This window comes from Equus quagga, chromosome 18 (genome assembly GCF_021613505.1).
Source record: "Equus quagga isolate Etosha38 chromosome 18, UCLA_HA_Equagga_1.0, whole genome shotgun sequence".
Classification (NCBI taxonomy): domain Eukaryota; kingdom Metazoa; phylum Chordata; class Mammalia; order Perissodactyla; family Equidae; genus Equus; species Equus quagga.
The window spans coordinates 5,799,650-5,903,192 of record NC_060284.1 but is presented as its reverse complement, the minus strand read 5'-3'; the positions used below and the strand labels follow the sequence as shown (position 1 = coordinate 5,903,192).

Here is a 103,543-nt window from a genome sequence, read left to right as displayed (position 1 = left end):
ATGTCTCTTTACCTTTCAACCTGTTGGAAGCGCATCATGTCACTTCAGAGCCAGGCTGTCACCCTCGTCACCTGCATCGTGTCTTTTTCCCCACTGCCCGCCTGGCCACGATCACTACAGATCTTCAGCTATGAGGTGGATGGAAATGTCAGCAGAGCCCCGACCTACATTTCAGATTCTTGAAGAGGAACTCAAAACCGTCCAGTTCAAAATGACTTGCTCTCATGTCACTATTTGGGAAAACCCAGTTTACCGAAAGTGATCTGCTTAGTCAGTACTTTTTTTTTTCTCAGCTTCATTTAAAATGATCTGTCTCTCCAAGAAATGGAACACATACACGTGGTTCGTCTGTCAAAATCTTTGACACCAAAAATATGCTTGGCTTTCATTTGCAGCCAACATTGATATTAATTTTAAACCTGTTTCTTAAAAAAAGACAGTTTAAATGCTACTGTCGACTGTTCACTTATTTAACAAGCATTTTTGAGCATTGAATATGTGCCAGGTATTGTTCTGTGTGTTAAAGATATGTTGTTGATTAATTACAGGATAGCTCCTTTATTGTATTGTTTCCAGTGATTAAATTACAGATTAGTTGCTTTGACCTATTGTTCACGGTTTTGCATGATTCTCCGAGCAAATTAAAAAATACCAAATATTTGGTTGGTTTATAGTAGGCATCACCGGGCCTTTCCCGGCCTCACTTTTCTTCCTGCCTCCTCTCTTTGTTCTACCTGCATACCTTTTCACTCTTTATACTCCTTTCTCTTGTAAATGACAATTAATTTACTTGTTTCCTCTACGGTGAACTTTTTGAAGTTAGAAATTCTGTTCTGCCTTTTCAATTTTTCTATCTTTAGTCCCTAGACATTAGATACTCTGGGGGCACATTTAGATTTTTCCTGTCCTCAGATTCCCTCTAGACAGTGAAATCAGAATTTCTGTGGGTGGAGGCTGAGCATCAGGTGATTACAATGAGCAGGCAGGGTTGAGAACCAATGGATCACAGCCGTAAGAGAGTCCTTGAAGACCACACAGAAGAAATGACTGTCAACTGGGTTTTAATGATTAGTAACAGTTTTCCACGTGGTGAAGAGAAGGCGTGGGAAAGCACGTGCAAGTAATATTGATGCATTGGGACTGGCAAGTTGTTTCTCTAGATTGAGGGGAATAGCATTTCAGCTGGAAACTCAGGTCAATGGCAGATGCAATGGGCTTTGTATTCCTGCTAAGTGGTTTAAGCTTTATCTTGAAGTCAGTCCAGAAATAGCAAAGATTGTTAAGCAGAAATAACATGATCCGATCGGATATTAGAAAGATACTTCTAATTATTGCGTGGAGAATTTATTGAAGATGAAGAGCCCAGTCAGGAAGCTCTTGAAAGTCCAAGCTGATGAAGGCCTGACGCAAAGCAAAGGCAGTAAGAACTGAGAGGTGGAAACAATCGCTGTGTGGAGGCAGGTTGGGCAGGCCGTGGTGGCCGGTAAAGGAATGGTGAGCCTGGAGTTGTGCAGTGAACAACCTGTGCAGGAGGTTAAGGATCTAGGAGCATGAAAAATGACTCTGGTGGCTATTTTTGCTCAGCCAGCAGGTAATGACACTAACCTCGCACACAGAAGGAGGAGTGACCAGGGGCAGTGATAAATTTGGTTCCGCACATGTCAATTTGGGGGCGCTTGCCACTTGTTCACAGAGAACTGTCTGGTCGGCGTTTGTAGACATTGGTAAACTTGGGAGAGAAGTTTGAGCTGGAGAGCTAAATTTGAAGATTTCAGCGTGTCAATAGTATTGAAACTAAAATTAGAATAAGAGAACTCAGAGAGAACATCCAGAGGGACAAGGAAAGGGAGCAAGTGGTCAGAACCAGAAAATGTTGACCGAAGGACAAGAAGAGATCCAAGAAGGAGTGTGTGGCCAGTTTCGAATGGTTGGAGATTACATACAACAAAAACTAAAAAGAAGTGTTGGATTTGGCAATAGTCTTCCGTGAGAACAGTTTCAGGAAAGAAACAGAGGTGGAAAGGAGATGGCAGTGAGTAAGAATAGAGGACAAAGGAGAGGACGCTGGCTAGTCTTTCAGAGATTTGGAGAGTGGAGATGGGATTGGTGGAGAGCTCAGTGCAAATCAGGATTTGTCCATTTACTTTACTGGGGCTGGTGGTGGTCTTAACTGTCTTTTCATGTGTCTGTTTGCCCTGCATATCTATTCTTTGGTGAACTGTCTCTTCAAATATTTTGCCCATTTCTGCTGGTTTGTTGTTTATCTTATTGAGTTTTGAGAGTTATTTATATAATTTGGAAGCATTCTGCAAATATCTTCTCCTAGTCTGTGGCTTATTTCTTCATTTTCTTAACAATGTTTTTGGAGAGCAGAGGTTTTTAATTTTGATCAAGTCCAATTCATTAATTATTTTAATGGTTCTTTTTTTCTTCTGTCCTGTGAGCCTCTGCTCACATTTTGGTCGACAGATCCATACATAATCTTGTTTTATGCATTTTTCTGTTTAAAGACACCTTATTTAATATATGCATATTGTTGATTCATTAACATCGAACTCAGGGCCAACAGCACTATCATTCATGCCTGAGTGAAGCTTATCCAGCCCACAGATTTTCTCTGTAATGTGCCTTGCAGCCTCCTTGAACTCGGGAGCTCTAGACAGAACTTCTGAACTAGTGGGCTATTTTAAACAGCAAAATCACCAGAAAAAGCACAAAATGTAAAGAATGTGGCACTAAATAGACTTTGGAAAGGACCCTTGTTTACAGCATGAGACCCAAAACACGTTCCTGAGCTGAGAACTTGCACATTGGGCCACTCAGATCTTTCGCCGTTCTGCACGTCTGCAAACAACTGACACACTGGCGCAAGGACTGATTTTGCGATTACAAGTCAATTTTAGCTAGTAAGTGAGTTCACAAACACAGAATCTGGGGACGATCAGGATGGACTATACAAAATCTCATCTGTAAGAGGTTTGGCTTCATTTGCTAATCAGAAAGCATCCAGACTCATCGTCTTGGCTTTCTCCCCACAGGCAGGGCTGCCCTCTGGGTTTGCCCAGGTTAGTCCAATTTAAACTTGTCCCAGAGTAATTATAAATAACACTCCATTTTATTTTCAAAAGTATTCCATTTTTGGAAAATACATTCTACTGTCACCCTCTTGTAAGCCTGCTAGTAATAAACCTTGTTTATTTCCTAAAAGTTACACAACTTCAGCTTTTTCTCTAGCATTTGGTAAAAGTTTGGAATGGGTGTTGGCTGATGGGAATGAAAAGAGTGAGCATAAAATGCGTGATTCTGAAAAAATATATTAAATTAGTAAGTGTATTTTGAGTTACATCATCAGGGCAAATACATCATAGTGCAATATTTTAGATTTTTCCCAACTTTTAAAAAAAAATCCACTTCAGGAATCTGAAAGCCAGAACAGAAGACAACAGCTAGAAATGTAATCCTTGTGGAACTGTGCTTTTCTATAAACTTACCTGCCTATTGCAAACTGAAAATATCTCCTCTTTCCCTGTCTGGAGGCAACAAACTTTGTCATAAACTAACTGGCTATGAGAAGGAGCTCCTTGCACTGGATTGGTTAGGATCTTTTAAGAAGTATAGCAGGACCAAGACCTGGGAGGTTCAACTGTTGCCTAGCAACACTGGTCTACCCACTGGGGAGCAGACCTAGAGGGATCTATCTTGCCTCAGGACCCAGATGCGATGCATGAGCGGGAATGAGCAGACCAGGAAGCGGACTGTTGATCCCTGAAGCAGAAACCTAGTGACTCCCTGACTCTGAGTAGAGGTCGAAAACCTACCGCCTCTATATGGGGAAGTGATATGGGAGCCCCAACATTATTTAAGGCCAGTAATCTAGTTACAGAAGGGGCCTAGGAAACTTGTCCTGAATTGGTGCTTGCAGAGTGAGTATGCTATTTTCACTTAGATTACTGTGTTTCTTTGAAGTGGCTTTAGAAGGGGAGAGCATCTGAATGCTGTAGTGTGTAAAACTTCTAAGCCATCTTCTGGAGGTACCACTGAATACGCAAATCCCATTAGGTAGACTTGATTTGGGCAGCATAAAATTTTGTGGCATAGCGATGTAGCAATTCTGTATGGGATGAGGAAATCAATATTATAGGGAGGTTAATGGGTAGTTGGTTTTCGAAGCAGAGAGGATGGCCATGGCTACCCATAGAGGCTAATGGAGTCTCCTAACGTGTGGGTATGCTCATGGAAGACACTTTCTACATAACGGCATGATTCTTGGGAAGTTGGATGCAGTGGTCAGCCCAGTCTCTCTCTACACCTGGGTGGGAAACAGGTGTCCCCATTTGAAAGGACTTATGTACTACAGTGGGTGAAGTGTGATGAGTCCCTCCTCACTCCCTGCCTGGCACAAGACACATACCCCGCTCCTTCTTGGGCAGTCACAAATCGAACCAAGAGGACAGAAGAGGGCCTTTGGAAATGCAAGGCAAAAATGAGACAAGACAGGAGGGTTTTTTTTGTTTTTCCTAAAACAAATAACAAGATCTATGCTTTGAAACAACTCCCCAGTTCTTGGTAGATTAAGCCTAATTCTTTAATAGATTGCTAACTAGGAAAGTGGCTTCCTCCTCCCAATTTCTTCTTCAAAGAACCAGGAGAGAGGCAACTGCATGGGTGGGTTCCCAGAAATTGAGGATGAAATAAGAAAAGCCCACTGTGACCATGGATGGACATGCTCAGTGAGCCCCTCCTCAGGGACTATTTAAGGTCATCTCTATACACTGCACTGAGGGGCTTGATCCTGGAGTAAAGCACTCTTCTGCTCTCTCCAGTATACTGTAGACTGTGTGTGCAATTAAAGTGAGGACTAATTTGATGTGTGATTTCGCCATCCTGCCTCTCTGCTGTTAGAGGCCTAACAGAGGGGCTGCACATTTGTTGAGAGCCTTCCTGTGCCAGCATGCACTGCGTTAGGGGCTGTGACCACAGAAGAGGATGGTCATGGCTTTCAAGGGCCTGAAGTGGGAGGAAAGAATGTATTTGAAAATTACAATGCAAGAGAATAAAATGCTAACGGAAAGATAGGGAAAGAGTCAAGGGAGCAGAGGGGAATATACAGCAGCCGCAAGTCCACACTTTTGCAAGCTTCACCCATGAGTGCCAGCTCCTACAGGAGTTTACCTGATCTGGCTCAATGAGTCAGGCTCAGTTTTTTTGCCTGTTCCCTCCAATTTGATCTCATACTTGTGTCACTGAACTGGATTTTATGGTACCAGCATCCCTCTTTCAAATGCCTCTCCAGCCACCCCATCATCCTCCAATGGGTGTGGACCACACCATCTCCTCTTTGCTTCACCATAGTGCCCAGCTCACTGATTGGGCCTGCCCTACCTTCCAATATTCACAACTCTGAGTAATTACGAAAAGCATAATTTTAGTTCCATAATCTTTATGTGAGAAAGTAACAGAAAATATTATTCATTTCAGAAAACTTATCAGTAATATTGAACTTATTTTTCTAACTTCATAGCCTTGAAGTTATAAGTTTTAATTATCTTGAGGATACTTTTACCTGGAAGAACTCATTCTTTGAATGTGCCAGCTAAATGAGATGTTGCTTTTTTAAATTAATTTTCTCAACCACTGAATTAATAACCCAATTATTCATATAGAGTTATGTAGACTCTTTGAAGAGAAATAAACATCACAAATCTTTTGACTCATCCAAAGGATGGTACCTACGTGGAGCTGCTCGATTCTTCTCAGCATCAAACACCTTCTGGCTCATTCAGCTCTCTTGGAGTGGGTGCTACAGGCTGAATCATCACCATTTCCTGTGAGGTGTGTGTTAAAGGGCAGCTTGGCCTTATTTCTTATTAGTGTGTTAGAGACTTAAAGCTAAGGAGTGGAGGTGAATTCATAACCTCCAACGTACAACTCTGGCTCTTGGAGACTGTGCGCATACTTGTAAGGAGGGAAATTTCCAGATTTTCAACTTCCGTATGCGTCTTTTCCTAAACCTGATGTTTCTGAGAATGAGCCTGGGTTCACAGTAGTCATTCTCTCTCTTTGTAAGGAATGGTGTCTCTCTCCCTCGGTTCTCAGTATTGTGCGTTACCCTTGGCATAAATAGCTCCAAGGGACCAAACAAACAGCAATGGAAATACTGGGTTTAGGGAGGCCTCCTGGGATAATTAATCTAGTGGCTTTAAACATAAGGCTTCCGCCTATATAAGTTAGAATATAATATATATGTATTTGTTTGTTTGGTTTGTTTTTTTGTTGTTGTTGAGGAAGATTAGCCCTAACTACTGCCAATCCTCCTCTTTTTGCTGAGGAAGACTGGCCCTGAGCTAACATCTGTGCTCATCTTCCTCTACTTTATATGTGGGATGCCTGCCACAGCATGGCGTGCCAAGCGGTGCCATGTCTGCACCCGGGATCCGAACCGGCGAACCCCGGGCCGCTGGGAAGCAGAATGTGCGCACTTAACTGCTGCACCACCGGGCCGGCCCCAATATAATATATATATGTTTTAAGTGAAGCTTACTGAAACACTTGTGTTTCAGCCTAGGTTGAGATACTCTGAATTTTAGCCAATCTGGGGATATTTGAGCCCATTTTGGAATGGTCTGAATCCCAGGCATCAGAAGAAATACGGGGGATCTATGGCGATCCTCTTAAGTGTAAGTGAGAGTTTTGATGGACTATCACATTTTCTCTAGACACATCAGATGAAATTCACGTGTAAAATGTTATTGATTTCTTTCAGATATGCTGTGCTGTATCCAATAATGTAGTTAAAGGTTATGCTATCAAGTCACATCATGGCATATTTGTTCCTACTACAGCCTAGTCTCATTTATTTCATCTTATAAAATGTTCAATAATTTCTATTGTCTATTTAAAAGGAAGTAAACTTAGGGCCAGCCCTGTGGGCTAGTGGTTAAGCTTGGCGCACTCTGCTTTGGTGGCCTGGGTTCGGTTCCCAGGCGCAGACCTGCACCAGTCATTGGCGGCCATGCTGTCGCAGTGACACACAGACAAAATAAGGGAAGATTGGCACAGAAGTTAGCTCAGGGTGAATCTTCCTCAGCAAAAATAAAAAGTAAATAAAAAGATGTAAACTTATTTAGGCTGTTTGATATTTTAATATTTCAATGAAAAAATATGCAGGGGGAGATATAATTTTAAATCTACTTTTAAGGGTATTTAAGGAAGACTTTGGGAGACCACTGCACTAGAGCTCAACTCTACAAGCCAGACCAAAACCGGATGTGGAAAGAATGCACCAAAATATCAATAGTGGTTTCTTTGGATTATGAATTATGGCTACTTTTTCTTCCTTTTGCTTTTGTATAACTTTCTATTTTTTTAGGATGAGTATATTATATGTGATGATTTTTAAAACACTTAACAAATACTAAACACATTAAAAGACAAGGAAAACTTTAAAGGAAGGGATATAAGGGGAAGCCCCTTCCTAGTTGATGCGAAAATATGAGATAGCTGGAGGGAATTATTGACGCGTCTACTGATGCACACGTTTCACTGACGCAAATTTGGCTATAAGGGGAGGGAGACAGAGAGTTTTCATACCGTGAAACTCTCCCTCATTCTTCTTCTGTCCCCTTCAAAATAGACCTTGAACCTTTAGTGACTCAAGGAAAGAAGGCCATGTCAGAAATACAATAATAATAATTTTTTTTAATTGAGGTACAATTGACAAATAAAATTCTATATATTTAAAGGGTACAACATGATGGTTTGGTATATATATACAAATGTGAAATTATTACCACAGTCAAGTTAATTAACACACCCACCACCTCACATAGTTACCTTTTTTTGGTGAGAACACCTCAGATCTACTCTCCTAGCAGATTTCAAGTATACAATACAGTAATATTAACTGTACATTAGATCCTCAGAACTTATTCATCTTATAACTAGAAGTTTGCACCCTTTGACCAACATCTCCACATTTCCCCCACCCCATAGCCCCTGGCAACCACCATTCTACTCTCTGTTTCTATGAATTTGACTTTGTTTTAGATTCCTCACATTAAGTGATACCATACGTTATTTGTCTTTCTCTGTCTGGCTTATTTCACTTAGCATAACGCCCTCCAGGTTCATCCATGTTGTTGCAAATGGCAAGATTTCCTTTTTGCTCATGGCTGAATAATATTCCATTGTATATATATATGGCATCTTCTTTATCGCTTCATCTATTGATGGGCACTTAGGTTGTTTCCGTATCTTAGCTGTTGTGAATAATACTGCAATGAACATGGGTGTGCAGATGTCTTTTCAAGATACTAATTCAATTCCTTTGGATAAATACCCAGAAGTGGGATTGCTGGAGCACACGGTAGTTCAACTTTCAATTTTTTGAGGAAGCTCCATACTGTTTTCCATAATAGCTGCACCGTTTCACATTCCCACGACCAGTGTATAAAGGTTCCCTTTTGCACATCCTCACCAACATTTGTTATCTCGTGTGTTTTTGATATTAGCCATTCTGACAGGCACGAGGTGATATCTCCTTGTGATTTTGATTTGCATTTCCTTAATGATTAGTGATGTTGGTGATTTGTGTATCTTTTCTGGAAAAATGTCTATTCAGGCCCTCTGTTGTTCTTTAATCAAATTAATTGTTTTTTGCTATTGATTTGTATGAGTTCCTTATATATTTTAGATATTAATACCTTATCAGATAGATGTTTTGTAAATATTTTCTCCCATTCTGTAGGTTGCCTTTCCACTTTGTTGATTTTTTTCTTTGCTGTGCAGAAACTTTTTAGTTTGATGTAGTCTCATTTGCTTATTTTTGCTTTTGTTGTCTGTGCTTTTGGTGTCACAGACAAAAACATCATTGCGAAAACCAATGTCAAGGAGTTTTTTCCCTGTGTTTTCTGCCACAAGTTTTACGGTTTCAGGTCTTACACTTAAACTTCTAACCCACTTCAAGTTGTTTTTTGCGAATGGTGTAAGACAGGGGTTCAATTTCATTCTTGTGCATGTGGATATCCATTTTCCCAGTACCATTTACTGAAGAGTCTATCCTTTCCCCATTGTGTGTGCTTGGTGCCTTCGTCAAAGATTCGTTGACTGTATTTGCAGGGGTTTATTTGTGGACGCTCTGCTCTGTTCCATTGGTCTGTGTGTTTGTTTTTATGCCAGTACCCTACTGTTTTGATTACTGTGGCTTTGTAATATAGTTTGAAATCAGAAGTACAATGCCTTCAGTTTTTTCCTTCTTTCTCAAGATTGTTTTGGCTATTCGGGGTCTGTTTTTTGGTTCCCTCCAAATTTTAGGATTGTTTTTTCTATTTCTGTAAGAACTGCCGTTGGAATTTTGATAGGGATTGTATTGAACCTGTAGATTGCTTCAAGTACTATGGACATTTTAACAATACTAATTCTTCCAACCCAAGAACACAGGATATCTTTCTATTTGTTTGTATCTTCTTTAATTTCTTTCATCAATGTCTTACAGGTTTCAGTGTACAAATCTTTCACCTCCTTGGTTAAATTTATTCCTAAGTATTTTATTGTTTTTTATTTTAAATGGAATTGTTTTCTTAATTTCTCTTTCAGATAGTTTGTTGTTAGTATTTGGAAATGAACTGATTTTTATATATTGATTTTGTATCCTGAAACTGTACTGAATTTATTAGTTCTAATTGTTTTGGGGTGGAGTCTTTAGGGTCTTCCATATATAATAGTCATCTGTAAACACAGACAATTTTACTTCTTATTTTTTGATTTGGATACTTTTGATTTCTTTTTCTTGCCTAATTGCTCTGGCTTGGACTTCCAGTAGTATGTTGAATAAAAGTGATGAAAGTGGGCATCCTTGTCTCGTTCCTGATCTCAGAGGAAAAGATCTTAGCTTTTCACTGTTGAGGATGATGTTACCTGTGGGATTGTTGTATATGACCTTTGTTATGTTGAGGTACATTCCTTCTATACCTAATTTGTTGAGAGTTTTTTTAATCATGAAAGGATGTTGAATTTTGTCAAATTTTTTTTATGCATCTATTGAGATGATCTTATGACTTTTATCCTTCATTCTGATAATGTGGTGCATCACATTTATTAGTTTGTATACGTTGAACCATCCTTGCACCCCAGGGATAAACCTCATTTGATCATGGGATGTGATCATTTTAATATTGTCATTTTAATATGTTGTTGAATTCAGTTTGCTACTAACTGTTGAGGATTTGTGCATCTATGTTCATCAGGCCTGTTGGGCTGTAGTTTTGTTTTCTCGTATCCTCGTCTGGCTTTGTTATGATGGTAATGCTGGCCTCATAAAGTGAGTTTGGAAGTATTTCTTCCTCTTCAATTTTTTGGAAGAGTTTGAGAAGGATTGGGGTTAATTCTTCTTTAAATATTTGGTAGAATTCACCAGTCTAGCCATCTTATCCTGGACTTTTCTTGGTAGGAGATTTTAGATTACTGATTCAATCTGCTTGCTAGTCATAGGTCTATTTGTATTTTCTATTTGTTCATGATTCAGTCTTGTTAGGTTGTATGTTTCCAGGAATTTATCCATTTCTTCTAGGTTATCCAATTTGTTGGCATAGAATTGTTCGTAGTAGTCTCTCCTGATCTTTTGTATTTCTGCAGTATCAGTTGTAATGTTTCCTCTTTCATTCCTGTTTTCATTTGTTTGAGTTTCTCTCTTTTTTTCTTAGTTAAGCTTAAGGTTTATCAATTTTGCTGTCTTTTCAAAAAAATAGCTGTTAGTTTCATTGATCTTTTCTTTTGATTTCCTAGTGTCTGTCTCATTTATTTCCACTCTGATCTTTGTTATTTCCTTCCTTCTGCTAACTTTGGGATTAGTTTGTTCTTCTTTTTCTAGTTCCTTGAGATGTAAAGTTAGGTTGTTTAATTGTGGTCCTTCTTTTTCTTAATGTAGATGTTTATTGCTATAAAAATTATGATTAACAATGAAAGTTAGTATTTATTTTATATATCTACTATTATTTATATTAATATTATTCATTATTATTAATATTATTTAATATTATATATTATTCATTATTATATATTATTCATATTGGCTTTGATGGAAAATTTCTATTATTTGCTAAAAATAATAGACTAGAATAAAGATAGCTTCTTTATTCATTCACTGCTGTCAATCAGTGGGAATAAATATTTATAAAGTCTTTCATGATGCTCGAAACATTTTTAGAGAATCTTTCAGGTAAAGAACAATAGGAGTCAGGATGATCAAGGCGCACATTCGTCACTGTTGTGTAGGCCCCTCATTCGCCTGACCTTCACATACAATTCTAAGGGACACGTGCATTGTAAAGGTGATTTTAGGCTGTTCAAATTAACAAAGATACCAATAAAATATTCTAATTTTCAAATACATTCATGAAAACGATTTTGATTTTTGAGATTAAAAGTTTCTTCAAGAAAGGTTTAGAGTTCTATCAACTCAAACGAAAGAGCGAGAACCCGGCCACATGGAAGCTGATGATCTTCAGTGGTTTTCATCGCCTCTGCTCATCTCCTCCAAAAATAAAAATCTGAGACTTAAGAGGACTTCAGGTGGTACAATTGACCATGTGAAAAGCATCATTTAAATACTCCTCTTCAATTTTCAATTGTGTGCTCAGGGTTTTTTTGCTGGTCCATCTGAACAGTGACTACATTATGCTTTCAGGGCAACCATTTTAACACTCCTGTGACCAACAATTGTGAGCTTCTCAAAGTGACATTTCAGTTTAGTGCTGAAAAGAATGCAGGAACAGCCTGGAAAATTGAGTGTGTGAGAAGACATACAGTGCACAGCATCGTCCAGGTTGTACGTTCTGTGAATGGTTCCAGGAGAAGATTCAGTCACGGAGGCTCACGACGAGCACGGGCGGAACGGTGGCATCCCGCTCCTGGGACTCACGTAGTGTACAGATTCCCACAGCTCCACCTGCCGTAGTCTCATCCTAAAAAGTCAAGTCCAGAAAAATCCCAGTTGTGGTATGCGAGTTTTATTTTTCCTGAAACACATTTAAAAAAGCACTTGGCTATTAAATGAAAATGTTTACCTGTGCACCATCTAAAATTACTCATTTATCACCAGGACAAGCACTACACCAAGAAAACTTGTTTGGAGTATCCCGTGTAGCAAACTACATTTTTAGAGAACAAAAAAAACTTAAAAAAAATTTTCTTTGGCATATTGTCTCTGCCATTCTGTCCATATATATATATGTTTGAAAAAAGAACTGAATGAGTGTGTTTTTGTTGTTTTTTATTTTTCTTTCTTCTCCCCAAAGTCCCCCAGTGCATAGTTGTGTATTCTAGTTGCAGGTCCTTCTAGCTGTGGCATGTGGGATGCATGACCTGATGAGTGGTGCCACGTCCGTGTCCAGGATCCGAACCAGCGAAACCCTGGGCCGCTGAAGCAGAGTGTGTGAACCCAACCACTCGGCCAGCCCCCTGAATGAGTGTGTTTTTAATTAACAATGTAAAACATACCATAGAATCATTCTTGCTTTCTAGAAGCATGCACTGAGGGGTATAATTTAAGTGAAAGGAAAATTGCTCTCCATCATTTTGCTCCGTCCATGTTTGTTCTGACTTCATGTACTTATCTTCACGAATGCATTCATTTTTTCAAAAGATATTTATTGAGCGTTTACTATGTTTGAGTAATTATTCCAGCACTGGGAATAAAGGGTAAACCAAACAGACAAAAGTAGAGCTTACCTTCTAGCGTGAAGAGACAGACCGTAAGTAAAATAAATAAATAAAATGTAGTTTTAGATGGTGATAGCGTTTGGAGAGCAGTAAAGTGAGAAAGGCAGGCAGAGTTCATTGTGCTCAGAGAAGGTCTGGCTGGAATATATCATTTGAGCAAAGATCTGGTAGAAGTGAGGGAGGGTCCATGGAGCTACTTTGAGGAAGTGCTTCAGGCAGACAGAGCGGTGTGGGCAGGGAGGGGAAGAGAAGGAAACTCTGGGCTCATCTGAGGAGCAGTAGGGAGACCAGCGTAGGAGGAGCAAGGTAAGCAGAGGAGAACGGCAGGAGATGAACTCAGAGGAAAGGAGGTCAGAGAACAGAGAAGTCACTGCCGTGAGGGGAGGAGGCAATGGTAAGCGGCTGCGATGATGGAGATGAGAAGCCATTGGAGAGTTTGAAGTAGAGGGGACAATGATTTGACTCCAAGGATTCTGGCCTCAGCAGCTTGAGTTGCTTAAAGAAGTGAGTAAAGTGGCCATTAATTGAGATGGGGTAATACTTGAAGGGGAATGGAGAAGGGAATTAGGAATTTGTCTGGGGACACGTTAAGTTAAGAATGCCAATTACACATCCAGAAAGAGGAGTTGAATAGGCAATCGGTCCTATCAGGCTGAAATTCAGAGGAGAGATATGGGAGGGATATAAACATTTGAATGTCATCTGTGCATAAATAAAATTTAAAGGCACAAGCATGAGTGAAATTACCAAGAAAGTACATATAAACTAGAGATAGAAAAGGGAAGGAGTCCCAGGACCAAGCCCAGAACGTTCCTGTGTAAAGATATTGGGGAAAACAAACCAAGGCAAATTTTCTACTAACTATCCTCAGAAAGTTACCAGGAAATTAATTTATTTGTGATTGGAAAAGTGATTAACTGCATATATCACAAAGCTAAAGGATCTTGAAGCTAAAATATACCTTAACCTAAAGGATGATCAGATTCAACCAGTTGACCTTTCGGCAACAAATAGCTTGACCTTTAAAAACTTAGCTGAACAAGTCATTCGTCCAGTTTCGATTTAAAGGTTTAATTTCAGTGAAATGATGTGCAATGAGTGAAATATGAACCTCTAGTACAGAGGAAGTGGATTAGAGTAAATGTGGGCTTAGTGGACAAAAGGAGGGCTCTGGTTATAACCCAGGGGTGTGGGTCGGGGACCACTCAATTCCCCAAACTTTTACTGAGTGTCTATTATGTGTCAAACACTGGAGAGGGTAATTTGGACAATGCAAATATGAATAAGACTTTGTCTTCTTTTCAGAAAGATCACAACAGAAAAATGGAGAAAAAGGTAAGTAAAATGTGATAAGAGCCATAGAGAGACAGAAGTACCTCATGGTTCAAGCTAATGAAAGTGATTCTCCATTGGGAACATCTTAGAAGCTCCATAGAAGACATGATATTTGAAATACCCACTAAAATATGAGTAGGATTCGATTTTGACAGGTAGAAGTTATGGTATGGGCAAATGTCCTGGGGTGGGAAAGCTCAAGCATATGTTCACTGGTGGGTATTTATGTCCTCAAACCATTGCTATTGTCATCCATATCTCTTTCATTTTTTTTCTCCCAAAGTGCAGAAGCAGAGATTGCATAAATAATTATTAGTTTGAATCCATTAAGAAAATATGTGTGTATTTGCACATCCATGTTCATTGCAGCATTATTCACAATAGCCAACATGTGGAAGCAATCTAAATGTCCATCAGTGGATGAGTAGATACAGAAAATGTAGTATATACATATAATTGAATATTATGCAGCCCTAAAAAGGGGGAAATTCATATGTTACAACATGAATAAACTTTGAGGACATTATGCTAAGTGAAATAAGCTGGTCACAAAAAGACAAATACTGGATGATTCCACTTATATGAAGTATGGAAAGTAATTAAACTCATAGAAACAGAAAGTAGAATGGCGGTGGCCAGGAGTAGGAAGGAGGTGGAAAAGAGGAGTTGTTCAATGGATTCGGCGTTTCAGTTTTGCAAAACACACAAGTTCTAGAAATCCGTTGCACAACAATGTGTATACAGTCAACACAATCGTGTTGTGTTGGTAACGTTTATGTTGTATTTTTTTACCACAATAAATAAAAAGAAAAGAAAAAAGTGTGTATGTGCCCATACTCATTTGGTCATAAGTAACTGAACCCAACCAAAACAGCTTAGTCAAATAAAGGAGAATATATTTGTTCAGAGAAACTAGGAAAGGGTAAGGATGCAGTCGGTGGGGACTTAGCCACTGCAGCCACGAGCTCTTATTTGTCCCTCTAGGTGTCACTCTCTGCCTCCTGCTTCACCCTTCTCCCTGCAAATCTGCTTTCTCCACAGGGTGGCCAACATGGCTAATGATAATTCCCAGGTTTACGCCTTGGACTTTCTGCCACAGAAGGAGTCCCAGTGTTCTCCCTCCAAGTTCCAAACATTGAGAAGAGTTGTAAGTGGCCCAGTTGACCTCTGGACCAACTGATGACAGGATCTTGTAAGATGATATTACAAGGGGTCAGATCTTATGAGATCTTGGTAAGCCCAATGGGACCCATATGATGGGGAGGGGGGTGGGGGGTAAATCAGCTAGCTATTACCACCTCCATGCTGTATAACAAAGCACTCCAAACGAGTGGCTTAAAGCAGTGTCATTTATTTCCTCAGATCTGCAGATTGGCTGGGGCAGCTCTGCTTCAGGCTGCGGTGGCTGGGCTGGCTATATTCCACACGTTGGTCATCCTCCTCCTGGGGCCAGTCAGCTAGCCAGGGCACCTGAGAGACCTCTGACGTTTAGGCCCAGAACCATCCTAACGCTGCCACTCCCACTCACATGCGATTGGTCAATGCAAGTCACATGGCTAAACACTGGGTCAAGGGGAAGAGAAATGCTTTCTGCGCACAGTGAAGCTACAGTCAGAGTGGGATGGAGGGAAGTGAAGGGCTGGGCTAAATCATTTAATCTACCGCAGAGGATGAATGTGAGAAACAGTTCCCGGGGAAAACTGGATGTTAGGCAAACAAGACAATAGGTGTCCAGTATAGTATTATTACATAGACACAACACAATAAAGTTGAGTACAGTGGTCCCCCCTTATCCCTGGGGGTATGTCCCAAGACCCCCAGTGGATGCCTGAAACCTCAGACAGTACTGAACCCTATATATGTGATGTTTTTTCCCGTACATACATACTTATGATAAAGCTTAATTTATAAATTAGGCACAGTAAGAGACTAACAACAATAACTAATAATAAAATAGAACAAATACAGCAATATATTGTGATAAAAGTTACTGTAGATCTTAGTAATCTCAGCATACAATTTTTTTCATTCCTTATTAGATAGAGAAGTTTCACCTTTTCACTTAAAGGAAGCACTTTATGGTTTCTCTTTGGCATATCTCAATTGCCAGCATCGCTGCTCTTGTGTTTGGGGACATTATTCAGGAAAATAAGTCTTCCTTGAACACAAGCACTGCGATACCATGACATTCTATCTGATAACCAAGATGGTTACTAAGTGTCTAAAGGACGGGGAGTATACAGTGCCCAGGGACGATGGGGAACACACGAGATTTTACCACGCTACTCAGAACACACAATTTAAAACTTACAAATTGTTTACTTCTGGAATTTTCCACTTAATATTTCCAGACTGCAGTTGACCACAGGTAACTGAAACCACGGATGAGAGAGGATGAGTGTAGTAGATTTGATCACTCCCAAAATGCTGAAATAGAGAGCGGTGGGAAGACAACTAGTCAGCCCTTACGATGCTACAAGCATTGCACTAGGAATTTTGTAGACATCACCTCAAAGGAGAAGCAATAAAAACTATGATTAACCTGCAACAGCGACATTTTGCCCATAAACTCTGTTAGGTTTCAGAGAATGTCCTTGAGGATTCCAAGCTAGCATGCCTTTTTCCAACTGCTGCTTCTCCAAGGGTGGGTCGCGCCCTCAACTTCCTAATCTGATGTCTGTGAAACAAAGGCGCCAGCGTGGAACAGTGGGAAAGAGACATGTTCTGAAGCCAGGGGGACCTCAGTTTACCTTCTATCCCAGCCACTTACTAGTTGAATGATCTTAGACAAATCAGCAACCCATTTTACCATCAGTTTTCTTCTCTGTAAAGCGTGACTAAAATATATACAATATAGGATTTGGAGAGGATTGAAAGAGTGTATGTCTACAAAATGTACATCACGGTGTCTGGCTCATAATCATTCAATAAATGTTAGTTTCTTGGTTATGGAAGTAACAAATGAAATAAGGCAAAATTCTTATATTAAGTTCAATGCTTTGCTCTTTTCCACACTAAAATCTAACACCATTCAGAATGGAAAAATTCTCAAATAAAATGGAGCACAAGTTTACATAGAAAAATAAAAAGGAAAGCACTGAAGTTATTAGCACCATACTTGAAACCAAAATTCTATTGAAAAAAAAAGCGGCTGTTTGTTCCTTTTTTTTTTTTGAGGAAGATGAGCCCTGAGTTAACTACTGCCAGTCCTCTTCTTTTTGCTGAGGAAGCCTGTCCCTGAGCTAACATCCGTGCCCATCTTCCTCTACTTTTTTATATGTGGGATGCCTACCACAGCTTGGTGTGCCAAGCGGTGCCATGTCCACACCTGGGATCCGAACCGGCAAACCCTGGGCCGCTGAGAAGCGGTGCGTGTGAACTTAACCGCTGCGCCACTGGGCTGGTCCAGCAGCTGTTTGTTCTGTCAACTATTTTTCTCGGAGGAATCTTCCAGCAGCCTCACCTTGAGAGTTTCCATTTCATGTTTCAGTCCGCAGAGGCGCTCACGTAGTTTGTCATTAAATTCTGTTAGAGGACAGTGGCCGAAACGCTGAGGAACCTGACACATCTTTCACCATTTACAATTTGCCAGCAGGATTCAATTATTTTAACTCAGGAGAGATGTTCACTTTACCGTCAGTAGCTGACTGACTTTCTCTTTCAGTATATTTCTTCCACATGCCTTCTTTTCTTCACAGTGTTGGGAAATCAAGGTGTTTGCGCTTGTAAAAACATTGTAATAAGGTAATTTACAGTATAAATGAGGTTGTCAAACTTCTACTTTCTGTTTAACAGAGTAAATCTTGGATGATTAATTTAATTAATTTGTCTTCTTTATACTTTGCATGTTTCATCAGTGGTCCTTGCTACGTACGGCCTTGTTTATAAGAACATTTATATTTTGCTGGTATTTCCTTCTTAAGTTAATACTAATCAGTTGTTAAACGAAAGAATGATTTGATATGTTAGAGTTAAACTTTTACTCATGTTTCACTCTAAAAAACAATAGAAAACTTCATTAAATCCAGAGCACAGTGTGATTCAGTCGTGAAGAACTCTCAGAGAGTTTCATTGCTTCGTATTATATCATATATCTTTTCTGGATGCCAAAATTATAGATATATTCATTCCTTAAGTGAAAATTTTAAATTAGAGTTGCAAGAGAAAATAGTAAAGTTGACCAACTTTTAAAATTTTAAATTTTACTTCAACAGAGCATATATTTTCTTTTTCTTTACTGAGCTGACACAGGTTTATAAAATTACGTACATTTCATGGGTACAACACTGTAAAGAATCTACTTTCCATCCATCACCATACAATTGGCCCAGTTTACCTATTTTTCCTTCTCCCACTTCCTTCCCCTCTGGTAACCATGAATGTGTTCTCCATATCTATGTGTTTATTTGTTTGTTCATTTTTTAAAATATTGAACATATGAATGAAATCATATGGTATTTGTTTCTCTTCATCTGACTTATTTCACTTAGCATAATACCCTCAAGGTGCATGCATGTCATCACAAACGGGAAGATTTCGTCTTTTTCATAGCTGAGTAGTATTCCACTGCGTACACACACACATGCACACATGTATATATCTTCTTTACCCATTATATATATATCTTTGTTACATATATATATATATATATATATATATATATATATATATCTCTTCTTTACCCATTAATCTGTTGATGGGCACTTAGATTGTTTCCACATCTTGGCTATTGTGAATAATGCTGCAATGAACATAGGGGTACAGATATCTTTTTGAATTAGTGATTTCATATTCTTCAGATAAATACCCAGCAGTGGAATAGCTGGATCATGTGGTAGTTCTGTTCTTCATTTTTGAGGAGTCTCCATTCTATTTTCCATAGTGGCTGCACCAGTTTACATTCCTTTACATTTATAAGAGAAAAGTGTTCTCTTTTCTCCACATCCTCTCCAACACTTGTCATTTCTTGTCTTTTTAATAACCTCCCTAATGATAAGTGATGTTGAACATCTTTTCATGTGCCTGTTTGCCATCCGTATGTCTTCTTTGGAAAAGTGTCTATTCAGATCCTCTGCCCACTTTTTGATTGGGTTGTTAGTTTTTTTGTAGTTGAGTTGTATGAGTTTCTTATATATTTTGCATATTAACCCCTTATCAGATATATGATTTGCAAATATCTTCTGTTCAGTAGGTTGTCTTTTCATTTGTTGGTGGTTTCCTTTGCTGTGCAGAAGTTTTTTAGTCTGACGTAGTCCCTTTTGTTTATTTTTGCTTTTGTTTCCCTTGCCTGAGGAGAAATATCCAAAAAGATATTGCCAAAACCAATGTCAAAGAGCATACTGCCTGAGTTTTCTAGGAGTTTTGTGGTTTCAGATCTTACATTCAAGTCTTTAATCCATTTTGAGCTAACTTTTGTGTGTGGTGTAAGATAGTGGTCTAGTTTTATTCTTTTGCATGTGGCTGTCCAGTTTTTCCCACACCTTTTATTGAAGACTTTCCTCTCTCCATTGTATGTTCTTGGTTCCTTTGTCATAAATTAGTTGTCCATGTATATGTGGGTTTATTTCTGAGCTCTCAGTTCTGTTCCATTGATGTGTCTGTCCATTTTTCTGCCAATACCATGATTGTTTTGATTACTATAGCTTTGTAGTATAATTTTAAATCAGAGAATCAAAATTGATTCCTCTAACTTTGTTCTTTTTTCTCAGGATTGCTTTGGCTATTCAGGATCTTTTGTCATTCCTTGAAAATTTTAGGATTTTTTGTTCTATTTGTGTGAGACATGTCAGTGGGATTTTCATGGGGAGTGCATTGAATCTGTAGATTGCTTTAGGTTATATGGACGTTTTAACAATGTTAATTCTTCCAATCCATGAACATAGAATGTCTTTCCATTTCTTGTGTCTTCTTCAATTGCTTTCAACAATACCTACTAGTTCTCAGTGTACAGGTCTTTCACCTCCTTGGTTAAATTTATTCCTAGGTATTTTATTTTTTGTGTGTCTGATTATATATGGGATTTTTTTCTTAATTTCTCTTTTGGCCGGTTAATTGTTAATGTATAGAAATGAAACAGATTTTTGTATATTGATTTCATACTCTGCAATTTTACTGTATTCATTTATTATTTCTAATAGTTTTTTGATGGAGTCTTTAGAGTTTTCTATATATAAAATTACATCATTGCAAATGGTGACAGTTTTACTTCTTCCTTTCCAATTTAGATGTCTTTTATTTCTTTTTCTTGCCTAATTACTCTCGCTAAAACTTCCAATACTATGTTGAATAAGATTGGCAAGAGTGGGCATCCTTGCCTTGTTCCTCATCTTAGAGGGATAGATTTCAGTTTTTGTTCATTGAGCATAGTCTTAGTTGTGGGTTTGTTATATATGGCCTTTATTGTGTTGAGATACATTCTTTCTATACTCATTTTATTGAGAGGTGTTTTTTTTTTTTTAACATAAATGGATGTTGAATTTTGTCAAATGCTTTTTCTGCATGTATTGAAGTGATCATATGATTTTTAACCCACATTTTTTAATATGGTGTATCATATTGATTGACTTGAGGATGTTGAACCATCCTTGCATCCCTGGAACAGATCCCACTTGATCATGGTGTATGATCCTTTTAATGTATTGTGTCTTCAGTTTGCTAATATTTTTTTGAGGTTTTTTTGTCTATGTTCATCAGAGATATTGGCCTGTAATTTTCTTTTTTTGTGTTATCCTTGTCTCGTTTTGGTATCAGGATAATGTTGGCCTCGTAAAATGAGTTAGGAAGTGTTCCCTCCTCTTCGGTTTTTTGGAAGAGTTTGAGAAGTGTAGGTATTAAATCTTTGAATGTTCGGTAGAATTCACCAGCGAAGTCATCTGGTCCTAGACTTTTGTTTCTAGGGACATTTTTGATTACTATTTCAACCTCCTTACTAGTGATTCAGGTTTGATATTTCTTAATGAGTCAGTCTTGGAAAGTTGTATGATTTGAAGAATTTATCCATTTTTTCTAGGTTGTCCAGTTTGTTGGCATATAGCTGCTCCTAGTAGCCTCTTTTAATACTTATATTTCTGTGGTGTCCATTGTAACTTCTCCTCTTTCATTTCTGATTTTACTTATTTGGGCCTTCTCTCTTTTTTCTTAGTGAGTCTAGCTAAAGGCTTATCAATTTTGTTTCTATTTTCAAAGGACCAGCTCTTAGTTTCACTGATCTTTTCTACAGTCTTTTTAGTCTCTGTTTCACCTTTTTCCACTCTAATTTTTATTATTTCCTTCCTTTTATTGACTTTGGGCTTTGTTTTTTCCTCTTTTTTCCAGTTTCTTTAGGCGAGATGTTAGATTGTTTATTTGAGATCTCTTTTGTTTCTTAAGGTTGGCCTGTATTGCCATAAACTTCCCTCTTAGTACTTCTTTTGCTGCATCCCATACATTTTCGTATATCATATTTTCATTTTCATTTATCTTCAGATATTTTTTTATTTCATCTTTGATTTCTTCATTGATCCAATAGTTATTCAGTAGCATGTTGTTTAGTCTCCACATATTTGTGATTTTTCCAGCTTTCTTCTTGTAGTTGATTTCTAGTTTCATACTGTTATGGTCAGAAAAGATGCTTGCTATGATTTCAATCTTCTTAAATTTATTGAGAATTGTTTTGTGTCCCCATGTATAGTTTGTCCTTAAGAATATTCCACGTGCACTTGAGAAGAATGTGTATTCTGCTCCTGTTAGATGGAAGGTTCTGTCTATATCTGTTAAATCCACCTAGTCTAGTATTTCATTTAAGGCTGATGTTTCCTTGTTGATGTTCTGTCTGGGTGAGCTCTCCATTGATATAAATGGAGTGTTAAACTCTTCTACTAATATTGTGTTTCTGTCAATTTCTCCTTAGGTCTACTAATAATTGCTTTATATATTTTGGTGTTCTTATGTTAGGTGCACACAGGCATCCCTCAGAGATATTGTGGGTTTGGTTCCAGACTACCACAATAAAGCTAATATGACAATAAAGCAAGTCATACAAATTTTTTGGTTTTCCAGGGCATGTAAAAGTTATGCTTACACTAAACTGCAGTCTATTAACTTTGCAATAGCATTATGTCTAAAAAATGTACATACCTTAATTAAAAAATACTTTATTGCTAATAAATGACATGAAGTGAGCAAATGCTGTTGGAAAAATGGCATTGATGACTTGCTCCACACAGGGTTGCCACAAACATTCAATTTGTAAAAAACACAATATCTGCAAAGTGCAATAAATTGAAGTTTAATAAAATGAAGTATGCGTGTATATATTAATAAATGTTATGACTTCTTGATGGACTGCCCCCTTTGTCGTTATATAATGTCCATCTTTGTCTCTTGTTACCTTTTTTTGACTTGAAGTCTATTTTGTCTAATATAATACACCTGCTTTCTTTTGGCTGGCATTTGCTTGGAGTATCATCTTCCATCCCTTCACTTTGAGCCTGTGTTCGTCTTTTGAACTGAGTTTGAGTCTCCTGGAGGCAGCATATAATTGGGTCTCGTTTTTTAATCCAACAGCCACTCTATGTCTTTTGACCGGTGGATTCAACCCATTTTCATTTAGAGTGATTATTGACATATGAGCACTCAGTGCTGCCATTTTACCTTTTATTTTCTGGTAGTTTTATATCTCCATTGTTTCTTTTTCCTTGTGTTTTTGCCTGCCATTTTAGTGTGGTGGTTTTCTGTGATGTTTTCCTCAGTTTTCTCTTTTTTGTGTATTTGTGTCTGCTCTAGATATTTGTTTTGTGGTTACCATGAGGTTTGTCTGAAACAGCTCATAGATAAAATCATTCTTTTTCTGATGATAGCATCTAATCTTCCTTTGCCTATACAGCTTCTGTCCTTTTCCTCATCTCCTTTTATGTTTTTATTGTCACAAATTGTCCCTTTTTATATTGTGGCATTACCAAATTGAAGTAGCTATAGGTTTTTTCCCCTTTTTTTTGGTGAGGAAGATTGTCCCTGAGCTAACATCTGTGCCAATCCTCCTCTATTTTGCATACAGGATGCCACTACAACACTACTTGATGAGAAGTGCGTATGTCTGTGCCCGGGATCTGAACCTGTGAACTCCAGGCTACTGAAGTGGAGCATGTGAACTTAGCCACCAGGCCTGGCCCTGCTATAGTTATTTTTAATAGTTTTTTTCCTCTTACTGTTTATGCTATAATTAAGTGTATACTAAGCTATTCTAATATAGAATTGCAATTTTCTGATTCTGGCTGTCTATTTACCACCTTACTCAAAGTTTTGTGTACTTTTACCTTTTCATTTATGGTAGATGAGCTCCTTTCAATATTTCTTTTTTTTTTTTAAAGATGTTTTTTCCTTTTTATCCCCAAAGCCCCCCGGTACATGGTTGCACATTTTTAGTTGTGGCTCCTTCTAGTTGTGGCATGTGGGATGCCACCTCAGCATGGCCTGATGAGCAGCGCCATGTCTGCACCCAGGATCCAAACTGGCAAAACCCTGGGCCACCGAAGCAGAGCACGCGAACTTAACCACTCAACCACAGGGCTGGCCCCTCAATATTTCTTGTAAGGTGTGTTTAGTGGTGGTGAACTCCCTCAGCTTTTGTTTGTCTGGGAAAGCCTTTATTTCTCCTTCATATCTGAAGGATAACTTTGCTGGATAGAGTATTTCTGGCTGGCAGTTTTTATCTTTCAATATTTTGGATGTATCACTCCATTCTCTCCTAGCCTGTGGAGTTTCTGCTGAGAAATCTGCTGCCAGCCTAATGGGGGCGGATTTGTAGGTCACTGTCTTTTTTTCCCTGGCTGCCTTTAAAACTCTTTCTTTATCGTTGACTTTTGACAATTTTAACGTAATGAATCTTGGAGAAGATCTTTTTGTGTTGAGATAATTAGGGGTTCTGTTAGCTTCTCGGACTTGTATGTCCAGTTTCTTCCCCAGGTTTGGTAAGTTCTCAGGTATTATTTCTTTAAATAACTTCTCTGCTCTCTCCTCCCTCTCTTCTCCTTCTGTGATACCGATTATCCTTATGTTACCTTTTCTAATGGAGTCAAATAGTTCTCATAGTGTTTTTTCATTTTTAAGAGAATGTTAGTTCTCTCCTCTTCCACCTGCGTCATTTCTAGATTTCTATCCTCAGGCTCTCTAATTCTCTCTTCCATATGGTCAGCTCTATTTCCAATGATTTCTACTGCATTCATCGTCTCATTTATTACGTTCTTCAGCTCCAGAATCTCTTTTTGTTTTTTTTTTTTTTTAAGTTTCAATCCCTTTGGTGAAGTATTCCTTGTGTTAATTAATTATATTCCTGAGCTCATGGAAGTGCCTTTCTGAGTTTTCTTTTGGCTTGTTGAGTTTCTTCATGACAGCTGTTTTGGATTCTCTATCAATTGGATCACAATTTTCCTTGACTTTAAGTTTGATTTCCAGAGAATTGTCTCTTTTTTTTTTTGGTGATACCATGGTACTTGCTGAGCTGTTCCTCTGCTGGCACATTTGAAGTAGCGAATCCCTTTTTTATTTAGGTAAAGCTTTATTTACTTTGATTCTAACAATTCAACTCATTGGCACTTGGAGGCCTTTTAAAGTTTCGCAGTAGGTGGCGCTATAACGTGAGTTTTTGGTTTTTCTTGCCTGAGCTGCCTCTGGCTATATTTGAGAATTGGCACTTTCCACTCTCCACCACTTCTGCCAGAGGTGTCACCAGTGCCCTCTCATTGCTGCTTATGCCTCTGGGGTCGCTGGTGCCTTGCTGCTGCCGGTGTCGCTATGGTCCCTGGCACCACTGCTGGGGGCCTGGGATGGCAGAGGCCTCTACTAAGTGCAGGGTTGTTGGGTTAAGAGGGGGTGGTGCAGAGTCACAGGCACCTCCACAGCTGGAGGGACTGGGGCCTTGGGTACTATCACTGCTGCTGCCCGGGTTCCTGTGGCCACGAACGCTGCTGCGGCTGAAAGGCTGGAGTTGTGTGTGCCACCTCTGCCACTGCTACGGGGTTCCCTGGGGCTGTGAGCTCAGGCACCACAGCCGGGGCCAGGATTGCAGACACTACTTCTGCTCTCTCCCCTGTTCCACCTCCTCTGTGTGTTCCAATCCACACATTACAGATGTGTGGCTCTCTCTGGCATGCTGTTGTGTTGGGCAGAGGAACCTTTGCTGAGTTATGGATGTTTTACTAGTTATAGATTGAAGGGGGAGCTAAAGGGAGTGTCTCATGATGCTGATGTCCAAAAAGCATATTTTTCCATAAACTTTTCACATTACAAAAAACTCTGAAAGTCTAATTTCCTTTTCTTGAAGATTTGTTAACCTCTTTAGATCACAGTAACCACAAGTTAGATACAGCACTCTGATTTCTTATTCGATAACTCTTTAAATATACCACAACCTCAGCTCTTTTTACTTTAAGTCATTTTCCCATTATGAATATAAGGCAGATAACTTAAAAACAAGAAAAAATATTTTTAGCTTTTTGGCATGCTTGTATTTGCAATAGTCACAATTTTTTTTTTTTTTTAGCGTAACTGATAGAAATGAAACTCAAACTACCTAAGCAAAAAGTGGTAATCAATGGAAAGAATGAGGCCTGTTATAGAATTGATGGGATTTCTGTCGGGGGCAGGTAACATCAGGTATTTCAGAGAGAGAAACTTCTAACTTGTCACAATCAGGATTCACGCTCTTTCACACCATTTATCTCTCATCTGCTTAGTTTTTCTAGCCTTCGTTCTCTCCAAGTATTCTCCACATAGAAGCCCAAGATTGCAACCTTCTTATTCTATGCCTGAAGAAAGAAGGAGTCTCTTTCTGAAAAAAATCTCAAAGAAGGACTCTGATTGCCCTACCTTGAGGTCTGCACTTATTCTTTACAACAATCTCTTTTCTTAGAGAGATGAGGTACCATGACTAACCAGAGCAGGGTCATGTTCCCATCCCCGTGGGCCAGTATGGAGGGATGTACTATAATTGACAGTCCAACCACAACTGATTGGAAAGGGGGAAGGGCAATTTTCCCAAGAAGAAGGGTAACTGTTAGCAAATGAAGGTGGGGAGGGGAGAGGTGTTCTGCACTGATTAAAAATAGCAATTTAATGTCTCTAGTCTTAATTCACTAGAATCTGGGCGTGTTGGACCTCTTGGTTTTGGTCTTCTCTGGACATGCCTGAAGGTCTGGTGGAGTTTGTAGCCTAGTATGTGTTTACATGAAGGACTTTGATGCCTCTTTGGCAAGATTTCAATCAAGGGAAGGGAATGTCATGGCGCAGAAGAATGGCTTAGGGACAATTGGCAAGGCTAAAGGAAGAGAAATGACTATGAATGTAGCACTAATTCTGTCTGTCTACGACTCAGATTATTTACTGGCTCAGCCCCCATGGATTCATGCCTGAGTCCTAAAGTGACATAGCTGCAATAAAAATGTAAGTAAATCTGGAGGGCTGTTTCACAGTGACTCCTGTGGGACGCTGAAGTGCAAGAGGTCAGCAGCATTCATGACAACAGCTCCTGGGGTGACCTAGTCCACACCCTAGTGTAGACATCTATACTCTCAACATCAGTTACCAGCAGAATTAGAGTGGACATTGACAGGCTCTGGTAACCATAGCAAAGACTTGGAAGGCAGCAGAATTGTCACTTTTGTTGTTACACGCATAGGCGACATGATCACATAAAGCCAGAGTAGGAGGGAGGGAGTTGACTGGGCGAAGCTAAGGTTCTTTTGTCCCACAGGACATTGACCAGGGCTGCAGCCATCTGTGGCTCAAACGGTCTGGAATATCCGAGACAGCTCATTCACATGGCTGGCAGCTCATGCTGCCTGGCATCTGGGAAATCAGCTGGACTATTGGGCAGAGTGCCTCCATTTTCCTCCCCGTGTCTTCTCCATGGCTTCGGCTACTCACAGCACGTTAGCTGGTTTCCAAAAGAGAGTATCCCAAGCAGAGAAATTGGAAACTGCCAATGTCTTAAGCCCAGCCTTAGAAGTTGTACACTGTCACTTCTTCCACACTCTATTGATTAAAACTAAAGACAGGGCCAGTCCAGACTCATTGTGGGAATGGTTTACATAGAGTGTGACTATAGGGAGGCACAGTTCATCGGGGGCATCTTTGAAAACTAGCTACCACAGCCAGAGAATGCAGCTCTGTGACTGTCTTAAGGATCCTGCTTTCCCTACATGCTGTCTGGGAAACATATTATAGCTCAAAATATTATCCACTCACACATGTATTCATTAACCCATTCAACAAATATTTAATTATCTAATATGTGCGAGACACTGTGCATGGTAGTGAAGATATTAACATGAATGTAACAGTTAGTGAAATGAGCACAGACATGGGAACAAAGAGTTCCCATGCAATGGCACAGGGCTGGAAAAGAGGAGGGCCATGGGAGCACAGAAAGGAAGAGATAGAATAAAGTGCCAGGGAAGATTTCTTCCTAAAAGGCAACAACTGAGTTGAATTTCAAAAGAAGCCTAGGAGAGGCATTCCCAGAAGGAGCAGCATGTTAGGAAGCAGAATAAGGTGCATTTGGGGACCTGAATGGGATGAGTATGAGATTGAGGGGAGTGGCCAGTGAGGTAAGTGTTGTCAAGAATCTTGCAGCCTAGGGGCCGGCCCGGTGGCGCAGCAGTTAAGTGTGCACATTCCACTTCAGTGGCCAGGAGATCGCTGGTTTGGATCCCTGGTGAGGACATGGCACTTGGCAAGCCATGCTGTGGTAGCCGTCCCACATATAAAGTAGAGGAGGATGGGTACAGATGTTAGCTCAGGGCCAGTCTTCCTCAGCAATAAAAGGAGGATTGGCAGCAGATATTAGCTCAGGGCTAATCTTCCTCACAAAAAAAAACAAAGAATCTTGCAGCCCATGCTGAGGAGTTTGGGCAGTATCTGCTGGGGAATGGGAGGACATTTAAAAATTTTAAGTTAGAACAAGGCATTAAGATAATATTATTTTGAAGGGTCACCCTGACTGCACTGTGGAGTATGGATTGGAGATGGTTGAGAACAGAGGCAAGAAGATCAGAGATTTCGAAGGCTCTGGTAGCCGTCCCAACTAGAGAAATCGTGAGGGGTCAGCTAAGGCACTGTGGAAAGAACAGAGAGGTTGAAGAATTAGGGAGGAAGAGGAGATTTGGTGATTGATTGGAATATGGACAGTGAAGGAGAGGGAGGAGTCTATCGGCACATTGCTTGTCTTGGTCAGGACAGGCTAGGACATGCTGAGACAGCAGCAAGCCCTGAAATCTCCAGAGCTTACCACAAAGGGGTTTCCTTACTCGCATGGAGGCTCCTCCATCTGTAGCTATGCCATCTGGAATGCATGGCTCTGAGGTTGCTGGAGCCGAGGAAAAACAGATGGAGAGGAACACTCAGCCAGGAAGAGACATGTATCTCTTCCATTCCCATTTTACTGGGCAGAACTAGATAGATGATCCCAACCTAGTGGCAAGAGAGGTGAGGAACGTTTAGAAATGTGTGGATATTTGGTGCTGTTGTCATTAACAGTGTGGATTAGCAGTATGGACTCTGAAAACATGCTGCCCGAGTTTGACTCTCAGCTCCTCTACTTGCCAGCCCTGGAGCTGTGGGCGAGCCTCTGTTTCCTCATTTATAAAATGGTGTTAACAATAGCACTTACCTCACTGGCTTGTTTTGAGCATTAAATAAGGTACTGCACAAAAGACTCAGTGCCAGGGACAAGGTAGGAACTCAATCAATATTTATTATTATTATTCACATTAAAATGATTCCAATATTTCACTCTCAGTGACCAGGGAAACAGGGTGTGAGATGGCCCCAGTTTGGGAAGGGATATAAATTAACTTGTAGACATGTCGAATTTGCAGTGCCTGTGGGGCCTCCAGTGGAGACGGAGCCAATCACAAATGAAACCCAAGTGTCCGAGACAGACCTGGCTGGAAATACGAATCTAGGGATCATCAGCTAGTAGGAGATGACTTACACTTTGGGTCTGAGCGAGATTGCTTAGGGGAAGTGACTAGATTAAGGAAAACAGAAGTTTGAAGACGAACCCTGGATAACACCAACATTTAAGAGCCCACGTAGAAACAATTGGATCAGTAGGCAGAAACCAGATGGAAATGAAAAGGGAGTTTGAGGGAGTCTCAGTTCTTTTAGAGTTAATAACAATTTATCAATATCTAATTTTACACCTGGTTCAAAGATAATAATGGTATTTGATACAACAAACTTTTAATTAAATTTAATTAATAGAGTTTTAAGTAAATCATTATAAGTAGATTAAGAAGGAATGTGAATAGAACACAAGAAGTGAATACCAAAGAATGATTATAGTTATCAGCATTTATGATCATTTTTTGTCAGCATTTTGGTTAGGAAAACAACTCCTCTCTTACTGAGAAGAAAGATCTTCCTGTTTCTACAAGGAATGCCAACATAAAGAGACAAATCAGTCCTCAGGAGCAGCAAAAAGGAAAGAGAATACAAAGTAAGAAAGTGGTTTGAGTATTAATTCAACAGTTTCACTGCCCTGTGACAGTAATTTCATGACTACAGTAGGTGTAAAAATGAGCAGGGGCTGGGGGAAAAGGGAAGAACTGGAGAAAGAATCTTTCTGAAAAACCTACAATGTAGCAAAAGTAGCTTAATCTTCAACTGAAAATGGGCACATTTGGGTGAAGTTGTTTTGCAGCGGTTGTCATGAGACACTTGGTGTCATTTCAAGTCATTACTTGTATTATTTTAAACTATCTAAACTTTCACATACCGCCACCAAGTGGTAGGAGGGTGTATAAAATAAGAGGACAGCATTTTTCTCTTCATTTTATTCTTTTGAACCCACTTATCTTCTGAAACTGCATTTTATTCTACTGCAGTTAGACACACACACACAGGCGTATGCGATGTTATTTATCAGTCCCTATGGCCGACTCTGTTGACGACCCGCCTATATCCTCTTGTCGACGAAAATAATCCATAACCAATCTATAAATGAGAATTTGGGTGAGTTTATTCTGAGCTAAAATCTGAGGACCATGGCCTGCATCCTTTCTTCCTGAAGGAAGAAAGGGCACCAAAGAAGTGAGGTGTACAGAGTGGTTATGTACCCCCAAACAGGATATTTCACATGTGATTGAAATGTCCCTCCCGCAACAGTCACAAGATTGCCCTGTCAGTACACTGCTTGATGGACACAGCAGGTAGTGGGTCTGCTATCTCAGAGGGCGTAGCAGGAGGCAAGTCTATTGTCTCGAGCTGGGTGGTCACAGGTGAGCGCAGCAATCAGTTCCTAGCCTAAGGAAAGATGCTTAATCCCTAAGGAAATGCCAATGTTGGGAGGGAGAGGGAAGTTGCCCCTTTATCTCAAGGGCCTTTGTTCTTGCCATAGGGAATATCTAAAGCAGATATACAATGCATGCTCAACGGCCTCGGTCAGGCCCTTTTGGAAAGACAAGGTCAGGCCGAATTAGGTTTACACCAAATGTCTTCCTCATATACTCCAATATCCTATTGCTTGCCATTTTTATTTGTCACTCTTGGTCCACTTTCGAGGTCACCTTCGGCTTCATGGAGAATTCCTGTATGTGCCAGTGGCCTCTTACCTCAAGCATCTCTGGCTCTGCCTGGAGCTTTTCTCTGGTTTCAGGAGGGAGCTCAGCACACTTCTGGGACAGGGTGGAGGTGCGCGGGGTGTAATGACCCACAATGACCATCAACCAATGGGGGATGAGTGCTGTAGATGGACAGCCTAGGGTCCTCACCCAGCGAGGGGCCATTCTGTGGCGTGTTCTCCATCAGTTCCATCCACTCGCACAGCTCTGGGGACTTGCACCCCAGCTGTCCACAGCAGTGACCCCCTCAGGAATGCACTGACTTTTCTTCTTTCCTGCTTCACTTCTTCATCACACTTCCTGGGCTCACCTGCTAAACGTACTGCTTGTACCAAAATCCTTGTTTTCGATTGGTCTGCTTTTGGGAGAATCCAAATAAGACAGTAGAATCTTTTGTAGTGATCTTTACATTTTCATAGCAAATCATCTTTAATTTTACTTTTAAAGCAGAAATCCTTCCCAGCACTATATGCTAAGCCATGCTACTCATCTCCAAACAATCTCAATATTGTTTGTCTCTTAGTGTTACCACCCAAGTGGGCTCGTCTGCTCACCACAAGTCATGCCAGTAGTCAAGAGGCAAGGTGGTAAGAGAGAAAGGACTTTATTACAGCTTGCTAGCAAGAGGGAGGATGGCCAACTCATGTCCAAAAGAACCATCTCACAGAACAAAGACTACAGGTCAGTTATATACAGGGTGGTCTCCAGTTGGGGGGGGTGGCGGGTCTCTGGGTGGGGCAGACATCTGGTTCCAATTCCTAATAGTCCTTTGTTTTACTGGATATGCATCAGAGAATGGAGCAATGCCCTCTACCCTGATCTTTCAGTTCTCCTTGATGATGGCTATCAGCATAGGCTCTCTGCCTGGGGGTCATCACATTCCTAGAGAGCTCAAAAGAACAAAATTATCATCTTAGAGCAGCTGGGAGCGGCCACAAAATCTACAGAGCACGTCTGGGCTAATCAGGTCATTTAAAGTTACAATATGGTTTCTTTTCTACAATATGGCTTCCCTTCTATCAACCTTCTGTTGCACTAGTATCATTAGCAAACTTTAAAATTTGTCTTGAGTCACAAATCGGGGACTCACTCTGCCTAGGTTTTGCCTGGGAAGCACTTGCACAGCCTTTGACTTTGTTATGTATGCTGCAAGGGGGAGCAGAAAGATCCCGGCTTGGACGGGACAAAAGAAAATTGACCTCTCACTACCTAAGTATCTTCGTCAAACTACTTAACTATCTGAGTGTCACTTTCTCATCCACAAAATGGGTGTAATGATCCCTACCTTTTATGCCTTTGGGGAAGATTAAACGCGGTTATGCCCTGAACACAGGGTCCAGCTAAAAGTGATCTGTTCTTTAATGAAAGAATGTAGATCGAGCATCCGGCAGAATACCTCACACATGTGTCTTAGCTCCTTTCTCCTTACCCTCTCTCTCTAAAGTTTTACCTTCTTTCTCTAAATGGTCCCAAGGAAGAAAATAACAAAAGAGCTATCTAGGACATAGTCTTATTTTCACCATAAAACCCTCCATGATTATTTTTCGTTATTTATAAGTGTTATTTATTTGCTCTTTAATTCTCTCCTTCCTATTCAATTCATCCTTTTTTCTCTCTCTGTCCTTGGGATCTTCCTCTGACCTTTCCTGTGGACACCACTCCACCCAGCGTTGCCTGGTTTGTCGCTGGTCTGCTAGGACTGTAATAATAATATTTTTATAATTTAATTTTAGAGTATTTCTGAACAGTTTAAAGAAATAAGACAGATTTCTTAGAACTTTCCTTAAAAGTAACAGAAACCCCTGCAAAACATTTCAAATGAGACATATCAATATTTTTAAATCACATTAAACTGGTTTTCTATCACAATTCTAGAAAAGTTGAAAAACTGGTTTTGGAATTATAATAAGATTCCCAACACTAACTCATAGCAAGAATTCTACATTCAACTCAGTGTTAGAGATTCTATTTTAATTCAGCCGGATGGATCCTCACTAGTGTTAAGTAATAAAAATATTTACATCTGATTTTATGAGTCATGGGAGCAACTAATCTATTATTTCTACTCCAGAAGACAAGCAACATTTAGGAGTCTTGAAGTCAGAGTTAAAATGTCCTGCCTACTTCAGAGTTTTCCTGCCTTAGGATCAAAACAGACTGCTGCATTGTACCTGCAAACCTCGCCCCCAGGGGAAAGTGCCACAGCCTGGAACAGAGCAGAGAAGCATTTAGAAGGAGGTTGTATCAAATTATCAACAACATTCCTTTGGTCTACTCTCAGCTTTTCTATTTTTCATTGGTTTATCCTTTACTTTTGAAATCATTGTTTTTTTAATCTTTAGCTTTATGTACTTTTATAAAAACTTTTTGGATGGCCAAATGAAAAGACATTTCAAAGCTTTTTTTTGCAAACAGGCTTTTGAATTTTCCAATCTTACAAGAAAAAACTTGGGGCCAGATTTAAATATTTTAGTAACTTGTTAGCTTCAAAAATTTTACATATTCATGTATAGACTCTACTATGCATTGGTCTTTGAGAATTTAGAAAATACAAAACAGTACAAAGTAATAAAAAATCTCTAAGGTATAATTTTACCACCCTAAGATAACCATCTTTTAAGGACGTTCTATTGCAGATCTTTTTCTGTGACTGGCGAGCCATACTTTATTTTATTCAAAAAGAAAAATCTATATGTAAAGTCTGAGTTTTTCAATTAACACAATATTATAAACATTTTCCTATATCATTAAGTATTCCTTTTGTGGGGGACTGGAATTGGCCACCCCAAGATATGTCTCTTTGGCATGAGGATTATTTTGGGCTGGTTACTTTTAAAAACTGCAGACAGGAAAGAAACTCTGAATAGTAGAATTTAACTTACCCTTTGTTAAGAGACATTTACATTTGTAAAGGAAATCTCCATCTGTAAAGGTGTCTCCCTCTGTGTACCAGGAAGAAGAGGGGATGACCTTATCGCTAGAAACTCTTACCAATGGGGAAGGCAAGGACTCAAATCTGCATAATAACCTTACCCTTGTTTACTGTGCTTGTCTGGTACCCTCCCATAGCTGATTCCCCCCATACCCAACATCCTCCTTTGTCTTTAGCTGAGGATGGTATTTAAGGTGGGGGGGGTTTCAGCCATTTTGACAAGTTGCTCAGTTTGCCTGAGCCTCTCCCATGTATACATGTTATAAAGCTTTGTTTAATTTTCTCCTGTTATTCTGTCTCATGTGAGTTTAATTTGTTTTCTGGCCAGAAGAACTCAGAGCGAGTAGAGGAAATGTCTTCCTCCCCTACACTTTATATCACTTTTAATAGCTGCATCATATGTAACATCCTATGGCTAGTCAAAAATTTTGACAAGATAATATGAAAGTAGTAGTAAAGATGATAGTCTTTGGAAACAAATGAGATAATATATGTGAAATTCAGTACAATATTCAACACACAATAAATTTAATAAGCGGTAATTCGATAAATAAATACTAGATAGATGCCATTATCTTATTTTTAATTTTTCACACCATTATAAAGAACGTTACATTAACATCATTGTTCTTAGTTCTTTGTGTATTTCTGTTATTAATTTCTAAATATAAATTCTTGGAAGTGGATTTGCTGGGCCAAAGTTTCCATATATTTTTAAAGGTTTTATATAAGTTGTAAATCACCATACTACGATTTATATGTCTATCAGTAGAGCATAGGTGTGCATGTTTCTCTATTCCTTTCCCCAACTTGCAAATATGATAAGGGGAAAGTTATATTTTGTTGGTTTAAGACCATATGCCTTTGAATATTTTGTTGATATTAAAAATATAATTAATGGTCATTTGTAGATATTCTTTTGCATATGGACTGTTTATATTCAACACACTTTTTTTTATTATTGTATTTGTCCTTTTATAATGATTTGTAAGATTTTTAAGATACTCTGTTTACACATGTTGGGCAGTGTTCCAAGTTCAACATGTTTTAAAATTTTGTTATGATGTTTTTGACATGCACAAATTTTAAATATTTATGAAGTTAGATCTAACAATCTTTTACTTTAAATACTGTGTTTTTGCAAGTTGAGCAAGCAAAACATTTTAGATGCTAAACAAAGGGATATGTTTAAAGTTGTGATCTTTAATAGGAGGAAAGGATTTATGGGGAAAACATCTAGGATTTAATAATTCAAATACTTGAGAATATGTGCTTCCTCAGTACTGTAGAATCAAGTTCAGGTAAGAATTTTGAATTTTGTGTGTGGACTTTGGGGGGATAGGGAGAAGCTGAGGAGCACAAAGACACAACTGAATCTTGGAGCTCTTATGCTCAGCAAGAACATTCAACCTTTCCCCCCTAACTGCCTAAAAGAAATTTAAAATAAAGTCCTGTCCCCAGGACAGGCCATCACCATAGATAACTTTGGGTTCCGTTAGACTAGGAGGATCCTTGCTAAGCCCACTCTTATCAAAGTCTATTTACCAAATATTTGCTTTGCCATTTCCAGGTGGGTTGCCTTCCTCCCCTTTGAAGCCCCAAATCGCTACCCCAAATGTCCTCCTTATCTGTAGATGAAGATGCTTAATCAGACAGCCTTGGCCAGTTGGCTGAGTTACTCAGTGTCCCCTGAGTTTCTCCCGTGTATACGTGCTATTAAACTTTGATTTTCTCCTGCTGACCTGCATTTTTAACTATTTGACCAGCCATAAGAACCTTAAGGAAAAGGAGGGCACGGGATTCTCCCACTTCCCTGACAAAATCCAAGCTGGCTATGCACAAAGAGAACTTATTATCACATCAGCTGAAAAACCCTGGTGGTGGCTCTAGTTCCAGTGGTAGCTTGACCCTGGGCTCAAATGACACCAGCAGCTTCCACCTCTCGGTTTGTTTCCTCTGGGTTGGCTCTATTCTCAGGCTCTTCACTGGCCCCCAGAGCCTAAGGCAGACTAGGAGAAAGGAGGGTCGGCTCCCCCCAGGGCTCAAAGTCCCGGAATTGAATTTCCTAGGCTCTGACTGGCCTCACGTGAATCGTCTCCCTCTCGCTGAGCCACTCACTGTGGTCTGGGGGAATTGTGGCCAGTGGTCTCATTGGCACAGCGTAGATAACATTCTCCCTCCTTAAAGCCGTGAGCTTGAATAAGTTCTTCTAAAGTGCCTGCACTGAGGGAGCAGCATGAACGAATACACAGAGATGTGAAAACAAGGAATGTTTGACAAGTTTACCTGAACTGATAAGGTTGTCATGTAGAGCGCCAGGGATTGACTGAGATAAAGCTGGAAAGGAAATCAGAACTCAGTTCAACACAGATGGGCTCAGATGGCAGAAGTTTCCATATTCTATGCTGTGTAATTTTGACTGTATTGTGAGGGCAATGTCAAGCCCAGGAAGGAATGAAGAGAGGGGAAAAAAGGAAAGAATCCCAGGGTAAAATAACATTCAAGGAGTGAGCAGAGGAATAGGAGTTCATAAAGGAAGGTGAGAAGGAAGTTGTCAGTAAGGCAGGAGAAGTCGCGGAGACAGTGACATCACTGAAGCCACGGGAAGGCAGCATTTCAAAGAACCGGAAGTAAAAAGTGTCAAATTCAGAACAGGGGTCAAATAACATAGTGTCTGAAAGATGTCCATCGGATCTGCTAATAAGAGAAATGGAATGAGAAGAGAAGGGGTCACTAAGGGCCTGAAGAGCCTCTTCTCTAGGAGTAAGAGAGGTAACGGGCTAAGAGGATAAGAAGTCGTGATCAGAGATGATCTATTAGGCCTCAAGACTTCAGACTATAGTTTTAGAGGATAACGAAGTAAAGGTAGCTTTAATCTGGGAGGTTAATGAGTTTTGGGGCAAAACTGTTGACTTCATGAATTTGACATGGAAAGGAAGACTACAAATCTATAAAAATGGGAAATGGCTGGGAATTTCCTGGTAAGTAGGTGTGGAGGGATGGTTGCATGAACCTCATAAGGGGAGGCTTTTCCTTATGAAGGAGGAGGGAAAGTAAAGAGGTGAAAGAGACAACAGTGACAAGAGATTTTCACATATTGAGGTATATGGGGTACCTATTCGACTTCAAAACTGATTCGGCTTGAACTAGAAAGCCTGACTTATGACCTATCGAACACACATTGTACATCTGCTTATCCACTAAACCAAAGAATGCACTCTCTTAAGACAAGAATGCAGACTTCCCCTCCTACCCCTATCGGTAATGCCCAGATAAGTCCCTTTACTGACGTCATGGTCATGTTGACCTGCTCACTTGCAACTGAATACCCCTTTAAAATTTCGATGAAAATATATCTTGGGTGTGTTTAATGTATGTTCTTTGTTCTAAAAAGATATCAGACTGTACTGAAACCCACGCTTCTCCAGAACACCTTCTAGGGCCTTCCTGGGTTATAATCCTCACTCTGGCTCATAATAAACTCACCCTGATTCTGATTTATAGGTTGGTTATGGATTACTTGCATCAACAACAGGAAGGTTGAAGAATAGTGACTCTTCTCTCAGGCCTCATGATTTGTGGGGGGCAAGAAAAATAATGCTCCCTTCTCTAGAGGGGACAGAAGGTGGGGACAGGGAAACACAGGATTTTCACCATTTCTGAATGGGTAAAGAAAAATCTAGATACTTTCTACACCAAATGTAGTAGATGTGTAGTAAAGAATTTACAGTAAAGAATCTCTTGCCCAGAGAGAAGCTCTGGCCTTTGCCCTTGGCTTCTGGGAGGTCATCTCTGGGCCCTAGGAATGTGCCTGATGAACTATCTTTGTTTGCCTGGGGGCCTAGGGGCATACTGGATGATCTAACAAAGTGATTTAGGGGGCGGGCTGGCCACACCCATATAGTCTTAAAGTGGGGGCTTGTCACTTCAGAAAGACCAACAGTGTGACAAAGTGGAGGCTTTGGGCCCGTCAACCTGGAGAGTGAGATTAGCCACATGGGCAGTCAATCAATCAATCAGTCATGCCCATGTGATGAAGCCCCACTAAAACCTCTGGACACCGAAGCTCAGGTGAGCTCTCCTGGTCAGTGGTACTCCTTATGTATTGTGGTACATTGATACTGGAAGAGTAACCTGTCCTGATTCCATGGGAAAAGGACAGCAGAAGCTCTGCAGTTGGTACTTCTAGACTCTGCTGTATGTACTTTTTCCCTTGGCTAATTTTTTTTTTTCTTAAAGATTGGCACCTAAGCTAACAACTGTTGCCAGTCTTTTTTTTTTTCTGTCTTTTCTCCCCAAATCCCCCCAGTACATAGTTGCATATTTTAGTTGTGGGTCCTTCTAGTCGTGGCATGTGGGATACCACCTCAGCATGGCCTGATGAGTGGTGCCACGTCCGCGCCCAGGATCCGAACCAGCAAAACCCTGGGCCACTGAAGCAGAGCGCGTGAACTTAACCACTTGGCCACAGGGCCAGCCTCCACCCTTGGCTGATTTTAATCTACATCCTTTCCCTGTAATAAACTGCAATCTTGAGTATAACAGCTTTCAGTGAGTTCTATGAGTCCTTCTACTAGTTATTGAACCTAAGGGTTCGAACTTCGTGTCAGAAGTGAGGGTGGACTTGGGGAAGTGCCCTGTGACTTTGTGCTTGTCCTAAACTCCTTGCAGGATGAAAGATATCACTTTCTTTGCTTTCTTACAGATTGTAATTTATATTTTAAGCAGTTGTATGCTTTTTAAGTAAAACATTCATTAGGCTCCTTTACCCAATATTTATCTATAATAGGTTCATGAATTCACTTAGCAAACACCTGTTGAATTTAACTGACAGCAATTAAAGCAGTTAGGAAAGAATTCATTTAAATTGTCTCTGGTGTACATTTTACCAAATTTTTGTTATTAAAGAGAAAATACCTTATGTTATATTAATACTTATTAATTGTGTGATGTTGTACAAATCACATCATTTCTTTGAGTTTGATAATTTCTAAAATTGAAGATGATATCTTTCCTATGGATAGTAATTAAAGAGTAAGAATTAATGAAAGGTGAAGGATAAAATGAGAGATGTCATTGAAAATTTCTAGTTTAGTACCTGGCACATAGTGTATGTTCCATGAATATTAACTGAGATAATGATAATATTATAAGAATTTTATATGATTCATGCTTTATAAATTTTATTGACTAAAACTGTGAGTGGCTGATATTTCTGAACTCAATTCTCCTTTATTTAAGGAGCTCATTTCACCATTGTGCAAACTTATGAGAGCATTATAATAATCTCAGGCAAATCACCACCGTCAGCTAGAGTCTAGTTACCAATTCCATTCAAATCATTGTACTTGGATAGGATTTTTAAAATGTGATAGAATTAAACTACCTTACACTTTTATTACTGTATTTCTTACTTTTAAATATGTGAAATAAATTGATTCCAATGTTTTCATGCATTGCCTATGAATAACCATTTCTAGCTGGATTTTGATTACTACATAGCTACATACAACCACTTTTTTGGTAGTTTCTGCCGTTGCCACTAGCATGGACTTGTGTTGTGATGATTAATGCTGTTTTTTAAAGCTTTTATTTCTATTTTGATTTGTAGCAGAGAAGGCACATTCCTGAAATGCTTATCAACGTAACTCTTGACTAAAAATTAATCAGTGTTGCAGAAATGCTCCACCATTCTTGATCAAGTCAAGAATGTTTCCAAGTCAGTCATTTTTAGGTGATGATTCTATTCTTTTCACTCGGTCTCCTTTCCTTAGCCTCTCCTTCCACTCTTTCAGCACAATCGTTTTTATATCAGTAAGTATTTGGTGAGTTGCTTTGGCTTTTAGTAACAAATTAAGTGAGTGAAACCCCTCCAAGGAGACAGAACTGCTCTCTCAAGACCTTTTCAAGCTGGAAAACTCGGGACACTGTTTCCATGGACACAGGACGCGTTGTCACGGGGCTAAGAGGGGAACAATTAACCCCCAGAGCCAGAAGAGAAAAGAAAAAAGTGGCTGTGGTTGGAAGAGGCAGCGGCGTTGGCAGGCTGGAGATTAAAATTTGTGTGGAGACGGGAGACGAGCTAGGAAACATCGTTTTATCCACTCTTAGGCCCTTTGCGTCCCCAGGTCGGTGGACCCTCCTCCAGCGGGATCGGCTGGGGACAGAGACGGGCACCAGGTGAGACGCGCCCGGTGTGCAGCTGCGCTGCTGGGGGCTCCCGCCGCGGCGGCTCAGGTGAGGGCGGGACGCAGGTGGGGGGCGGGCTCAGCGGCTCTTCCAAGTTCGTTCAGAAGCCTTTACCTCTTCTATATTTAATATTAACGCGTTTCCTCACTTTCGCCCCCAATTTTGGCTTCCCTTAAAGGACAGCAGGCACAGAGTGTTTGAGTTGGTCTCCCTGGTTTCCACGCGCCCCCGCGCGCCCGAGAGGTCCTGGGGTGGGGGCGCCCCTGGGAAGGTGACCTGGGGTGGGGGCACCAGGTGTGAGTCGGCTCCAAGCTGCATAATTGGTGCTTTTCAAATTTGTCAGAGACAGAAGGGAGCTGGAATAAGCCGGTGGGAGTTAAGCACCCCTGCAATAATTGTGGTGCCATTTCCAGTTTGCCAATGGATTCTTTTGATCGTTATCTGATTGGTTGCTCACCTGCATACTCCCCAGACCATATACATTGTACTTTTGAAAGATGTTTAATATTTTTCCTTAGAAGCTTACCATCCAACTGCAAGTTGGTGACGGGCAAATTTTAGCAGAGTTTCAAAATGCAAAGTAAATTTTCTCTCCGTCTCCCTTATAACCAAAAGGGGGCAAGAAAATACATGCTGTGGATCGAAGCACGTGGGCCAGGTCTCATAGTTAAATCTTCAAATAATGAGTTTTCAAATTAGGTCTCAGGATTTGTGGGCTGCCTTAGTTGGCCAGGGCGGCCGTAACAAAAGACCCCAGACAGGGTGGCTACAACAACAGGAATGCATTTCTCACAGTTCTGCAGGGTAGAGGTTCAAGATCAAGGTGTGTGCAGGACCGGGTCCTTCTTGGGCCTCACTCCTTGGCTTCAGATGGCCGACTTCTCGCTGTGTCCTCACAGGGTCTTGCGTCTGTGTGTGCTGTGTTCTAACCTCTTCTTATATGACACCGGTCACATTTGGAGTAAGGCCCAGATCATGGAAGTAAATTTTAGTTTAAGCCTCTGTGTTCTAGACAATTGCTCGGTCTGCACTTTAGTTTGTGAATTTAGAAGCTCTCTTGGTTTTCTGAGGTATTCCTTTAGTGGGAGACGTTTGGAACTTGCTGAGGAGACTTCTCAGCAGAGCCTACTATATTGGCAGCATTGGGGGGTTTGTTTGTTTTTGGGTTTTTTTTCAGTCCCAAAGGTGCTAACTGTTCAAATGAAGTAGTGCTCTTAAAAGTGACTTTTTAGTTCGATATTTTTATCTTGGTAGTGACTCAGCCTCTGATGTGCTTGTAATATTGGCCCTGCAACCTTGAAATTGTTCTTGGATTCAGCCAAGGCCGTGCCATGAGGCCTGGGGATGATTTGTGGTGAGGGTGACTGGGAAATTTTATTTCGCCCTGGTTGCCAACTTCTCTATTTCATTGTGTTCTTTTTCCAAAAACTGTCATTACTGACCCAGGAATTAAGAACATGAATCCAAGTTACCTTTGAAAATAATTTTAGTGAGTTTAGATTTGGCAAGAACCGCATTTTATCATAATTCATTCAACTTCATATCTCATGCCGCAGTAAGTCATCATGAATTAATATCATTACAGATAAACTGGGATTATGGTTTATCCGTAATTGGAGACATCTCTGGATTAAACTGTAATTTTCAGACCCCATGTAGGTGTCAAATCTTTGCCTGGTGCTGGAATGCTGAGGTGGGTAAATTAATTCTCGCTTTAAACAAGCTTTCAAAATGGTGGGGAAGAGATCTGCCAAAGAGTGAATCTCTGTAGCACAGTGTGCTGAGTTCTGTAACGAAGGACAAAGTACAATAGGAGCACACAAGAGAAAGAGATGGTCCCTGGGACAAGGCATGGGAGGATGTCCAGGAAAGTTTCACAGAAGAGGTAGCCTTCACTCTAGGATTTGGTAAAGGATGGGATCTTGGCCGGAATACAGGCGGACAGGACATTCCAAGTGGAAGGAAAAGCGCGAGTGGAGGACGTGCTTGGGAAAAGGGCAGGACGCGTCCAGGGAGCGGGGGTAGTAGAGTATGGCAGGACCAAATGGGACATGGTGGGAAATTAGCTGGAAAGGTGGACGGAGCCAGATCCTGGACTGTCTTTTCTTGAACAATCTTGTATGTGATCTGAAGAGTTTCCTTGTTATTCTGGAGGTAATCGGGAGAAAACCGAGGGCTCTGGGCTGGAGCCGGAGCTGATCAGTGTCCTGTTTGAGGAACAGCTCTGATGGCGTTCTGAAGGATGGATGTTTGAAGGAAGAGAGGAAGGAAAAGGGCAGGCAAATTGGGAGGAGTACAGCGCAGCAACCCAGGGGAGGGAAAGCGGAAAGCTGAAGGTCCGAAGGAAGCCAGTGGCAAAGGAACTGGAGTCAGGGATCAGAGAGGGCTCATCTGGTCGGGGTCTATGCTGCCTCACTGTGGATGGAATTATGTGATTGGCTATTGAGCCCTTCTAACCCCAAGATTCTATGGGTTTCTGTGACCACATAAGAACCCTACATTCCAGAGGAGAGCATTTCCCCCCACCTGTAAGTACGTATAAGAACGCTTCAGACATATCCGTCTGTATTTAAGAAGTGACAGCATCTCTCCCACCCCCAGTGAACATCAGTTGAAAGGGGTATGCATAAATCTATTTACTTGAGCACAAACGAATTTTGTTTCTTTGATGAGTCTCCAGCGTGGGGACATGGTAATGCTTATCAGGGTTGTCTCCGTAAATAGTCACCATATATTCAAGGCCTACGTTTGTGCTTTATAGGACATTGAGTTTTAGTTTCTGTTCACTGGACTCAGAATAAGAATTTAATAGAAAATGGAGAAGTAAAACTATGAGAAAACTAGAGAAGGAAAGGAAACAGACGATCAGATGACATGGTACAGAAGACACTGAACTGCTGAATAACTTCTCGTTGTTTCCCAACTTCCCGAGATTTAGCGTGGGTGTAATTGAAGAAATATACCGTGAAGGCAGCAAGCAGGCCCGCAGACCTACGGAGCCCATTGGCAATCAAAAGGTGGCGAGTACGGCAGAAAAAACTGAAATGATATGCAGATGGAGAACATGCATTTTGCAGCATTTATAGGTAATCCTACGCATCTTATCTCTAATTGGTAAGTGTATCATTACTTATATTTACTTCTTTTACTTACCAAACACTTATATGTTGCTTACATTCACTCATTTAAAGCTCTTAACGTCTCCACGAAGTAGGCACTTTTGTTATTCCTATGTTGCAGATGGGGCAACACAGAGAGGTTAAGCAATTAGCCTACAGTCACACAGCTGGTAATCAGCAGAGCCAAGGAGTCAAACCCAGGCAGTCTGACTCAGAGTCCATGTTCTTAACCTGTGCACTATACTACCTTTCTAAGTTTGACGGTGGGAGAGAAAGCAATGTTCTTAACACTATGGCTTGGTTTGGAAGAACCTCCACAGGACTCTGCCAAAGGTGTGTGCATACTCCTAAATGTAAATGCAGGGTAAAAACAGGCATAGCGTTTACAGTCATCCGTTTCCTCTTTGGCTGATGGTTAATTCATTCATTCAGGTTGTTAGGTGTTAGGGATGCAAAGATAAATCAGACACGATTCCTGCCTTCAAGAAACACACAGTCTAGAGGGGGAATCAAATGAGTACATCGCATGCTTGGAGAGAGGGTGAGAGGTACTAGGAGAGCAGCCTACAGAGGCAATCGTGTGAGCATGGACATGGACAGCAAGTCACAGTGCATCAGGGAGAGCTTCCCGGCAGAGGTGGCATTTGTGTTGGGTCTTTTTTTTTTTTCTGCTTTATCTCGCCAAACCCCCCCTGTACACAGTTGTATATCTTAGTTGCATGTCCTTCTAGCTGTGGGATTGTGTTGGGTCTTGAAGGATGAATAGGACTTAGAAATACAGCGAATGGAAGAACAGCATTGTATGCAGAGGGAACAGCAAAGGCAAAGCAACAAGTAAAGGAAAATACAACACATTTGAGGCACTGCAAGTTGTTCATCAGGATTGGGATGTCATGCCGACAGGAGGAGGAGGCAGGTGAGGGAACAGACTCAGTCAGAGGCCAAGCCACGAGCCCCGCGGGAGAAGCCAAGTAGCTTGACCTTTGTCCTGAAAGCTGTAGGGAGGGGCTGAGGCTTTAATCCAGCAGGCAGGCGATTGCATTTTTCTTGAAAAAATAATTCGGACGCTGGTGAAGGTAGAATGGGTAAAATAGAGGATAGAATGGATCAAATGCACAGACGTATTGTGAAACTATTGCAAAAATCCAGGCAACAAGTTATGGAATCCTAAACTCTTGGATTGGATAGCAGGAGAAAAACTGAAAAGATGTGTAGGGTGTGGCATATACAAGAGAAAGGGATTCTGTATATCTAGGGAAGGGTAGGCTGGAGGTTTCCTGGAGAGTGGTGTCTAAATCCTGGTTGGGGAAGAGCTGCATCAGAATGGCTTTAAAAAATAGACCCTGGTCTTCCCTCCATAAATCCTGACTTCATGGATCTAGGGTGGCAAGTGCAAATCTGTATTTCTTTCTTTCTTTCTTCCTTTCTTTTGAGGAAGATTAGCCCTGAGCTAATATCTGCTGCTAATCCTCCTTTTATTGCTGAGGAAGACTGGCCCTGAGCTAACATCTGTGCCCATCTCCCTCTGCTTTATATGTGGGATGCCTGCCACAGCATGGCTTGACAAGCAGTGCATAGGTCTGCATCTGAGATCCGAACTGGTGAACCCCAGGCTGCCAAAGCAGAACGTGCAAACTTAACCACTGGGCCACCAGGCTGGTCCCAGGACTCTGTATTTCTTGGAAGTTTTTGAGTTCATTCTGCAGTGTAACTATGGTTGAAAACCATTATGATTCCTAAGTTTGCGGGCTGTATGCCTAAGAGATAATAACATGGTAATAAAGGTTGGAAGAGACTTTTGGCTGAGAGAGAGGGAGGATGGGTTTGCTTTTAGACCTACATTTGGGCTCCCCGTGGGAGATCGGGATTGAACTAGGTACGCAGGTTCAGAACCCAGAAGAGAGATTTTGTTTGTAAATGGATGGTGGTAGATGAAGCCATGGGTTTTGGAGGTCATCCTGGAAGAACACACAGAATGAGGAAAAAGATGGCCGAGCACTTAGGGAGACTAGTATTTAGGAAGTGACCTGAGGAAGAAGAGTAAGTTGAAGACACTGACAAGGAATCTTCAGAGAAGGTGAGAAGATGTTACTGTTGTCATAGAAACCAAGAGAGGGTTGATTCACAGAAAGGAGTGGTCAACATTAGCAAAAGTTGTAAATATTCAAATAGGGTAAATAAGAGCGGAAGAGTGTCCACTAATTTATAAAATGGTGACCCTGGTGACCTGTGTGAGCAGAGTTAGTGGAATAGTTTAGAAAGAAGCCGAATGATGGTAGGTTAAGAGGGAAAAGGGATGTGAGGAATTGGAAGCCTGAAGTATAGACTACAGTTTTAAGAAATTTGGCAAGAAAGAGAAGATGAGAGAGAATAATGGCTAGTAGGGTCATGGGAAGAAGTTTTTCTTTTTTAAAATAGAAGAGATTTGAGAACGCTGGGGAAAATAAACTAGTGAAGAGTTGAGAGATACAGGAGAGAAAGGATAACCGATGGAAGTGACTCCAAAGAGGTCAGAGGCAGTAGGGTCTAGAGTACACTGGGAGGGATTGACTTCGGATGGGAGAGGCAACACTTCCATTAACGTTAAAATACAGGTGAGGTGGGAATGGATGCAAACAAGACATTCGTATGAGAGGTAGAAGTTGGACAAGTTCTTACTTGATGGTCTCCATGTTTTTAGTGAATGGGAGAGGCCATCTACCTTGCCTAGGAAGATGCGTGTCACAAAGAACAATGTCTGCCAGGTGCCAACTGCTTCAGTAAATTTGATAGGATGCTGAGCACAATGTCTTTCATGCAATACTTGCAGGTAGCCAGTGGCCAAACGAACAAATAAACGCTTATCATCAAATGATGATGCGTGCTCACAGAAATAGAATAATGAAGCAGAATATATGCCCAAAGAAACAGAAACAGGACGTAGAAGTATGAAACCAATATGCTGGTTCAAAGTAGACGTTAAAATTAAAGGCTGAATCAAGAAAGGACTGAAACACAGGAGGTCCAATTGAAGAACATTTAATGCAGTCTTGATACATTTTGCATTGAAAGATTGGTTTTTAGTGCATGCAAAACATTTGGGATACACCATCATATTAGACCTGGCGTTCCTTTGCTCGCAGTGTTGATGTGAAGAGGCACAGGCGAGGCCCTTGATGCCCTTGGTATCATGACGAAAGCAAGCAAGTTGGTTTGTGGCATTTCCTCACCTCCACTTTCTCCCAGGGCCATTCATCCATAGGAACCACTGCACATTGCCAAGGACCTAGGAAAACATTTGCAAACTGGGGGAAAAAAAAGAAAAGAAAAGAAAAGGTGTTGTCTCCAAAATCTGAAAATAAAACTGAAAACTAAAACTAATAACATTCTGTCAATTTCGTTAACTGTCAAATCTAGTATTCGTACAATTGTCGTTCACCCTTGAAAATACTTGGTTGGCTAACTTTCCTCACTTCAGAAAAACTCATGATATGCACAGCAGCTTGCCAGAAGTCATATCACAGCTAAATAATTTACACATAGCAAAATAATTTTAAATCGAAACCGTAAACGTTCTCTTAAATTACAGCTGTGTGTGTCTAAAAAATGGGCTGATGTGTGCATCTTAAAATGTCTGATGTGGTGCTGAAGATGAGGGACTCTAAAAGTGAGAGGTATAGAGTGTCTTCCTCTTTTAAAAGATCTGCCTTCTCTTCCCTCTCACAGGTCAGCAGCACGTCTCAGTTGTCCCTCTGTCATTTATACCTTCCCCAAACTGGGAAACATTCGCTTCTATATGCTGCTTCTTCCAGTTATTTACCCTTCTTTCCCTCGTTGAGAAGTAGAAATCCTTGTCCCCAGTGAAAGATGTTGGTGAGAATTATGGGAGTCTTCTCCCCCTGCTTGAACTCATATCATGTTTAAGGGGCACACAGAAACTAAAATTCCTTAGGTGTTCTTGCGATGTGTGAGAGGGCTGGTTCCTGGGTCTGGAAAGACAATATATAGTGTTCACAGAATCTACATTCTCTTCCAAAGTCTGTGCCCTCCTGTCCTGTAGGCCCAGAGAGGCTGAGGCATTCACTGTGCCCACAGCCTTGCCCTGCAACCTAAGGTTGTGTGGTTTGTAACAAGGTGGGCTGTCTGCCTGCAGCCCCACGGTCCAGAAAAGCCTTGGTCACACTGGACTGCTTCCTGGGATGGAAGGGGAGCATCTGCATGTAGCAGAATGGCAGAAGGCGTGCTGGGATGGAAAAACCGATCAGAACACCAGGAATTCACACCCAGGGCAACACACGGTGAAAGAGAGAGCAGAAAAGAGAGCTAAAAGAAACCAAGTACAAAATAAAGTGAGCTTTTGGCATAGGATCCTTAATCCTTGTCTTTTCAAGCATTATTATCTCTGTGTGATATTGATTGAATAATATACAATCTGGGAGAAATAGCATAGTATTTTTGTTTTGTTTTGGGTTTTTTTGGTGAGGAAGATTGGCCCTTTGAGGCAGATTGTCACTGAGCTATCTGTGCCAATCTTCCTCTGTTTTGTATGTGGGACACCGCCAACAGCATGGCTTGATGAGCAGTGGTAGGTCCACATCCAGGATCTGAACCCTGGGCTGCCGAACAGAGTGCAAAAACTTAACCACTACACCACCGGGCCTGCCCCAGCATGGATTTTTTTGAGTTAGAAAGAACTTTAGTGTTGACATTGATGTTCATTAGAAATATTGATGAATTCAGTACTTGCGAATTGTATTAACTTTTACACTTAAATGCCACTGGAGCCCATTCAATTCACTGAGCAAAAATATGTTGAATGCATAATCATCTACTCAAATTTTAAAAATAAATAAAATAGAGGAAGTTTTGGGTTAATATTCCTGATCCCATTCTCCCCCTAGCTATTTGTTTGCACTGTAAGGCACTTTGTGGCTTTTAATTTTCTCCTCTGAAAAGGGAGATAAATTAGACCAGGTCCTGATGTCTAACATTCAGGCCCCCAAGCCTAATATGGATCACTTGACCCCAGATGAAATTTTCACCATGTTAATGCACGAGCAAATGTGAACTGTTACGGCAGTAGCACCTAACCAGCCTGGCTGCCGCTCCTGCCTTCTAAGTCCTGTATGAACAGGCTTCCATCATTGACCAACTCAATTGGAATGCAATTAGTTGTATAAATGTGAGCTCTTTGCATTTACTTTCATTAAAATTATATCATGACAAAAAGAAAATAGATGTAAATCAAGCCACACGCCCTTGTTTCAATTCTGAGTCACACCTGTTTCTCATACGGTAATCTTGGACTTTCTCCAACTCACATGTGGGAATTCTGATCATGTGACCTTCTATCCAAAACGTGGGTGCCTCCACAGGTCTATGATTGATTCCATGATCTATATAGTTCTATTTTTTACCCAAAACAGTAATGTAAAGATGGGTCTTTTAACTTACACCTAAATAATCAATCATATGTTTAAATTTAAATTGCTTTAGAGATTTCTTCTTTTTTCTCCTTTTTAAATAGGAATTTACTGACTGACAATGGCAGGAAAAATCTTAGAGAAATTAGATGTTCTGGATGAGCAAGCAAAGATACTCCTGGCCCGTAGAGCAAAGGTTTGTAAAATAAAAGCTAAAACTCAACTTAATCATTACAAGGTTACTGTTCCAAATGTGAATGATTACTTTTACTTTTTAGCTAATGATGCATTCATATGAAGACACAAACTAATTTGTAAAAAACAAATAATTAGTTGAAAGATTGTCTATGTAAGTGGATACTATAATTAATTAAATAACATTAATTAAGGTACCTTAATTAAGGTAACTTCTAGATAGCTGCCATGTTTGGTCATGGTGTAGCTAAACTGCTTGAGATTAAACAATCTTAGGCAGTCAGATAGTAAATGTGACTACTCCTGTGGTTCTTACTAATATGTTACACACATAAAAAGTTATTTGGTTTGTTTATTAAAATGAAGAAAATATTTTGTATAGTTACCAAATTAGAAATAGTTCATAGACATTAAAGTAAAAAAGGTGAAACTCTTATAAAATTCAATGTAAAATATTAGCAAAGAACATAATTCTCAAAAAACAAGTTTTTAGCAAATATGAGCAATTTAATTTGGTTACACAGACTTGCAAAATAATATAACAATGTGGATAAATGAGGCGTGGATAAAGAGCAGGGAGTCTGAGAAATTAGGAAGACCCCACGGAGAGGAACTCTTAAGTGAATGAATGTATTTGTGAATCTGAAAATGAAAACGTTGATGTGTGAATAATGATTTGATTTTCTTTTTTTTCCATAATTATCTCCTTTCATTCAGAAAATAAAGTAGAGGAATATTGGAAAGTGAAATAAATTCATTCTATTATAGCTATCAAAATTTTGATATAGCAAACCAGGAGTAACTTAGGAAGGCAACCATGTTAGACTTAGATATCCCAAAGTTCATTTCCTTTAGATTTTTTGTTTAAAATGAAAATAACATAATTCAGAAAATATAATCAGAGATAAATCTATTTAATTTGCCATGAAACTCCTTTCTGATGTATTTTAAGTTATGATTAGTAATTCTTGCCTTTAGTAAGAGCTTCCTTTGTACAAAGCATGTCTGTGCCTTATCTCGTTTTGTGTTCCTATGCAGAGTTCGTCTCTGGAAATTCTTTTAAAAGTATAATCATTCCTTAAACATTTCCTTATTTTTTAAATTATAAAATCGAAACACATTTTTGGAAATAAGTTAAGCAACATATAGATATGTATAAAGAAAATTATACACAAGGAAAATTACGTAAAGAAAAATGGTCTCTGGCCTCTTCTCTGCAACCCTTTCCTCTGAGGCGAACAAGCTTTAGCAGCTGGGGTTTATCCGTCCACATCTTCTTTTGTGCTCTTACAAAGATATACAAATGTGTAATATGTGTGTATACATACACTTATCTTTACATATAAGTATTCATAATATAAATATACACGTACATGTACATAATACACATACGTTTATGAAGGTGGATTGTCTTTCTTTTTTATTGACCAAAATGAGATAACAATATATAAATCACTTTGGTAATTGCCTTTTTATTTTCTTAAGCTGTTCATTTTGCAATAATCATAGACCCACAGGAAGTTGCAGAAACAGTACAAATAGTCCCATTACCTTCCACCCCGTTGCCCCTGGTGGTGGCATCTTAATGTAGTTCTAATACAATCTTAAAACCAGCATGAGTCACAACAATACCGACGCTGGCATATTACTGTTAACTAGACGACAGGCTTTGTTCAGCTGTCACCATTTTGTAACCTTTATTCATTTGTGTGTGTAGTTTTATGCAATTTTATCCCATTACGGATTTCTGTAACCACCACAACAAAGATACAGCGTGTGTGCCTCACCATCAAAAAACTCCCCCGTGTTACTTCTTTGCGCTTGTGTCCACACCCCACCCCGGTTCCGTCTCTGTCCCTGGAGGTGGCTTATCTTTCTCCATCTTTATAATTTTGTAATTTTGACAATGTTATATAAATGGAATCATTCAATATGTCAAATTTTGACATTGACTTTTTCACTAAGCATAATGCCCTTAAGGTCCGTCTGTGTTGTGTGAATCAATAGCTTTTTTTTATCGTAAATAATGTACAAATTTTATTGCCAAGCGATATTCCATTATTTGGATGTGCAGTGTCAACCACTCACCCATTGAAGCACATTTGGGTTCTCAGTATTTCGCTTTTAACAATAAAGCTGCTAAAAACAATAAGATGAGATAAAGTTGCTATGAGGACTGGCCCTGTGGTGTAGTGGTTAAGTTCATGTGCTCCACTTTGGCAGCCTGGGGTTCACAAGTTCAGATCCCGGGTGTGGACCTACACACCACTCATTAAGCCATGCTGAGGCAGCATCTCACATAATAGAAAATAGAGGAAGACTGACAAAGATGTTAGCTCAGGGCCAATCTTCCTCTGCAAAATAAATAAAAATAAAAAGTAAAGCTGCTATGAATGTGTACAGGTTTTTGTATGAACATAAGTTTTCATTTCTCTGGGGAAAACACCCAAGAGTGTGATTCCTGGTGCAATCTATGTCTCTTAAACTCAGCAAGGTCAAGGTCACAGGTTTGGTTTGAGTTCACCCTCCTCAGCCTCAGCCAGGAAACTGCCTCCAGGAAATAAGTGGTGCCATTGTAGGGTTTGCCTCGGTTTGTTTTCCTTCCCTCAGGGATCACAGTCCTGCTCTGCCTGTTTCCTAATGCCTGATTGCAGTTGTTTGTATGTATTTTCTCAGATTTTCTAGTTGTTTACAGCAGGAGGGCAATCCCCGTTGCACACATTGGCAGAAGCAGCCGTTTCCACATCCTTTTTTTTTTTTTTGTGAGGAAGATTAGCCCTGAGCTAACTACTGCCAATCCTCCTCTTTTTGCTGAGGAAGACTAGCCCTGAGCTAACACCCATGCCCATTTTCCTCTGCTTTATACATGGGATGCCTATCACAGCATGGCTTTTGTGAAGCTGTGGCATGTCTCCACCCGGGATCTGAACCAGCGAACCCCAGGCCGCCGAGAAGCAGAACGTGTGAACTTAACCGCTGTGCCACCGGGCCGGCCCCCCCACATCCTTTGACTTGCTTTCCAACTTCTCATCTCTTTATCCCTCTGTGCTGTGCTCTGAGAGAATTCTTTAGAGAAGACTTTTGGCTCCTGAATGCACTTTTCAGCTATATCCTTTTTCTTCTTCAGTCCATCTGTATAAATATTTGCACAAAGTCCTCTTCCAATTGCTTTCTTAGCTCTGTTCCTGGCTCGTGTGCCCGGAGGAAGGTTGGTTGCTTCGCCACGTGTGTGTCTACAGGAAAAGGAGCAGGTTGCAGAGACCTGCCTGCTGTGGCTCCAGCAACTCTCCACATCAGCATTGTCTTGGCTGCATATACGGGTCATTCCTAAACGTTGAATTTTAGAATTCGGAGGGAGCCTCCATGATGATCTAGTCCAGCGCCCTCATTTCACAGATGGGAAGAGAGTGGCTCAGGTCATGCAGTGGTGGTTGTTAACAAGGCCCCCAGTTGTCAATCTGGGAGATTTTTCCATTATTGCCTGCCACATAAATTCTGTGTGTGTGTGTGTGTGTGTGTGTGTAAATAAAGTGAGATTAATTTTGACCTTTTTACACAGGATTTTTTGCTATATGAAAAGTACTCATTTTTTTCAATGTTGTACTTTGGCTTTGCTGCAGAAAAACAGGCTTCAGAGTCAAGTAAAGAAAAAGACTTTGGTGACACCCCTGACATTTGATTTTCAGTTGGAATTTGAAGAGCCTGTTGCTACATCCACACGTAAGACAGTATCAAAGATCGCAGAGGACAGATCATGTGGCATTAAGCAAACAAAAAGGTAATGGTCACAACTGTCTAGAACTCTCAGTTTGGAGTTGGAAAGCACTGCTGTATATTTGTCTTGGCTTATGCGGTCTGTATTACATGTAAGCTTTGTCAAGCATAGGTGTGTTTCATAATGGTGGTAAGTTCCAAAATGCTAGATTAGCATTCTGAATATTCCTAATTTATAAAATATTTGTTATAATATTCATTATTGCAGGTTATAATTGCAGATAGTAATAACAGTTCTGAATTTTTAGAGAAAGACTTTTCCTGAGCTCTATTATACTGTCCCAAATTAATGTCAGGATTTATTTCAGACTTTCACCAATATACTTCAAAAAGAAAGTCTACCCAGAAAACTAAGTATGGCGGTGTACTGGGTGCTTCCAGAGTGCTGTGTGCTTCCAGGGTGCTGTTTGCTTCCAGGATGCTGTGTGCTTCCAGGGTACTGTGTGCTTCCAGGGTACTATGTGCTTCCAGGGTACTGTGTACTTCCAGGGTATGTGTGCTCTCAGGATACTGTGTACTTGCAGTGTGCTGTGTACTTGCAGTGTGCTGTGTGCTTGAAGTGTACTATATGCTCACAGGGCACTGTGTGCTGTCAGGATATTGTGTACTTGCCGTGTACTGTGTGCTTACATATCCTGTGTACTTGCAGTATACTGTGTGTTTGCAGTGTCCTGTGTACTTACAAGGAGTGGGATGAATATGTCATGCTTGGCCTTTCACTGGCATTGTGTATGTGTGTAATGCTACGTAACTTTTTAGGCATCAGAAATGTAGCGGAGAGCCCAGACAAAAGAAATACTGAGAAGTAGAATCCATCGAACTTCAAATCAATTGGACCTTGGTGGTTGGGTGGATACTGTTTTTATCTCATTTATTCTGTATAACAATCCAGTGTGTTACATGCAGTTTTACAGATGAAGGATCCAAATCTCAGTGAGGTTAAATAACTTGCCCAAGGTCACACAGCTAACAAGTGGCCGAGGCTGGATTTAAACACTAGCAGTCTGACTTCAGAGCCTGTGTGCCTTATCGCTGCTCCGTTCAATAGAGTGACTTCCAGCTTCTGGGCTTCGTGGCTGGGTGCACATGGCGCCTTGCACTTGGGTAGGGAAGATGTCCTGAAGAGCAGATGGGGGTGGAGAAGAGCATACAGTGAGAAGAGCTGAGCTCTCTTTTGGATTAGTTAAGTTTTCGATACCTGAGGGGCATCAGGTGGTGGTGTCTGGAAGACAGTTGGATAAACATGGCTAAATCTAAAGCAAAACAAGACACAAAATACAGCTCACCCAGATGTTTGTTATTCCTGACTTACCAGGACATTAGAATATGTTTCCATTATGGAGCCTCAAGAAAAAAGAGTTTGTTTCTAGCACAAATAAATATGAATGGTTTGCATAATGCAGCTTTTCCACAAACTTCTTACCTTACTACTTAGTTTTCATGTAGATACAGCCAGTGACTTTACTTCAAAATCATTTATAAAACTATTCATATTAAAATAGAACATTTTAATAATACACAGAATAAATGCATAACATGGTAGTTGGGAATGTGGAGAAGGGAAAAAATAACATATATTATTTTGTATTATTTTTTGTTTGTATATGTTTTTAAACTTGTCTATGTGTGTCATTACGTAACAGTATAATATATGACTAATGACCCATCAGACACCCTTGAAGACAATGTGCAGTATATTTTATGGCAGTATTGTCCAAGATGATACTGTTTCTGCCCCTTTCCTGTCTGACAAGACCATTTCCTAATTTTTAAAGGCATTATTGATCCTGTGTTAATGTAAGACCAACAGCTGAGTAATGTTCCCTTTCAGTTAAGTGTAAACCCGGCTAACTTGAAATTTGAAATCAGTGTCTAAATTATAAAGACAAAGAGGCACATACTTTCAAGATGCAAAGACCAAGTGAATTTGGTTTGATCAGTGCCCAGAGGACCAAAACTGGCAAAAAAAACCCAAAAAAAACCAAAAAACAAAAAGTACAGGAAAATTTCAAGAATTTACACAAGAATCAGGGTGTAACGTAGGCCAATGGAAATCAAACTTGACTGAAGAAACTAAGAAGGTTCAGCACACGTGGCAAAGGCCAAGCAGCAGCTTTCAATGTAGGCTGTGGTTTTTGCTTCCGAGACTGCTTCTGTCTGCCCTCTGCCTGTCTTCCTCATGCGGCGGCTTTGTACTGTTTTCGAGAGTGAAACCAAGTTCTTTAGATGTTGGTGTTTTGGGGAAAATGATAGAGCTCCTAGTAACACTCATAGTTTTAACACACTTTGTATAATTTTTCTATAAAATAGAACTATTTAAAATAGCAAAACATGAGTTAACTTGCTGCTATCTGTAAAAAGATAACCCGATTAATTTATGAAAAATGAAGAAATAAAACATGTTGTAAATTACCGTTTAACTCTCTGAACAAATTAAGCGTAGCTTCTTATGGCTCCCATGTGGGTCTATTTCTGTTATCTTTTGTTTCCCTGGGTATCGGTCACATATGGTTTTATCTTCTCACATGCCTAGTTATTTTTTATTGAGAACTGGACATGGCATTTGAAAAAGTGGAGATAGAATTTGAAGCTGTAGGTGATGTTCTCTTCTCCAGAGAGGACTGTGCTGGCTTTTGTCAAGTGGCTAGACTAGGGGTATCAGCAATCCTAGATCAGGGTAGAGATGATTCAAAACTGGACTTCAGGTTTTTCGAGGGTTGGTCTATTTATGGTTCAACCTTACTTCTAGGTTATAAACCTTTGGGGTTTCAACCCTCACCTGAAGGATGTATTAGGACCCTTCCTCTTTGGTGGGCCCTGAACTCCAGTTTTGTTCCCACAGCCCCATGAGTTTGTCAGAAGCGCCACACAGCTTTCTTGCTTCTCTGATGCTGATTATAAAATTGACAAAAACGCAGCCCCGAATGCCAGGCTTGCCCTCTGAGCTTCTGTCTTCCCCTAGCTCATGGCCCCTCAATTTCTTCCTGCTTTGGGAGCTCTCAGATGTCTTTAAACAAATGTTTTCAACATTTTGTATAGATACCTAGTTGCTCTAGAGAGATAGCTGGTCCAAACCAGTTAGTCTTTTATTTTCAGAAGTGGAATCTAAATCGCTATTTAATATAACCCTAGATTTCACTCATATTTGAATGATTCTCCTTCTAACACAAGTTATTGTTGTTTCTAGGGCTCTAAACCAAGTTCAGATAAAAAATCCTTGCAAATAATGAGTTTATCTTTGTTAACAAAGCTCTGATATCACATTCTACTGTAATCTTCACTTATTGATTTGACTCTATTTATCGAGTGACTGATAGACTCTGCGGATGCTGCAGCAATGGTGAAATATACTTATGTGTTGAAGTTCAGTGGGGGATTCAGAGAAGCGAACAGGCAGACATCAGTCACTGCAGAGAGAGTCCCAAAGAGAGGGTCAGCAAACGCTTCCTCGAGGAGGTGGCACGGCGGGCGAGACCCAGAGAGTTAGCGAAGAGGCAACAAGATTTGAAAGTGGGAAAGATGTTCCAGTCAGGGCAATAATATGGATGAAGTGTCACCCAGAGGCTAAAGAAAGCCCAGCTCATTTGAGAATCCAAGAATAGTTCAGTGCTGCTGGTCTTGACTGGGAGATGGGGTAGAGACTGGAGGGTGACTGGTGAGAAATGAGGCTGGACAGGTAGTAAAGGCCAGCTCACCAGGGGCCTACGAGCGAGGTAATGAACATTGGACAGCCTCCTATAGCAGCGAGGAACCACTGAAGGGCTTAAACAGAGCAGAGCATACTCAGATTCAGATTTTAGATATATCATTAAGTAGCAAAAGGAGTAATTAAAAATTCCATGGGCTCCTCAGAGAACCCGACCTTTTTCTAGAATTTGTAGTATCTCCAGAAACTGCCTCTTCCAGGAAGCAAGCCGTCTTGCAGTAAGTCCTTTTCTAACCATAACAGAATGATTGCTTAAATAACAGAGCACCCGGCAGAAAGTTTCTATCCTCATGTCAACAATGATATGCTGGTCCTGTTGGTTATAGTGGATAGAGTCGACTCCCCCACATCTTGAGATGCAGCTCCCAGGCTTATAAATTATGCTACTTACAGCTCAGGATACCAGCCCATGCCAGTGCTCACACCCCTTGCTCCTATGCTGCGCCAAGATGTCAGATCTAATTCACTCAACTCTCAGCTTAGCCTAGACTTTGTGTCATAACTGCCACCACCTGGCCCAGAGACTTTTCTGGGAGCTACATGCTTCTTTCATTTTTGATCTCTAGCCTCTTGCTATTCAAAGTGTGGTCTTCCACCCAGCAGCATCGCTGTCACCTGGGAGCTTGTGTGAAATGCAGAATCTCTGACCCCATCCCAGACGGAAGCTGCATTTAACAGGATCCCCCAGATGACTCCTAGGGAAACTGACGTTTGAGAAACACGGCTGTGGCCCAGTGGTCCTCAGACACAGAGGGCTTGTTCAAACACAGATTGCTAGGCCTCACTTTCGGGGTTTTAGATTCACTAGGTCTGGGCTGGTACCTGATAATTTGCATGCCTAATGGTTTCCAGGTAATTTTGATGCTGCTGGTCTGGGGACCACCCTGTGAGTCACTGCTCTAGCTCATGTCCCACTCTTTTCATACCAGCCAACACCTACATCTGTTCTAGTTTTTCCTTGTCTTGCTGAATATCAGAGCAGCTCCCAGCCTAGTGCTGTGGTCACCTAATGGGGGAAACCCTCCAGGTTTATTTGCAGCTGAGCTTTGCTTTCAGAGTAGTAATATTCAACCCACCTGCACATTAGTATTACCTAGGGACCTTTAAAATATTGTATTCTACTTAAATTAGTTTGGAATGGGGCCCAGGCATTACTATTTTTAAGATTCCCCAGATGATTCTTACATAAAGCCAGGATTGAGAACCATTGAAATTCTTAAAGGGGCCAGCCCAGCAGCGTAGTGGTTAAGTTCGTGTGCTCCACTTCAGTGGCCCAGGGTTTGCAGGTTTGGATCTTGGGCACACGCCTAGCATCACTCGTCAAACCACACTGTGGTACATCCCACATAAAATAGAGGAAGATTGGCACAGATGTTAGCTCAGTGACAATCTTCCTCAGGAAAAAAGAGGAAGATTAGCAACAAATGTTAGCTCAGGGCCAATCTTCCTCACAAAAAAAATTTCTTAAGGTTTCTTTCTCAGTTACTCCCAGAGACATCTCTTCCATGACACTATTAGCTCAGGATTTCTGCATTTTTCTTGGATAAATGGGGACTGATAAAGGTATTCCTCAAATACCCAAAATTCACTAGAAGGATCTTCCTAGGATTAATTTCCTGATAAGCAGAGAGTTTTATGATTATTCCAAAATGTCTCTCAGTCTTTTGCCTTTAATTTGTATATAGTCTTTAAGATTTCTCAATAAAAACCAAACGTACCCTTCTCTGCAAATTTTCCTAGTTGGACCTTTCATGAAAGAGCCACACTCATTTTAACAAAAGTCCCTTTAAAAAATTACCTGAAACAAAGAATTTTTTAAAAGAGAGACAAAGTGATTTTTCCATTACCTAAGCATTCAGCGCTGGATTATCAGCTGAAAGTGGCAATTTTACCACTTATAAAGTGGGACAAAATAGGACACAAGTTAGGGGCAGGTAGACAGATTAAGAATATTTTTCCTTTAGATGAATAAGGGCTTCTCATAAGAAAAATTATTTTCTTAAAAATAAATCCACATTGAGACCTGCCAATATTTCTTTTAGAAATATTTTTATGACAGGATAAACTTACATATAGAAAAGGTAAGTAAATATGAATAGAGAATACAGTTGCAGCCAATAGTGAAATTTAATTGGCCAAATTCTTTCTTCCCTTATTTTAATATGCAGGTCATATACTCCAAGTGACTTAGGTAAAGTGTGACTTATAATAGGTAAGTGGGGTGGGGTGGGGCAGGGCAGGAGCAGGAACCGTGGAGAAGGGGAGACATTTATGTGAGTAGAAACAGACTGACGCCTTGCTCGCTACCCACACAATTTTTCAGTGACGTGGGCACAGGCTCCTTTGAGGCCCCATGAGGATTCTGGGAAGGGGACAGCCTTATCTCCCGCTCTCTGTGGGGAGCTCCACTATTGAGCTGGATGCTTCCTCCTCTCTGCAGCTGGAAGAGGAAGCCGATTGTTGCTCAGCCCTGCAGAAACCTGAGACTCTAGAGCAGGGCTTCTCAAGAGTGGCTGCTCACTTGAGAGCTTTTGAGAAACATGCTGAGCCCTACCCTGGAGACTGCGGTGTAACTAGTGGGGAAGAGTCGGGGCACATGGGTTTATCTCCAAACACCCCTGATGATCCTAATATGCAGCTAGAAGTTTGAGAACCATTTCCAGAGGCTTCTTCGTGTCTCCCTCCCTCAATCAAGAAACCCTCGCATGACAGCTTGTTTGCCACTGATCCACTGCAAAAAAATCTTGGCTCTCACCACCTGATGCGACCTGAGTCCCAAAGAGCCCGACCTGTGCAGGTGCTGCAGGAGCCCACAGCCTTGGAAGCGAGCGGTCAGACAGCAACCACGGGTCATCCAAGGGGACTCGCAAGAAGGAGGGAGAGGAGGCCGAATGGTCAGGACAGGCGACTCCGAATGAGGCGGAGTTAGTGGCAGAAAACAGAACTTTAGAAAATATGGCTTTTAAGGACAGAAATAATCAGAGAAAAGAGAGATTTAAAAAAATGTTCTGAATCAAAAACTGAGTAGGGAAAATTGAAAATAGAATGCAGATGAAAACTGGATTGATAATCTAGAAGACCAAATCGAGGCATAATCTTACAAAAATAAAAAAAATATGGAAATCAGATTGAAAAGAGATACGTAGTACAGTTTCAGAATACTCAATATGTGAATATACTTAACACATAAATCAGGAGAGAGAGAAACAGATGATGAGGAAATATTAGGAAGAATGCCCTTATTTTGAAGATAGACTCAATTTTTCAGATCAAAAGGATTACCAAGTACTAAATTTATGGTAAAATTACTTAATTCCAAAGGCAGGAAAAAAATCAGTTAATTACAAAGGAAAGGAAATAGAATGAGTTTCCTTTGCATCTCTGAGGCTAGAAAACAGCCAACCATTTTCAACTTTTGCACGGAATGGCAATCCAAGAATCCTCTCTTTGGATGAATCCTCATTTATATGTGAGACTAAAAGAGAGACAAATTTTTGGACATGAAAGACTTTAGAATGTAATCTACCTATGTATTCTTTCAAGGAAACCTACCTGGAGAAATATTTCACCCAAATTAAAATTAAGTATGAATGAAATGAAGATCCAAACTGGGTATTTTTATTATACAAAAACATATTTGAAATTATCCCATGGGGCCAGAATGAAGCTCTGGACTTTGATCTCGAAGTGGCTGTCCTATAAAAACATAAAGCGTGACGAGGGGAGTAGGCCGTAAGAGATTGCCAGTTGGGACGGGGCAGTTTTTAGAGCAACCGCCCTGCCTCCATCTGAGCTGGGCCCTTCTCTTGGATTTCCTCCTTTATTGTCCAGCGCCACTTCAGGCCCATCCCAGGACGTTAGCAACCTTCCTTCAATTCCGGCCGATGCAGCGCAAAATCAAGGCCTTTGCCTATATTCCTTTTAACGACAGGATATAGTTCCACAGGGAATTTTTCTAAATATAAAACCAAAAAAGAGGGGAGGGAAGGGGGATGAATAAAAAAACACACACACACATATATATGTGCTTATATATATATGTATATATAAGCAGTCCCAAACTAATACAACTTACAAAAAACAGATTTATGATTTTATGTCAGTGAATTAACCCATCACATTTATAATTCCAGGTTCCATCCCTTATATTCTTTGAGAACCCAGTGCTAGGAACACAGTGTTTATTCCTAGGCTCTTATCCTTCCCATTCCTTCTTCCTACTGTTGGGAGAAAATTCTCCATGGGTCTCCTGTATCTCTGCACATCTTGTGAGCAGAGCCGCTGGCTGCCTTTGTTACTATCTTTTCAAGGGTGTTTGTATAGCAAACAGCCTTGGAAGACAGACAGTGCCTTCCTCTGAGCACGAGCAGCTATGTGACTCTCTGTTGGGTTATCTTAGCTCAGGATTCCATTCCTGTAATAAAACCCGCTGTGTGCCAGATGTCATCTGGCCCTCTTCTTGTTGCCCTGTTGAATGGGGGCACAGAGAACTGGCACAGAAGGTGCTACCCCTACTGCTGTGAGCAATAAATAGTCTTTTGTCCCTGACCCAGGAGTTTTGTGTCTTCTGCCAGCATGTATGAAAGTGTAGCAGGCTGACTTGTTAGCCTGTAAGTAGGGTCAAATCTCAGACCTTTCCCGGTTCTTCACATCTATTTCTAGGGAAGAAGCTTGAGAGTAGAACAACAGAAGCTTTCACCATCCTTGAAAACTAAGTGGTAAAAGTAATGGTGGCTCGTTCCTCAGTGAGTAATAGGACACCCTTGTCTAGGTACCTGAGAGTCTAGAAGGAATGTATTTGTGGACCCATTTTCTCTGTCCTGTGGGTCTATCTGCTTCTAGGCAGCAGGGTCTGTATTTTAGTTACACCTCAACTAAGCCCACAAAATTAATCCATATAATAAAATTTAAAAAAAGAAAGAAAACGACATGACAAGAGACTACGTAAACTAGAAAAGAAAGTCATCATCAGTTGACCACAGATTTTGTGTATATTTAATCTTATAAACCAAATATCCAGGACTTAGTTCCATTTCTTTCTTTCTTTTTTTAAAGATTGGCCCTCAGCTCACATCTGTTGCCGATCTTTTTTTTTCTTCTTCTTCTTCTCCCCAAAGCCCCCAGTACATAGTTGTATATTCTAGTTGTAGGTCCTTCTAACTCTGTTATGTGGGACGCCGACTCAGCAGGGCTTGATGAGCGGTGCTAGGTCGGCACCCAGGATCCGAACCACTGAAACCCTGGGCCGCCAAGGCGGAGCGCATGAACTTAACCACTTGGCCACAGGGCTGGCCCCCATTTATTTCCTATAAATCATGTTAAGTATGCATTTGTTGAAGGACCAAAAGAAAAGCTGTCATCTCTTAGTACTTCCACCAAACTTTGGCCTTCCTCTCATAAGCACCCTGAATCTTTAAGAGCATTTTGCAAAGGTAGCGCGTCTGACAATCTTTTACAAAAGAACTGTCTTTTACAGAAACACCACCTTGAAGCTGCTTCAGAGGCGAGTTTTGTCAATATTCAAAGGACTCTTTAAATGGTTTCTGAGCATAGACAAAGATGGAGTCGTTCCAATTAATTTTGTAAAGATAGCCTTGATCCTCAAGTCTGACCACAAGAATATAAAACCATTGCTGAATCTAACTTATAAAAAAAATTTTTCTTTAACTAAAATAAAATATTAGTTTTACTGTTTCATTGCCTCTTGTCAACTCAGGAGCATATAACATAAAAGAGTTTTATGTTTCTCCAATTTTACTCTGATCATTTTGGTTATGAAAAGCCTGTCTAATTTAGTATTTTGATCCCATGTACCACTTGAGGCTTTCCCTTCCCCCATACAAGCCAGTCTAGAACATTGGAGGAGCTGAAATGGAAGAGAGGTGTGGCCGGAAATTTGATTCCCCCAGGGGTGCGTGGGAGGTGGGCGTGGTCTTCCTCCAGCACTCCTCCTGCTCTTCCCTCTTCTAGTCTCCTTTTCCTCTGGCATGGGAGTAATGATGTGCTAAAGCCAGCGTGTGATGGGTATTAGCTAAACTTATTGTGGTAATAATTTTACAATATATACATATATCAAATCTTTGGTTGTACATCTAAAACTAACACGATGTTATATGTCAATTGTATCTCAATTTAAAAGAAAAAAAAAGCTTTTCCTGGGTGCCCACTATATAGTAGCCTCATTTAGGCATTTGGAGGGAGAGTAGGGTGGGAGAGGGTGTTTGCCCCAAGGGAGAGGGAGCCTCAGAATTTCTATATTAGACATAGTGCTTGTCCTAAAGAAGTCGCAATTCTTAAAATTGCAAGAAGTTTAAAAAAAAAAAAAAAAGCCTAGTTCCTTAATGGGGCACATGTGAGAGTTCCTCAGAGGGACCAGTTCCCCAAACGAGGAGAGCCTCCTTCAGCTATGCCTCTCCAAATTCTCCCTCCACTCCTATGCTCTCCAGGGTATTCCACAGCTTCTTCTGCTGAGGATCTCGAGCCTGGCAGTTAGCAATCCGGGTGGGGTAGCAGCAAAATGGCCCAAGCCTAGTTATCACCTCAGTGTCCTTTTGGCCCCCCAAGAAACCCAAGCATCCTTGCCATGCCAAACAGTGGGATGCAGTGTGCTTTACCCTTACCCCCTCACGCCACCCTCTCCAAATTTCTTTTCAGCTAGCTAGACACAGGGCAGATCAGCAAATGTGCTGACAGCTGTGCAACTGAGGAATGAGATGGCAGACTCCACCTTTTGTAGGCACCAGTCTTTATGAGCGATTCCTCAGCCTGGTGGAGAAAGCACCCCTGAGCCCTCCCACACTGAGAAGAGAGAGAAAAGCCACAGCAGACCCTCTGGGGTCAAAGACTTGTAATTCTGATGTTTTTCTTTTCCCCCCACTACAGTTTTCTGCTATTTGGGGTCATGGCGGAACATCTAGCCCCAAATATTGGTGGATCTCTGTAGGGTACAGGGTATGCTCCTTTTCACTCAGCTGTAGCGTAAAAAAGTCACCTGGTCACCAAGTCTAAGTTAATGGATAAGCACCACTCAGTAACTCACTATATTAACAAAACGGAATCCAACACTATGTTAGATAAATGTTACTCCACTATGACCAAGTGGAGTAAATTTCAGGAGTAATAGAAACTACCACTCATTGACCTCTTACTATGTCCCAGACATTTTGATAAGCAATTCCTAAACTTTATTTTACAGAATTCTTGTAAGAACCCCATGAGATAGGCATTACCCTCATTTGGCGTAGGAGGAACTGAGATTCAGAGAAACTCAATATTCTGCAGAAGTTCGCATAGTGAGAGTCTAGAATCAAAGTCGGGTCTAACTCCAAAACCCGTGCTCTTCAGTCCATCAGAAGGAAACCCGTATCCGAACAGCTCTATATATTTTGCAAATGTATTTGAAAAAACAGCTTAGTAAGATAAGGATAAAAAATTATCTCCTAACAAGACTACGTAGCCAACACGATCCTTAGGGTGGGACCCCTGACGCATTCCCGTTTAAATTAGAAACAGAAGGATGCCATTCTCACTAGAATACTATGCTATTCTAGAAGTGCTTGTCAATGATATTAAACAAGAACATAAGATAAAAATTTACATGTTTTGAAAGGAACAGATAAATTATTTTGTGAAGATTAAATGATTGTTTGCTGAAAAACCCAAAGGGAATAAACTGAAAACTCATTAGAAATTATAGGATTATAAGAAAGCTCAATAAAAATTTACCAAAACAATTCATACATTCAACAAATATTTATTACACGTGTACTATGTGCCAGTCACTGTTCTAGATGCTAGGAATACAACAGTGAGCCAAATAAAGACTCTGCCCTCAGTTTATATTCTAGGATAAGGTGGGGAGACAGATAATAAGCTAAATAAATGAGTGTATAAGATCCACTAGTGATGAATGTTACGAAGGAAAATGTAGTAAATTGGAGGGATTAAGATGACAGGGCTTACTGTTTTAGAACGGGAGGTGAGGGCAGAAAAGACCTTTCTGAAGAGGTGGAAATTTGACTCAAGGGAGTAAGCCTGTCAGTACCTGAGGGAAGAATATCACAGGAAGAGGGGAGAGCAGGTGCCCAGGTCCTGAAGTGGGAGCGTAAATTCCTTTCCTTAAACCGAGCAGCCAGCAGGTTCACTCTGCCTCCACGCAGAGGTGAGGGATGAAGGGGGTGCACGGAGAGAGGCCTGGAGGGGCACTCCAAGGAAGTTCTGCTACTTAGAAACATGAGAAGTGGGGGGAGAGCTTCCGTTTTGCCGTGAGAATTTTGAATTTTCTTTGAGTCTGATAAGGAAACAATTGGAGGGAAATGACAATCACATTATATTTTACAGGTGTCACTACGGTTGCATTGAGAATAGACTGTTGGTGACAAGAATGATAGCAGAGAGAACGGCCAGGAGAAGGCTAGAGATGTGTAGAGGTAGTTCAGATGAGAGGTGAAGGGGTCCTGGACTAGGGTGAGAGTGATGAGGAAAGAAGTGGTTGGATTTGGGATATATTTCTAAAATCCAGTGAGATTTGCCAACAGCTTGGGAATGGGCAAGGAGAAAAAGAGAAATCAAAGATGAGGGTAGGGGCCAGCCTGGTGGCATAGTGGTAAGGTTTGTATGCTCTGCTTTGGTGGCCTGAGTTCTCATGTTCGGATCCCAGGTGCAGTCCTACACACCACTCATCAAGCCGTGCCTGGCAATGCCCCACATACGAAATACAGGAATATTGGCACAGATGTTAGCTCAGTGACAATTTTACTCAAGCAAAAAGAGGAAGATTGGCAATAGATGTTAGCTCAGGGCCAACCTTCTTCTCAAAAAAAAAAAGAAAAGAAAAGGAAGGAAGAAAAAGACCGCAGAGTTTTTGGTCTAAGCCTCAAATGGGGATGGGGAAGCGTGGGTAAGGAACAGATTGGGAAGAAGGTGGAAGCAAGAATTTGACTTTGGATATAAATTTGAGATGCTTATAATACATCTAACTGGAGAAGTCATGTAGCGGTTGGACTTATAAATCTGGAGCTCAGGGAAGGGTTTGGGGTCTAGACTAAATCTGGGGACATCAGCCTATAGATAATATTTAAAGATGTGGGACTGGAAGATATCAACTAAGGGTGAGTGTCTGAGGACTGAGGACTGAGCCATGCGTTACTCCAGCATTTCGAGGTCAGAAATATCATGAATTATATAATACCATTAACTTGCTTACATACCACCAAAAGTCAGAGCATTTCGTGGAGAAAAATTGCTGTTTACAATAAATAAATGCTGTACTCCTGTCTGGTGTACTATTCTGGTATCTGGGCCAACCTAGTGGCATATCCCACCACTTTGACTCGGGCCTGGCAATGTCCCCAATACTCAATGAATTTCCAGCATATTTTTTTAAGGGGTTAACCAGCTTGTGAATGACAGTTTCCTGGAGAGCCCTCAATCCTGTGACAGCAGCAGTTTCCTGTCTCTCTCTCCTTCAAGTGATTGTCACTAATATTTGCCGCTCCTGCTTTATCAGTCCTAATCTTTGCACTTTGTACTGTAATAGTATTAATATGACATCTAAGTTTATCTAGCTGGGACTTCACTGCATTTCTCCAAATTTATTTCTTAAATTAGTTTTGTAGATTTTCTGATTATTTTAATTTGGGTTAATTTTATTTCTTCCAGGTACACCTCCAAAAATGAGCCTAAACCTAGAAAAGTTGATTTTGAAAAGTTAAATGTGAGCCCTCACTTTTTACCAACAAATATAAAAAAAAATCAAGAAAGCAAGTCAACAGGTAATGCTCTGTGTAACATATTTACTTCTTCTTTGCTTTATTAATAAGGGCTTTTATTATATACTTTATTATTCATTAATGTGTGTCAAAAGTTTTTGATAGCTTGATGTCTCTGTTGAAAGCATTTGCATGAGAGTATATGGGTTATAACCGCAGTGTGAAAGATTTCAATGTGCTGTAAAGAAGAATTCCCTAAGAGGAAGAGATGTTAAATGTCAGAATGGACAATTTATACAATTCACAAATTAAAAATGTATCTTTATGTTTTTTTTTTAGAAAGAAAATATCTGAGTTTTCTTTCAGCTCAACCCTAAGAGTTTCCTTGTTATTGTTTAAAAAAAAAAATCAAGTATGGACATCTTGCTTAATAGAAACTTACTTTACAGGATTAGCAAGTTTAGGAATCTGTGAGCTAGGAACCAGCGTTATACATCCTCAGAGAATGTGAGTGTTTTGTGTTGCCTTTGTTTTTCTTTGTCTGGCATTACCAAAAAACCGTTCAATTGCATCGTTCTCATCAACATCCTTGACTGAGGCCCCTTGGCTCCACATTGCCCTGTAATGCCCCATCTCTCTGTTATTCTTCATAATCCAACTTCTCAAAAGATTCGTTTACATACACTGTGTCTACTTTCTCAGCTTTTGTTCAAACTGCAGCCTACCGCAATCTGGTTTCTGTCTCTCCATCACTCTACTGAAGTTACACTGATCAAGGGTGCCAGTGATCACCATGCTGCTAAATCCAAAAGCATTGTGATTTTCTTCCACCTTTCAAAACTAGTTGATCACTCCCTCCTTCTTAAAACCCTCCTCTTTGGGACCCATAGTTTCTGTTTTCCTGCTATCTCATGCCTTTCTCAGTCTCACTTCTTAATTTCTCTTCTCCATCCTTAAAATGCTGTATTTGCTCAGAGCTCAATCCTGAGCCTGCCTCTGTTTCTACACTCTCTCCTTGGATAATCTTATCCAATCTGTGGTTTAAAATTTTATAGAGATGCCACTAACTCCTTGATTTATGTCTCAATCCAGACCATCCTCTGAACATCAGATGCCTATACTAAGTGACCTATTTGTTAGCTCCACTTACACTTCTTACAGACATCTTAAACTTAACATCCAGAAATGGATTTATGATTCCCTCTCCCAACCATGTGTCTCAAACTTTCTTTCCACTCCCCCACCCGATCATCCCTGCCTTGGTACACTGGACCACTTTGCCAAGTGGCTCAAGCCTGAACCTAGAAGCCATCCGCGATCTCTTCTTTCTCTCCTTCCTAAAGTCCAGTCTATCAGCAACTCCTTTCCATTCTAACTCATCTTGAATTAATCTATTTTCATCATTTCTGCTGCCACCATTTTAATCCAAATAGTCATCATCTGTTGTCTACACAGCCACAGGAGCTTACCAACAGGTATTTCTCGTTTCATTCTTGCCCTCTTTCTAATCAATCTCCTTCTTATTAAACCATTTTAAATTATGAAATAGCATGCATAATAAAAAATGAGTATAGCATAAAAATGCACTGTATAATAACCAATTATAAAAAATAAAGACCTATATAACCAGAATGCAGGTCAAGAAGTAAAACATTGCCAACAACCACTCAACCTTTTCCAAATCATTTCTCCCTCCCTTGTTCCTAGAGGTTGCTACTATCCTGATTTCTGTGGTAATCACTTCCTTGCTTTTCTTAAAATTTTTACCATCTGTTGTATGCATCCCTAAAGAATGCAATTTAGTTTGCCTGTTTTTTACTTTATGTAAGTGTAATCATGCTATATGTATTCACTTGTATTTTGCTTCTCTTTCTTATCCTTGTTTGTAACATTCACTCACAATGTTGTGTGGAGGTGGACTTCTTTCATTTTCATTGCTTAGAGTATTCCATTGCATGAATATATCACAATTTATCCATTCTATTGTTGAAATTTGGGGTTTTCAGTTTTTCAACCATTACAGTGCTGAAATGAACATTCTTGCTTATGCATCCTGCTGCATATGTATAAGTTTCTTGAGAGTATATATCTAGGATTTATATTACTGGGTATGCTTACCTTTAACTAGTATAGATAACGGCAAACTTTCCAAAATGTTTGTACCAATTTACACTCACATCAGATTTGTGAGAATTCTCTTTGTTCTGCTTTCTTGCTAACATTTGGAATTGCCAATTTTTATTTTAGCAATCTACTGAATATGTAATAGCGTGTTGTTATGGTTTGCTTTTGCATTTCTGTGATTACTACTGAGTTTTAGAAGTTTTTCTAAAGACTATGGACCAGTTGAATTTACACTTTGGGAAATCATCCAAGTTTTAGCTCATTTTAAAATTAGGTTTTTGTCTATTTCTCATTGATCTCTTTATATATTCTGGTGATTAGTTCTTTGTTGGTTTTATGTGTTATGAGTATCTTCTCCTTTTCTGTGGATTTTCTTTTCACTCTCTTTATGGTGTCTTTTTTTTTTTTTTTAAGATATATCCATTTACAATATACAGAAGAAATGCATTCAAACATTGAGTTAGCATAATCACTTTGTAGGATTTACCTTAAAAACCACATTGCCCACAATGATTTTTTTTTTTTGCTTTTTTTTTTTTTGAGGTGATGGATATGTCTTTTTTTTTTTATTAATGTTATGATAGATTACAACCTTGTGAGATTTCAGTTGTACATTTTTGTTAGTCATGTTGTGGGTACACCTCTTCCCCCTTTGTGCCCTCCCCCCACCCCCCCTTTTCCCTGGTAACCACCGATCAGATCTCCTTGTCAATATGTTAACTTCCACCTATGAGTGGAGTCATATAGAGTTTGTCTTTCTCTGACTGGCTTATTTCACTTAACATAATACCCTCGAGGTCCATCCACGTTGCTGCAAATGGGCCAATTTTGTCTTTTTTTATGGCTGAGTAGTATTCCATTGTGTATATATACCACATCTTCTTTATCCAATCATCAGTTTCTGGGCATGTAGGTTGGTTCCACGTCTTGGCTATTGTAAATAATGCTGCGATGAACATAGGGGTGCAAGGGACTCTTGGGATTTCTGATTTCAGGTTCTTAGGATAGATACCCAGTAATGGGATGGCTGGGTCATAGGGTATTTCTATTTTTAACTTTTTGAGAAATCTCCATACTGTTTTCCATAGTGGCTGCACCAGTTTGCATTCCCACCAACAGTGTATGAGGGTTCCTTTTTCTCCACAACCTCTCCAACATTTGTTGCTCTTGGTTTTGGATGTTTTTGCCAATCTAACGGGTGTAAGGTGATATCTTAGTGTAGTTTTGATTTGCATTTCCCTGATGATTAGCGATGATGAACATCTTTTCATGTGTCTATTGGCCATATTTATATCTTCTTTTGAGAAATGTCTGTTCATGTCCTCTGCCCAATTTTTGATCGGGTTGTTTGTTTTTTTGTTGTTAAGCCGTGTGAGTTCTTTGTATATTATGGAGATTAACCCTTTGTCGGATAAGTGGCTTGTAAATATTTTTTCCCAATTAGTGAGCTGTTTTTTTGTTTCAATCCTGTTTTCCCTTGCCTTGAAGAAGCTCTTTAGTCTGATGAAGTCCCATTTGTTTATTCTTTCTATTGTTTCCCTCAATTGAGGAGTTATAGTGTCCGAAAAGATTCTTTTGAAACTGATGTCAAAGAGTGTACTGCCTATATTCTCTTCTAGAAGACTTATTGTTTCCGGCCTAATCTTTAGGTCTTTGATCCATTTTGAGTTTATTTTGGTGTGTGGTGAAAAAGAATGGTCAATTTTCAATCTTTTGCATGTGGCTGTCCAGTTTTCCCAGCACCATTTGTTGAAGAGACTTTCTTTTCTCCATTGTAGGCCCTCTGCTCCTTTGTCGAAGATTAGCTGTCCATAGATGTGTGGTTTTATCTCTGGGCTTTCAATTCTGTTCCATTGATCTGTGGACCTGTTTTTGTATTTATGGTGTCTTTTTGATGAACAGAAATTCTTTCGCTTAATAGTAAGTCAAACCAAATCTTTCCCCATTTGGTTAGTACTTTTTGTACCATATCTAAGAAATCTTTCCCTACTCTGTGGTCATGAAGAGCTTCTCCTATTTATCTTGCAAAATATTTTAGTTCTTCTTTTTACATTTGGATATAAAGTCTACCTGGTATTAAATTTTGAGTGAAGTAATGGTCCAAGTTAATTTTTTTTCATGTGGGTATCCAGTTATCCCAGCGTGAGGTTAGTGCTCTGGGCTCCTCTGGAGTTCTTATTCTGTTTTATTTTATTGTCTATTTTCTACATCAACACTACACAACATTAATTTTTGTAGCTTAAAATAACCCTTCATATCTGGTAAAATAAGTCATCCAATCTTGTTCTTCAAAAGTAGCATGGCTGGGGCTGGCCCCGTAGCTGAGTAGGTAAGTTCGTGCGCTCCGCTTCGGGGGCCCCGGGTTTTGCCAGTTGGGATCCTGAGAGCAGACATGGCACCACTCATCAGGCCATGCTGAGGTGGTGTCCCATATAGCACAACCAGAGGCACTCACAACTAGAATGTACAACTATGTACCGGGAGGCTTTGGGGGAAAGAAGAAGAAGAAGAAAAAAAAAAGATTGGAACAGATGTTAGCTCAGGTGCCAATCTTTTGTTAAAAAAAAAAAGGGTATCATGGCTATTTTCTATTTTCCATTACGATTTCTTCTTTGACCCATTGGTTATTTAGAAGAATATGTCTTAATTCAAAATATATGAGGCTTTCCTAATTGTCTTTTGGTTATTTCTCTTTAACTCAATTATATTGTGGTTTGAGGATACACTCCATATGATTTCAGTCCTGTATATTAGTCAACACTTGCATTATCCCCCAGTGTGTGGTCAATTGTTGTAAATGCTCTGTATGTGCTTGAAAATAATATTTATTCTGCAGTTGTTGAGCATGGTGTTCTATACACTTCTTTTAGGTCAAATTTGTTCATTGTGTTTTTCAACTCTTCTCTGCGCTTACCAATTTTTCTGCTTGCTTGTGCTCTCAATTACTGAAAAATTTTAGACATTTATTTTCCTTTGTAGTGTTGTCAAATATTGCTTTACAGGTTTTTAATATAGTTTAGGCCATGTTATTAATTACATAAAAATTTAGAAATATTCCGTATTTCTAGCAAATTGAACCCTTTTTTCATTATGAAGTGATTGTTTTATTATCCAATATTACTGTAGATACCTCCACTTTCTTTTGGCTAACATTTGCATGGTGTATCTTTTTCCATCATTTTATTACCACCTTTCTGTAATGTTATGATCTGGATTTATATCTTATATTTATTGTGTTGTTAGATGTTTAAATCTACTCTGATAATCTTTGTCTCTGAAATGGAGCATTTAGTCCATTTACACTTAATGTAATTACTAGTATCTTTGGATTTAAATCCACCTTTTTATTTTGTTCTTTCTATTTGTCCTCTTACTTCTATGCCTCTTTTTCTGTCTTCCCATGTCTTCTTTTGGACTGAGTTTTTAAAATTTCACTTTTCCCCTTTACTAATTTGGAAGTTATGTACTTTGTTTCTATGCTTTAAAGGATTATCCTAGAAATTACAATATGCGTTCTTTCAAAATTTAATATTAACCTCCTTCTGGACAATAAAATGATCTTAGAACACCTTAATTATTTTACTGCCATGTTAAGTTTTATGTTATTACTAAAGTCCAAAGTCTCGTCTAAATATCATCTAAATCAGATACGAGTGAGACTCAAGGTAGGATTCATTCTGAGGCAAAATTCCTCTCCAGCTGTGAACCTGTGAAACCAAAATAATTATGTGTTTCCAAAATACAAAAATGAGACAGGCAGAGGACATTCCCATTCCAAAAGGGAGAAATAGGAAAGAAGGAAGGGGCAATGGGTTGCGAGCAAGTCTAAAACCTAGTAAGGCAAACCTGATGAGATCTTAAGGCTTGAGAATGATCCTCTTTGCCTTGACCTCTGCCTTCAAGACCCACCTGGGCAGAGGTGCTGCCCCCACAGTTCTGCCAGGTGGAGGCCACCACTCCCCCTCAGGACTCTGCTAGGCAGGGATCCCATGCCCAGGGCTCTGCCTTGTAGGGTTGCTGCCCCCAAGGCTCCAGGCTGCCCCACCCACAGGGCTTTGGGCAGAGTTAGTCTGGCCTGTTGAAACCGAGGTAATGGCCTCCGCTTTCAAAATTGAGGAGGCAGCCCTGATGATGTCTGAATCACCTTCACAGTCATTCTTCCCTTGTTTTGAAAAATAGCACGTTTGCGGCAAATAGCTCTATGCTCCCATCCTGTAAAATCCAAGAGGTCTGACAGCCTTCCTTCATTTTATCCCACCTCCAACCTCTTCTGTTCAAACTGGCAGTGTGGACTCCAGTCTCTGCTGGGGTGGCTGGGTGGATCCCTGGCTCACACCCATGCCATCTCCTTCTCACATGGCCAATCCACAGCACCCTTAGTGTTCTCTCTGAATATGCCCTCTCATGTTTTATAATATAGACAGGCTGAGCATTTTTCAGATCCTAAATTCTGGCTCCTTTTTGCTTAACAGTTCTGGCTTCAATCTGTTTCTCTCTTCTCACGTTTTACCATGAGCAGTCAGGAGGAGCCACGCTGCCCCTTCAACACAGCTTAGAAATCTCACCTAAATATCCAGTTTCATCTCTGGAGAGTTCTACTTCCACAAAACACTAGAAAACAAACACAATTCAGCCAAGTTCTTCGCCCTGTTACTCTCCTGTGGGGGCTCCACCCCTATGACCTTACCCAAACCTATTTACCTCCCAAAGGCCCCACCTCCAAATCCCATCACATGGAGGATTAAGATATGAATTTGGATGGGGGTGGGCAGGGCGGGGAGGCTGTGTAACAACTATTCTGTCTAAATTATACCTCCTTCTATTACTCTCCCGAAACAAAATCTATCTATTTCTGTCACAGCACGTATCTCAATTTATAGCTATTCACTCCTTTGTTTCTTTGCTTGTTTTCTGTATTACCCACGAAAATCTGTACATTATTGGGTAGGAATCACAATTCCAGAGTCCAAACCCAGTGCCTGGCATATAGTAGGTGACCAACAAATAAGTGTTGATTGAATGAATACCAGAAACCTTATTAAGTTTCTTACGTCTATTATCTCATTTAATCCTCACAGCATCCGTATAAGATAAGTAATATTATTTTCACTTAACATATGAGAAAACAGTCTCAAAGAGGTTAAATAACTTTCCTAAGCCTACATAACTCACACAAAAAAAGTAGGTTTTGGTCTCAAGCTGTCTAAATTTAAAGTCTGTATGCTTGACCGTACACTATACCTACCTTAAGAAAATCCAGTAAATGATAATCCAGATTAATAAAACTCATAATTGGAGATGGGGGGGATTCAGGTTAAGGGAATTCTTCTCTTTTTAAAAGAATTAATGAAAAGATTGCTTTGACTATCATCTATGATTTTATTTTATTTAGAAATTCATTTTTTCCCAAGAAGATATAGCTTTATTGTATAATACTAAATAATCAAAAGTTATATTTTATCAATAGAAATTCACTTAAAATTTTTTTTTGTTAAGGTAGAAATTCATTTTTAAAGCAAATTATTCTAGATTTACATTTATTCTATATTTAGCTCTAAAAATGTAAAAGCAAATGTGTATAGAAGCAAATAAGATTATTGAACCACATTTCTCAAAAGTATACTATGACTTAAGAAAATGGTTTGTTGAGTTAAATTAGAGGTAGTCTAATAGTACGGAAGTATCATTTGTGTTTCAATTTGTTTCTTTAGGGCCAGTAGAAGAAAATTCAAAATCAAGGTCTATCAGACCTCTTCATTATCTTAAGGATACAACTGAGGTAAATTTGATTTGTATGCTTAGAATTGCTTAATAGAAATTCAAATCAGCCCTAATAATTTTATATATGCTCCTATAAATCCCAAATTCAAATGGGATTCAAAAACATAAAATTTTAAAGTGATTTTATCTCTAATATTATATGAGACTTTATGTATGGGGATAATAGAGAAAATAATACATTATTTGTTGGACAGTCTTTATAGTAGAAATTGTTTATTGCGTATGATGAGGGCCAGCAATTATCATAAAGTCAGTTAAGAGAGGACATCATAAAAAACATTTAAGTTATGCATAACTTAAATATTTTATTTTAATTAAAAATATGAAAATATACATCCATTTGTTAATCTTTTGATGTGTAGCCAAGACCATTTTTTGAGCATGCTATAGTTATTTAAATTATATGATTACAATAACAGCTACCATAAACAGGTTTGGGACTAAGAGTATTGACTTTTTTTTTAAAGATTGGCACCTGAGCTAACAATTGTTGCCAATCTTCTTCTTTTTTCTGCTTTTTTCTCCCCAAAGCCCCCCAGCACATAGTTGTATATTTTTGGTTGTGGGTCCTTCTAGTTGTGGCATGTGGGATGCTGCCTTAATGTGGCCTGATGAGCTGTGCCATGTCTGCGGCCAGGATCCAAACTGGCGAAACCCTGGGCTGCCAAAGGGGAGCGCATGTTCTTAACCACTCAGCCACGTGGTCAGCCCCAGAGTATTGACTTTTGATAACCACTTGAGCATAGGTTCATGGGCATACTGAAAAGTAGCTGACCAGCCCTGAGTATTGAGCACACCTCGGATATCATTCAGTTGATTTTATCTAGGAGACTAGAAGGAGAAATTAATCCAGAGAATCAGCAAAGGAAAGTCAATTTAAGAGAATCTCTTAGTTATTAATTATACTATTATTAATCCCAATTATTGCCAATATAGAAAATAAAACATGGAAAAAAACATACTTCGGACCATAGTTAATAACACGTTGTGATTTTTGTTGCATATTCCTGCCTTTTATAATTTTGAAAAATATTGACAAGATCCACTATCCAGATTATTGGTTTATCCTCATCTGCATGGTTTATTTAGGTTCGCGTTTAATACATCTCCCAAGAAATATATATTATAATGTCACAATAAGTTTGCTCATCATAATAAATTTACTAGCATCTTATATAAAACATATAACATTTAAATTTTTAAAAACAAATTAAAATATGCATATGACTTTAAAAACTAAATAACACAGAAAGGCTGATAAGAACACAGAGCCCTTCCGTCCTGTAGTTCCTGTTCTGAGTTCCTTTTTCAGAGGCAACCATGTTTAACCTTTTTGAGTTTCAATTCCTCTTATGATTAACTCCATAATTCTAAAAAATGAGCTTCTACTGCTGTTTTTTAAAAATGTATCAACTTGAAACATTATCCACTGAATTATTAATAAAAAAGATTTGAATTAGCTTGTTTACACTGCTCTGCATCTCACCTCTCCCCTTCTTTCTTCTTCTGAATCTTTGAAAGTTACTTTTTTGCTTGTGTTGTTAACTGTTGTATCTTGAAATAAATATCTGCATGTTTTTTTTTTTTCCATCAACTTTAATCACTACCTCCTGACTCCTCTTTATATAAGATGAAGATCTTAGCAGTCTCATCCTTTCCTCCAGCTCTCCTTCACACCTTTGTCCCTGGTCAAATATATTTTTACTTTTACATTTTTTAGGTCAATGATTATATTCAGCCTTGAAACTCTGATTAAGCCCTTATGTCTTGTCTGTGGGTTAATTCTAAAATTCAAAATGCTACGAACAGCATTTGTGTTACTGTGACATTGTAAATGATCATTCATTGTAGGACAAAGTGATGTGCTGGCATTACATTTCTTCTCAATGGGTATAATATGAAAACAATAGACTCTCCTTTCTTATTTTCCATCAGTTACTCAAAAGTGATTCCATATTTTAGTTTCCCTCATATTTAGACCTTGACTATCTTGTAAACTTTTGTGTTTTTCTCTGGAGCTTCTAGTTGCCTTTCTCTTTTCTTGTGGAGAATAAGAACAAACATCTATATAGCACTTATGTGTGCCAAGCGCTGTTCAAATATATATATATACATAAATACATATAAATTACATCCTCAACAACCCAGTGAAGTAAGTAGTGTTATTATTCCTATTTGATAGATCAGAAAAAAGAGGCACAAAGAAGATAAGCATCTTGGCTGAGATCAAATTATAAGTGACAGAACCAGGAAGAACCCAGCGGTCTGATTCATACTCTTTATCTCTAAGATACACAGCCTCCCAAAAAGAAGCATGTAACTTTCTTACTATATGTGAATTTGGTCAAGCTTCCTTACTCTTTCTCTCTGTTGAGCATAATCCATTCCAATCCTCTTCGAGGAATTATTCATGGAGCCCAGTGACTTCTTGTTCTAAATTTGACCCATTGCTTTTAAGGGTGCTCTGCTGTTGTCACTGTGTCATTCCACTTTTGGTTTAGTAGCCAGATTCTAGTATCCTGTGTCTTCTTATTCTTCTTGGATTTCATCTTTATTTTCCTGGAATGTATCTTCAAGAAACTTCCCTAGAAATGGTACATGGATGTCTGGGAATGTATTTATTTTTTCCATATACTTGATTGATAATTTGGATTAGAATTATAGGTTTAAAATCGTATTTTCTCTAAACTTTGGAGCGAGTGCTCCTCTGTCCTATGCCATTGAATGTTGCTAATGAGAAGTTCTCAGTCTTTTGTAAGTGACCATATTTTATTTTATCTGGAAACTTTTAGGATCTTCTCTTTATCAATGTTGTTTTAAGTTATCTTGAGGATATGCCTCAGTGTGGTAATTACTTCAATTTATTCTGTTCAGTGCTCAATGGACCCTTCCCTAAGTCAGATGTCTTTCTTTGGGTCTTAAGATGTCTATTACTTTTTTTTCTAATTTCCTTTCCACTATTTTCTCCATTCTCTAATGGTTAGATATTAGACTTGGGTTGATTCTCTATCTTGCTTTTCTCTGTTTTTTTGTCTCTTTGAAATTTTGCTCTTTATTATGGGAAATTTCCTTAACTCTTTCTCCTGGTCTCTTTACTGCATTTTATTTCAGAAATCATATTTTAAATTTCCAGTGTTTCTTTCTTGTTCTTGGGGGTTTTTTTGTTTCCATAGAATCCTGTTACATTTGTTCGCAAATTTTTCTGAGGATATTAGAGTTTATTTTTTTAAGCTATTTTCTGTTTCTTGAATAATCTATTTCTTCTGGTGTCAGTGTTCCTTTCGTTGATCATGATATGTATCTTTGAAATTGCTGATTTTTTATCATATCTGGTAAATCTTCATTTGTTCGTATTTAAGAATGAAGATGTAGGTTAATGTTTCTATGAAACTGCCATTGATTTTACAAATAAGCCCCTCTCCAGAATTGAAAGCTAACTGGTCTGTGTATATAGCAGAGTTCTCAACCAGCTAGATTTATTTTAGAGTAGGAAGGTAGAGAGGAGGCAGTTTGCCTGGTAGCCCTGCCTTTGGATCCTAACATGAAGAGAGTTTTACTCTGGGGAGCCAAACCCACATTGGCAGGAAGTTTATCAAGAGAAAGACACTTATGTTAGCCTAGGATTAATTAAATACCACTGCCTGTAACTCTGTGTGTGGGATAGTGTAGCTGGGAGATGCGGGAAGTGGCAAATGGTTCAGAAATTCCGCAGACACAATTTCAGTTAACCTATCTCTTTACAACTTTTGTTCTCATTCCCACAATCTATACCTGACAACTCTAAGCCTGAAGTCTCTTCAGAAAGATAGAAAGATAGCATAATATTTTTTTAGTGACTCTGCTACTGTACTTAAAGCTTCAATTAACTTTCTGTCTTTCAGAAATTTGTCTGAAATCTCTTATGGGCTGGGCTGACTTCTAAGTCTCTCTCTCTCTCTCTTTTTCTCTCTCTCTCTCTCTCACAAACACACACACACGTGTGCACCCGCGCTCAAATGTGGTGCACGTGCACCACACACACACACCCCTCCCTGTTCTCTTTCTATTGTAGGTTGATTATTTTTTTTATTCCTTTGCCGTAATTGTAAAGGGATCTCAGTAGGGCATGGCTGTAAATGGCCTGGTCCACCCTCTTGACTCAGAAGGACCACTCCTCTTCAAAATGAACATCTGCCACTTCCCTTCACCTGCGTTCACACTGGCTCCTGAAAGGCCATGCTCCTTCAGTAATTTCTGGTTTGACTTTCACTACAATGCGTCTTACACAAATACATCATCTGTTTCCGTAGCTTCGCCATAAATCTTCAAGGTAAGAGATGGTGAGGGACCGACCCCAAGTAGTAGGAAAGGGAGTGTAGTGGAAGACACTGATTGGAGAGAAATTAAGTAGTTAGACTTCACAGAATTTTTAACTGGCTGGATGTGGTGCTTAAAATAATAATTCCCAAGTTACTTGTTTGGAAAACTGGATAAACAATGGTGCCATTAACTGAAATTCCATTAATTTTGATATGTTATATTTCCACCATCATTCATTTTGAAAATTTATTAGTTTCTCCTAGGATCTCTTCTTTGAGATATGGATTCTTCAGAAGTATGTTGTAGAATGTCCTAATATTTGGAGTTTTTCTAGATATCTTACTGTTAATGTTTTCTAATTTAATTCTTTTGTGGCTAGAGAACATATTCTATACGATTTCAGTCTTTCTGAACTTATTGAGACTGGTTTCAAGATTCAGCTTATGTCTATCTTATTCAAAGTACTATGTACACTTGAATAGAATGTGTTTTCAGCAGTTATACGGTGTAGTATTCTATAAGTATACTTATAAATATAGAAGTACCTCTATCTGTTATAGATGTATAAATATGTAACTATACCTATGAATTAAGTCACAGTGATTGTTAGTTTTGTTCAGATCATCTGTGTCTTTACTGATTTTTCTGTCTTAGGTAAAATTGTACTTCTTCCCATAAAGATTTAGAAGCTTTTTAATTTTATAAATCCATTTACTACCTACATCCTTCATAGTATAGTTTCATAAGTATTACTATAAAACCTACAGGATGATATTATAATTTCGGCTTTCAGCAATCCTATACGTTTTAAAGAGAGTAATAGAATAAAAAATAACCAAATATTTATCAGAGCTGATGCTCTTCAGTACTTCCTGAAGATGCATTTCCATCTGGTATCATTTCTCTTCAGCCTAAGAACTTCCTTAAGCATTTTTGCAGTGAAGTTCTGCTGGCAGCAAAGTCTCTGTTTTCTTTTACCTGAAAGTGTCTTAGGGATCTTGAAGCAAAGTTTTGCTCGATACAAAATTCTGGCTGATAGTTTTTGGGTTTTTTCTTTCAACATATTAATAGTGATCTTCCAATGTCTATTGGCTTTCATAGTTCTGACTTCCAGAGTTTCTGACGAGAAGTCAGGGGTATTTTGAATTGTTCCCCAGTATGTAACTTGTTTTTCTCTGCTGGGAAAATCTACGTTGTCTGCTGAAAACCTATATGCCTATGATCCTAAGCATGGTTTTCCTCATATTTATCCTGCTTTGGGTTCACTAAACTTCTGGAATTTGTAAATCTATGTCTTTCATCAAATTAAGGAAACTTCTGACCAGTATTTCTTTTGATACTTTTCTACTTCATTTTACCTCTCCTGTCTTTCTGGGATTCTTATTGTACATATATCAGAGCTTTCATTATTGTCTCACGGGTCCCTGAATCCCTTTTATTTAAAAAATATTTTCCTCTTTTTTTAATATTAGATAATTTCTATTGATCTATCTTAAATTTTCCTACCTCTTTCCTCTGATTATCTCCATTCTGTTTTAAGCTCAACCAGTGAATTTTTTATTTCAAGTGTTATATTTTTTAGTTCTAGAATTTCCGTTTTTAAAGATAGTTTCTACTTCTCTGATAAGATTTCCCCTTTTTTCACTGATTGTGAGCATATTTTACTTTTCTCATTGAGCATAGTTATAATAGCTGCCTTAAAATCTGTTAATTCTAACATCTGGGTCATTTATTTCAAGGTTGGTCTCAGTCAATTGTCTTTTCTTTTGAAATTAGGTTTCATTTTCCTGATTCTTTGTACCTCAAGTTGGATTTGTCCTGAACATTATGACTGTTACAATATGGAGACTCTGGAGTCTGTTATATTTCTACAAAGAGTAGTGATGCTTCTGTTTTAGCAGTCAATTAACTTGATTGGGCTCAAAATATAAATTCTGTCTCTTGAGCAGAAGTTCAGATTTCAGTTCAGTTCTTTTATCCCGAGCTGGGATGCTTGCAGTTTTCCCTAAACATGTGTGATTCAGGCATCGCTGAGAGACTTGGACAGAGTTTATACTGGGAAGGTGGTAGGGCTACCATCTTTGACTCTCTTTTTTCTGTCATTCCCTTCTCACTTTCCAACAGCTTTGGTTGCCCTGAACTTTGTCCTCTGGTTCTTCTGGCCAGAAAGAAAGTATTCTATTAGAGTTTTAGATGCCCCGTGCAATGCCAACTTCAGCCTGCCTTCAAGCTAAAAGCCATAAAAATGGCAACTTTGTCCCATGTAAGTCAGTTATTCCAACTTTTAATGCTTTTTCTTTGTCACTTGCTTTTGTTTACTCTCCAGGACCCTCAGGTAATTTGTGTGAGTGTGTGTGTGTGTGTATTTTTTCTAGAGTATTTTGTCTAGAATTTATTATAGTTGTTATCCGAGACAGAGTGGATCTGACAGGGGCTTAGTCATCCTGAATCAGAATTCTCCAGAGTTTTTACTACTTCCATTATCTTTTCCTATTGCATTGCTCAATACTTCTTAAACATTTATAAAAAATAGTGGTGATAGGTGTCACTCTTGTCATGCCATAGACTAGTGTATTATCGTTAACTATGGCTGTCGGTTTTATATAATTTTTAAAATCATGCTAAGATATTCTTTATCGTATTAAGAAAGTATTCTTTCTTTGTAATTTTATTACAGTTTTTATCAATGATGGTTGTTGAATTTATCAACTCTATTTTAAATATTGTAGTTATTAAAATAATTACATTGTTTTTCTCCTTTGACCTATTTGGTGATGAATTGTGACAATATATCTATTGGGAAACTTTAATTTCTTGATGACTTATTTGGCCATTATTAACTGTTCTATTAGTATACTGTTGAATAGTATTTTATTTTGAATTTGCAAAAACTCCTGAAGCCATGTGTGAAATTAGCTTATATGCTTCTTCTGGTGCATTATCTTTTCAGACTTTGGTATCAAGACTACGCCAGCTTATAAAAAGAACTGAAAAGTTGTTGTTGTTTACTTTTTAATTTAATTGATATTATATTGCATGATAATTATTTGTTGCATACAAGTTTGAAAGATTTTTATCGATACATCTATTTGGGTCTGGTTACTGTTTTTGAAGGTAGTTATTTGAGACTCATTTACATTTCTTTTAAGAATTATTGGTATGTTCAAATTTTCTACTACTTCTCAAGTCAATTTGGGTGATTTTTCTTTATGTTAAAGTTTCTCTGTTTGACTTTCAAGACATCTGTAGTCTGTCCCTCTCACAACTCTTCTTCTTACCTCTTCAAACTTGTCTCCTATACTCAATAAATGATAAATGCCTCTTGCTCTAAATATGCTGTTTTCTTGACCGTCTTATGAATACTCCAGGTTTATGTCATTGGTCATATGTCATTATGTCATATGCCTCTCTGGAAATGCCCTCATCTCCAAATCCTAGAATTAAGTTCTTCCTCGTTGATAAAATTTTCCCTGTCTATTCCACGGAATTGATATCCCTCTCGTCTGAACTCCTCCTCATTTATTGATCAGCTTGGTTCTTAGTGATATTACCCTATTACATTATTTACTAATGTTCCATGTATGCTAATCATACCTATCCAATAAGAAAGTGAGCTCTTTGTGGCCTAGATTTTTGTCATATGCTTTATTCCTATCTCATATTATCCAGAACTAAATATATAGTGTCTGGTGTGAAAAAAAATTGTGAGTGCTAAACAAATGTTTGTTTGGTTTGTTGATGGAGAATCATAAGTTATGCAGTTTGTACTTATATGTGCATGTAGATTTTTGGATATTTAGATATTTGTGTTTCAGTAAAAATATATGGATCCAATGTGAGACCCTAACCCAGGAAAAACTGGATCATTTTTTTCAAGTTTCTCTTTCTTTGCTCGGAACTATTCTGCTGTACCTACTCTATGTATGAGACAATAAAGTTTCTGTTCACACGGAGAGGGCTTTTTTTCTCAGTATTTAAACTTTAGACTTTCTTTGCATTTGGAGAAATAAATTTTATATGCAGATAAACTCTATGTTTTAGAGACAAAGGAAATAAAAGTTAGTGAAAAGTGTGAGCATAGGCAAATTTTAAAATTTCTGTTGATTTCATTCCTCATCCATGAAGTGGTAATAACACCCAACTCATAGGGTTATTTTTTTTTTTTGAGGATTAAATAAACATTGTGTTTGAAAGTATTTAAAGAACTAGACAGCTGTTAGTCATCATAATTACATATTCCAAATGTGAATAATTAACTATAAATTATTTATCCATATACACATGGAAAAAATAATTTCTAAGATAGTTTCCCACTTTTCCTGATGTCTAGGTGGAAAATGCTAGGCCTGTGCATCATCTATATTCACAGCCTAGACGAGCATGTGGAAGAACATTGGGTTCTACAGTCTTTTCTCCTGTACCCACCGTCCAATTGAATGCTTATAAGAAGGAAAAAGACTCTGCTTTATTTACAGGTATATACTCTTAACTTTAAGACGTAAGTGTTAAGAAAATCTTTTTTTTTTTTTAAGATTGGCACCTGAGCTAACAACCGTTGTCGATCTTCTTCTTTTTTTTTTTTTCTTCTCCCCAAAGTCCCCCAGTACGTAGTTGTATATTCTAGTTGTGAGTGCCTCTGGTTGTGCTATGCGGGACACCACCTCAGCATGGCCTGATGAGCGGTGCCATGTCTGCGCCCGGGATCACAACCGGTGAAACCCCGGGCCGCCGAGGCGGAGGGGGTGAACTTAACCACTGGGCCACAGTGCCGGCCCCAAGAAAATCTTTAACCAAGGATCATATTACCATGTATTTCACTACTTAATAACATCTAAAGACTTCCTATCATAAAAATGGTAAAGTTCAGATTACTTAGTATGGTATATAAGATCTTTCCAGACTCTATTCATTCTATCTCTTTATCCATATTGATTCCAGACGCACTGAACAGTCTGTTCCAACTACTGTGTGATTTGATCCATTCTGTTCTCTATGCTCGTATTATACTTCCCCACCTGATAGATTCCTATTCATCTTTAATAGTTGGGACACTTTTAGCTGCAATTAAGAGAAAATCTGCCTACATGTGGCTTAAACAATAAAGATATGTATAATCTCAAATGAGAAGAAGTCCATTAGTAAGGCTGTTCCAGGGTTGGTTAATTCAGGGGGTTAATGATGCCATCAAATACCCAGTTCCTCTATCCTTTCTCAACTTTCCTTAACTGTCTTAGCAAGTAGTTGTCCTCCTAGCCTTGCTGTACAATATGGTGACTGCTGTTCAAGAGAACTTGTATGGGTAACAACATCCACTGAAAAGGAGGAAAGCTCTTTGGTCCCTTGTAAGAATGAGGACAATATTCCCCAAAGCACCCCCAGCAGACCTCCCCTGTAACTCCCTGGCTGGAATTGCTTCATGCACCCCTATCTAAACCAACAAATCATTGTCGCCTTAGATTAGTTTCCAACTTTTAACATAAGTCACAGTAAGAAATACTTTTTATATCCCAGTCTAATACACACACAGACACACACAGAGCAGAAGATTCAGATTCATGGAGCCCTAATTATTTGTTTTTCTCTGCTAGTTGAACTTGATTGCAGTAATTTAGTGTTTTGTACAGTTATTACTAAGGATCCATGTGATGCACTCATTCTATTTCAATTTTTAAAATGCTAGTCAGGAGATACTAAATTGATTTATTGTCTAAGTTGATGGGTTGTGGCTCACATTTTGAAAACACAGGCTTAGAATGTTCAAGATTCACTCCCTTGAGTTAGGAAGGAGCCCAGCCTCCCTTGAACGACATGGTTGCTTGGAGGAAGATGAATAAGATAGCAAAAAAAGAGATGAAGGGACTGTTAAGTAGGCAATCCTCTGTTTCCCACACTATTCTTTAAGACTCCACTCAGATGCTGTATCTTCTCTCAAGTGTTCCCTGAAAGCAGCGGCAGGGTGTTCTACTCTGTCGGCAAAGCAAATTTCCCTTTGTAAAATTTCTTAAGTTTCTCTACAGAAGGGGCATTATAGTTCTTTTATCAAAGTCCCATATTAAGACTTCTGGGAACGTTGGCAACATAAATATAAGTTTATCTTGACCAAAATGAAAAGAAAAAGAAGAAAAATTCGTTAAATTGAAACTAGGACATTAATCCCAAACTCAAAAAAATCTGCTGCATATTACAATATGAAGTAGTTTGAAAGAATTTTCTAGAAGTTGATTCACAATTCCGTCTCCTGAGAGGAAGGAAGAATATTGAAAGAGCTAGTAGAAGATATGCTAAAAATATTCCCGTTAATCATCACCTCCCACCACACACACACACACACACACACACACACACACACGCACTCAAAGAAAAGGAGTTAACCAATGGTGGGTCACGGAGAGATGGAAAATCCTCCCCCTTGAATTCCAAGTCAGCAGCACTCCAAGTCTGTCTTAGCAGTGTTTTGAGAAACACGTAATGACCACACTTAGTCAGTTATTTCCCTGGCTTCCTAGTGTTGCTTCAGATGTACTCAGTTAGGGGGAAAACCTCCTAAATTGGAGGAGTCAAGTCGTGCAAGGAGGGTCGACAACAGAAGAGACATGATGGAATTTCCTAGGAACCATCTTTGCAAGTGTGAATAATAGCCACCAAGATAACTGCGTGAAGAAAAACATAGGTCCCCATCAAACAGCCTAAGAGCCACGAGGCCTTTCTTTGACTAAGTTCCTCTCAAAACCAAATTGCTTAGCCCAAGAGAGAGGTAAAAAACTGGAACCCAAATGGCACCTTGCACATAAATGGACAGTGTTCTCCACCACCACCACAGCAGAGTCATGAAGAGGTCTCACACACATGCAGTGCTCAGAAACAGGTTTCCCCATGATTTTTCAGGGCTCCAGCTCCCCCATCAGTCTACTCAGGCAGATACAGAAAAAATATCTGGATTTACACGTTAATTTCTCAGGGGAGAATTTAACAGTCCTCAGGTAAACAAGGAGAGCATCCAAAGAAAATGTAGCCCTATTATTTTTGGACTAATATCAAGCCCAGGTTTCAGTGTCCTGAGTCAAAGGTGAGTAGATAGAAAGACAAAAACAAAACATGGGACGTATCAGAGATTCTGTAGCCAAAAAAGGAAATAATTTAAAAGATAGCTGACGGTCACATTTTTTGTACCCCATACAACAGGAGATAATTTAGACAATAATCATTTTTTGTGCTCAAGAAACTAAAGAAAATAAGAATTTTATGAAATAAGATTTGAAAATATAAAAAGTAATTGTCAAGGATGAAATTGTGCTATCTGAGCTAAAAACATTTTTTAGGAAAATCACATAGAATGCCATGTGAAGGCACAAAAATGTGGCTAGATTAGACAAGACAGTAGATTGAGGGGAGAAAATAGATATCCCACATTGAGTTAACCAGTGTGTTTGAAGAGGAGAACAGAACAAGTTGAATGAAGTGACTGAACGGGGAGTGGGGAAACTATCTGGAGATACTGGAAATGCTCAACATCTTGGTTTTGGTGATGATTGCATTAATATATATATAGTTGTCAAAAATCATCAAACTGTACATTTAAAATGTGTGTATTTAAATGTATGTAAATTATACCTCAATAAAGGTAAATTGAAAAGAAAACAAAGACTAACACTAAAAAAGTCTAAAACACCAAAAATATAATAAATTAAAATAATCTGTTACATCTAAAATAATCAACAGAAAATAATTTAATATTTAATAATCTAAAATAATGAGAAAAGTGTTTGTATAAATGCAGGGAATATTAATAATATTTCATTTAAAATACAAACTAAGATTAGTTTTTAAAGTCATGAATTATGTTATAATTAAATATATAAATAATTTATCAGATTCTGTGCTCATCATTGTTTCCTGCATCCTGCCATCTGTGTTCACTTTTATTTTTCTTGAATGACATCCTTTAATAGTTCTTTCAATGATGAGTTGTTGGTTCTTAACTCTTTTTGATCCTTGTATATCTGGAAGTGCCTTTATTTTGCTGTCACTCTTGAATAACAGTTTAGTTGATATTGATTTTTAGGTTGAAAATTATTTTCTCTCAGCACTTTAAAGATACAGCCTCATTCGCTTCTGGAATCAATTATAGGTTAGAAATCTCCTCTTGGTCTAATTGTCACTCCTTTGTAGAATGACAATTAATGTCATTCCTTTACTTTCTGGTAATTTCGGGAATTTTCTCTGCATTCTTTATGATCTGCATTCACTACAATGCATGTAGGTATAGATTTATTCTTATCTCTCATCCTCACTTTGTGAAATACACTTCTGTTAGTTAGAATTATTGGCCATTCTCTCTTCAAATATAGATTCTCCACCATTTCCTACATTTTCCTCTTCCAGAACTATTAGACAAAGTGTTTGTCTTTCAATCTATCTTTCATGTCTTCTAATGGTTCTTTCATATTTTTCATTTATCTGTCTGTGCATTCTTAGTGAATTCCTTGGTGTTTTCTTCCAATTCATTAATTCTCTGTTTGGTTCTGTAATCCAGAGTTATATTATTTATTTCCAAGATTTCCAAGTGTTTTTATATTGACTTGTTCTGTTTTTTTTTTTTCACTTCAGCCTGTTTTTATCTCACCATATCTTGTGTTTTTATGTGAATAGTTTTTCGTTTGTGTCTTTGAAGTTCCTAAACATGCCATATTTTATCAACTCTAAGATGTCACCAATGATACTGTCAATTAAACTATGACAGAATGCTAACATACACCATAGAATTGAGATATGGTAAGAATTTTAAAGTTGTTTTTAGGTTTTTCTATTTAATTTTATTGCCAAATTTATCTTCTATTTGTTGACTTTGCTGATTGTCTTTCTTAGCTTTATATTTTTCAGTGTTTTAGACTTTTAGAAGGTTCTCTCTTCCCTCAACACTCACCCACTTCACCTTCCTCCTTCCTTTCTAGACGTTTTACCACCCATTGCTGCCACTCAGACCTCATGGCCCTCAGGCCAAACTAGATTTGAAAGTTGTGAATGGGGCTCCCCCTCTGGGAGATACTGGGGATATGGCAGATCCAGTCATCATGCCTCGGTGTGGTTTGACTTAGTTCCTGGTCCCCAGTTGGCAGTGGGAAGGATTGATTTCTAGTCTCTTTTCGCAAGCCAGGGAACCTCCACCCAGCCCCTTATTTCGGGCAGTGCATCTGTCTTCCTCCCGTTTGCCTTTCCCATTTCTGTAAATGGCATCTACCCAATTGCTGAGGCCAAAAATCTAGAAATCATCCTTGATTTCTTTTTTCCCCGATATTCCATATCCAATCCACCAGTCAATATAGTTCGATCTACCTCCAAAATATAAGCTGAAGCCCACCACCCACTCTGCTACAATCCTTTTCTAATCCACCAACATGTCTTATCTAGACCACAGCAACAGTCTTAACTGTTACTCCATTGCCACTCTTGCCATCCACATTCCCCCTGACTTCCACAGACTGTTCATCTCTGAGCAGGCAGAGTGACCTTTCCAAAGAATAAATCAAACCACTTTATTATTCCATGAAAAACTCTCCAAATGATCTCTATTATAACCAGAATAATATCTTAACTCTTCACTATGGCTTATGTGGTCTTATATGATTTGCTACCTATCTCATCTTACCCTACTCTCCCCCTCACTCCTGCACTCCAGCAATGCTGGCCTTTCGCTGCCTTCAGCATTCCAAGCTGATTGCACAATGAGACCTTTACCCTAGCTCCCTCTGCCTAGTAGTCTGTTCCTCCAGCTCTTCACCTGGCTGCCTCGTTCTCTTTCTCAGATTTCAACTCAAATATCCCCCCCTGAGAGAGACCGCTTGTGGCCACCCTAGGTGAAGTACCATGTTCATATTTTTCCATAATACTCACAAGTAGTTGAAATTATTTTATCTACTTGTATGTTGGTTGGTTTGCTTGTTTATTGGCTATTTCTTCCTTTTAGAATGGAGCTCCCCAACCAATATACTGTGGTCACCTGTTGTGCTCGAAGGTGTTAAAGATGTGCTGAAATATTTTCAGCCTTCAAAGACTGCTGGGTTGGCCGCGAGGTAGCCTGGCTACAAGTGCACTCAAATGTTTATCCCAGTGTACTGTGCAAAGAACATGAATTAAAATGTTTGCCATGATGTGGAAAGGTTAGGAAGCTTTCCGCTAGAATAGAAACTACTTGAGGACAAGGAGAAAGCTGGATTTATTGCTAGTAGCACGTGTGTCTGGGAACACTCTTAAGAAAGTAGAGAAATACTGGAATGGCCACCAGGCATGTTTGGAAGAGTTCAACCTCTGACACTTTCTGAAAGCCTGGTGGCAAGATCTGTTTGCCACCTGCTAACTCACTTCCCTCCATGCCACCAGCGTTTAACCATCTGAGGCTTCCTGCTGGCCAGTGATGGCTTTACATATTTGAGAGACATGAAAATTTGGGAATGCCTTTCTTTCACAAAAATCTCCAAGACCAGTTTTCTGTTTGATCTGTCTTAGCCAAACATTAGATTCTTGATCTTCTCCAGTTCTATCTTGTTCACTTGAGAAGTTTTACTGAGTAGCTATGACAGATCAGGCACTATACCAGGTGGTTTCCATGTGTTATTTTACATTGTAAAATATTTTATATAAGGTATTTTCTAAATGCCATAATATTTATATGTCTTTGATGAAAATCTTTTATAATTTCAGCTCAAACTGACAAAAAACCTAGGGAATCATTTGATTTGGTTGGTCACTTAGAAGATTATGTAAATAAAAGGTAATTTATTTTAAAATTTTTAATGTTTTATTCTGTTCAATGATGTTTGTAATAGGAAGAGTTCTGCTTTTATTTTCTAGTAGACAAGAAAGAATTTCTTCTGACTTCCTATTACCATTTAGGCCATGCTGTAAGCCAATGACTGGTCCAAGATTGCTCAGCTAGTCAGCATCACATTCAGACCTTAAGCACAGGTTCTCTCTGCTGCAAGTTTACAGTCAAATGGAGAGAAAAACAAGGAAAATTAAAGGGAGAGAATACAATTGTGTTTTTGTAGTAGAGACAAAAATTTAATTTCACTGCAACATGGATGTGCTCTTTCTCACGAGATCCTAAAACTCTGTGTGATGAAAAAAATCGTATTAGTCCAGCGTGTTTTAAACTTTGGAGCAATAAGGTATAGCCTCTTTAGGTTGAGCTCTGTCTTTGTTTCTTTCTAAGATGGTATCTGAGTATATGAATGAGCAGCTCAGTGGACTTAGTGACACTAAGAGGGAGTTGACCAAGAATGTTGGTCACTGCCCTTGTACCACTGGTCTCATTCCTACATGTTCTGTGGCTGCTGACATCTGCAGCTCATGAACTTCTGGTCTATTCTCTCTGAACTTAGATAGGGGCTACTCTCAACTCTCATTAGTATGGTGGAACTCTCTGAGTCTCTGTCATGTCCTTCATCTGTCCTTAACCTGTCCTTTACCTATGCCAAGGCTTTGCTATGGCAAAGCCCTCTGCAATGGCAAGCTCCTTGACAAGCCTAAAGTCAGTATCCATGTCACATGTGACCCAAGGGAGATCTGGAATGAAACTGTGTCCTCTCTCTGCCTAACCACACCATTCCATCCTGTTAACAAAGCTGGGGCCAGCCTACGTTGGCATGAAGCTGCCCTGCGAAGCACTTGTCTCCCAGAATCTCAGTGAAGGATGTGGCAAATTTCTCTCTACTTTTGCTGTTTCTCCTCTTTCTACATAACACCCCTCCTCCCTACTCAAAAACCAAAGAGGCACACATCTTACTGTCTTGCTTCCGCCTCTGATTTTGCTATTTCCCCTACAAACCAGGCAGGAAGGGATGGTCTTGTCAGGTTGAAAGTCTGTGGCAGAGGGTTTGGGGGAGGTGTTGGCAGTGCCTTTGAGGACTAGGGGAGACAGACAAGAACTGACAAGCTGAGATCAGCCCTGTGAACATTTACGCTGAACTTGTGTTCATTTTCAGAAGAAAATCTCCTCTGCAGACGAACGATTCTAGTACAAAAGAAAATAAATCCACCACAAATTACCAATTAAGTGAGTATTGTTTAGTTAGAAAGAAAAGCTTGCTCCCCTTGTGCTTCGAGGATGAATTGAAAAAGCCAAATGCCAAGATAATCAACATTAGTCCAGCAAAGACAGTAACTTCTCACATGGTAATAAGAATATCTACTACTCTTGAGCAAACACATGTATTATTACTACTTGTGGGAATCTTAGATTCTAGTGACCAGAGCTTTGATAAATCCTTCTGACCTCTTGGTTTCACATTCTGAAGTGACGACAACACCAATTCTTAATGCTCTTTTTAGAATCACCACTCCAAAAATGGGGTGTCCTTTGCACCAGCTGAAAATTTTGTTTTTCTTTATGAAGAAGGCTTTTTCGAATTTTCTTGATTATAAAATAAATATAAAATTCAAATGATGTTTTAAAAAATGACTGCCCGCTGTTTCACTTTTCTATCAATCTATTTTGGGTATTTCAACAGAAAATACATTCATAGACCGTCTGGTAGCTCCCAGAGTCTCTAGGAAGGCTGCAGAGACAACCTGGCTTGCAAGCTTAGCCAGTCAGGAGTTACACCATTACAGCCCCAGACCGCTCCCTTGGGGCTGCGGCTTTTGTAGCAGATAACAGTTTACTATTCTGATGCTGGGCTGGGGACATATTTCTAAGACCTTTGCCACTGCTGCCCTTCAAAGCTAGATATATCTACCACCATCCTCACTAGAATAGTTTTCACAAGGCCCAGTTGGTCACAGTGCTTGCTTTTTCTGAGCTGAAGACTCTCACAGGTGCATCTCATTGGCAGAGCCCAGGTCACATGCCTGTGCCCTAACTTCAAGGGCAGCTGATACCTCTGCCTAAGGGGACATAGACTGATAAGGTGGGAAATGCCAAAGGTGGTGGACAGACCAACAACATGACAAACCTCCAGTACTCTGCCTAAATGGATAACATTGGCATCACCACTAGATTGCAAGGCTAGATCTTTTGTCTTTTCAGTATCATAGGCATTAATGTAACTTTCACACTAAGTACACTAACAGACAATTTGATGATCCTTGTTTCTTATTTTATTAATTATATTTCTAAAGGAAAAGTAGCAATCATTGACTTAAAGTTTGCAAACTAAATACTGGCAATATGCATATTTGACTGGTTCCTTTGGAATTAATCATTTTACCTTATAATGGAAACATGGGAAGGAGTTTAGTGAGTAGCTCATACATACAGATTTTCTACTACTGTGATAAAAATAGTCTATTTTTAACTCAGTCCATTACTTTGGCTATTTTATTCCAAAGCTATGTATTGAGCACCTTTTATGTACTAAGTGTTGGGGTACAATAATAATCATTGTAAAGATAATTTTATATTTTCTGAATTATTTATTAGGATATCCAGACTTTTAATTTTTGTTTGTAATCAGTTATGGTCTTTGACTCAATCCAGTTTTTTGGTATGCTTCTTGTTTCCGGGCATGGAAATCTAAGAAATGTCAGAACAGTGTTCCATTCTACCAACTCTCCTATTTCCCAATGACAACACTCAAGCATTTAAGAAATATATTTATTTCTTTATATCCACTTTATTTCAAAAAGGGTTTTAGGAGGCCAAAAGTTTAGATTTTGCCTCTAACATCTCAACAGAGTATTAAGAAGAGAAGGAAGTATGTCACATAAGAGTATATCTTTTTTGTGTGTTCAAATATCATGATTGTTAACGGTATTAAAAACTTCTATGTAGTCATTTTTAGAATCTTTTACCATTTTATTTTCATGTTTAAAAATACATGTAGCCTTCTTGCCTCAATAGACTGATAACTAAGTACTCTTTTCTCTAATCCATAGGAACAAAAGGACACAAACCCCATAATTTTTCATGAGACTGGATATGTACAAATGTTACTTTTGACAAAAAATAGGCTTCCTTACCATCCTATGGAAAACAGAAACATTTACCCATATAAAAGAACAAATTTGGTTTTAGAAAGAAATCGTGAAATTCTCAAATCTTTAATTAGTTATCAATCTGTTACTCCTTCTAAACCTAAAGGAGCTCTTTCGACAGAAAGGAGGGAAGGTACACAAGCTGTGCCTTTTGATGTGCACCATAGAGCTGCCAAGGATAACTCAAGGAAGGAAGCTAGTAAGCAGACATTTGACAACATATCCTGGAATAAACTCTGTAATTTCTCACAGACTTTTTCCAACATAACAAAAAAGTTTGTGGGTTTCCTTGAAAAAACTCTTACTCAAGAAATGAGTGCTAAAACTAGCAAATTTGGAAGAATGCTTTCTACAGTAAAACCAGTGAGCAAATTTAGTGCCTTACCTGTCAAATATTGCTCAAAGCCTTTAAAAAATAAACTCGAAGTCCATAAGTTAAGTAATGTAACGCCGCTGGACGATTTGTTAAACTTGCCAAATGAAAATTAAACAGCTCACAAAATATTGTGTATACAGCGATATTTGGGTAGCAAGAAGCAAATCATGAGTTCCAAGATCATGGAAGAAATTCTTATCTAAATAGTAACGTTCTAATGGATGGTGTAAGAAAGCAAAGCATAGAAATTGGAGTTACAAATCAACAGTGGTCTGTTCAAGAAAAGCCAACATTTTTAGTAAATACAAGGACAAAATCAGGAAATAATTATCAACAGGAGGAACTTGTTCATGAACTTTTGTTATCTCAATTAGATTCCTCAGCCATCAGCATTCCTACAGTAGAGTCTGTTGGGGACCAAGAATGGCGTAGACTGATTTACTACTGGACACCAAATAACAGTACTACCTTGCTCTGTAATTGAATATCAAATCTGATAAATGTACCTTTGACTTGCTGCATGTGGAATTAATTGTATATCTGTATTTTAGATAATAATTAGAAAATAGTATTACATTAGCAACTCATGCAATTAAAAAGTCTTTGTAAAATTTCAAATAGCTGTTTGTTAGTAGACGTTGGAACTTCATTGCTATATAATGCCTTTTCCAAGCATAACTTTGACTTTTTTCTGAATTGTTAAATAATTTAAAAGAATAACTCATCTTTAATAAGCTAAATAATTTTGGCAGCAAATCCTATAAAGTATTGACCATTTTAAGTATATTATCACATAGCTATTTTACTGTTTCTCATCAACTTCTCATTAACCCCAACAGCATAAAGACAGAACTCAACTTAGAAACAAGTTGCATTTCAAAAGTTCATTTGTAATCCATTTGTTCAAGGACTTTTAAAAATCTTAATTGTTAGTGCTTGAAAAGCATGGGTTTAATTAGAAGCCTTTCAGTTAAGGGAAGGCTTTGGGGTGTTTTGGAAACTTTCAAAGGTAAGGACGTAACCTTGCTCCGTTTCATCTGTTTCCACTCCGGACTCCTCCTCCTTCTCCTCCTTCTTCCTTTTCTTCTCCTCCTTCTTAGTGAAAAGATCCCAAGGTTTGCATCCTAGGAAAATAGAAAAAGTATAAAATAAACCAAAAGAATTTATGAATAAGAAATCAGAGATACTTAAGTAGAAATAAAAGTATAGCTTAAAAGGATAACAAAAGTTATTGTTTGGTGTGTTTGTTTTTAAAATATATAAACCTTTCTCAAGCCTGATTTAAAAGGAAGGAGGGATTACAACTGAGAAAAATAACCATAGAAATATGAGAGAATAAAAGAATCATAATCACTATTACATGTAAATTTATGCCAACAAATTTGAAAATCTAGAAAATAGTGGGTGATTTACTATCACAAAGGAAATGATGGGGGGCCAGTCCCATGGCATAGTGGTTAAGTTCAGTGCATTCCGCTTTGGTGGCCTGGATTCAAGGGTTTGGAGCCTGGGTGTGGACCTACACCACTTGTCATCCATGCTGTGGTAGTGACCCACATATAAAGTGGAGGAAGATTGGCACACATTTTAGCTCAGAGCTAATCTTCCTCAAGCGAAAAAAGAGGAAGATTGGCAACAGATGTTAGCTCAGGGCTAATCTTCCTCAGCCAAAAAAAAAAAAAAAGGAAGTGATTAAAATTGACCCTTGGGAATGGATATTTTGAATAGACCAATTTCCTAGAACACAGTGGCATGCACCAGCACTATATGAGTACATAAATAGTTTTTCTCACTTTATTATTGAAGCCAGTGTGGTAAACAGAATTCCAAAGATGTCTCCCCAAGATTCTCACCCCTTGTTATTCAATCAAACACTAATCTGAATATTGTTGCGAAAAGACTTTGCTGATGACTTTAAGGTTACTAACCATCTGACCTTAAAATATGGAGATTATTCTGAATTATTAGTGGGCCCAATGTAATCACAGGATCCCTTAAAAGCAGAAGAATGCAGAAATCAAAGAGATGCGGCAGAAGAGAAGGTAAGAAAGATGGGGTAGAAGTGGAAGCTGGAGATCTTAATTCATAAGGGCAAAGTTTTTGAGCACTTGTTTACAATATCCCCAGTTTGTTCACAGTTACTCATTTTGTCCCTATTTGCCATGCTTCTGCAGAGCTGGAGTGTCTTTTCCTATCCCATTGGCTTGGGCTTGGTCAGGTGACTGACTTTAACCAATAGGAGGTGAGCAGCCATGACTGGCATGTTTCGCTTGGTTTCACTTGCTCCTGTCCCCCACCGTGAGAACAGCAGGTCTCAGGCAGTGGCCACTCCTTGAACCTGGGTGCCAGTATGAGAAGATGTTGGGAACCAAGGCCAGCTGAATCCTGCAAAGCCCAGAAGAGCCTCAGCCAACACACAGCCCTCGTGTAACACAATCCAGTCATAATTTTTTTGATGTTGTAAGTCATTAAGACAATGGAATTGTTTCCACAAGGTCAGACTAGTTCAGTCTCCTTGGGACTTTGATCCTGGAATTTAACGTTTCACGAGGAATTTTATAGATGGAGAAGGTTTATATTCAAAACTAGGCATCTCTATGTTGTTAGCATTTTATTATTAGAGTATGTTAATCTCATAACAGTACCTCTGATGAATTATACTGGGCAATGGGCTGGCTATAATTTGAGATGGGAAATAAAATAAGAAATGAAATTTTTATCTTGACACATCATCCTCCTGGAGTTAATTTAATTAATATAATGATTAATGTATATTTTAGAGCCTTCTGGATGCAGAATTAAACTATTGACCAACACTCCTAGGATAGTCCAAAAAGGCACATGGGGGAGCCACCTCATAAGGTAGGAGCAGAACCTCCCTAAAAGCTGCTAAGCTCTCTCCAGAGAGTGCTAGACACACCCTTGACTGACCAGAAATTTACTGGCTAACTTCAAAAGGTAAGGGAAAGTTAGGCAAGGACACTTCTTTCCCTGCTCCTCTTGTTTCCCTATGGAGAGAGGGACTTCTCTGTGGTAACACTCATGGTCTCTGGCACCACTCGTTGCTCACTTTTCCCCACTAGGAGGAGTGAGAAGCCGCATTAGCGGTGGTAGCAATTAGCTCAAGTTTCTTGACTGGGTAGGACTAATATATTAAAAGACCATAAGCACTAAGGAATTGATTATTCTCTTCTCTTTCTGCCTCAGATCAGAGGGAGCAGCAGTAGATGCAGTAAATGTGTGCATTCTGCAGACTCAAACGTTCCGTTGGGTGGGCAGTCCCATTCTTGGAGACAGGGAGGCAGAACACAGTCCCAAACAAGTCTGTTTAGCTCTCAAATCTAAGCCATGCTCTCCAAACAGCTCGAACTGTGTTAGGATGGAGATCAGCCTACCCTCTGCGTCTATCTCTCAGTTGCTTCCAAATTTGGGTGGGCAAGATGGGCATTATTTCTTAGCCCCCTCCTACACCAACATATTTTTTCCACTGTACTCTCCCAAAATGCCTGTTGTCAAAGATACTGGTTCCATCATACGACTGAGTGTGGATGTGATGGGGTGGGAGGGAGAGAACCGCCAGCGCAATTCAGACTGCTTACAGGTCATCAGTCTTTTCCTGGAACTCAGAGTCTAATGCCCTGGACCGGTCTCACCTATTTCTACACCTACCTCAGCTCCTAAAACACCAGACTGGGCTGAACCTAGTGTCCTACTTGTTCCAGCATGGTGACTGGAAGTTTAACATAGGTGACCTACCCACAGGGAATGCCTTTTTTGAGAAGATACATCATTAAATCTGAGATGACCCTTTACCGCCTTGACCATACTGTAAGCAGCACATCTGGAAACTGTTCTTCCTGTTACACAGGGCATTAGAGTCTTTGCATACCCCATTTAAATCTCTACCCGAGTGCCACAAGATGTGTATACTCTGACCAGGAGCCCACACCCAGGTACTCCCATTTTAAAAGAGCAGACCTAAAGTTCCACTAATTTTGACACATTTGTTCCAGCAAAATCTCTCCCTTAACTCTACTATTCTCTGTTACTAACCTAGATGTCCCTTCCTGGTACCACCAACAAATTTACCTTGATCGCATCTTTGGTAGCAAAGTAATAAATTTCTCCTTTTTTCACTTCCTCTTCTTTTTTCCTACCCCCATCCCCATCACCCCTAAACACACACACACACACACTAGCAGGGTAGATTTTTGTGGGACTATGCAGCCTCTGAGCTTAGAAAATCATAGTCATATAAGTTTGCCTTTCCCCAGAGCTGAGAGCGCCTTCACGGTTTCAGTATGTGCTGACCATCCAGCCTTGGCTTGAATACCTCAGGTGGGAGTGACGTCACTATCCTCAAAACAGCCCATGCCATTTTCAGGTCTTGCTGATTCTGCACCCACCAGGGACCTGACAGGAAGGAGATGGTCAAAATCACCCACCATCAAAGTGGATAGCTTGAGAATTTAATAAGGGGCTACTTGCCAAGGCATCAGCTCAGTGTAAGGAAACTACAAAGGATAATGTAATGCTCTAGAGCTGGTAAGCACCCTGGCCTGCGGGGCTGAAGGGACGGTGGGGTTAGAGGAATGGTGGCAGAGAGGAGCATGTGGCGGCAACATGTGGTAACACCCAGGGAGGAACCCGCAGGGGTGATAATAGATACCAGAACCTCACTCTTCTCCTGCCCTCTTGTGCCTTTAGTGCCTCCCGTGGGCTACAATCAACCAAAAGTCTGGGTTTAAGACAGGGTTGGGACTAGAGTGAAGCAAGAGACGCAATGAGGGCCCAACAGAGGAGGAGGCACTTTCTGTCAGGGCCCCCGAGTGGGTGCCTCCTGCAGTGTCCTGCCCTGGGCTCCTCTCTCTCCTCGCTCTGGTCCCAACCCCAGTTTAGGAGAGCCCATTGATGTACTCCACAGAAAGCCCCCTCCCGGGGCACGGAGCTGAGGATCCTCTGGGAGATACTCAGTATGCACTGTGAGGAAGTTCTTCACAGGAGATTCAAGTTCTGGGGCTTCCACTGAACCCACTTGGCCCACTGCACTTGATCCAGGAGCATTACTAGACCAAGTGAGATTTCTTCTAAGTATAATTTTCAAAAAGTTAAAATGCATGGCTCTCATAAAAATGTAAAATGAATGCATGTCAGATTGTATTCGACCCATTAATTAATGAGTAAAGAGTAAGCTGTTAAAACCAGTTCAAAAGAAAACCTACAGCCAGATTTATATAGTCAAGTCAGCCAAAAGAATGTTAAAGTGAATATGCTAATGAATGCAAAGCTGGTTAATATCCTATAGGGCAATAAATTTAAAACTTTAGGGCTATCTTTTCTCCCAGAGGGAACTCAATTATATCTCTACAAATTTATTTGCATCGCTACAGACAAGAGTCACTTGCATTACACTGGTTTTCGACGAATTAACTTCTTCTAAATAGAAAGCCAATCAAAGGTGCACACCCCCATAGAATTAATTAATCCACCAAAGATCCATTCGGCAATTCCCATCATTCTACTGGAAGGACATCCAGTTATATTTCTTATTTCTACTATTGGATAATTTTTTAAAACATTTCTCCTCTGCCTGGAAGCCATTCAGATACTTAAAGACATCAGAGACATCTCCTTTTTCTCCAGGAGTCAGGTCCCCAGGATTAGACACAGGTGTGCTGCGAGCAGGACAGTGTTGTATTTCAATTCCAAGGGGAGAATCAAAACCAGTCATTGTTAAAGCCTAGGGGATAGTATTAAACGTAAATCCTATTTACCGCCTATTTCACTCTAAAGAAAACCTTCATTATATACATTCTTTTCCCACAAAAGAGGTAGGACACAGCATTTATAGCTGTAGCAGTGGGATGACAAGAAAGAGACAAAGAACTAGTCAGACAGGTAGTCACAATGTAGATTCCAAAGTGGCCTTTAGTTTGTCAACATGCCTAATTCATTTTAGTCAATAGTTAATTTGATCCAAACACTACATTTCTGTGTGAACCAGAATCAAAATATGGGTTCTCCATTTCAGATATGAACTACACATATTTAGGGCAATAATTGGTAAATTGATGCCTCTAAAAACAATTCTATTCCATTCTTTTGTCTTATTTTTTTTTCCTCCCAGCATCCTTACTATCTTGCTCTTTTCCTCTTTTCTTTCATTGATTTGCTTCGGACCTCGGAGGTAAAAAGGATCTTGAAAATCTTCTAGATCAGAGCTGTCCAGTAGAATGTTCTACAGTGATGAAAATGTTCTATATTTGTGCTGTTCGATCCAGTAACTGCTAGCCACATGTGGCCACTGAACACTTAAGCTGTTTCTAGGGCAGGGTTTCTCAAACTCAGCCGTACTGACCTTTTGGGTTGGATAATTGTTGTTGCTAACGTTGCTGAGAAAATTCATCCACCGTGCTGAGTAGGTGCGTGCACCGTCATCCTAACTTTAGCCTTGTTCTCTCAGCAGTCTTATTTAACTCCTGTTGACTTCCCTTCACACATTCCATGGTGGCTGTTCCAAACTCTCATGCCTTCACCCTGCCCGCCAGCTCCAAGAATAGGAGGAAAGCAAAACCAGTCGCAGCTGTAATATGAGATTACTTCCTCGTGTAATCCTAAATTTACTTAAAATTTCCACTTCCCATGTGGGTGACAGTACCAATCATCTCTGAGTTTCTCCATGCTGTGAGAAATGCAAAGTGGGCTTACTTGTCTCCTTGGATCTAAGAGAGGGAGCTCAGTGTAGTGAAAAGAACATGGCATGGAGAAACAAGAGGCCAGCGTTCTGCAACTGGTTCTATTAATGACTCATATGGGGGCCGAGTGGTTAAGTTCGCACGCTCTGCTTCATCAGCCCAGGGTTTTGCCGGTTCGGATCCTGGGCACGGACATGGCACTGCTCGATCATCAGGCCATGCTGAGGTGGTGTCCCACATGCCACAACTAGAAGGACCCACAACTAAAAATATACAACTATATACCGGGGGGCTTTGGGGAGAAAAAGGAAAAATAAAAATCTTAAAATAAAAAGACTCATATGGTTGACTGGGCAAGGGTTTCAACCTATGCAGCCTCAGATCCCCCACTTGCATACCAGGGAAAACTTCCAATGATTTTCCCCCCAAGATTTTAGATGATCTTTCCAGGTTTAGACCTTTAAGATTCTACCTTCTTCCTCTTTACTGTTCAACTTTTAATCCAAACATGTTTATTGAGTACTTACTATGTGCCATCACTGTGCTAGCTCCTGGAACTGTAACAGTGACTAGAACAGACTTGGCTTACACCCTCATATAATTTGATGGAGAGGCTGAGTACTCATCCAATGCTCCACCCTGGGAAAGCTCAGCTCTAGGGAAAGCATCAATCTAAGCAATAAGCTTGTATGGCTCTATTCTTAGGCTAACCCGCAGGGTACCCAGAGGGTGAGATGAGGCCTCCTCCCACTTCATGATTTCTCCTATGCAGCTATGTTGACTGCTTAGGAGAAACAGGGATCATATGCAAAAGATTTAATAATGGGCACAGTACAGGCATTGGCCAATCAAACTTCTGGCTGAAGCAAGATGTCACTCCTAGACTTACTGCTTTTGTTGCTGGTTTGTGGGGAGGTCTGGGGGATTCCAGACCAGGAGCTGGGGTGACCATGGCAGTAGGTCAAATCTCAGAGGACCTGAGGAAGTTACTGTTTATCAGTATTTATGGAAATATTCCTGTATTCTAACTACAGAGTGACCATACTGGTGTGCTGCTACTGAATATCAACCGTAAGTAGAATTGATGAGGCAATGTGGACACACCGCCATGTTATGCATCAACAACACTGGCCTTTCCAGAGTCTTTGGAAGACTGTGGTACCTCAACATTTCTTAGAGACGCCTGTTTGGATGTATATATGTATGTAAACCCTCCATCTTAACTTTAGTTTCCTCTTTTGACTCTATGCAAGTTTCTCTCCAGGACCTCCCTCTCCTGAGCCTTCTCATAGTTCCACCTGCTTCTGAGTCCAAATAGGCCCATCACGTCCTTGCACTGACATGTTGTCTTAATATGTGGAGTGATTTAGGATCCGGACTACCTCATTTGGCTGAATGCGTTGTCCTTCCTTGGAAATAACTCTGATGATAGTTCTTTTCTGCCAAGTGTGGATAAGCCATATTATGCTTCTGTAATCCAAATTATCCAAAGGACTAGTCTATTTCTCCTCTCTCTCTCTCCCTTCCTTCTTCTCTTTTAACATATGTGTATTGTACGCTTACTTTATATAAGGCACTGTTCTAGGTACCAAGAATTCAGCTGTGAGCCAAAAACAGTCCTCCACTCTTATGGACATGGACCATGAAGCTAATGAAACTTAAGTTTCATGGTCCTCACTTGTATGAACTTTTTCTAACGCCTCAAAAGGGGCCCTAGAAATATATTCACCCAGTTTATTTACTTTATAAAATTTGCAGAAGTAAGATATGTTAGCTGCAACTGCTTAAGAATGCTGTCTCTTCCCACTCCAATTTTCCACCATCATACTTCCACTCCTATCAGATAACATCTGAGTGACAGAAGGTATTTTTGGAATCCCTCTAAGGAGGAATTGAGTTAGGAATATATCTGGTTTAGTAGGATGTATATAGAAGGTATGCAGTCACTTTTTTTTTCTTTTTATTTTATTTATTGGAGGAAGATTAGCCCTGAGCTAACTGCTGCCAATCCTCCCCTTTTTGCTGAGGAAGGCTGGCCCTGAGCTAACATCCGTGCCCATCTTCCTCTCCTTTATATGTGGGACGCCTGCCACAGCATGGCTTGTCCAGCAGTGCCACATCCGCACCTGGGATCCGAACCAGCGAACCCTGGGCCGCCAAAGCAGAACGTGGGAACTTAACCGCTGCGCCACAGGGCCGGCCCTTAGCAGTCACTTCTGTATAAAGTTATTTAGTTGTTTCGGTGTGGGAATGGCTTCAAAGAATACTCCTACGGTCTACTGTGCTCCTTTATCTACCATGTGACCCAAAGTTACAGGTCCAAAGGACACATCATGAAAGAAAATGTGTCCACAGTGGCTGGTTCTGAAAGTTCGTGGCCTGATGAAGGGAAACAAGATCTGAAACATACAGAGTCTGAAGCCATCCATGAAACCTTCCTCCAATTATCAGACAAGTACAGTTATTAGCAGAGAATTTGGGTCTGATCAACACTTAGTCAAAACAGAAGTTCTCTCTTGTTGTCTCAATAATGTTTTTTCTGTTTTTATGGGAATCATGCCAAGTATAACTTAGAATTTCTGTGTTTGTAGGGCACATATTTGTAGCAGTACTACAGTGACTTTTTCTGGATGTGAGGATGAATGTTTTGTAAATCCCATTTATCAATAATCAAAACAAACTGGTCAAACCATGCTAGAAGAAAGACTGAATTATTTTTCCATTATCTATCAAAAATACATTACAAGATTATCACAGACAGAAGCAGTCAAAGAAATATGCAGCCAAAAATTAGCGAAAATTATAGAAATGACAGGCACTTAATAAAAATATTATCATATTAATATTCTGTTATTTGTCAGATTTTAAAAATTTCTTAGTTCTGATTTCTTAAGTAGATATCCATTTTCGTACCTCACTTTACATTCTTAATTTTGCATTTTTTTCTTAAAGAGGGCTCACAAAAGCTTCAGGTCTCATAAAACTTGGATCCACCTCTGCTCACAGAGCTAATATTTTGTTGGGAGGAGACAGAAAATAAACAGTCAAGAAGTGGCAAAGCAAAGAGGAAAGATAAGGTCACGTTAGAGAAGAGAGGCTGGGAAGTTATGACATTTTAGATAGGTTGGTCAAAGAAGACACTTCAAACAAAACCCAGAACACAAACTAAGACTGTATTTGAATTTCACCAGTTTTTCCACAACGTCCTTGTTCTGTTCCAGGATCCAATTCAGGATACCACGTTGTATTTCTTCATCCTGTCTCCTAAACATCCTCGGATTTGTGATGGTTTTAAGTGTTTGCTTGTTTTTTATGATCTCGAGAGTTTTGGAGGGTGCTGGTCAAGTATTTTGTAGAAAGTCCTCAACTTGGGTTTGTCTGATGTTTTCTTATGGTTTGACTAGGGTTATGGGTTATGAAGGGTACCACAGAAGTGTCCTTCTGATTGCATCATATCGAGAGTTCATGTTAACAACATGACAATAACATCAAAAAGAATAAAATATTTAGTAATAAAGTTAACCTAGGAGGCAAAAGACATGTACACTGAAAACTGCAAAACATTACCGAAAGAAATTAAAGAAGACACAAATCCATGGAAGAGGATTGGAAGGCTTCATGTTGTTAAAATGGCCATCTTACAACGTGCATGCTACCCAAAGCAATCTACAGATTCAATGCAATCCCTATCAAAATCCCATGGCATTTTTTTCAGAAATAGAAAAAACAATTCTAAAATTCATGTAGAACCACAAAGGAGTCCGAATAGCCGAAGCGATCTTGAGAAAGAACGCTGGAGGCGTCACACTTCCTGACTTCAAAACGTATTACAAAGCTACAGTAATCAAAACAGTATGAGACTGACATAAAGACACATAGACCAATGGGACAGAATAGAGAGCCCAGAAATAAATCCGTGTGTATATGGTCAGATGATCTTCAACAGTGGTGCCAAGACTACACAATGCAGAAAGGATAGTCTCTTCAACAAATGGTGCTAGGAAAACTGGACATCCATATGCAAAAGAGTAAAACTAGTCCCTTATATTACGCCACATAGAAAAATCAACTCAAAATGGATTAAAGACTTAACTGTAAGTCCAGAAACTGTTAGATTCTTAGGAGAAAACAGAGGAGAAAAGCTTTATAACATTGGTCTTGGCAATGATTTCTCGGAGATGACACCAAAAGCACAGGCAACAGAAGCAAGAATAGACAAGTGGGACTTCATCAAACTAAAAGCTTCTGCACAGCAAAGGAAACAACCAACAGTGTGGAAAGGCAACCTGTGGAATGGGAGAAAACATTTGCAAAGCACATATCTGATAAAAGGTTAATATCCAAAATATGTAAGGAACTCCTACCACTCAATAGCAAAAAAACAAACAACCTGATTTAAATGGGCAAAGGACTTGAACAGACATTTCTACAAAGAAGATGTACAAATGGCTAGCAGGTATGTGAAAAGATGCTCAACATCAGGGAAACGCAAATCAAAACCACAATGCGATATCTCCTCACACCTGTTAGGATGGTCATTAGAAAACAGAAAATAACAAATGTTGGTGAGGACGGGAGAAACTGGAACACTTGTGCACTGTTGGTGTGATTGTAAATTGG

General features: G+C 39.5%; 1 protein-coding gene across 5 annotated transcripts; it reads left to right on the top strand.

Moving 5' to 3' along the window:
- Window positions 1–39,578: 39,578 nt before the first annotated feature.
- C18H1orf141 (chromosome 18 C1orf141 homolog) lies at window positions 39,579–93,439 on the top strand. 5 transcript variants are annotated; one of them, XM_046645695.1, is made up of 10 exons: window positions 39,579–39,762; window positions 42,704–42,885; window positions 48,397–48,488; window positions 52,108–52,265; window positions 65,628–65,740; window positions 73,513–73,580; window positions 82,212–82,356; window positions 88,580–88,649; window positions 89,863–89,933; window positions 91,754–91,899. In XM_046645695.1, exons 3-10 carry the CDS (start codon window positions 48,414–48,416, stop codon window positions 91,786–91,788), a joined length of 735 nt encoding a protein of 244 aa, XP_046501651.1. In that variant the 5' UTR covers window positions 39,579–39,762; window positions 42,704–42,885; window positions 48,397–48,413; the 3' UTR covers window positions 91,789–91,899. The 5 variants fall into 5 exon arrangements, with proteins under 5 accessions (XP_046501651.1, XP_046501649.1, XP_046501647.1 ...); XM_046645693.1 differs by lacking the exons at window positions 73,513–73,580; window positions 82,212–82,356 and having other exon boundaries at window positions 42,710–42,885; window positions 89,863–90,052; window positions 91,754–93,439; XM_046645691.1 differs by lacking the exons at window positions 73,513–73,580; window positions 82,212–82,356 and having other exon boundaries at window positions 89,863–90,052; window positions 91,754–93,439.
- The last annotated feature ends 10,104 nt before the right edge of the window (window positions 93,440–103,543 follow it).

Coding starts and splice junctions, on each gene's coding strand:
- C18H1orf141 (XM_046645693.1), top strand. CDS start 48,414: ATGGCAGGAAAAATCTTAGAGAAATTAGATGTTCTGGATGAGCAAGCA. Junction 65,741..88,579: donor TCAAGAAAGCAAGTCAACAG/GTAATGCTCTGT, acceptor TTATAATTTCAG/CTCAAACTGACAAAAAACCT. Junction 90,053..91,753: donor AGACAGTAACTTCTCACATG/GTAATAAGAATA, acceptor TCTAATCCATAG/GAACAAAAGGACACAAACCC.